Raw genomic sequence first — 113545 nt, 5'->3', positions numbered from 1 at the left:
CGCTATCCCTATGATCAAGCATGTGTGTGACCCGGTGGCTTAGCTCCTATCCCCATGACCTGAATTAATACATGTTAGAATCTGCTATCCCGCTAGTCTGATGCATTGACCTGTGGCCTTGAGCCTATGCTCATGACCCATCGGCTTATGGTCAACCCTACGAGCATCGCCATACATCCCTCCAAGGCAGCCAACCCATTGACTATCCCTTTAATTCTATCACCATGCTTGTCAGCTTACAACAACTAACCATCCGACCATCACCATATTCACATCTTGCCAACCTAATCATCTCGCCGCCCGATGCTTTAGAGCTAACCCCACGACTATGGGCATACTATCCTCACCCCAACCCATTAACACATGTCAATAGTCTATCCCTATGCCCATCACCATACTTCCATCCCTACGCCCGTTGCTATAGGTCTATCCCTATGCCCGTCGCTTACAGCTAACCCTACGACCGTGGGGGTAGCTCAGGGAATAGACCCACTATCAAAAAATATAGAATTAAATTTGAGGCAAAGCATACCTCCGTGGAGATTTTCTACATGCACTTGAGGTCTGAAAGAATTATGTCCATGGAGCCCAAGGATAGTGTTTTGAACTACGCTTAGCCCACTTTTTGCCCTAGTTTGACTCCAACCGAGAGCTCCATTCCTAGCTCTCACTCAATGTTAGGCCCCCTCTAGTTTCGAGGAGATGGAGAGCTTGAATGGGGAAATGCAAGACCTCGTTTTGAAGCCCCTGAGCCATAGGTAGGGACTGAGGCCACCTTTGTGGACTCAGGACCCATAGTCTTCACAGGGCACCTTGACTTGGAACATATGGATGACGAAGACCCATGGATGAGGGACTTCGCAGGGCAAAACCCTGGTCAAGGAAACACACGAGACTTCCAAGGGGGAAACTCTTATGAGCTTCCAACCTTTCACGTGCCCCAACATTTGTTGGCTACATGGTCTCGCAAGTTCCACCTTATTGTCCAATGCAAGGATCCTCCATGTAGATGCCTAGTGACATGCTTCCTCCTGGAGGCCGACAATTTGCTCTTGCAACTATAGCCCCCAATATACGGAGGAGCAGGCTTCACAGCCCCAATGTCGGTACCGGTAACCCAGTGGATCTCGCCACCAAGGCCAGGCTTGAGGCCGCCTCTACAACCCATTGAAGGACAAATTGATGTAATGGGATCATATCTAGGGTCCTAAGGTCTATGGTTGTGAGTGTATTAACACATAGTGTGTGTAGGTGTGCCTGAGTTAGGTGTGACTGATGATGTGTCAGTTATTAGTAGGTGTGAATGAGTGAATGTAGGAGTGTGGTGTGTGATTGAGAGATAATTGTGGATCTAGAGATGCTCTCTTGAGTTCACATGTGATGTCACACTTGGTTGTAACTTGTGCCTATATATTTTGCATACCTCTCATGAATAAACATTCTCCCTTTTCATCATCTTGGTATCTCCATCTTGTCTCCATGCTACTGTAACACCCATCAGGCCCACAACAACGCCGCCTCCACATGCTTCCCAAACAGTGCTATCGGATGAGGTGATGTGCATCCTGGTGAACATACTAGGAAGTGGGGCTGCCTTGCCCCCAACCACACCTGCATTTCCAACAAGGATCACCAATCCCTCTACGAGTTGACCCATAGCCATTTCTAAGTCGATAACTAAATTTCTTGGGGAAGGAGATCCAGTCTCCCATGTGGAGCAATTCGAGCAAATATGTGAAACATTTGGTGCTCTCAGAGATCCAGAAATTGTTGGCCTCAATCGTCGCAAGGCAGGCCAATGGTATAGGGCCGTCAGCCCAAAAGAGAGTCAACTGGGAGGCATTACGGAAAGCTTTCATTGTAGGTTTCACCCCCAGTGACCATAATTGGAGCCCGATTAATCATTTATATGAGGTGAAACAGAATGACAAGGAATCCCTCCATAATTACATTGCTATATTCAAACACCTCAATTTCCACTACGAACTACATGAGAGGATGAGCGATAAACGATTGTTGTCACACTTCCTCATTGCTACCTTAAATTAATCAAAATTCGAGCCACTGTGGTGACTGAAGGCCTGGTGCCGCCATCCAAATAATCATGAGCCATCTTACATTAATTAGAATTTAAGCCACTGCAGTGACTAGAGGCCCGATGGGGTCATCCAAATAAATAATCATGAGCCATCTTTAATTAATCAAAATTTGAGCTACCAATTAATCACATGCCTGGCCGCCCCGGCAGTGCTATAGGTATACTTTGCCATGCAAAGCTGCAATTGCATATTGTTACACAAAAATATATATTCCTTCATGCAGCAAAAGCATGTAATCATGAAGGAATTGAAATTACAGAAGCTCATATTGTCAGCATCATAATTCATATTTTATTTATAAAATCCAAACTACAAACAAGAAGCACCAAAAAAATTCTCATGTTCTTATAAAAAATATTAGAAATAATAAAACAAGAAAACACATACACAATGATGCTTGGAGATTTTAACATTGACTTAGCAAGAGACACACCAGCATCAAAGATGCTTGAAAAGTTTGTGCAATTTCCATTCTCATTTTCATGAACCTACAACAATGTATAGTAGCCCCCTACACCACATATGAAACGTCTACCTACAGAGATGAGAGGAGGGGTACATGAGCAGTTCGAGGTTCACGTGGAGTTGCAATCCTTTTCAGATCCACACTTCTTGGGACCATTCTTGGCATTATCTCGGCACCCAAGGTAGGGCCCGTTCCCTCGAATTATAACTCTTTGGGGAAGGAAGCACACCGCCTCCCCACCCACACTATGTGTGGTTATAATAATTATATATTATATATTATAATATAAATATTTTCAATTATTGGTCCATTCAAAAATTCTTGTTTTTAATCTAAATTCTTACAACATTACTCTTGTTTAATGCATGTTATCGATGGATGCAAAATTGAAGGATGACTACACCTTTATTTATATGGTTGTAGTCCATGTGACAATATTGTAAAACTGCAACGAGGATCAGTTATTTTATCGCCTTATTCATGTATTTGTTGGACTTCAATTTCCAAAATTTGGACATCACAAAATCAATAATAAATCACCACCCTTGACATTTGCAGGATCGGGCCTTAACGGACCCTGTGTCGTGTCTCATGTCCACTATTTTACTCACTGTTTTTTCCCTTAAACAATTGATAAAATAGAAGGATTTAACTTCAATTTTGAGTTAGTAGTTACTTGCTCCACGATGGAAAGATTGCCTGCCGCCGCAAATCTAGTTACTTGGCCAATACTATATGATTTTTTGCACTTCTAAAATCTTACATAGTGACATGGTATGTTGTAGATTATTAGATCACCCCATTCTTAGCTTTTCGCCAAGTAAAGATTGAGAGCTTACTTTTGGAAAACTTGATGCATAGATCAGCCCATTATGAGCTTTTAGCCAAGTAAAGATTGAGAGCTTACTTTTGGCAAACCTGATGCATAGATCAGCCCATTATTAGCTTCTAAGAGCTTTTCCCAAAGCCGTAGAGCTGATAAATATTCCCAGTTCTATTACAGCACTCACCCAAAGCTAAAGCTCCACCTTTCTTTCTTTGTTTGCACCAAGCTCTAGCTTTGAAGGTTTTAATGTTGGAACAATCATCCTAGGCTCCAGCCTCAAAAGTTAGTGCTCTACAATTCTCTACAATTCAGGACTTGACTTAGATTGTGTTTTAGAGAGCTTTCAAGTTCAGGTTGCAACGAGTAATTGTAAGATAAAATATGGAAATTTTGGACAATAAAATGTACCTTCTCCAACGATATGATGCTCTATTCTTGCTTCCCAAGATAGACCTCCTACTTTCATAACAAGTGTTGTGTAAACTAAGAGCAGTGGTCCTCTATCATGGCTTGCTTCATCGAGCAAACTGTTGTGCAGTAGGAATTCTGGCAAGTTTATTGGTTATCGTCCATCTATTTTGTGAAAGTAGGAGATGCTAGCTACATCTGCAAACATCGGGTGTCTTGTTACAATCACGCTATTGCTTTGTACGTACAAGGCTTCGAGGTGCTCTCAATGTTCCATCCGTTAGATGAGGTGGTGAACTCCATAGTCATCACCCAGAATTGAGGAGGAAGATGATGGATGAAGGTTGTAGCATCTCCTCGTGCTCCTTGCATGCTCCTCACCACCAACATTGCCCCCTCCTTCATATTATTTACCAGATGCTTTATTATCTCTGCCTTCATTGCTCTATCCATGCCCACCAATGCAGCTAGAAACACCACTTTGTAGACTTCCCCTAGCCTCTCATTTATTCTTCATGTTGCAAGTGTGGAAACTGATCCTTCCTAATAGATCCATATTTTGAGTACTAGCTCTTGCGCTAGCTCATTAGCCTCCAAAAACATGTGGTAGTTTTCAAACTCGTGCTAGCTCGTTAGCCACCAAAAACATGTGATAGTTTTTGAGCTGGCTCTTGCGCTAGCTCGTTAGCCTAGCTCGTTAGCCTCCAAAAACATGTGGTAGTTTTTTAAACTTGGTGAAGGGCATGTGGTGCAAGGTCAACACGATCGATGTCACAAACATTGGCTCGGAACCCACAAATGCCAACTGCTTCGGCATTCTCGCTCCACTCTAGCTGAGCATTTGGAACTCCAGCAGAGCGAGCTTCGCGTGATGTTTATGTGCTTAATGTTTGTGTCGCTTGGCTCATCCTACTTACGCGTTTTGTTTTAGGTGGTTTTGTCATCATCATAGAGCCTATCTAATAGCTACTTGACTTTGTTGTTGTAGCATGTATCTATGTATTTGTTGAATGCTGGTTGTTGATGTAGCTCATTGCTTAGTTTTCTTGCAGTGTTGTAGTGGCTGTTGATCATCTCACATCTTGCAGAGACTATTGATCCAAAAAGGTTTCTTAGTAGATAGGTCTTTGTGTAGATTTGTGTTTATTGATGTAGTGTACATTGAGGACGTAAAGATCACATTGTCTAGTATTGGTTATTGTTGTTTTGGGGGCTTACAGTCACGTCGTTGATTAGATGGATGCTATTCAAGATACTACCGAGTATCATACTAGCACACACTATTGGTACCTTATCTCATAATTTTTTTAACTACCTCCTGCAATGCTCTTAATGATCTCGATAGCTTGGGCCATTGAAAGTGCAAATATTCTAGCATTAGGCTTGCTGGGGATTGCCCACTTTCACATGCTCGGGCACTATTTCTTCTCATACAAGTATTCTCTTCATTGGTTTGGCAACCTTTATGTTGCAAATCATCCATTACTCTTTGACTTAAATTCCTTTACTTGGCTACGTGACTCTCAATAGCAGAGTTATGTCATTGCATGTGTTGTGGGAGAAGTAAAAATGGTCATGTCCAAAGTCTTGACCATGAGTAACAATGTGATCTCTAGAATGACATTTAGGAAATGTTTCCTACTTGGGCTTTCATTTTGTTTCAACATCAAAGGTCAATGAAGATCTATGCAAGAAGAGATTTTTTTCTCTAGGGCCCCGAGTACATTGTGAATTGATACCAAGGCATGTTGGAATGCAAAATCACAGAAGGACAAGAATCCTGAGTGCGATAGCTAAAGACATGTCTGATACATGCTCACATTACATAGACTATTTATCTCCCATGTCTGTTAACATGGTGAATGCCATTCCTTGTTCTATCGGATGGTTCTCAATCAATGCATAGTTATTAGTAGGCAAGTTTTCATCAGGTTGGTATAGGAGGTGAAGGTGAAGGAAGACAAATAGTTTGTTAAGGTCAAAAGATTACCATCACTAAAAGCATGATTGAAAATGCGCTAGGCATTCTTGGAGGCAATTTGCAAGCACGCTTCTTCGAGAAGCACTGGAAGAGAAAAGATATTCTAGATGTATACCTCAATACTTAGATTAATAAAGATGGTTGAGTCAAGCTTTCTAGCTTGTCAACAGACTTCCAAGATGTGCTAAAAAAGACATTGCACTTCTTTCTTGATATTTTTTAATTGTAGTTTAGAGCGGGGCTAGTATGTTGTTGAAAAAGGTTTGCTTGTGTGAAGAATCAATCCTTTCTTCAAACTCAGCAAGACCCATCCTCCAATTGCAACTTCTTTAGCCCGTGACCAATAGAAATACATAGTTGTGTTGTTAGATGAGATAGGAAAGAAAATAGTTGCATATGCTTCATTACATGAAAAGTTGATGATTGTAGTGCCCATACCTGCATACAGATGTCTTTTCTTAAATAATTTATTTCCCTTTTTGAATTTGACATTGGTATTTGCATTTAATCATGGTTATAACTTGGTGGGTTGTGTGAATCCCACAACAAATAAGCGGACTGAATTAGGCAATGAAAGAGACACGGCACAACTGACTCTCCATGTAAGTGTGACATTAAAAGACCCCTTTTTTTTTTTGCATAATGCATCCAATATTTGGTGCATTCTCTTGTGTACTAGATCTCCAACACTAGAGGTGATCTTTTACTAAATGGGAAAAAGGCACATTTCCTTATGATTATCAATTTACGGAGAGAGTTGTGCCGACTCTCTGTCGTACATTATTTATGAAATTTTTTTTGCCCCCCCTTTTCCCATTCTCTTCTCTGTACTTATGCACACAGTCTCGTCGACACCCCATGATCATATGCATTTATATCGCTTGAACATTATTTATATACACATTTATCTACATACTAGCCCTTCTGATCCTTTTGGTTCTGTTTATCATTTGTAGAGTTCATAAGTTCGATTCGAGCTTCATTATTTGATTTATATCTTAGAACCAATCATAAAAATAGACACTATAAAATCGAGTTGAACACATCTTGTGATCGTCAATAACAGGCCTTCTAAAAGCGATTATTTTTAACATGAGATTAACTTTGATGAGTCAAAAGAATCATTTGATAACAATGAAGCACATAAGCTCTTGGATGAAAAGATGAAGGGCGTATCAGTATATGCTTGTAAATTGTTGCGATTTGGGCACAACGTGTCTGTAGATTTATTGAAGGACACAACAAGACATGCAATTTTAGACCAATTCATGGAACAATACCACCATAGGCACGATGCCACTAGTTACAATCAAGAAGGTCACTTATTTTTTCAATAAGCCACTTTATGACTAGAGATTCGGTGCAGGCACAGATCCATTCATGTCTTTGGAATCAAACCATGGCAAGTAAATGGAAAGCATAGTTTCTTTCATGCAGTACGTAGTTGTTTATTGTGTTACTCATGCCTGCATCTATTGTTTTTTACTAGACAAAACATACCTGTAAAACAACGACAACAACAAAGAAGAGCCAGCAACAAAGCGCCAACGTAAGCTGATGAACCAGAGCACATAATTTACAACATCACATGCTTACCGACTAGTAGACAATATATAGGGCACATGAGAAACCTCTCGAGAAGGATCACTCAACATTAAAAAATCCCACCATCAAAGATGGCGATCGATTTTGCAACTCATCAGCCATTCGATGAGAATTTTAAAGTCAAAATTTTGGCCACTTCATAAAATGTAGACAAAGCACACACGTTGGAATGGTATTACATTAAAAAAAACAACACAACTCGACCATTAGGATACAATACTCTCGAGGGGCCATCCTGCAAGGTCTCAAACGTATCATTTTTCAAAAAGAAGAAAGCTAGTATGAATAAACGGATGTATCCTTTTTTGCCTCCAGTATAAGTGGTGTATACATATCAAAATTGTTTTTCTGTGGTTCAGTATAGATTATCATAGTTGCAATATCCATATCTACCATTACAGCAGAGAAATAATGCAAAGATTGTGTTTTGCAAGCACATTGGATATTCACGGCACGTTTATTCTTTTCACGTGTCAAATAATGCGCTCAATGGTGTATACATATATCAAAAGTGTTTTTCCATGGTTCAGTCTAGATTAGATTATCACATTGGATATTCAGTGCACGTTTTGTTAGCACTGCCTTCCAGACAGAGCTATACTTACAGCAAGTTAAGTGAAGTTTTGTGATTATTCTAGTTTTTTTGGGGAAATTTGGAAGCTCTATTTTTTATGAGGGAACTCCCCTTTTAGAGGTGGAAACGTGGGAGGATCTCTGTTTGGTCCCTGCGTTGATATTTCCATGACTTGCTGAGAGCATGGACGACCAAGAGGCACATGCCTATAAGAAGAAAAAGACGCAGCATCTTCTTCTTCCCTACATCCTCTCGCCACCCTCTGTCCCTTCCATCTCCATGCTTCTGATCAGCATCCCTTCTCTGCTCATGCTCCTTCTCCACTTCTTCTTCCCTACATCCTCTTGCCACGCTCTATCCCTTCCATCTCCATGCTTCCGATTAGCATCCCTTCTCTACTCATCCTCCCTCCCCACTTCCCTTCCTCGCCAGCCCCCCCCCGTTCTCTCTTCCCTCGTGCCACCATATATGCAGCTCACACTCGTAGGTACAATTGGGATGGACGACTAATAATCGCTGAAATTTGGAGAAGCTACCAACTTATGACCGGATGAGGAAAAGGCACATTTCACTGCGAATTAAGCCATTTAGAGGCGATGGAGGCAGAGGATCGTGTCCACTTAGTAGATTTTGAACTTGGTCTCGGAGGGCAATGGGCATCGTTCATGCAAGAGATTTCCCAACGTAGTAGAGCATAGATCACCACGGTAGGTTTTGAGTCCTTGGAAAAGCAACTGGCAAGGGAGAATTTGCAACAGTTCGTGAGGGATCTCAACATCACCTCGAGTTTGATGCGGCACAGCTTGACTGACTGATGGCCTCCATGTTTGCACTCCATGAGAAAGGGGCAGTTGCTTTGAATTTTGGATTTGGCCTAAACCTCCAGCTCGCAAATTTCTCTTTGTAGAAGCTCTAACCAATTTTTTGTATCTGATTAAGAGCCTGTCCCTAAAGGTGGTAACGGTGGTGGACAAAGAATACAAGTGTAAGCTTCTCCTCCATCCGTTGTAAGCCCCTCTCTCCGTCCGTCATAAGCCACCTCCTCCATCATAAGACACCCCCTCCGTCCGTCGTTGTAAGCCTTCACCTCCCTTGTTCCTCCTCTCATTCGGGTGTTGCATCATCAATAGCAGTAGCAACCGCATCGCAGGGGAGGCCATCGTTGATCTCTTCATTCTCTCAAGTTGAGAGAGTATCTACAATTTTAAAGGCTCTAAATCGAGCTGCTTTCATGCTAAAGAGCGTGCAACATTTTTTGGATGCAAGGATATATATCTCCTGTGGTAGCTACATCAAAAATCTCACTTGAGACTCTGAAATGCACGAATAAACGCTCTATTGAAGTCTTCCAAAGTGGGTTGCAAGATACAACTAGAGCAGGGCAGGTTCACCCTTGTGTGTATGAGGGGGTCCATGAAATGATGCATCATCTCCCAAAAAGTTCCAAGCCTGCATTGGTAAATGAAAGAAAGAGAAGTTGAGCATGTAAATAAGACAGTGAGACGTACAAATATAGCCTAGCAGCACACATGACCGAATAAGTTCAACATACAAAGATGCAGTTCGATGCATTAAAAAGATGTGAATCTTGCTCCATTGGATGCCCCTAATGTGGGAAGAAAGTCGCACGATGAATTGCAAGCTTGGTGCCGACACGGTGGCAAAATGAAAGAGAAACTTTGAACAAATAACAGAGTGGCTACTTACAAGTAGAAATTCCTGGAAAAGCAGGGATACCTAAGAGGGCATTCCCACGTAAGGGAAATGTACGCCCATAGTTTGCACAGATAGGCAAAGAATAGTCTATTTGCAAGATTTTCGCCTTCCTCTTCGGATTGTTGGAAGCACCTGTTAACATTGACAATTAGAGTGAAGTGAAGATAGGGAGGAGTCGATTTCGGGGGGTTTTAGCCAGTCTGCAACCTCTGTCTTGCTCCAACAGTCCGACAAAATATGGCATTTATTGCATCAAAGCAACTACTATATTGCATGGAGCTGTTCCCACGAGGTCACTGCTATGTTTCAGCCAAAGTTCGCGATTCTTCACGGGAATGTGTTCTAAGGAAAGAAGTGATAGACAAGCTACAAAGGGAAATGTGCATGATGTCATTGTTATTGAGGATGATGACGATCATGATTAGGTTAGGAATCGTGATGCTGTTATTGAGGATGATGATGATGATGATGATGAGGCTAGGAATCGTGTTGATCGGGATGAACATTGTGATGTGGATTTTGATAGTGATGCTAACCCAACTGCTGACGACTCAAGTGCTTCTGCTTCAAAGCTTTCAGATAGCTCTGATGAAGAGGATTCCTTGTCATGGAACCTGGCCCAAGTAGGATGTCTTGGCATACGCCTAATAAGAGGCCTGCATATAATCAGTTTGACTCAAGTGAAATGAGAAGCGCATCAAGCAGCTCATCTGACTGTGCAATAATTGAGGATCCAAATGGAAAATTTTGGCAAGATAGGGAGGAAGCTGCACTTTGGAATCTTGTGAGCATGCACATAGCTATAGAGTTGAAAGTGAAGGGAGTACAAGTGCGTCAAATTATGCCAACAGCCATGGGCAGTGTAGTGCAAATGGAAAACAAAAAGGCTATGGTCAACAGAATGTGTTCACAACACCAAAATAATCAAAGTCTTGTCAGTCTGGTCCTTCAATCCCAGTGCCTATTGTGGGTTCCACATCTCAGGAGGAGACAGAAGCAATGCTTGTTGCACTTGACTAGCAACATTCAAACCATGACTGTCCTGATGCCAGACCAGAAGGAGCAGTAACCTTAGCTCGTGAGGAAACTTCTTGGAAATATATCCAGTACTTTAGGCAATGATGCAGAGTCTTCTGACGAGAGAGCAAATGGTTTTCTTTCAAACATTATTATTGAAGGCAATACTGAGGACGTATTTGGTAGCAAGTCATCACAACTAGAGGCTTGTGATGTGCCACCATTGGTGGATGATAACATGCCAGAAAGGAAACATGTTGACACAGTTGTAAATCCAATGGTTGATGGTAATTTAGTTGTGGACAGAGAAAGACTGAAACAAACTGAAGAGTTCCAACATGCAATTGAGGAAGAACGGGCAAGGCGGCAACCGGAGCTGCAAAGGCAGGTTAGAGATACTTGATCAGACCTTTTTAAAAGTTTTTCTTAAGGTCTGTTGCATAGGGAGTTGGTTAGAAGTATGAGTCTTTCCATAATTTCTCGTACAATTTTTACATGCATGCCTAGTTGTGCTGGCATATTCATGATGTTTTTTCAAGTTTGACTGTAGATGTTTGCCAATGCAAAGTCAGACAGCATGTCTGTATTTACTAACTTGTTGGGTCACATTTAACATTGCATTTACTTGGACTCCACTCTTGCTCATAAGCCTTTAGTTTGCTAAAGTTTATTGTATTTTCATCTCTCAGTCTTAACCAAAAATGTGCTCTTGCATGGATGCTTTTCCTTCACGATCTCAATCTGATGATGAAGTTGTAATTCTCGTAGAGCAACTATAGACCCAAATCTCACACCTAGTGCTGAAAACCCGCACTCAATTGAAGCTGTCCTGCATTATCAACACAGCCCAGGTGATTGTTTATTTGATACAATAAAGTACTTAGTCGATACTATCGGACTCAAATATTATCGATGTTGCTTCAGCCTGAATTCTTAAAATATTTCTCTTTTGATGCATGTTCTCGATGCAAATAAGATTCAAAATCAGTAGTAGAGATGCCACATGGGATGCAAGATCGAAGGATGATATTCCATATGGCTGTAGTCCATGACACAATATTATTTAGGTTGTGACCAAGGCTGAGTTATGAGCTCTTGTGAGCGTAGTCTTATTCATGTATTTGTTGGGCTTCAATTCTCAAAAGGTGCAAATCTTTGCACATCACCAAGGCAATAATAAAACACTACCCTTGACATTTGCAAGGAGGATCGGGTCTTGATGGACCTTGTGTCGTCTCATGTTTATATTTTTTTCGTTTTTTTTTTCTCTTTATGATATTTTCATTAAATGGTAGGATCCAAGTTTCATTTTAAGATTGTAGTTATGTGCTCCATGACAAAAAAAGGAACTTTAAAATATAGAGAACTATCACTGACAATGTACGGTTCTTTCAAGGTTAAGTAGAGGCCACCCACTTTGAAGTAGCGGCTATCCACTTTGAAGTAACCTTGCATTTTTCAACTACATGGATGCATAAATTGTCCTTAAATTTCTTTTTGATAGAGCCTTAATTGATAGACCCTGATAAGCCAAAGCTAGTGCTTTTGTGCGTACATGCACTCTTGTTAAAAAGGTCCCACACACATTGTTGCCAAGTGGCCCCCTTCATTTTAATTCTCTCTCTCTCTCTCTCTCTCTCTCTCTCTCTCTCTCTCTCACACACACACACTCACTCACTTACACACACTTTTTGGCCCTGCAAGGGGCCTTGTTGGTTTTGTAGTGGAGATAGTCATGTTGACTATTTAGTGGCTAATTAGTTTATTAATTAGAGGTTTAGAGGTATGTGAGTTAGTAGTTGTGTGATATGCATGGAGTTAGTGCGTGTGTTAGTTTATGGTAGGTTTAGGGACTGTGGTTAGTTTAGATGTTAGTGTAGTTAGGGTTACCATAGTTAGGTCATATAACAGCTCACCTTTTCTCTTCTCATTTCTCTTCCTCTCACGATGTAGTCGGCGGCACCCTTTGTCTTCACTCTATTCATGCTCCTCTGCTCCTCTGATGTTCCTTTGCTCCTCTCATGATGCAGTTGGCGGCGGCCCTTGTCTTCCTCTCTCAATTTTCCTTTGCTACTCTGCCTCCCTCTAGATTCTAGCTCGACAACGCCCGTTGCCTCTACCGTTTCTCACTGACTCGCCTTGTTCCTCCTCTCTATCTCACCATCTTTTGGAGGGTCCATGGAAGGTAGGACCTGCGGCATCGTGATCGACGGACTCCATGAATGGTGGCTTCTGCTGCTTTCTGAGAAATCTGTTGCATGTGGAACATTCCCTGTTCTCGGTCTGCAGATTGGTGTATTCATGCGTGGCACTTCTGGTCTTTGCTTCAATGCCTTGTGCATTTAGTGGAGGCGCAGGAGTTTATGGGCCCACTTCGTTCTCACAACGTTGGACTGCAGAGTGCGAGGCATCATGCACTTCAACGATCTGCGTCCTCACCTGAAGGCTGATTTCGTTTCCGAAGCTTCCTCTGCAGATTTGATTAGTGTGATTTATTTAACCTCTTTTATAAAGATCGATTTATTACTGACATGTCTGACTGTGCACGTATAATGCTGCCTTTTCGTGAACGTGTATCTACATGCTATCATTGTGGTCACAATTTACGACGGAATTATGTAAAAAATGCTGCGTCTTTGGGTTATTTAGGAGATTGCTAGTCTTTGCTTATCTGTTGAAAAGTCCATCCGACTGAGTACCTTGCCTCATGCTGTTCGCAGGCGTTAACTCTGGAGATCTCCTTTATTCGCGAATCTCTTCTGCTTTTATAGTCGACATGCTATCTGACAGACTCTCTTTAGTTCTTTGCTAAACATTCTCCAACTGTTTCTTTCGAACAGCATGTAACTAAGTTCAGCCATCTCTACTGCTTATGCATCGTTTAGCAACTAAATGTCCTAGTTCAATTATTTTCGAATGGTTAGTTCTATACATGCCCTCCTCATGGGCATGCATGCTATAACGTGGACTTCTCTGAAATTCCTATAAATATCGAGTTTGCTGAAGTTTTCTCCACTCATAGCTTATGTTTGATTCATTATATCGACGTTGACATGGCTGAGTGTGAAGGTCTGTGCTCATGCTTCGTATTTTGCTTCAGTTTGTAGGATAAGGTCTCTTAGTAGACATTTTGCCTATATATTTCATTCTTTCTGGTTATCTAAAGCGCTTATTACAGCTCCTCATGCTGCGATAAGTTCTTTCAACAGTTTGATAGTTCGTTACTTCATCTTTACTATTCTTTAACATCATATATCTCTTTCAATAGTTTCATAGTTCGTTACTTCATCCTTACCTTTGTTTCATAGCACATATAAAGCTTCTTCTGGGTGTTAGTAGTGGCCGAACAATGCTTCAAGCACTCTGAAAATTATGGTTGTCTTACGTGCAGGGATCTATGTATTTTCTTCAACAGTATTAATAATATTTACGAAGCAAATCGTGCATTTTGAAAGTTGTTAACATACTAACTTTGATATTTGAGATGCACAGGCATTTCAGATGTTTTTCAAATCCTTATTTGCATAAGTTTGTTAAATTTTAAAAGATTATAACCCAGTGAACAATGTAAACTGGCAAAACTGACTGTAGACAGTGTAAACTGGCAAAACTGGCATTTGTTTCTCTGTAATAGTCAGTTGACAGATAAATCTGGTAGTACTGGCAGTTTGAAAGTGTTTCAGATTTGTATTTCCCTTTGCAGTTTAAATTTCATGTTTTAAAGTTTACATTGAGCATTTGAAGTTAAAGTTATTTCAATATTTCAATGATGTTTGAAAGAAAGAAACAGGATCAGTTTGAAGGCAAAAAATAACAGAATGGATGTACAAGAAAATATAATTTCATTTAAATAGTTTTTTAAGTTGTACACTGTTTTTCTAGCAGATCAGGTTTCAGTTGAGAAGAAAGCAACACCTTTATTGATCAATGATTCCTCCCCTATTGCAAGTCAGAATACCAGTCCATTTGTATTGCATGGTGTCACAAGTCTTTTGGTTGCATCCCCTCCCCCTTCTATGAGAGGTTCTCCTAACTATAGGCAGTTTGCAAAAAGGTCTTTCCTTGATAAGGTATCCAATGAAGATAAGAAATAAAAAACCCTTAACTTTGTAGGTGAAACCTCCAATCCTGTTTTCCTTGTAGACCTCTTGCCCCCTATAGGTTCTCCACTAGAGTGGAATGAAGATGAGAAACCTTTTCCAATATTGCCTCTTACCAACTGCCCGTTGTTTGTTCGAGAGATAGATCTTTGTATTAAGAATGGAGTTTTTGAAGGCAAAGTTTTGAACAAGTATGGTACTTATATGTTGCAAAAGGTCACATATTCAAAAGCTCTCAAAGTTGACCTGGTAGACAGAAAGGGTATTGGATGCATAACTTTGCATATAGATGAAGTTTACTTCATCGGTTTTATCAAGACTTTGAATGTTGGGGATTGTGTCCGTGTGGTTAATTTCTCTGTGTGTGAAGAATGTGAGGAACGATGGAGGGACTTCAGATTATACTTTGACATTTGATCCCTCTACTCATCTCCTAGCTTACTTTTTGGAGCAATAGAAGGTCAGACTATTTAAAGGTTGCAGAACATTTTAAAACCTTTGGAGAATGTCAATTTGTGTTACGAAATGTTGGTGTTAAGCGCAATACACAGCCTATTGCTCTTAATATGTTAGATGTTACAATTATAGCACCAATCAAGGATCCTTCTGTGGCAGCTAAGTTGTCAAGGGTTTTTCTTACCCATATTTAGCAAATTGGGTATGGCAACCAAGTTTGTAACATTGCAACATGCCATTTGCTGATACCTCTTTTCATTACATTCTGAGTCATCCACAAATATAAGGAAAGTCAATGTAAAAGTCAGATGTATATTAATCTATGCTGTTACAATAGATTATTTCATATTGTTTGGCATACAAATAAAAAACAATATGTTTGAAGACAGCTATTTTTATGAGATTTTAGTTTCTCTTTTTGCAGGTAATAGAATCTTTGATAGTACATGGAGTTAATTCTACTCTTTATGAGTCTGTTTGTGGGGTTTGTAAGGAGGGAAAAATATCTAGACAATTGGATAAGGTGTTTTGTATGTCTTGTGACAAACATACAACCCTTTTGAAGATACCAAAACTCAAAGGTGTGATTACTATAGTTGATGGTGCAGAAATAGAAGTCACACTGAAAGATGCCATAGTAGACAAAGTGTTACAGCTACCTTATCTTCAAATGGATACAAGACAAACGACGACATTGTGATGTGACATTTAAAACAAAATTTTCTCATGTTTGCAAGGAGCGTTGCTACTTTATTGCAAGAAACAAGCTTCTGAAGTATTTCACACCTACACAAATTCATGAAGTCTCTATATGATATTGAAGTAAGGATTGTTTCACCACATATAGCATTTACATAAATAAGAGAACTATCTTTTGATGGACAATTAGGAATAAAAGGTAGTATAGTGAATGTCATGGCTGATACTAGAAAAATACAAAACATATTGCCACGATTCGTGGATGGAGAGGCTAACATGTTAATTGGAATTTTAAAAAACTGGAATATAAGTCATTATATATGATTGGACATGTTTGACCAAATATTTTAATGAGTGCAATGTTTAAATTGATCAACACTTCATTATACAAATCTAACAGCATTGTTATAAATAATGAATGTACAATCATTTATACATGTTAAAACAACAACAAACTTATAAAGATGAAACAAATTACCAAGAGATAGAAAATAGTATCGAGAAGGACATTAAAATAGACACATTAATTCACAATCTCACCTCATCGGAACAAGTATTAGATTATCAAACCACAATTCAATTCGTTGCACCGTGTGAGAATAATAGACCATTGGGACTATTCCAAGATAAGCATAGTGAAGAGCTTAACTTCCCAACACTATTTTTTGGATCTCCAAGAATGAATGGAAACCAAAAATTAACTTACATTGACATAGTGAAATGGGAACTTACACACAAATCTTTGAAATTTAGACAAAACATTCCCAATCTCTTCTTTAAGTCAATCAAAGTACTTATTAAACAAGTAATGCAATCCATTTGGGTTCGCTTGCACAAAGGTACTCTACACAACCAACATCTCATAACTAAGGATGTTAGAGGAAACACTAACATTGAAAGGATTCTTAAGTCACACATAGGGTATCGTGACTTTGAATCACTTAGAACATCTCCAGATTACAAAGAGAAATTATGCAAAGAAGCATTTGCAATGATGCGTCAATTGGGTCCACCAATCTTTTTCATAACTTTCTCATGAGTTGAACGATTATGGAACCCACTTGTGGGTTGCCTTCAAATAATATATAGCACCAACTCATAGCATCACAATGAACATAAAAAAGCAGCAAATGTAAGATGCCTAATCCAAGAGAACCTGATAGTTTGTGCAAGGTATTGCAACCATAAACTTCGACAAATGATCAACACAATTAAGAAAGACAAAGTAATACTAGGAAACATTACTGATTACTTCTTTGTCACAGAGTTTCAAAGTAGAGGTAGCTAGCATGAGCACGGTTTGCTTTGGGTTGACGATGCTCCTATATATGAACAACATAAAGAGGACGTTGTGTGCAATTTCGTTGATATATACATTACATGCGATAAGGATTTGCTCAACAACAACATGAAGGACATTCAAACACATAAACACACATCAACATGCTCCCAAAAAAACAACACACAATGCCGTTTTAACTTCCTAAGCCTCCAATGCATAAAACCATGTTACTTTTGCCATTTGAAGGCCCTGTTGCAGCAACATACAATTTGTCTTATCGAAAGTAAGACACATTTGATGAAATATCTATTGTGGGTAAACGTACAATGGACTTTGTAGATCTTCGCATGAGAGCATTAAAGCACAATTACGAAGACTATTTTGGAGATGTTGACTTAATTACATGTGGTGATTTCTACCAGGCCAAGCCTGTGAAAGACGCATGGGTTTTCAAGGAAAACCAAGAAATAATTGAAAATTTGGCAAATGCATACTGGACAACCATGATACATTGTTTTGAATTGGAAAAAACAATGAGACAAAATGACAATGAATTCATAAACACTCTCAACTCCTTTAGAAAGTGCACACACACTTAACAACAAATTGACTATTTAAACGAAAAATGTTTTTGACAACCGCCCCAGGACCACACATTCCCGCACCTTTTCTATACAAACTTATAAATGAATGAACACAATGATGCACTTCTCCAAATGGTGAATGGAACAACATACACATTAGAAGCAATCGATAATTTCAACGAGTCAGTTTGCAAAACAAGAAAAATTATGGATGAGATCCAAAGGCAACTGATGGCCTCAGAACAACCATACACATCAAGAAAGGCATGCTTATAGAACTTTGTTCAGGCAAGCTAGACCAACATGATGGACTTGTCAATGGAGCAGATGGAGTCTTTGAAGGAGTAATAAAGATAAATAAAAAAGACATAGTATGGATAAAGTTTGAAAATCCCAATGTGGGAAAAAAAGCAAGATTGAATAACCAAGGAGCTTACATAAATGACATACATCCAAGTTGGACTCCAACACACAGAATTGCAAAAGAAGTACAAATAGGCCCATCAAGAACAAGCATTCTAATAAGGGAACAATTAGAGGTCACGGATTGGCATACGCTGCACTTTCCAGGGTTAAGGAGATTGAAAACCTTTACTTGATAGAACCAATTAAAAACGAAAACTTCCACGTGGACAAAGATGTTGTGGAAGAGATGCAAAGACTCAATACAACAAAAAGATGGAAAACAATAAAAGAAGAGAACAAACCACAATATGATTTCAACATAAACATCCAATCTCTAAATACAAGATCACTCCAAAAATACAAAGCTGATATCGCAAACACAAAACAACTTGTGCAATGTGACGTCCTATGCCTACAAGAAACTAGAACAAATCAATTTGAAACAACAACATTCAACACATTTAAATCTGTACATCTCTTATCATCATTCAGATCATGCATTGTACTAAACAACACCACCCACTTGAAACAACAAAAAAAACACCAAAACAATGGAATAGAAATCATAGGGGTTCTTATTAACAAATGTAATGTAGACTACCTCATTGTAGCAATTTACAGACCACCAACATCAAATATATCTATATTTTTAAAAAATTTAGAAGATATACTAAATCATAACATGTATAACCCAATATATAAAATATTTATAGGTGACTATAACATCAACATGAAAATAACAACAACAACATCATCAAGATTACTACACATTATGCAAAAAAACAATTTCAAAATGCATATTACAGAACCAACTACAATATACGGGAGTACTTTGGATCACATATGGACAAACATACCAATTGATAATTTAAACTATGGAACATCTTATGCTTACTGGTCAGACCACTCCATTACATACCTGTTCACGTAAGATATCATGAACATCAACCAATCAATTGTCATAAACTTCCATATGCAGGGCCTATGTGTCATTGACACCTTGTTTTTAAAAAGAAGTATCTATCTATCTCTCTCTCTCTCTCTCTCTCTCTCTCTCACACACACACACACACACAGACTTTGCAAATCTCTTTGCAGTTGCAAGTGGTTGCATCATCCATTCATCTAGACAATCGTTTGCATCTTGGAAGAACTTAAGGCAATGCCCTTGTACTCACCCACTTGTTCTTTTCAGGTGAGTGATAATGGTGTATACATGTGTTTTTGCATGGTTCTTTTGGTTTTGTCACACCACCACCTCGGTCGGAAGCTCTTAGGGAAATGCCCGGGGGAGGCATTTCCTGGCCAAGAAGTGATCGGGAATCCGCGAGCGACTGAGAGGCCACGATTTTTGGCCACTTTGGAAATGCCGACCTCGGGCATTTCCCAGGTGTCGAGGTTTCGAGGGAGGGCGCACATGGCGACGGGAGTGGTTGAACTAACACGTGTCATTTTACACGCTGTGGCTGTTTGAAACCAAAAGGGGATTTCTTCCACACACAAAGTCACCACTTAATCAATTGGAGAAGAACACAATCACACCATGAAAGCGACGGCAGACTAGGTACTATCTCTCCCCCCTAGATGAGTGGCTCACGCTTCCTCATCTAGAGTATTTATGATATTTCATAAAAGCACCAAGGAGCCAAAATTATCCCCCTCATCCAAAAATGAGGGATTTGCTTTACATAGCCATCTTAGGGCCCAAAAATGAATTATGTCCACTACATAATATATTGCTCAAACTTGCAATAATAAAAGAAATACAAAATTAGCCCATGGCCATATATAATGCGCTATGTGACACCTCGATCGGTACCCTCGCACTAACTCCAATCCTCGCTATGAGTTCTATCACCTGTACTCAAGCCGCCAATTACATTAGTTATTAATAATCGATTGAATGAATCACCGAATCAACCGATCCCAACATAACCGCGCTCAAAGCACAATAATCAAGCACAACACCAATAACACTAATGACATCAGTATTAACATGGAATCACCCACAATACCGACCATCTATAATGGCAAAACACAAGCTAGTCAAGCATCCCCAACTAACCACACAAAGTATCCACTAGGACCCCCGTCGCGGCCAATGTGCTCCTATGGAGTACTTTGCCATAGTCACACTTGACTAAAGCGATAATATCCAAAGCAAGATATATCAGAAAATATATCATATCCAAAATAGTACTATTTGTAACCTAACATGTTGAGATAAAGCATAAATGTGGAGATATGGAAATACTTGGAGATGTCATGCCCTATAATACTCATTGCAGATTGTTTCAGTGGGCAGATAGCACTTGATTTCACACACATGCCACCATTGTAAAGCCTATTCAACTATTGAGCATGCCTTATGAATATAATTCATCTTGTTTTGTAAGTGCAACATTTTATCTAACAAAGTAAATACTTCGAATCTCGATCAGACACTATAATCTTTGGCAAGCCACGATGAACAAAGATAAGCTTGATGAATAAATGTGCATCTTGCTGAGCTGTTAAGGTCTTCTTGCATGGGATGAAATAAGCTTGCTTACTAAAGCGATCTATTATCGTCCAAATCATATCATTTTGATTCGTTATAGTAGGAAAACCTGTTATGTAATCCATACATATTTGTTCCCGAGGTTGCATAAGAATAGGCAAATGCATAAGCAATCCTGGGGTCTTTCCTTTGTAACTCTTGATCTTCTAACAAGTGATGCATTCGGCTACAAACTTAGCCACATATTTCTTATAGTAGGCCAATGAAATTCTCTTGCTATCACTTGTAAAGTGGCAGTCACTCCCCTATGTCCCATATATGGTGGTTGGTGCATTTCCTCCATTACAATTTGTCTAAAGGGTCGAGTGATGCATAATTTCTTTTGATAAAAGAGGTATCCATCATTGCATGAATAGTCCAACATAGGATTCCAATTGTTGTTCTCTAATTTGTTCCATATATCAGAAAAGTCTGGATCCCCTTGATAAGAATTCTTCATACCTTCAAAAGGCTGGGTCTCTACAGCAGTGATGTGATTAATACTTGGCTTTCTGCTAAGAGCATTATCAACTACATTCTCTTTTCCAAGTTGATACTGAATCATGGGCTGAAAACTCTATATAAATGATGCCCACTTGATGTGCCTATCGGATATTAGTGGCTAAGTCAACAAATGCTCGATACTTTGCTGATCGGTTTTGATAAGAAACTTAGCTCCCATCAAATAATGTTTCCACATTCATAAGGCATGCACAACAGCGGTTAATTCTTTATCATATGTACTGTAATTGCATTCCGCTGGTTTTAATTTTTGGCTCTCATATGCTATTGGATGTCCACCTTGCATAAGTACGGCTCCAACTCCATATCCACTAGCATCGGTTACAACTACAAAGAATGGTCTAGAGAAATCAGGTAATTGCAACATAGGAGCTTGTGTGAGAGCTTCTTTCAAAGCTGTAAAAGATTTATCTTGACGCTCAGTTCATAAGAAATGCTTTGCTTTTATAAGAAGGTCTGTCAATGGATGTGCAATGTATGCGAAATTCTTGACAAACTTTCTATAAATGCTACACAATCCCAAGAATGATCTTAATTCATGTATATCTCGAGGTTTAGGCCATGTGACTATGCACTCAATCTTCTTTGGATCTACTCGAATCCCATCGACGGATACAATGTGACCCAAATACTCTATCTAATCTTGAAAGAAACTGCTCTTTTCAGGGTTTATGTACAATTGATTTTCTTTCAAGAGTGAAAAGACTAGCTTCAGATGTTCCTTATGCTCCTCAACGTCTCTGCTAAACACCAGAATATCATCAAAAAATACTACCACACAACCTTGGTGTTTTAGAAAGATTCGGTTCATCATTCTACTAAAAGTAGCTGGAGCATTAGTTAGCCCAAAAGGCATAACTAGGGACTCATAATGTCCCGTTTGAGTTCTAAAGGCAGTCTTGTATATATCATCTTCTACCATACGAACTTGATGATAGCTGGATTTAAGATCTATCTTACTGAAGACCTTGGCCCCTTTCAATTTGTCCAAAAGATCATCAATCCTAGGGATTGGATATTTGTTCTTCACTGTGATTTTGTTCAGTGCACGATAGTCTATGCACATTCGGTAGGTTCCATTTTTCTTTTTGACTAATAAGATAGGTGCTCCATAAGGAGAAATGCTGGGTCTTATCAATCCTCTCTCTATCAATTCCTCCACTTGCTTTTGAATTTCCTTTTGTTCTAGCTGGTTGACTCTGTACGGAGCTTTGCAAGGTGGAGTATTGCCCGATAGGATTTCTATCCTATGATCTTCAGGTCAAGAATATGGTAGTCCAGGTGGTAAATCTTCTAAGAAACAATCAAAAATTTGAGAAAGAAACTTTTGGTATGTAGGCTTAGTGTTTGGTTGAGTAGCCGTTACCGTATTCACCAAAATTAGATATGTCTTCTCACATTTTTTATTTGCTCTTTTGGCTTGTGTGTGGTTGAGTAAAGGACTAATCTCAGGTTTCATGGAGCTTTTTAGACATATTTCTTGTCTGTCCTTCTCAAACAACATCTGATGTGAATCATAGTCTATCTTAGGATTGTACTGATGTCTCCATGGCATTCCTAAGATGATGTCCACTCCCTGTAGGGGTGCCACTAGAAAGTCTCGTGTATCCTTGTAGGGTTTGATTGTGATTTCAAGATTCTTAACTTCTCTAATACAATTGTACTTTGTTTTGGTAAAAGCAGCTTTGACCTTATAGTTAGATGGGAAAGACTCTAGGTTTAGCTTTGTTAAGGTTCTTTCCGAAATGACATCATGAGTACTACCATCATCATGCAGAATAACAACCTCTTTGCCATTAATGAAACCTTTCATCTTTAGAAGAGCATGACAATTATACTTACCTCCCTCTTGCTTAGCTGCTTCGTCGTCAATCATGTGCACTTTCGCCGTCCGGGTCTTCTTTCTTTCAGGACACTCAGTGGCTATGTGTCCAACCTTGTTGCACTTGAAACACCTTATTTCTTTCTTTGGAAAATTCCCACTGTTTGGCTTCGAAGAAGAATCTGTCTTCTGTGGAGCAAAACCATTTTTAGATTTAAAGAAAGCCTTTTTATCAAATCTCTTTTTCTTATGGAAAGGTACATGCCATTCTGAATCTTTCCCTTCTTTTGGGATCCCATTGTTCCTTTCACAATTCATTGCAAGAGAAATTGTTGAGCTCAGTGAGCGAGGATGAAACATGTTAATCTCGGCTCTCAATTTAGGCTTTAGACCTGCCACATACTTTTTGCGTTGATCTCGCTCATTAACTTTCTCTAAGGACTGTAATTGGATCAACGTTTGCCAAAATCTATCAGTATATGTGGAGATCGTTTCCTTATCAAACTGCCTGAAAGTATCCCACTGTTGTCTAGCTTTTGCTTTGAAATGTGAGGGAAGAAAATCTCTCTTGATGAGCTTTTGAAAAGATTTCCAAGATTTTGGTCGCCTTTTACTATGCTTAGTGATGTTCCACCAAAGTGTAGCACTCTCTACTAAATGATTTGCATCACATTTAATCTTATCTTTTTCAGAGAATTTCTCCATTGAAAAAATAATCTAGCTAACTGATCCAAGATAAGACAAAAAGTGCCTATAGGGAAGAGAAACCAACAACACTTCTTGAATAGCCAAAAAGTGGTAGCAAAGAACAATCATGGAAGATATTGCCTCATCAAAACAATTAGTGAAAGACAAAGTTCTAAAAGATAGATAGTGAAGAAACTATGTAAGATGTTTAAAACAAAAAAAGAGTTATGAGAAGCAACCTAGAGGTAGGAGCATCAAGTAGAACACCATTATTTCGATGTATCAATTTGCTTGCTAACTACCACCACAAAATACTTTCTTAACACCACAACTTCACTCCCTTCTTTTTTCTTAACACCACCACAATGTCACTCTTTCCTTTTTCTTTCACAAAACAAAGAACTTTCTATTAATTCTTGAAAAACAACCATACAAATTATCAATCCATGTGGCGCTAATCATGGGAACATTTAAAGGGGACAAATTGGTTATCAGCCAACATCTTTTCAAGGAACCCAGATCACTACCTAGGGAATCTCTAGAAGCACTATGCGACACCTCGATCGGTACCCTCACACTAACTCCAATCCTCGCTATGAGTTCCATGACCTGTACTCAAGCCGCCAATTACATTAGTTATTAACAATCGATTGAATGAATCACCGAATCAACCGATCCCAACATAACCGCGCTCAAAGCACAATAATCAAGCACAACACCAATAACACTAACGACATCAGTATTAACATGGAATCACCCACAATACTGACCATCTAGCATGGCAAAACACAAGCTAGTTAGGCGTCCCCAACTAACCACAAAAAGTATCCACTAGGACCCCCGCCGCGTCCGATGCGCTCCTATGGAGTACTTTGCAATAGTCACACTTGACTAAAGTAATAATATCCAAAGCAAGATATATCAGAAAATATAATTTCCGTAACACTGTTGGCATGTAGTGGTGCATTTATTGCGATGGTGTGCTGGGTTTGTGTGAGTGTGTGCGTTGTTTTCGAGGTTTAATCTCCGTGTTCGTTGGCTATGGCTGGGATTTCTGAGAGTCCTTCTTTCTCGCTTGGTGTGGACGATGTAGTCATCTATTCTGCTGATGGTCATGACGGCGTTGTTCCTGTTCGTGATGTTTTTGAGGATTCCTTGGTTGTGTGTTTAGATGAGGGGGATGATCTGTGTGAGTTTAGGAGTTTACAGGTCATTGCATGTGGTGTTGCAGAAGATTTTCGGGATCGTGGAGGCGGTGTTGTAGGTTGGTTTCGTGATTTTACATTCCGAGATTCGGGTATTGGTTTGCTTGGTTTGATTTCTGATTGTTTGGAGTTTGCTGTAGGTGATAAGAATGTCGGTTCTGGTGCTGTGGCATCTATTGTCGATTTCATTCCTTTGGATCCAAGTTTGGAAAGTGAGGCGGATCAAGGTGGACCTAATCGTTCGTTTGAGAAGGATAATTGGGCAAGGAGGAGGTTTGATAGCTGGCGTGCTCTTGAGGGTCTTGACACTTTTGTTCGGATAGAGGGGTTGGATTTGAGGGTTTTTGCCGACTTGTTGAGTTGCTTTATTCTGCAAGTTTGTAAAAAGAAAGGGGAGGGTGCGGGCTTTATCCCTTCTACACTTGTTGCTTTGTTTAAAGCTTTCAACTGAATCATTTGTAGGAATCAAGATCGTCGGGTTGCAAGTACTTGTGTTGTGGAGGTGCCCTTCGATATTTTCAAGAATCCGTTGTTTGGGAAAGCTTGTTCATCATTGATGAGTGCTATGAACCAGTCTGTTCATGTTGAAGGCTTAAAAACTATGAAAAAAAGTGATGTTGTTGGGCTGAAGGACGAGTTGCTGGTACTGAGTTATGTGGATTTCTCGCCTTTTCATCCTCGCATGTTGTAGAAGCGATTCGCATTGCGTGGGGGAAACAAGCTATATTCTATCCAATGTGCACAGTTTGTTCGTGGGCGTGATACTTTTGGGGAGTCTCTACAGTAAGTGTATCGCTTTAGCACTCGTATGGAATTTTCTATGTATTTTGTGTATTCTAATGTTTCTATATGTTTTGCAGGTTTGATGAGCGTTTGACTAAGAACCATGCTATGACTCTGAGTAGGTACAAAGCAGAGCATCTACGTAAGCCGTTGAAGAGCTATGATTTCATGTTCACTTTTGATCAGTTGATGAAGCATATGCGCGGGATTGTTTTTGGTGATGAAAATCTGGTTTATGCATTTTTGCAGCCTATCGATAAGCCAAGATCGGTTGTAAGTAAATGGTGTTTATAGTTTTTGTTTTGTTTGTTTGTTATGTTGTTTGTTGTTCTAATGTTTGTCTATGTTTTCTTGCAAGTTTGGTATAATCGCAACATGGTGGGTGTGAAAACCTTGAAGGGTCTGGTTGCATGCATGCTTGGTAATGTTGGTGGTGCTGAAAAGGGGACATTCACCAACAAAAGTCTTCGTTCTACTGCTTTCACTCGTCTGTCTTTTGCCCATGGTCCGTCTAAAATTGCAACGAAATTTTATGGGCACCGATGCATTTCTTCATTGCAGAAGTATGATGCTATAGAGGATGTACAGCTTTGTATGTGCGAGAGTTTGATCGAGCAGCTTTATGATGAGAATGGAAAGAGGAGGTGCTATGAAGCTGTTCTTGGCGAGTTTATGGAGGATTATGCTTGTGTTGTTGATGGTGTTTCAGTTCCTAGTCTTGCTGAGAAGGTTTCTTCGTCTGTTGTAATGGTTCTTCCGGATGGTGGTTGTTGTTATTTGTTCAACTAGTCTGCTGATGGCTTCTGGTATTTCGGCTGGTGGTTCTACTAGTGCGGCTTCTGTTGTTTCCTGTGGTTCATGTCCACCAGTTGGGGTTGATGTTCGTGATGTTTCTATTGCTGTCGATATTGGTTCCGTTAGAGGTTTTCGTGGTGCAGTTTCTCATACTGCTGGTGCTGTTGGTTATGGTGTTGGATTCAGGGTACCTGTTTCTGTTGCGGCTGCTTCTCCTGTTGGTGGAGTTGCTCCTCCTTGTTCTCTGATGGATCTTTCTTCGGGTTCGCCTGTTGCAGATGTTGGTGCTATTAAAAGTTTCAAAGATGTTTCTGACTTCAAGGAGGCGCTGCATGAAGACGAGGGTTTTTAGAAAGAGATGGTTCGTTGTGTTCCTGAAGACTTGGGCGCTTCTGTCAGTGGATTTTGTGGCAATCGTAGTTTGACTATGTCTGGATCTTTCAAAGGATGTGTGTGTAATTTTTATGGAGGTAATCCGGTTGTGGATGAGAAGAAATGATATGGCGACGTTATTCCCCCTGGTTGGGGTTTGAGTTGAGTTGTATGGGTTGGGTTTATCTGCCGTAGCATGTTATATTTCTCTAAATAAAAGTTGTCATAGCTACTTTTATATGAATAATTTTATCAGAGTTTTAATACGTGGCATGTTTTAAGTGGTTGTTTTTTTAACGGAATGCTTACGTGTTAAGTGGAAGTTGTTCGAGTTCCTTTATATATTTGTTTAAACAGATGAGTTGTTTCTTTTAATTTCCGGGAGTAGAGTACGTAGGGTGGATAATTAGTTTTCCTATTTATAGAAACCTTTAATCCAACGGTCGGGATTAATCTTCTCCCTTCCTCGGACCTTGACGGTACTGAGTTTTTATCATCTCTTGATGCTGCGCTTTCTCCGCTCGTCGACACCATACCTTTTCTCTCTTTTTCGTGTTCATTGCCGGTAGGATCTCCTTTTCTCTCTCCAATTTCTCTTTCGCTTGATGATTGAGCAGCTAAAAGTTTTTTAATGAGAGATTTTTTCTGCGGTGCATAGAGCAGACATCTTAGATGCAATTCATCGACCGCTCCTTGGAGTTTTTGTCCGCAACATCCCGTCACTTATTTGGTGAACCGCATTCTAAGTTTATGATCTTTTTTCAGAGGCATGGCGCATTTGGATCAAGCTGACCTGGCAAAATTTTCTGCTGTTCTTTCTAAAGCATCGGTATCTTTTCGCACATAATTCAGGATACGCTTAAGTCAGCTCTTTTTGATTCCAAATGCTCCAAGGGATGCTGGGGGACACGATTATTTGGAGGAATCTACTCGTTTGCTGTATCCCTTCCTCTTACAGTTGTTGCCCGAACTCGCTCTGGCTTTACTGCGCAGAAAATAACTGTTCTTACGGGAGCTGGGATTTCGGCTGAATCAGGAATTCCGACGTTCCGCGGGGACGGGGGCCTGTGGCGTAATTGGAGTGCTACAGTAAACTGTTTACTCATTAGCCAGACAGTCTTTCAAACTCAAGCTTGAATTAAATGCTACTTTTTTACATTCATTTTTTGTGTGAAGGAATTGGCAACGCCTGAAGCATTTGCCGCGAATCCTTCCTTGGTTTGGGAATTCTACCATTACCGAAGGTGATCTTGCAACACATTTTGACACGCCCGGTTATGAATATTATATCATTCTTGTTAATAAAGAAAACGCATATCAGCAATGACTTGGTCGCTTTGCCCATCATTCAAGAAGCAAACCGTATACCTCGAGTTATCTATGGATGGCGGGAAGGCCTTCCTCCATTCCGTAAAGTGCCAACGTCGGTGGAGATTCCTCATAACGCCATTTTCTTCACCAAAGGTAAATTGTGATATGACTTTGCATAAGTCATCATTCTCCATCCATAGCACTTACCTGTGACTCAAGCTCCTGCCCGAATTTTACCCACATCCCTTAGTCACTTCACGTGGGGAATGATGCCATTCTGCTTCACTCACTTTGGCAAAGGTGCATGCTTAGTTCAATGCTAGCCGAATGGTTAGCCCAGCTTTTGAGGATAAGGGGATGCAGCCATGCTGAGCATGAGGAGCATCTTGAGCATGATGATGCCGTTTCCATCTCAGCAGGACCCCGTGATGTTTGACTTATGGGGTTTTAATTGCTGAGACGTGGTTACCATTACTAGAGTTCTCTTGGCCTCATCGAGTAGAGACGAAACTTGGGAAGCTTGTGGGTTAGGAGTTTTTTATGAGCATGCCTATGGGCAATCAAGGCCATTGGGTACCTCTGTTAATGGCCACCCCCTTGATGATGTTAGTGTCACTGGCTCTCAAGCTTGGGAGGGGTGGTACACACCGTCCACACATGCATTTAGAAGATCTTTTCAGCCAGCTTGTTATACTTTTGATCCCTGCATGTGGCCTCACTTCTAGGATTTGCTCCTCATCGTGAGACATAGCAGCATGTCGTTATGTGGTAGGCAGCATGCTGTAGCAGAGTAGTGGCTCATGTGGAGAGTTTCCCTAGATGATGTATTGTCGGACAGACTTGGATCATATTGTGCTTTACTCATCATGTTAGTCTCAGGCAAGAGGATGCAAGTCGGCATGTATGAAGCTGACTAAGAGATCCCTCTGAAAGATGTGAAGGATAAGCTCATCGTGCATAAGTTCAAGGGAATGCTCGAGCTTGAGAGAGGACCACTAAGTTGGAAGACTACTTGCTTCTATCCCAAGGATAATGATGACAGTTTGGGATGCATTTGCAGGACTATGCTCACATTAGTGGTGCTACAATTCCTACCCCTCTTGAAGCAATATTTGCTGAATTTCATGCATCATCCCATATTGGTACAGTACCACAGTATACACAATAGTTATGGAGACTCTCCTTCTTTGTGCATGATATATCTGAGAGAGGGAAATTGTTGCTGTCAGAGTTGTTCCTATGTGAAGTGTGATTTCAATTGATTAACTTCATTAAATAAGATCCCGATATAGTGCAAATGAGGTTCTTCCCCTATCAAGGCTAAGCCTTGACATATACTTTTTATTTCTAATGATGCTCAATACAGATTTTTGGATGGACCAAAATAAACCATAGGAGTTCTAACATATATATCTTAGTGTTTTTTCTGTTTCAACAATTAGATACAATAGTAGAACCCTATATTAGAACTCTGGTGCAGCCTCTCTTATACTCCTCTGTCTCCTGGATGTAGGCTTGGGAATGTGTGAACTGCTACTCCTGCGGCTCTTAAACTTGCTGGCCTGCTGGATGTATGAATGCCCTCCAATGGGCTGCTTTTATACGGCCGACCAGCCTCCCTTGATCTGGCCGACTCAGCCTCCTTGAAACTGCCCCCACCAGCTCTATATCTTGGCTGTGGGCAGCTCCTCTTGGGCTGTGTGCTCTCTCCATATAAGTGGGGGACCAGCCCCCTTGCTTTGTGTGCTAGCTACGTGGCTGCCCCCTTCCACTCCCCCCTATGTATGGGGCTGTGGGCTGGCCCACTTGGCCTATCAGGTTCATCCTCCCCCACCACTCCTGTGGGGCTATATATGAAACCGGCCTCTAATCACTCAGAGGGCAGTGGAACTAAACCTTTAATCACTTCAGCACTTATTTACAGCTCACAAAGCATATATCACAACCATTAACCATTGCATGATCACCATTTGGCATTTACCCATTTGTTCACAAACAAAACCACTGAAAAAGGGATGGAGGCTAGAATGCCCCTGCTCACCAAACATAGACAAGTGCACCCGATTGGCCCCAAACACCGTGGCGCCCCTTTCGGTATTTGTTTATATTTCACAGTGAAATGATTACAAGTTGCATTTGGGAGACCTTCCTTGCAACTGAGCACGGAGCCCCAATTCACTAAGCCTTCGCAAGGCTTTCAAGCATAGAACACCATCACATAAGTGCACTTAACCCATAGGCTCAATCCAAAAGCACTCTTTTTTCCGAGTGCAATTCCATTGGCTGTCCAGATGCAATCACACTGCACCCCAGCTGCACTCTCTTTGAGTGGTTTCCAGATGGCATTCACAAAGCTTTTCAAAGCTCCAAAATAAAATCAGCAAAGTACCCAACGAAAGAATGACTCATGTAGCACTGCCTGGGCACCTGGGAGCCAAGAAAGAGGTGGCACACGAGGCCAACCAATAGCTTATGGCAAAAAGAAATTGCAGCAGCAAAATCACAACTTACCAAGCCTTGAAAACTCGAACCAAGTCCTCAATCGCCAAGAGGACATAGTAGCCAATGCCTAATTGCATTCTCAGCCAAAGAGGAGCGCAAAGGCATGAAGAAAGAGCATTTACAAGAGCCGACCAGCAAGAATTTTACTGAAAAATGCGAAAAGAAGCACTTTTGTCGCGAAGAAATGGGAGTTCTTGGGCTCAAAAGAAGCGTGCTTTAGAGAGGAATGCATTGAGAAGGTTTGGGAGAGTCGGAAAGTCCTCCAAAACTGAGAAAAACCAGTCAACCAGCGCGTGGGACCACTCGAAATTTAACAGAAAGCTGTAGCTTTGCAAGAGGAGAGGCCCAGGAGGCGGTAGAAGCAAAAAGGTCCAGAAAAAGCCACTTTTGTAAATTCGACCAGCAAAAGAAGTGCTCAGCTCTGCCCGTTCTACCAAATGCACGGAGGGAAAAGCATATCACTACGAAGGGGAGGCAGAGGGGAAGCCATCGGGCTAAACGGAAGTCCAGGAATCCAAACGGGTGAGGAGTTATGAAGAAAAACGCAATTCAGCTGAAGGAGGCTGAAAAACCAGTCCAAAATCTCAACAAAGGGAGAAGATGAGAGAGAAAACCACACATGTGAAGTTTAAAAGACCCAGGAAGGTCCAGGAATGGCAAAGGAGCATGTAGAAGACACTAGAGCCACCTGGAACTCTAGGGGACCACTGCTTCGTACATGGCCCTCTAGGGGGCCCATTAAAAATGCCACATCATCATTTCCCAACAACCACTCTTTTAATTCCTTGGAATGCCTTTGGGCCTAGGGATTAATTACACTTATGTGCTAGGCACCATGCCGCGTTTAATTACACATTATTAAGCCCATGCTTGGACTTTTAAAACCAAAGTTGCCACGGTCTTGTAGTACATTAAAGTACTATGAATTTCACGCTAAGCCCATGCTTGGACTTTTAAAACCAAAGTTGTCATGGTCTTGTAGTACATTAAAGTACTTAGAATTTCACGCCCCCGTGACATACCCCTCTCTTGAAATAGCAAACCACAGTTTGCTGCCCCAAAACACAGGAGTGAGCATGAAATATAGCATGAAAGAGTATACAAGAAAGCCGCAACTATAGTATACAGAGACAGTGAAAATATGGCTAGGAGAGGCATGCATCCATCCATATACACTGCTTAAAATCTATGTGATCTTCGGCGATCAATAGTCAAGATGCATCAATATCATGAAGTCTGATAGCAGAAATACTGTCAGCTCAGTATCTCGGATGAAACATACAGTGTCATCAAGTGACCTCATGAAATCACGGTGAGCCCGTCTGTACTGAGAGAGTGGAGGTGCTACCCCCCTCTCGAACACGAGGTAATGCTCCAGACGCTCGCTCTGCTAATCTACCTGTAGGAGCCCGGACCGCAGTCGGCTCTAATTGAAAAGCATCAAGGTAAAGCTGCAATATCCCAGGTGAATTTGCCAGTTCACCTTCCTCCATCCATTTCGCATCAAGTGATGGGTAATTTTGAAATTTTACCAAGTAGCGACGGATAACTTTACCCTTGAGCTTTCTATCTCGGTGTGCCAGAATCTGCTCTGGGACCAGAAGTTCATCCTGTTCTTCCACTTCAAGCTGCACCTCATGAGGTAAATCCTCGGGAATATCTCCATGATATTGCTTTAATAAGCTCCCATGAAAGGCATTATGTATCTTGGCATTTTCAGCTTGTAAGCTACCTCGTTTATCTTTTCAGAAACCTGGAAAGGAACATACTAACGCATGTTCAGCTTTGTGTACAACCTTTCCTTGCCTTTCTTATTTTTCAGCCTTGCCTTCTGAAAACGCAACAAAACCCAATCACCTTCTTTTCTGCTTGTCCTGACTTCTTTGCAAGGCATATTTGATCTTCTTGTAAGCCTCTTCAAGACTTTCCACAAAACGATCAGCTTCGAAGATTTTCTCTTTTGTATGCAAAATGGGAGGTATCTTCTTGGCACCTTCCACTATTTCAAAAGGTGCTTTACCTGTGGATGTGTGCACCGAATGATATTTGAGGCAAGTGTACTCCCTAAATGAAGTTTATCAACCTGAGCTAAAACAAAGTTTATCTAACCTTTGTTCACCTCAAACCAAAGGTAAACAAGCTCAACTTGTGCAGACATAGTTGTAGCAGCTCCAAAACTGCTTCCAGAGGTGACGATCGGACTCCAAAAGAAAATGCATAGTATTTGTAATGAATCGGGTATGAAATCAACAAGGGGCCACTTCATTTTTGCTGAATGTTGAATTGCATCAGGGCTTCTAAAGCTAGACCTTATCTGGGTAGTTGAGAGTTACTAGGTGATGGCCTAGGAAGTAGAAAAATGGCAGTGCTGTTGGGCGAAGTGCGTTCAGACCAAAATTGATGTTCGTGGAGGGGCGATAGCTAGAGCTGGAGCTCAAAACAAGTGCTGGAACAATCGATCAACTACAGGGAGGACTCGACGAGAGAGGCGGCAGTTCTATATCTGAGTTGGCTCTTGTTGTCTTAGCTGAGGGCTGAAACTCCCTTTCCAAAAAAAAAGGCGACGGGATTTTGTAGCAGCTCAAGGCAAACTGGTAAGACCAGGCGATGGCCTATAGTAGGGAGATCACACCTGAATGAGGTGGCCACCTATTGGTAGGGAACACGACGAGCAAGCTGCGAAGCTGTGATTGAAGGAAGATTGACTAGCAGGGTGTAGGATCTACATTGCTCTGATACCACTGTAGAGTAGCATGAATAGGAAGAAAATAGGCGAAATCAGATAGTTGTGGAGAGGCGAATTGAATGTATAGTGTATTGGAGTGCAAACTAAAATAAGAGCAAAAGTCATAGTAATAACCCTAGGACTAGAGCCTAGAAGTCATACATTGACGAAGAGGACGAAATGTCCGAAGTGGACTAAATGTCCTAAAATCACTAGAACTAGCCTACAAGGTCGTACCAGGGGAACTAAATCTAACAGCCATGAAGATTGAGATGGATTCCATCCTATGAATAGTTGGCTAGAGCTGTATGTCATAAGGTCACACATCCCAAATGGGCTTGTGAGGTTAAGTTCTAGTTTGACCACTCACGTGAGAAGTTCGTGGTGAAAGGGTACGTTGATGCAAAAGGATATGACCATCAAGAATCACTTTTTTTGATTGGAAGGATGACAACATTAGGCTTGGCCATTATTTCAAATGGACATGAAGTTAGCATATATTGTAAGCATATTCCAGCAAAGGCAAATAATGAAGTCCATAATACGGTGCACACATCATGAAGTGGACATGATGTGTGCACCGTATTATTGTAAGCATGTTCCAGCAAAGGCAAATAATGCTCCCATTTGCTTTTGTGGTCTGAGACATAGCATTTAAACATATCCAAGATGGTAGAGTTTTCCTGCTGTGATTGTCCATCATACTAAGGGTGAAAAGATAACGAAAAATTCAGCGTAGTGCCCATATTTTCAAACAGCCCTCTCCAAAAGAGGCTGGTCATCCTCGGATCTCTATCACTGATTATGGATTCAGGCATCCCATGATACTTGAAGACATGCTACAGAAACAATTTGGCCATTTGATCTGCGGTAATTTTCTTTCTTACTGGCACAAAGTGGGCTTGTTTGCTAAACCTGCAAATTATTGTCCACAATCCATCATGTCCAATAGGAGTACGTGGAAGATCAAACACAAAATCCATAGCTATGCTTTGCCATGGTCTATCCGGAATTGGCAAAGGGTGTAACAACCCAGGTGCCTTCTGCCTGTCAAACTTTACTTTCTGACAAACCATGCATGTTCTCACATATTCTTCCACATCTTCCCTCAAAGATGGCCAATAAAAGTATTGCTCCACTGCTGTAATTGTTGTTGTAATTACCCTATGTCCTGCATATGGAGGAGCATTATGACTTTCTGTCGCATCTGATCAGTGACACATAGTCGTCCCTGCATCAAAATGAAACCCTCTTTCAACATATAGTGATCATGCCTTTGACCATCAGAAAGCTGATCATAAATAGTTGAAAAATCAGCATCATTAATGTATTGATCTTTCATCACATCTAACACATTGTTGTAAGCAATGCTCACTGCTGAAACACTAGGTTTCTTGGAGATTGCTTGAGGTTGTGGTTTCCTGGAAAGTGCATCAGCCACGACATTTCTGTTATCCGGCACATGTACAATTTGAAAATGAAACATTGAGAGGAAGTTAGCCCATCTCATGTGCTTTTCAGATAATTTTCTCTGCGTGAGAAAATATCTAAGTGATTGATGATCTGTCTGCACATAAAAATCAGCTCCAAGAAGGTAATGTTTCCATGTGGTCAAAGCATGTATCACTGCTAACATTTCCTTCTCGTATGTCTGCAAGTACAATTCAGCATCTTTGAGAACTCTACTCTCATATGCAACCACTCTGCCATCCTGCATCAAAGTGCCTCCTATGCTGTTCCCACATGCATTACAAGTTACAGCAAAGGGTTTTGCAAGATCTGGCAAGATAATAACGGGTTCAGAACACAACTTTTGCTTCAGCTCTTCAAAAGCTGCATTTTCCTTTGGTCCCCATCGAAACGGTACAGCTTTCTTTTGTAAAGCATGCAAGGGAGAAGCAATTTTTGCAAAGTACTTTATATACCTCCGATAGTATGAACACAACCCAAGAAAGCTTTTGACTTCATGCAGATTTTTCAAAATTGGTCGACTCCTTATGGCCTCAACTTTTGCAGGATCCATCTTGACTCCATCCTTTGACACTATATGACCGAGAAAATGAATCTCATGCATAAAGACTTCACTTTTCTTGGTGTTTATTAATAGCTTGTGTCTTTTCAACTCTTGAAACATAATAGTGAGGTGTTTCCTGCGCTCCTGCTCATTTTTAGAGAACACAATGATGTCATCGAAGAAAGTGCCCACAAACTTTCTGTGTGCTCTAAAAATTCTGTCCATCATTCTGCTCCTGCTCATTTTTAGAGAACACAATGATGTCATCGAAGAAAGTGCCCACAAACTTTGTGTGTGCTCTAAAAATTCTGTCCATCATTCTATTGAAAGTGGCAGGTGCATTAGTCAAACAAAAAGGAACTCATATAAGCCAAATGAAGTGGGGAAGGCAGTCTTGTAGACATCTTGAGGCCGTATCCTTATCTGATGGTATCCACTTTTAAGGTCAATATGACTGAACATTGAGGAACCTTCCATTGAGGAACCTTCCAACTGATCCAATATATCATCAATGCGTGGAATTGAAAAACGGTTCTTAATTGTGACTTTATTCAAAGCCCTATAATCAATACACATTCTCCAACTGCCATTCTTCTTTTGCACAAGCAACACAGGGGAACAGTAAGGAGAATTACTTGGCTGTATTAATTCCTTTTCCAAGAGTTCCTTCACTTGTGACATTATCTCTTCCCGTTGTGCCTTACTGACACGATAGGGAGGTATATTAGGCGGTGAGCTTCCTGGAATTATATCAATTTGATGATCTTCGGGCCTCTTGGGAGGTAATTCTTAAGGAAGTGCATCTGAGAAACAATCCTGAAAATCTGAAATAAAAGCAGCCCTTTCTCTATCTAAAGTAGAAAGAGTAGAGCCTTTTGGAACTAGTTGCTTGTCCTCTTTGACAAAAATCAAGTACGCTGAAATATGACGCTTTATTACATTGGAAATACAAGAAGCTGAAACTACAGGGATGGACTCCCCTTTCAACTTTACATTAAGTACATGATTTTTGCCTCTATGAGTTAAAGAAATCTTCTTGTTTCTCATTTGCACATCAGCCCCCACCCTGTACATCCAAGGCATCCCAAGCAAAGCATCACACTCTGGCAAAGGCATAATGTAGAAGTCCTCTGCATCCTGATATCCTTGGATATGCATCCTCAACTTGCCAATGATAGGAGTGACAGGTGTGTTGAGTTCAGGGTTGGCCATATCACACATGCCGGATGGTCCCATTTCCTCAGGCTTGATGCCAAGCCTTCCTGCCATATCAGGAGTTATGAAATTCGCCTTTGCCCCAGAATCAAAGAAAAACAATCAATTCTGATTTCTGATTTTTCCCCATGCTCTGCACATCTCAGTCTTTTTCGTTTCCTCTTCATCATGTGCATGTGGCAAACTCCCAATCACATCTGGAAGAAGTCCTGCAGAAGGTTTAGGCCTTTTGTCCTTCCGATCAGCCTGTTTATCACCATTCTTATCATCATCTGACCTGTTTCTTTTCTTGGATGGGCAATCATAAGAGCGGTGTCCCTCTCCTTTGCATATAAAACATTTGTTTTGCTCCATGAGTAACTTTTTCTCTTCATCAGGTAACTTGGTACAGGGCTGTTTATTAGGCTGTCCACGCCTTTGACCAGCTTTGAATTGGGCTTTTCCTCCCTTTTGAAACGGCCGTTTGCCATAATTTTTATTTTCAGATTTGATGTCCTTATCCTGGTGTTTGGTAGCCCGTTTGTTGTCTTCTTTCTTGCTGTCCATAAAGCCCAAATTCTTCTCCTGCATCCATGCTGTCCTTGCATTCTCAATTAATTGAGTCATAGAACCCACCTTGGTTTTGATGCAATAATCACATAGCTCACTAGGCAATCCACAACAGTACCTCTCTATTTGCTCTTTCAAAGAAACATGCCTGTAAGAGCTCAATGGCAGCAAAACATCCCAAAACCTCTTGGTGTAATCATCAAGATTCTTGCAAAGTTTGTATGACAAGTCATGCCAGTGTGAAAGTACTTCAACTTCAAAAGTTGGAGTAAGCCAAGTAGAAGAGAACACTTGCTTAAATTCTAGCCAAGTAGCATGTGCATCTCCATGAAGCATAAGGTTGGTATACCACTTAAGTGCATTGCCTTTCAAAAATGTGGCGACCTTCCTCATCTTGGATGCTTCTGTAAACAAACCCCCAAGAAATGCAGCATCAAACTGTTGAAGGAATGTGAGGGCTTTGTACTTGTCCTGTACTCCATTATATGTATCAAACTTGACATGAGAACCACCATCCTTAAATTCTTTATATACATTTGATATTGGCTATCCCAAAGATGGCTGTATATTTGCAGCATTCCCTTCACTAGGGAGAGCCATGCTTGGCTGAACATTAGGCATGGGAGCATATGTTGTGGCTTGCATGCCTGGTTGCATTCCCACATTGTCATACATGGCTTGCTTTCTATGCCCAATTGGCAGTGAAATCAACATAGCATCAAAGATAGAATCTGTACCAAAATATTCAGGTTGCTGCCTCAAATATGGCTGAGGTGGTTGAGCCATATTTATGGACTGCACATTATTATTTTGAGGAGTAGAAGTACCCAAACCAAGGCCTTGTGCTGGCTGCTCATACTGTTGCACTGGCTGTATTTTCCTCTTTCTCAAGTGCTCTTTTGGGTGATTCCTCTCTCTTGGAAGTCACTTTCTGAGTCATTTTTGATGGCTGTCCCTCATGGGAAACTGATGCATGAGTGTGCGGTCCACCATGAGAAGCTGATGCATGTGTGTACTCACTCTTTCCGTGCTTGTGCTTTCTTGATTTCTTCTTCTTCTTGGCATTTGTTTGCACAATTTGAGCCAAATTTTGAGCCAGCTGAGTCAAAGTAGTCACTGCACTTGCAAGCTGTGCATGCAACATAGTAGCATCTTCTGACTCACTGCTAGAACTAGTATCACTGTTGAGCTCAGTTGTAGCTTCATGTGTGGCTTGCTCAAAAGGCATTTGTTGTGCTCACTGCAGCTGTACACTAGCTGGATCATTAAGGCTTTCCTGCCTTCTCCTTTGAGGAGTTGTGGAGCTCTCTTGCTCATGGGTACTCACCATGTTTATGGTTGTAATATTCGCTGTCAAAAAGTGCAGCAAAGATATCCTTCCACCAAACTACCGAGGCCCACCTCTGGAGAAAAAGTGTGGTATCCCGGCAACGGAACCAATGAAACCGGCCTCTAATCACTCAGAGGGCAGTGGAACTAAACCTTTAATCACTTCAGCACTTATTTACAGCTCACAAAGCATATATCACAACCATGAACCATTGCATGATCACCATTTGGCATTTACCCATTTGTTCACAAACAAAACCATTGAAAAAGGGATGGAGGCTAGAATGCCCCTGCTCAACAAACATAGATAAGTGCACCCGATTGGCCCCAAACACCGTGGCGCCCCTTTCGGTATTTCCTTATATTTCACAGTGAAATGATTACAAGTTGCATCTGGGAGACCTTCCCTGCAACTGAGCACACAGCCCCAATTTACTAAGCCTTCGCAAGGCTTTCAAGCATAGAACACCATCACATAAGTGCACTTAACCCATAGGCCCAATCCAAAGGCATTCTCTTTTCCGAGTGCAATTCCATTGGCTGTCCAGATGCAATCACATTGCACCCCAGTTGCTTTCTCTTTGAGTGGTTTCCGATGGCATTCACAAAGATTTTCAAAGCTCTAAAATAAAATCAGCAAAGTACCTAACCAAAGAATGACTCATTTAGCAGTGCCTGGGCACGTGTGAGCCAAGAAAGAGGCGGCACACGAGGCCAACCAATAGCTTATGGCAAAAAGAAATTGCAGCAGCAAAATCACAACTCACCAAGCCCTGAAAACTCGAACCAAGTCCTCAATCGCCAAGAGGACATAGTAGCCAATGCCCAATTGCATTCTCAGCCAAAGAGGAGTGCAAAGGCATGAAGAAAGAGCATTTACAAGAGCCGACCAGCAAGAATTTTACTGAAAAATGCGAAAAGAAGCACTTTTGTCGCGAAAAAATGGGAGTTCTTGGGCTCAAAAGAAGCGTGCTTCAGAGAGGAATGCATTGAGAAGGTTTTGGAGAAGTTTCATCGCCGGAAAGTCCTCCAGAACTGAGAAAAACCAGTCAACCAGCACGTGGGACTACTCGAAATTCAATAGAAAGCTGTAGCTTTGCAAGAGGAGAGGCCCAGGAGGCGGTAGAAGCAAAAAGGTCCAGAAAAAGCCACTTTTGCAAATTAGACCAGCAAAAGAAGTGCTCAGCTCTGCCCATTCTACCAAACGCACGGAGGGAAAAGCATATCACTACGAAGGGGAGGTAGAGGGGAAGCCATCGGGCCAAACGGAAGTCGAGGAATCCAAACGGGTGAGGAGTTATGAAGAAAAACAGAATTTAGTTGAAGGAGGCTGAAAAACCAGTCCAAAATCTCAACAAAGGGAGAAGATGAGAGAGAAAACCACACATGTGAAGTTTAGAAGGCCCAGGAAGGTCCAGGAATGGCAAAGGAGCATGTAGAAGGCACTAGAGCCACCTGGAACTCTAGGGGGCCACTAAAGGTACATGGCCCTCTAGGGGGCCCATTAAAAATGCCACATCATCATTTCCCAACAACCACTCTTTTAATTCCTCGGAATGCCTTTGGGCCTAGGGATTAATTATGCTTATGTGCTAGGCACCATGAAGGGCCTGAAGGGGGAAGAAGAGCAAGAGGGAGAGAGTGTGAGAGAGAGAAGACTCAAGTGTGCGGGTGTGGTGCGGGTGTGAAGTGATGAGCCACACCACAAACTCATTAGTTTTATTAGGATTAGGTTTTACCCTATGACTGTCTTAAGACAGTCATAGATGTCTTATCTTTAATAAAAGGGTGGCAATGTGCCTTTACCCCAACAACCTCCCACCTAAAGGCCAATGTGCCTAAAGGGGAGAAAAGAATAAAAATTACAGCAATATACAGTTACTGTATGCAAGACCATAAAATAAGAATGGTCTCATCCTAATCCCATGATGTGGCGGCAATGTGCAAACCGCTCTGTAGGCAAGCTCTTAGTGAGCAAATCAGCAGGATTATCATCAATATGCACCTTCACAAGCTCAAGTCGCTTGTCTTCCAGTACCTCCTTGATGAAATGATATTTCACATCTATGTGCTTGGTCTTCTGATGAAAGACCGGATTCTTTGCCAACATGATAGCACTCTGACTATCACAATGCAAAACTGGCATATCTCCTGTAATGCCCAAGTCTCCCACCAGCCGAGTAAGCCATATTGCTTCCTTGCAAGCCTCAGTGGCTGCAACATATTCAGCTTCAGTAGTTGACAGTGCAATGCATTTCTACAACCGAGACACCCATGATATAGCACCTCCTGCAAATGTGAAAATATAACCGGTAGTAGACTTCCGGTTATCTGCATTCCCTGCATAGTCTGAATCTGTAAAACCATGCACCAATGCATCCTGCCTACCATAGCATATGCACAAGTCTTTGGTACCCTTGAGATACCTCAAGACACCTTTCACTGCTTCCCAGTGCCGCTTGCCTGGATTTGCCATATACCTGCTGATGACTCCCACCGCAAAAGCAATATCCGGACGAGTGGCAACCATGGCATACATCAAAGATCCAACTGCAGATGCATACGGAACCTTGGCCATTTCAGCTTTATCATCATCTGATCTGGGGCTGTCCTTACTGCTGAGTTTTAAATGTGGAGGCAACGGGGTACTAATAGGCTTCCCCCCCTCCATTTTAAAGCGCTGCAGTACTTTGTCAATGTACTCTTTCTGTGACAGAAACAAAAGTCCCTTGGACGTGTCACGAGTAATCCGCATGCCAAGAATATGATTTGCATCACCCAAGTCTTTCATGTCAAAAGACTTATGCAGTTGTTTCTTCAAAGCACTAATCTCATGCTGAGATTTACTGGCAATAAGCATGTCATCCACATATAGAAAGAGTAGCATCAAACTGCCATCCTTTGCCCATTTGGTGTACAAGCAATGATCGGTCTCACACCTATGATACCCTTGGGACTGCATGAAGGCATCAAACTTCTTGTACCATTCTCTTGGCGCCGCCTTGAGTCCATACAAGCTCCTCTTGAGCTTACACACAAGCTGCTCTTTCCCTTTAATAGCATATCCCTCTGGCTGACTCATATAGATCTCATCATGGAGATCTCCGTGAAGAAAAGCTGTCTTCACATCCATCTGACATAAATCCATGTCGTCATGAGCAACAAGAGCTAACACTGCTCTCAAAGTAGTCATCTTGACTACAGGGGAAAAGATCTCATCAAAGTCAATGCCCTTCTCCTGCTTGAATCCCTTGGCAACCAATCTGGCCTTATACCTCGGTAAAGCATTTGAATCCACTTTGACTTTGTAAACCCACTTGCATGGCAAAACCTTTCTGCCTGCAGGTAGCTGCACCAAGTCCCATGTATCATTTTGATGTAGGGAGTCCATTTCTGACTGCATGGCTTTCTCCCACTTCTTTTTCTCTATTCTTCCCATAGCTTCCTTGAAGCTGGAAGGCTCACCACAATCTGTCAGCATGATAAAATCAGCCACATTATTGGCTCCTGGAACAAACCTGGCAGGAGGCCGTTGTACACGGGTGCTCCTCCTAACAAAATGTTCCGGATTAGGCTGCTGTCCAGCCTGTTCGTCATGCATGACGGGTGGCTGTACCACCATATCTGGCTGTTCTACAGCCCCATCTGCTGGCATATCCAGTGGTGCATCATTGGCAAAATTATCTGGCTGATTTTCAGCCTGTATACCCTCTTGAACAGGGTTATCTGCAGCAGCCTGCTGCTGCATATAAATGGGCATTCTTTGCTGTCCAACATCATCATAAATAACCCTCCTGTATTCCACAGGTTGCACGGGTTCCTTGTGTACACTATCCTCTTTAAAGATGACATCATTGCTGCGTATAATCTTCCGTTTAACGGGATCCCATAACCTGTACCCCATTTCACCTTCGTCACCATAACCCATAAAGATGCATCTGATAGACTTTGGATCCAGTTTGGTGCGCAGTTCTTTGCGTACATGAGCAAAGCACTCGCAGCCAAATACACGTAAGTGCTTATATGAAGGTGGCTTGCCAGACCACACCTCCTCTGGCACTTTCAACTCCAAAGCCTTGTTTGGCGACCTGTTAATAATGTGAACTGCTGTTTGCACGGCTTCTGCCCAAAAGCCATGGGGTAATGCAGCATAAGACAACATACATCGAACCTTCTCCTGAATAGTTCGATTCATACGCTCACTTGCACCATTTTGAGATGCATTATGAGGGGCTATGAGTTCCTGTTTGATGCCCTTAGCTTGGCAAAACTGCACAAAAGCATGTGACACATACTCACCCCCATTATCGGATCTGACGCATTTCAGCCTGCGACTTGTCCGATTCTCAACCTGAGCGACAAACTTCTTGAAAGCATCTAAGGCATCGCCCTTATGCTTCAAGAAATAGACCCACACTTTGCGTGTGGCATCATCAATGAAAGTAATAAAATATTTTGCACCCCCTAGTGATAACTGTGGCATCTCACACAAATCAGTGTGCACTAGATCAAGTGGTGCTCTATTCTGGGGAGTTCTCCTCTTATGAGGAGTCACAGAATGCTTGCCAAATATACAATGATCACAAGTAGGCAAATCTGAAAAAGAAAGAGACGGCAGATAACCCAAACATGACAGTTCTTGCATTCCTTTAACAGACATGTGTCCCAACCGGCTATGCCACAATGAAACCTTTGGCAGCTCGGTTATGGCAACAACATGATTACCCACACTGGAAACATAAAGAGGGTACAAGGTATCACTCTTAAAACCCTCAGCCACTACAGCCTGGCCATCAGTAATCACCCATTTGGAATCCCCAAATGTGGTGTGGTAACCACTGTCATCCAATAAGCCAGTGCTAATCAGATTTTTCTTGATTTGCGGCACATGGCGGACACCATCAAGCATGAATATGCGTCCATCAGGAAATACTATCTGTATACTGCCAATCCCTGCAATCTGACATGCATAGTTGTTCCCAAGATGAACAACTCCATGAGTACTTGTGTAGGAAGTAAACCACTCCCTATGAGGAGTAACATGAAAAGAAGCACCTGAATCCAAGAGCCAGGTGTGCATGTCATGGCCATCAATAACCAAAGCATGTGCTATTACAGCAGAAGAGCATAAAACATCATGTATGTCACTGTCACTGTCCTCTGCTGCAACATTCACTGCATCCAAGTCATCTGCCTTGGCCTTGCCTTTGCCTTTGCTTCCATTGCCTGCATCCTTTGTTTCAGCCTTCTTGGCTTTCTGATCCCGTATGAACTTGAAGCACTTAGACTTCACATGTCCCTTCTTGCCACAATAAAAGCATTCAATATCCTTTTTGCCACGGGATTGACTGCGGGATTTGGACTTACTAGCAGATCTCCCCTTCTGCTGAGTCCTGTCTCTATCCTGTACCTGCAAGGCATTTGAAGACTTGCTGCTCACATTATTCTTCTTGCTCATCTCCTCCATAAGGAGAGAGCTCTCTACATCAGCATAAATAAGAGTGACATTCGAATTTGACAGGGTGGTCTTGAAAGTGTCCCAACTCTCAGGGAGGGTACACAGCAAGAAAGTAGCCTTGAACTCCTCATCAAGATTCAATCCCTGTGCAATCAGTTGTGTAAAGATGGCATTGAACTCACTCAAGTGTGAGGTCATAGCTGTACCTTCCTTCATGCGAAGATCAACCAGCTTCTTCAACCAATAAACCTTACTGGCTGAGCTCTTTTGGGCATACAGTTCTTCTAGCCTTTGCCATAGACCATAAGAGGTCTTTTCAGCCTGAACATTGAACACAAGAGTGTCAGAAATAGTGAGCATGATAGCTGCCCTTGCGGACAAATCAAGCTCTTCCCAGTCATCCGCTGCCATGTCAGATGGCTTGACACCCTTCACCCTTATGGGCTTAGAAATCTTCTTTAACAGAAGTACATTCAAGCACTGTTCTGCCCATAATGCATAATTGTGTGCTCCTTCCAGTTTCTTTATGTTCAGAATTGAAGATTCACTTCCCCCTGATGCCATATCAGATAAGGAAAGTATCTGATTCCCTGGAAGTAAAAAAGACTGAATAAAAAATTCTGATTTCTCAGAAAAAACCTGCTCTATCAAGAGCCAAGAGCACAATAGTGCTGTTTTTTACTGTCAGGAAATCTGCAGCAAAACAGAAAATTCTCCCAGTTACTGTACTTTCTGAAACACTGTACCGTGCTCAAATAGGCATAAAAAACAGTAATTTCAGACTGCTGCAGCTGCTCAACAAGTGCTTAACAGTGCATAATCAGCTGACAAAGCACAAACACTGCTGTAAACACTGCTGTACTGGCTGTACTGATCACTTCTCCCACCTCAGATGAGGTATTGCACTGAGTTAATGTGCATAAACCACTTGGCAAACACCCAAAAAACAAATGACACTTCAGCCTGTCACAAAACCTGCAACAGAAAATGGGATAAATCCCAAGCAATCACCCTTCTGCCAAGGGGATAAAATGCATCTGAAGATCTCTGTCGGTAACCCAAGTGCTATCAAACAAAATCTGGGCAAAAGCCCCTTGATCTGACACCTGAACCAAGTGAAGAACACCTCAACACTGAGGTAGCATGCAATATGAAAATCTCTCTGACAAAATCATCCAACAGTGTAATGCATATACTGCCCTGTGTAGAAATGACATACACAGATCCCAACGTACAAACACTCAATGATGAACCTTTTGAGCACTGTCAACGATGGACAGTTAGGGACCGAGTAAACTCGATGCGCCCTGGCCAAGCGTGGCTCAACTGAGGTTCTCTGAGTGTTGCACAAGAAATGTGACCTGCAAGAAAATGTCACCTCGACACTGCGGAAATCGAGGCAAATGTGTGCTCTCTGGCACCACACTACCTCAAGGCATACAAAGCATCAACTGCCAGGCAAAAGCCCTATGATCTGCTCACCCGGAAACTGAGATTCAAGCCCAGTAAAAGCATAAAAGTCCTCTACAAAATCAAGGCATTTCCTTCACGAAAACAGACAACTGTGCAATCAACCACACACTGTGGTTCTCTTCACCTCAAGCACGAGGTAAATGAAGGTACTTGCTGTACTTTCAAGAAAACACAGTTCTGTGAACTGAAAGATGATCCTGAATCAAGAGTAGAGAGCTCTTTCTCCTTATTTTCTTCCCACAAAAAAAAAATTCTGCCTGCTGTACTTGATGTACCTTCGCACGTGTGCAGAATCCCAGAAGAGAGAAGACAAAAAAAATAAAAAATCGATGGTCTCCCTGATGCAACTCCCTGTACCTGCGGAGTGTAGATCCGTACGGATGTACGGCTCCTGTACGGAGTGCGTATAGCAGGTACGGATGTCCGTACCTGAGCGCGCGCTGCGCGCTCTGGTTCCGCGCAGCCTGGTGCTGTGCACAGGCTGCCCCTGCGCAGGCTAGCAGCTAGCAGCTGCTGCCTTGCTCTACGCCCGCGCCCGCGCCCGCGTCGTGCCCTGCTCTACGCTCGCGCCCGCGTCGTGATCCGTGCCCGCGCCCGAGCCCGCGATGCAATGCCGTCGCTGCGATGCCTTCGACGCCTGTCCGTACGGATGTACGGACGATGTACGTCCGTACGGCGCTGTCTGACCGGCTGGCCCGTTGGCCCGTGAAGAGGCTAGGTAGAGGTCGAGGGGGGTGGGTAGGCAAGGGTAGAGGGAGAAGTGGCTCTGATACCAGTTGAAGGGCCTGAAGGGGGAAGAAGAGCAAGAGGGAGAGAGTGTGAGAGAGAGAAGACTCAAGTGTGCGGGTGTGAAGTGATGAGCCACACCTTAAACTCATTAGTTTTATTAGGATTAGGTTTTACCCTATGACTGTCTTAAGACAGTCATAGATGTCTTATCTTTAATAAAAGGGTGGCAATGTGCCTTTACCCCAACACACCATGCCGCGTTTAATTACACATTGTTAAGCCTATGCTTGGACTTTTAAAACCAAAGTTGTCACGGTCTTGTAGTACATTAAAGTACTTAGAATTTCACGCCCCCGTGACAATATATAGGGGGGGTTTACCAGCCTTTTACTGGCCTCTGCTCCCCGGCCTTGACATGTGGCTGTGTGCCACCTTTCAGCCTCAGATGGAGGCCTATTTCAGGCCCTTTACCAGGGCCAATGCCCTTCCAAGTAGGCGCCTTTGTCCTGTGCAGGTCCTGCCTTGTTTCAGTCCTCTGGGTCCTTACATCTCGCTCCGTACTTGCTGTCCCATACCTCCATACAGCTCCGTAATGTTGCTGGCCTTAGATCCTCTTGTCCTAGGTCTCCCTCCCCCATGCTCTCCTCATTTGGGGGCTTACGGATGAGGTGACCTTTCCAACACCCCCTCTCACTGACACATCTCGGCCCAATGCCATTGCCCCAGTAGCTCCCATGAAGGAACCCTCTGGAATGATTCGGTGTCAATTCCAGATCCTGGCCTTTCAGCCAATGGCTCCTGCTCTTCCAGGTCCGGTCCTACACAAGCAAACCATCTTGGTACACAGGTCCATCCAAGGTAGCATCGGATGGCACCACCACCTTCAATCATGGTCCCGCCTTCGAACTCGAGCAATTCAAACGCCGCCATCTTCCAGTTGTCCCCCTCATAATGAGTGAACAACCTCGAGTCTTCCAGGCACCATGCTCTCATGCTCCGTAATGTTGCTGGCCTTAGATCCTCTTGTCCTAGGTCTCCCTCCCCCATGCTCTCCTCATTTGGGGGCTTACAGATGGGGAGGTGACCTTTCCAACACCCCCTCTCACTGACACATCTCGGCCCAATGCTAACACGTTGATGACGTTGCCGCAGCAGCTCCCATGATGGAACCCTCTGGAATGATTCGGTGTTGATTTCGGATACTGGCCTTTCAACCAGTGGCTCCTGCTCTTCCAGGTCCGGTCCTACACAAGCAAACCATCCTGGTACACAAGTCCATCCAAGGTAGCACTAGATGGCACCACCACCTTGAATCACGGTCCCGCCTTCGAACTTGAGCAATTTAGACGCCACCATCTTCCAGTTGTCCCCCTCATAATGAGTGAATAACCTGGAGTCTTCCAAGCACCATGCTCTCAGGGTCTGTTTCAACCCGTCCTTCATTTGGTAAGGTCTGCAACAAACGAACCATCTGGAGAAAATGAAATCCCAAGAATATCTTTAGATAATCTGGACCACGAAGTCTCACTGAGCTCTCAAGCAAGTACTCTTTTGGCTTGAGTACACTTTGTCCATAATCACCTTCTAGCAATTTGCGTCCGAGATTTGAAGAAGCACCCACGCTTCCCCTTCTGCCTTTGAAGTTTGAAGAAGGCCCATTCCTTCCAATCTCGCATTACCTGAGAGATATGAAGAGCAGATTCTCTCCACCGCATGCTATAAAGGCATAAATTAATAACATCAAAGAACCTCGTACTGCTGTGTACTTTCTTTGAAAGCAAACCATGCACCTCATCGAGGCCTCCATGGAATCCACCCTTGTGTCAGTATTAACGGCTACGCAATTGGAAGATTACAAGCACTCCATGTTGTTTTTCACCTTCACAACACATCTCAACGTCAGACATCTTCAGTGTAGCTTCTAGGTCGGCATATCTGACCTCAGTAACACACGGAGATGTCACCAAGAATAGTTCTTCGATTACCACCTTACTTTTGTATCACCATCTAAATCTAAGTCAGACTCCTCCTTGTTTTTCTGATCTGCCTTCTTTTTGCAATCCTTCGCAAAATGACCTGGCTCGTCACAATAGAAACATTTTTTCTTTTACTTCCTCTTCTTGGAAGTGTCCTCTTCATCTCCAGAATCATCCTTCTTGGGCTTGCGACCATTAGGCTTGCCCTTTCCTTTGCCATCAACACCTTGTCATTGTTATCATTATTGTAGAGCTTCTCCCTAGCTTCTTCTCGGAGTAGTAATGGACCCAGCTCCTTAAAAGTCAGAGGTTTGGTCCTCTGTCTTGTTGTCATAGTCGTAACGAAGCTTTTATAACTCCGTGGTAGCCTCTGAAGTACCATCAAGGCCAATTCGTCGGAGTCTATCTTTTGACCAACCACCTTGACCTGAAGGTCAAGTGGTCATGTACCGAATCTCCCTCATCCATATCCAAGTTGTAGAGCTGATGCTGAAGAAGCAAGATCCGGGATGTGTTATCTGTCTCATACAGATCCTTCAGAATGGCCCATGCCTCTATTGACATGTTGGTCATTTGGATGTGAGGAAGCATAGATTCCGCCGTAGTCCCTACGATTAATGCCAGGGTGTGGGCATCTCTATCTTCCCATTTTTCATGAAAGGCACAAAATTTTGATTGTACTCTTTTAAAGAGTCTTGCCTTTTAAAAGCTATTGATAAGGGAATCTCGAAGTTTGCCTTGCAAATAGAAGAAAGTTTAGGAGTTCAAATCTCAGAATGGAAAGGGAAGATTTTGTAGAAAGTTTCTTTGAACTGGAAGAAGTCCCTTCTGTTAATTGCTCAAAGCAAACTAACCATCTTTCTAAAGAAGATGAAACTCTTCTTCGAAGATTCCATAGGAAATTTGTCATTTCTTATATGGACAAATGTTCCAATAACTTTGTAAAAAGTTTTACTTAGAATGTCTTTTGAGAGAAGTGAACTCGTCTGTCAAAACTTACGCCCCTGCCTTAGTTTCTCAAAAGGATTTGGTCTCAAAACACTAGAGTTTTTGTAAGTCTTTTGGGTTCTTTTACAATCCAAGTATCCCTTTTTTTAGTGCTGCTTGGAAGTTTCACAAAACTCCAAAAAATCCAAAGATTTATTGCAGCTGCTTGTGAGACTACTTTGACAGATGTCTCTAAATGGCTAAGCTATTGCTTCAAAGCCATGTTGCCTACTGTACATGAACTCTGGAGGGACTTATTAAAGGAGGCAGATGTCCCCTCGCACTCAAGCTGGATTTTAAATGACTCTATAGGAGTGATTCCTGTTGTAAATTTTTTAAATTCCTCTCGAAGCATTTAGGAAAAAGAGTCTCCTATTCTCTTTCAAACCTATGATTTTACTTCACTTTACACAAAGATCGAGCTGGAAGATCTGAAGTTTAGAATAAAAAAGCTAGTGGTTGAAGTTTCAAACTAAGATTGGAAAATGAATGATGCAAATTGCTAAAAGTTGAGAAAACAGCTTTATGTTTTGACTTTTTGTGGCTAAATAATAAAGATCATGACATCGATTCTAAAAAGAAAAGATACACAAAGGTAGTAAGTGTTGAAGATGTTTGCTCTTGGATAGATTTTCTTTTAGATAATCTTTACATCATAGTAGGTGATTCTTTGTTTCAACAAATTATAGGAATCCCCCTGGGAACTAATGGTGTTGTCTTTTTAGTAAACTTTAATCTTTTCACTTATGAAATTTGAGTTTATGCAACGTGTTATTTCTATCAATACCTACCCTATCATTTTACATAAGCTTAGCCTAGTTAGGCGTTTTATAGATGATTTATTTGTACAAGATGTTCTTGACTTTCAAGACTTTATGTACAAAGATGCTTGTGCTTTTGGAGACGGAATCTATCCTTGCGACTCTTGTGAATTGAACTGCTCTTCAAGAGGGGATTCTTGTGCTTTCTTAGATCTTAGACTTTCTCAATCGTCCGTAGGATTAGAGGTTGAAGGTATAATCGAAGAAAATTAATGAAAAAAGTATGCACAATTTTAGAATATGAAGTCTTTTATCTATGGTGTATCGGCCTTCGGCATTGTTTAGAATGATTGAACATAAGCTGAAAACAAAAAGCGGGGAGCTGAATAGCGCGTTTTTTTTAAAGTTTCAAAAGAGAGTTTGATTGAGTATGCATGTGCTTTCGAAGTTAGGATTGTAGCTTTGCATCTTTGTAGGAAGTGGTACATAAGTCTAAGGGATCCATTTAGTTTTTTATCTTTTAAATAAGAGAGCGAGAGGGAGAGTTTTTATTCTTGTTTTTTGGAAGATTTTTGTTTCTTGATTTTCTTGTTTATTTTTGCTTAGTCACCTTCTTCCTTTCTTCTTTATTTCTTGTTTTCTTTCTCTTTTGTTTATTTGATGTATTTTTGTAAGCACTGGGTTTGCCCAAGAGACTCCGTGGGTCTTTAGAAACCCAGTATAGCTACTTATGCTTGGGCAGTGATGGCGACATAAGTGTTGCTTTGCTTGCTAAGTATGTCTTCCTTCTGTTTTTCAAAAAGTTTTTGTTACCTCTTTTTTCTTATCTTTCATTTTCTCTTTTATTTTCTGTGTAGATTTTTGGACTTTAGAACAACAAAAAATCTTAATTTGTATGATTGGATATATTCTAGTCTTACAAAGGTATATATCTATGTTTCCTCATCCATTTTCAAGGCATCTGACCGTTTCCTCAAGTATGCAGCTCTTGCTTCATTGCAGATCTGATGCCAAGAGGGCAATTTTCCCCAAGCATCCTTTGCTGTTTTGCAAGGCCTGATGAGCGGAATCATCCTCTTTTAACTGACTATGCAATTAAATCATGAGCTTGTGCATCTCATCCCATTTGGACTATTCCTGAGTTGGAGGAAAAAGAGTAGTAGTGCTTGAAGATGAAGAATTAACAGCATTAACACCACCTATAGTGACAGGTCTTGTGGTAGGTAACTGTGACAGAGGTCTAACCTCAAAACCTGCAATGCTATTCCACAAGTTCTTGGCTATCAACACATGATGCATCATGTAGGACCACATGGGGTAGTTGGTGCCATCAAACTTGTTTCAGGGGCAAGCATATCATTGTTTGCCATTGCAACTGAGGCAAAATGCACGAAACCCAAAGTAATCTGACTGCACAAAGTGATTGTCCTACGTCAAGTGCAAATGTCTTGCCACCAATTGAGTTTCATTGCCAGTACCTAAAAATGAATCCCTAGGCATGAGGGTCAAATGCAAGAACAAATGGAGCAATAGGAATAAATCCTTACCAAGGATTAGCCACAAATGTGCGGACAATAACACCTCAACTGAAACTCAGTAGTTGGAACTCCAAAATCTGCTCCAAATGTGGTTGAACAGTAATTGAGTCGAATGATATTTGAGGCAAGTGTACTCCCTAAATGAAGTTTATCAACCTGAGCTAAAACAAAGTTTATCTAACCTTTGTTCACCTCAAACCAAAGGTAAACAAGCTCAACTTGTGCAGACATAGTTGCAGCAGCTCCAAAACTGCTTCCAGAGGTGACGATCGGACTCCAAAAGAAAATGCATAGGTATCTGTAATGAATCGGGTATGAAATCAACGAGGGGCCACTTCATTTTTGCTGAATGTTGAATTGCATCAGGGCTTCTAAAGCTAGACCTTATCTGGGTAGTTGAGAGTTACTAGGTGATGGCCTAGGAAGTAGAAAAATGGCAGTGCTGTTGGGCGAAGTGCGTTCAGACCAAAATTGATGTTCGTGGAGGGGCGATAGCCAGAGCTGGAGCTCAAAACAAGTGCTGGAACAATCGATCAACTACAGGGAGGACTCGACGAGAGAGGCGGCAGTTCTATATCTGAGTTGGCTTGTTGTCTTAGCTGAGGGCGCTGAAACTCCCTTTCCAAAAAAAAAGGCGACGGGATTTTGTAGCAGCTCAAGGCAAACTGGTAAGACCAGGCGATGGCCTATAGTAGGGAGATCACACCTGAATGAGGTGGCCACCTATTGGTAGGGAACACGACGAGCAAGCTGCGAAGCTGTGATTGAAGGAAGATTGACCAACAGGGTGTAGGATCTACATTGCTCTGATACCACTGTAGAGTAGCATGAATAGGAAGAAAATAGGCGAAATCAGATAGTTGTGGAGAGGCGAATTGAATGTATAGTGTATTGGAGTGCAAACTAAAATAAGAGCAAAAGTCATAGTAATAACCCTAGGACTAGAGCCTAGAAGTCATACATTGACGAAGAGGACGAAATGTCCGAAGTGGACTAAATGTCCTAAAATCACTAGAACTAGCCTACAAGGTCGTACTAGGGGAACTAAATCTAACAGCCATGAAGATTGAGATGGATTCCATCCTATGAATAGTTGGCTAGAGCTGTACGTCATAAGGTCACACATCCCAAATGGGCTTGTGAGGTTAAGTTCTAGTTTGACCACTCACGTGAGAAGTTCGTGGTGAAAGGGTACGTTGATGCAAAAGGATCTGACCATCAAGAATCACTTTTTTTGATTGGAAGGATGACAACATTAGGCTTGGCCATTATTTCAAATGGACATGAAGTTAGCTTTCCTGAACGTAGATCTAGAGGAGCGTAAGGGCTGAAACAAGCCCTAGGGGTGTGACACACACTTATTGATTGGTACTTTAGATGGATTGGATTGCTCCAAAGTGCTATAGAGGCCAACATCTATCTCTTGACTGAGGAAGATAAAGCAGTTGCACTTATTCTTTGTGTTGGTGATATAGTCTGACAAACGATGTCATGGGCATCCACAAGCTCGTTGCCATGCTAGCTGGTGCCAACGCAAGCATCTGTACAGCCATTAGGTAGCATTGCACAGTCAGCAATCAACACACATTCAACGGGCAGTCAACGCAAGTCAAAAAACACAGAGGCAACTTTTTGGTCAAAAGTCAACACGTTGACTTTTTGGCGGATTTGGTTAATAGTTAGAGTTGACTTGCCGACCAAGGTCAACAATTGGCGTTGACCAAGTCGGCCAGGCTGACCTAACAGCCTATATAAGGGCAGCCTTTGGCCCTCATTCTTCATCAACTCCTCAGGCCTACAAGCCTTCAAAGCAGCAAAGCCCAGGCCTCCCCACAGCAGACCAGCAGGGTAGCCTCATCCTCTTCAGGGATCTAGTGAGGATTCACCTCCTCTAGGTAAGTCTAGTATTCCAGTTTTGCCGTAAACTCAACTTCACACGGTATGATGGTAAGCAGGAATCCTTAGTGTTGACTTCGTGGCTCAATCAGTTCGAAAGTTATTTTTCAGTCTTCCGAGGACATCATCTCCACCAAAGCAGCTCAGATGGCTCAGTTGCCTCTTATGTCAATGGAACCAATGACCTTGAATGGTGCATTTCCAGGGAAGCAGAATGCAGGTAGCTTCAGCCATTTTGAAGATCTTAGGGTGGATACACAGTCGGCCACTTAGGGTCGCATTTATTCAAGCAGCGAACGTCATCTTGGGAGCACGATGGTGGCACCAGTTTGAAGTCCAGTTCGAAGTCCGACCAGATTACCAGCACCAAGGCTTGGATGTCAAAATCCTAGGCCATGGGTCCAAGTTCATCTAATGGAGTAAGGGTCCACCTCGACCTTTGATATCAGTCTCCCATCCTGGTTGAGATAGTGGTATCCCCCTCGGATCTCATACTAGGCTGGTTAGGCGCAAAGAAAGGTAATACTTGGGAGAGCATGGACGAGCCTACAAAGAAATGGCCTAAAAATTTTCTTTAAATTAAGTGGTGAGTAGCATTACGTCAACATCCTAAATAAAGAGCTGAGTAGCATTATGTTCCATGTTGACCATAGTCAGCTCATACTTAACTTGGGTGATGTATTCACCTAGCTATGGTAGGTAGTATTCAGCTCATACTTAACTTGGGTGATGCATTCACCTAGTTTTGGCAGGTAGTAGCCAACGTATTTTACTAGCAGGGCTAGATCTTGTAACTTTTAGCAAATACGGTCAGGGGGCTAAGAGGCTTGGCCCTCACTATCCAGCTATCAATCATCGTAGAGCATCGATTGCTCACTGTTAGCTCATGGAGTAACACTGTAATACATGCCTTAGCATGTTGGTACATGAAGCAATTATATGCCTAGGCTCGTGTGGGAATTTTAGGTTGGGTGACTTAGTGCACCTAGGTCAATGGATGGGACAAGAGTATGATGTCTAGTCTTTACTTGTCATCTAACCTGTGTGATATCTCTTAGCCAAGTATTCTATTGTATCAAGATTGGTCATGAGGATGGGAACTTAGCATATGTGACCTAGCCCTTGGTGTAATTTAATGTGGCTCATTATCACACTTTTTTAGGGGTTTGTATGTGACCCTAATAATTTGTGCTTGCAGCTTTAATTGTGTGGAATACACTTCAGCTTCCATTTTCGATTCTTGGTATGCTCTTTGCACTTTTAGCTATAACATCTCATGAACGTTACGCCCTACTTAGGTAGTTTTGTTGAGGTATATCACATTTACTCTTCTAGAAATGAGCATAAATTTTTGTTCTCTTATCCTTATTATTGGCTTCTTGATTCATTTGCCTCATGCTAACCATGGGACAAATGTGCTAGCCATCCCTCCACTCAGCTAGGTTTTTAGTATGCTCTATTTTTTCATGGGCTAGATGATATCTGCTATTTTCAAGTATGATGTTCATGATTTGGACATAGGTCCAAAGGCACGGTCCTTTGATGTGTATTCAATTGAAACGTCCTTTGATGTGTATTCAATTGAAACTTCCTCTCGTGGCTTAAGGCCTTGAAATGCAAGCTTTTGTATTTGACTGACTTTGCACATAATTTTAAGTGTTGTATCTTGTAAATAGCATGAGTATTGTTGCTAATGCTCTATATTTTAGAAGACAAGTTTGTGGGTTTAATTATTAGCCTTTCATGTTTCTTCATCTTTTTTCTTGTGAGTCAATAATTGAATTGTATTTTTGAAAAACAGGGTGATTGTTGCAAAGTCTCAACCCAACTTTGGACACTATGCTATTGCAGCACTACAGAGACGTTGTGAACAAGAAGGAAAAGTCTTCACTGTATTGACACAGGTCATACTTACTTCTCACCATTTTTTCCTAGAAAGTTTTTATGAGCAAGATTTGAAACCGAGAGTTCTCTTCCTCCTTCCATGTTGATTTCATTTTGGTGTTGTGGCAAATTAGGGGGTAACTCTTTCTCCTTTTCAACTAGAATTAAGATTAGGGCATCCTCTTGTTCCTCCTTACCTATGAATTTGTAATGTTTTTCCTCGCATCGTATTGAGTCATTTATACCTTTTCTTGTTATTTTCTTTACATTCCATCGTGACTGTTTGCAAAACATTGTAAGATTGTAGAATACTTGCGGCATTGTTCATTTTTTCTTCCTTTTTGTGATGTGTCATCTTCTTATAGAAAATTAATGTCTTCACTTTTTTCAAGCTTTCAATTTCATTTGTGCATTGGCAATCCTAACCAAAGCCAAGTTGTGTTCTATGAAATATCTTCTGATGTAGATCGAAGTTTAAACTAGTAGCCAAGGAGGATGGGGCTCTGCTTCACAAGTGTCAAGGCGATAGCAGGAGAGGAGAGCTCAGCTGGATGAGGAAGACCACTCTTCCGTAGATGGTGACCTCTTGGATGTGGTCTCCTTCTAGTGTCAAGCTCTCGTGGATCTACTCTCTCGACCTCCTTCTAGTGTCAAGCTCGCATGTATCTACTCTCTCGACCTCCTGGATGTGGTCTCCTTCTAGTGTCAAGCTTGCCTGGATCTACTCTCTCACCTGTCTCCTTGTGGGAGTGAGGCCCACTATTCTGCCTACAACTGCCTTGTCTTGAAGTGACTGGACCACATGTTGCATTGCTTGTTTGTTGGAGAAAGGATAACCTTGACAGCTGTGGGATTCGAAGGTGCTGCCATTTGAGCCCTTCTGGCCAGACAAGTGTCACCACCAAGCTTACTTTCTCCAAGGCTTAAGCCAATTGACCCGAAGCTGTGCGGAAGGAAGAGGAGAGGTGGAAAAAGGGAAAAAGAAGAAAGCTTGAAGAAAGGCAATCAAGAGACAAGGGCGAAGGGCACTTGATAGTCTAAAAGAAAAGCCTTTGACTGGCTGCGAGTTGAAGCTAGGACAAAAGAGCTGCAATGGGCACCATAAACCAACTCCTCGTGGTCCACGCTGGCTCCAAGAGACCACCAAATGTACCACAAGCCTCGAAGTGCTTCGACAACCTTGAACCAAGCGAGCAGAGCCTCAGCCCTTGGGCTGAAACAACCCGACTGTAGTGGCTGTCTACCAGCTCTTGGAGGGGGCAAAGAAGCTGGTCGAAGGGGCTAAGTGCCCCCTAGGCACTCGAGCCCCACGGGGGGACTGCAGTTCCACAAAAACACCACCTATACTGCTCATGGGTGGTCTCCAGCAGCAAAATGACCAGCAGAGGTGGCAAAAACGAGGCGGGACAGGCATAAAATGGTGCAGCGGGGAGGGGAGGAAGAAAACAAGGGGTGGGGGAAATATAAGCCGGCGGGGGAGGAGAGGAAAGTGCGCGGGGGGGGGAGGGGCAGGGGCGAAGGGGGGAGAGGCTGGGAAGGGAGAAGATGGAGGAGGAGGGAAGGGCAGTTGGAAGTGAAGCGGGGGAGGAGGAGAAGGCACGGGGGTGCAAAAAGAGGCGCAGGGAGGGGGATGGTGCGACGGGAGGAGAAAGCACCGGGGGGAGGATGAGGAGTGGCGAGGGAGGCGAAGAAAGTGCCGAGGGGCGGACGAGGAGTGGCGAGGGATGGCATGACGGGAGGAGTAAGCGTCGGGGGACGGACAAGTAGTGGCAAGGGAGGCGGAGGCGGAGGCGGATTGGCGATGAGGAGCAGCTTCGGGAGCAGGGAGCCGTTTGATCCTTGCTCTTCAATGAAAGAGATCCAACTTGGCAAAAGAACGTATTTGGCCGATGCATTGTCAAGAAAACCTTAGGTTTCAGCAATAACCATTGCTTACCACAGTGAGTGTATGAAGGACCAAAATGCTCAGGATGAGGATTTCTCAAGGATTTATGGCCAGCTATCTAATAATCAGCGTCATGAGCATTATACTCTCAGAGATGGCTTTCTTATGATGCATGGTCGCCTTTGTAACACGAAGCAATTGAGGTCAAAGGTTATGATAGAAAGTCATGCTTCACCGTATGGAGGCATAGAGGCATTGATGCTACGGTGAAAGTAGTGGAGCACCTTTTCTATTGGCCAGCTTTGAGACGGGATGTGGATCCCTTTGTCAAAACATGAATCATCTGTCAGAGTATCAAGTTTGACTAATAGAAGGCACTTGGATTGCTGTAACCATTGCCAATCCCAGATAGACTATGGGTGAGTATTGCCATGGATTTTGTATTTGACCTTCCTAGGACACCTACGGGGAATGATGGCCTTTGGATTCTTATAAGCTGGTTCAGTAAACAAGCACATTTCATTCCGGTGAGGAAGAAAATTACAGCGCATCACATGGCAAGATTGTTCATGCAGAACATCTTTAAATATCATGGGATGCCTCAATCTATGGTTAGTGATAGAGATCCATGCATGACGAGTCTATTTTGGAGAGAGCTCTTTGAGAATATGGGTACCACATTGAAGTTTTCATATTCTTTTCATCCTTTGGCAGTTCAAAGAGGCTAATTCCACTATACTTAACTCGCTGAAATGCTTTGTGTCTGAGCATAAGACACAATGGGAGTAGTATTTGCCCTTAGTGGAGTTTGCTTACAACAATACTATGCATTCTTCCATTGGGAAAGCTCCATTTGAAATAGTGGAAGAAGGGAGGAAAGTCCCGCCTATCTTGCATACTAAGGATAAGATTTTTGAGGTTGATAAGTATGTTGAGAGCATGGATGTGGCATATTAGAAGGTGAAGCAAGCTCTCCAAAAGACTCAGGCAAAGCAAAAGAAGGTAGCTGATCGTCACTGCCGTGAACTAGTGTTCAAAGAAGGTGATTGGGCTCTTTTGTGTTTTGAAAAGGCAAGGCTGAAAAAGAAGAGGGGCAAAGACCGGTTGTTCCCCAAGTTGAGTATGAGATACTATGGGTCTTTTCAAAATTCAGAGAAGATCAATGATGTAACTTACAGGTTGAAGCTACCAGATCATTGGAGGATTCACAATGATTGCTTATAGGTTGAAGCTACCTGATCATTGGAGGCTTCACAACGCTTTCCATGTGAGTCTCCTTAAGCCTTCTAGGGGGATGTGCTAAAGGATATGCTTTTTGAGATGCAACCATAGGTTGAGGAGCTGGATGAGATCCTAGTTCTTGAGCAGATTTTGGCACTTAAGGAAAGGGAAATCAGTGGTCAAGTTTCCCGTTGCTACTTGGTGAACTTTTGGAATTACTCACCATTGCATGCAAAGTCGTTGGAAGAGGATGATCTACCATATACATCTCAGTTTTTAGAGCTCTACCTGAAAGCATTTCAGCTTGAGCCAACTTCAATTGTGTCTCCTTCAAGCTTAGCAGAGCGTAGGTTTGGAGCATTACCTGATGCTCAAGAGAGAGGTAGTACCTGCGTTGCGTTGATAGAGACAGGCTCAGATATCTAGAGGTCGCTTGGTGTCGTTGTATGTTCACTCAAGGTACGGCTTGCTGATAGTATGCCTTGGGACTTCTATGATCAGTGTACTGGTCACTGTGAGATGGTTTCTATAGTGTATATGGATTGCTATCCTAGGCTCTGAACAATCATATATGATGTGTCAACTTGTAATACATGCTTCTATGCACCTCTCCTACCAAATTCAATTAATTAATTAGTTTTGGTGCATGGAGGCTTAATCAAGGTATGCTTATCTATGGCTGAATTTATTGATACTTTAATTAACCTATGGTTTCTCTATGGCTTAATTTATTAATGTATTAATTAACCTATGTCTCTCCATAGCTTCATTTATTTTATGATAGACTATGTCCAAGCATTAATTAACCTATGTCTCTCCATACCTTAATTTATTTTATGCATAGACTATGTCTAAGGGGGGCTTCCCCAAACGTTCAAGAACCCAAAACTAAGGTTTGAACCCAAAACCTTCTTTTTCCCAAGTGTGAGCTCGACCACTAGGCTATTAAGTAATATAATATGCCTCTTTCCTTATAATAGTATTATAAATCCTCCCTCATCCCCCTCCGCTTTGGGATGTCCTTTCCTCTTTACCCACCTTCCCTAATCTCACATGTCCCTCCCTCCTTAATGTCCCTCCTCCCCCCCCGTTCTTTTATTTAATTCAAACTCTCTCCCTCACCCACATGAGACTAATTATTGCCTTCCCCTTTATGCTTAAATATTTTGCCATCATATACCACTCCCCTCTCCCCCTCTTTCCCAACTAATTAATTAATATGATTTTTTGAATGTTAGCAGCACCTATTCAGATGTATTTGAGTTATTGCATATGCTTGTAACATTCAGATGCAATCGAGGTCACTTGCCATGTTTCAGAGAGTGGTATGCCATGAGGGCGTGAGTTTGAACTTTGGGGATTAGTCTAAAGAGGGGACAAATGACCTTTAGAAATACAATTGGGCCATTGGTTTGTCCTTAAAAATGCCCCACTAGAGGGGGTATGGGGTGTGAAAGAGAGAGATTAAGGAGGATCGTAACACCATGAGAGAGACATAAGGTAGGCAACACTCAATCTATTCAAATGTATGTACTCAACAATACATGATAGGCCTCTTATATAGAGAGTGCCCTTTGAATAGTCAACATCTGTGGGATCCTCTGGTCCACATCTCTCCTTGTGGATATCCTCAATCCACATCCTCACATCATGTAGTCCACATCCTAGGGTAGCTACTTTAATTCTTTCCTATACCATACCTTAGCCTTTAATCTATGTGCTCATGGCACCATATCTCAACACCTCCCCTTGGTGCCATGATCCTTTGGCTACTGCAAGGTGGTCAGATGTGAGTTTACATTCCATCACCTCCCCTTAGTGCATGCATTGCTACTTAAGGTGGTCAAGTGTGGTTTTCACAAGTCAATACCTCCCTTGAGTGCTTTCATCGCTACTCTTAGGTGGTCAGGTTTGATTTACAAACGTGTGGGCTAAAGGTGGCAAGGATGTTGCTTCTCAATACATGTTGTTCTTATCATTTTGCCTGTGGCTTGATGATGACTCCACATAGTTGACTTGCTGGTTCTTCAATCTGCAATCTTCTTCCTTGTGTCCCAGCTTCTTGCAATGGTAACACTTTGGTTTATGCTTTAGTCTGCAGTCACTTTGATAGTGACCCATCCTTCCGCAATGGTAGCACTTCGTTGATGTTTTACTAAACAATGCTTGTTCTTCGTTATAGTTGATGCGTGTTGATGTAGATGTCGATTTCGATGTGGATGTCAATGCCTTCAACTCTCTTTCTTTTTCAAGAAGAGAGGATACACATTCCTCAAAATTTGGATCTGGTAAATTCTTCAAAGTGGTTGTCAGTGCGTTGTACTTTGCAGGCATGCTTTTAAGGAGAATTGCAAGTGCATCTTTTTTCCCTACTTTTGCATTTATGCCTTCTAGTTGGGTCATAATGCTTTTGATTTTGTTGACAAATTGTGCCATCAATTCGTTGAAGCTCATGTGCAAACCATAGAATTCGATCTTAAGATGAATTTCTTGGTTTTTGGCTTTTGCACCAAAGACTGTGTTCAATGCATCCCATGCATCCTTGGCATGATCCTTGGAGTCTATATGATGAATTATGTTTGGACCCAAGTGCAAACCAATGAGTGATAGTGCTGCCTCGTCTTTTTCCTTTCAGGCATCATTTTGTGTAGTGGGTATGTCTTTTTTTACAGTCTTCCAAAGCTTTTGATGCATCAAGAGATACCTCATTTGTGTAGACCAGGTGTGAAATTCTTGCCCAATGAACTTCTCAACAGTTGGGGTGCGTATTGCCATTGCAAAGGTCTTACCAGCTGAAGATACTTTTAAATTTGACAGTGTCTACTTGCATACAGAAAATCTGAGTTGACAAGCGCGTGTGCAAATTCCTCCTAGATTGCAAGTTACGCCTTGTCGAAGATTTTGTGGAGAAGAGGGGGCATGATGAGGTGGCACAGAGAGTCACATGCTGCTTACAATTGCTGCTTACAAACTAGTGCTTAGCAAGGTACTGTGGTGACCTTTTAACCCAAGGCTACATGAACTTAACCATGGTTCAATTAAACCAAGTAGCAGAATCTAACCATAGTTAAGGTTAACCAACCTTATCCACTCGTTAACCAAGGTTATTTTAACCTAACCAACCACATAACTTAACCAACCCTATCTCACTAGGGGTGGTTCAAAAAAGGCCATGTGTCAATTTTCGGGGAATCTTAGGAAACCTTGTGGAAAGAATTCTAAGCAGAGAAGGCGACGATGGTGTTGCAGTTTCGGAACCCTGTGGTGTGCTGGAAGGTCGCAGGGAGTTCGGAGGCGCAGGTCGAAGGTGGATGGATTTGGAAGCATGCTAAGAGAGTCCACTGGGAGACTTCAGGAGCGGCTGCTCCTCTCAAACGCTTCACCAATAGAGGCCATCCCGCGAGGCGCCAAATGGTCTGCTACATGCTACGCCGCTGCTGCTACTTGCCAAATGATCTGCTACATGCTGCGCCGCTGTTGTTGCTTGCCAAATGATCTGCTACGTGCTGTGCCGCTGCTGTTGCTTGCCGTCATACACCCGTTGAAGCAGGAATGCTACAACTTGCAACAAAACTGCACCACATCAAGAACAAACGCGGCAGCTTGAAACCAGAGAACTGCAGGTCAGGCAAGGAATCCCGCTTGTGCGAGCTGGCATGAAATGCCTTTGTAAGCTGTTAAGCTCAAATTGGGCTGGCAAAAGGTGAGCGAAGGTCAGAATTAGTCGCTGGCACTAGAGATTGACTCGAAGAGCTGAAGCTAGCGAAGTGCTTTGTTGAGGCGTTGAAGGGCTTGGATGCTGTCGTTGGAGGTTTTGTTGGAGATGGTAGGGACGATGCAGTCTCGGTTGGTGTTGATGAAAGGAGGTAGCTTAGAGTCGTTGGAGGCGGAGCTGCTGGACAAGCTGGAGCTGAAGACGTTGAAGGAGTTATCTTTGTTAGAGCTGGAGCTAGATCTCTAGTGAGAGTAGAATGAACTCTACTAAGAACAATGGAAGTCTCACAATCTCTCAAGAGAAAAAGAATGGAACTATGGACGGACCTTTCATTGGAAGTGAACTCTTATGAAGAACGCTCAAGAGAACCTCTCAATCACTCTCTCACCCTCACAAGGATCTCGATGTCTCAACGTAAGACAAGGGAGCTCTGATACCATGTAAAAGAGAGAGATCAAGGAGGATCGTAACACCATGACAGAGACATAAGGTAGGCAACACTCAATCTATTCAAATGTGTGTACTCAACAATACATGATAGGCCTCTTATATAGAGAGTGTCCTTTGAAGTGCCCTTTGAATAGTCAACATCTGTGGGATCCTCTGGTCCACATCTCTCCTTGTGGATATCCTCAATCCACATCCTCACATCATTTAGTCCACATCCTAGGGTGGCTACTTTAATTCTTTCCTATACCATACCTTAGCCTTTAATCTATGTGCTCATGGCACCATATCTCAACATGGGGGCCAACTGAAATGTAGGGGCCCGTGGCACCTACTAAAATCTCAAAGGTTATGTACATGGTTGATGGGCTGAGAGGAAGCACCTGGAGGAATCGTGTGGCGCTGATGGGAAGAGGAGATACGGGTTTCGTATGACAAATAGGCCATGAAAGGGGAAAGAAGGCTGACAAATTCACTTACGGGATCCACGCCAAGGGCCGTACACTGCAGTTTGGACTGTGGGTCATTCTAGTTTTCATACGGGAGGCCTTGAGACAGTTTGCTGCACTTTGGGCTGTCCGTACGGTGAACAGCCAATGCTAAAGAGGCTCGTGGGCTGACAGCTCCGTTGGTAGAGGGCCTGGCTGCTCACAGGGCCAAGCTCAAAGGCCATGAACTGCTCCGGAAGGGGCTGGTTATATTCAATTCTCTCTCTATCTCTCTCTCTCTCTCTCTCTCTCTCCTCGCTGTTGTACTGGTAGGTTATGCTGATGCATTGGGAGAATAATTCATCTTTGGGACTGGGTTGCGCAAGCTCGTGTATGAGCTCAGTTGGATGCCCCTAGATTGACCAGGACAAGCTGGTTGCTTTTTCTTGATCTTGCTCTTTTGGTTGTGAGCTGTTTTGGAGAGACTTGGTTGGCAGGGTGGTTCACAGTGGATGCTTGCGGTTCAGGTTCTTGTTCCTGAGGTTGTGGGCAGACCATTTATACTCTCACTTATTGCTTGGGTATTTCAGTCAATTAGTGGACACCTGAAGCAGTGAGGGGAGTTGTGTGACCCCGCATGGGCTGCTACTCCAAGCTTTATCAAGGTGTTTGAAATAGAGATGGATACCTATTGCCTTTGAGGTGTGAGAGCAGAGCGCAAACTCTAGTTGTTGCATTTTTCAACTTAGATGTCTCAAACATTTTTTCCTTATATGTTTCTCTTTTTTTACTTTTTATCCAATTGATGGAATTAATTGTATGGCTCAATTATTGATGGGACTTTTAAATCTAAACACACACACACGCGCGCACACGTGTTTGTGAAGTGTTCCGTAGTTAACATTCCCGTGTGAATTCCTAGGATGCTCTATCAATCTTCTGCTGCAGGATACCCTCCGTCGATATCATTTCTAACATGGTATTAAAGCTCTAATCGGAAGCTCACGGGAGTGGAGCTTAAAGACAAGGACCTTGCTGAAGGACAATCTTTATTCATTGCTTGGGGGAATCTACTTTGACGTCTGAAGGATTGTGCCATGCCCTTGTGAGAAGAAGGGAGGCTCATGTTCAGCTAGGAGTACGACATTCTTACTCTATCTCTTTTCAGTTCATTGTCATGGCCAACAGATATTAGATCCCTAATTTTGGTGATACAAGCAAGCTTGATGGGAGGGATTACCCATTGTGGAAGATGAAGGTCAGGAGTCGTTTAGTGTTGAGGGAGTCTTGGGAGATTGCGATTGACAGAGAGTTAATACCTTAAGCCACGGTGACTCCAACGATAGGGACCACAACAACACTGACTATACTGACAAACCCCATTTTGGTGAGAACTTGGCAGATATGAGATGCAGAGGCATTGGCTATCATTGTGGGCACCACAGAGGATGCGGTACTTTCATGTATGAGCTCAACAACGAAGCGAGGATTTTGGACCTCGAGACGGAGCTCTATGGCATGAGCATGGATGAGGGGGATTTACTACAGGAGCACATCACTAAGACGAAAGTGGTGCGGGATCAGCTGGCGACAGCTCGGTCAAAGGGCAAGAGGGCTAGGCTATTGCTGGGCATGCTTTCCAAGAGCTACACTAGTTTTGTGACTATGATGATTGTGGGGCAGAGGGCGAGGCTAGTGACGTTCAAGGAGCGAGGACCATTACATCTACAGTAAGAAGCTCAGGAGAAGAAATATGATGGAATCGATGATAAAGCCCTTATAGCTCAGGACGAGAGGAAAGGCAAGGGTAAGGGTAAGCCTGGCAAAGTCAAGCACACAAAGGACAAGTCTGATGACGGAACAGACTCTTCAAATGATGAAAACAAGAAGAAGAGGAACAGAGAAAAGAAACACTTCTATTGTGATGAGCCAGGACATTTGATGAGGATTGTAGAAAGAAGAAGGCTGATCAGAAGAAGAAGGGGGCCAGCTCTGAGTCATAGGAGTCAAAGCCAATGTGGTGGTCACAGAGGAGCTTTTCTTGGTGACATCTCCCAGTGTTGCTGAGGTAAAATATGCAGACTTGTCATAAGAGGAGTAAAAAACTTTTGTGAAGGTGAAGGACAATGACGAGTGCCTGGAGCCCTCTAGGTGCTTGGCTGGTATTGATGACACAGAGTGTGTAATCAAGGGAGAAAAAGGGCTATGTTAGTGGCCCTTTAGGTGGGAATTGGGGAGGGACTATACAAGTCCCCATCCACCCCTCATTGTGTATTTTTTGATGTGACATCTAATCCTATTGACTCCCTCCTCCTTCCTCCTCCTTGCAGCCTACTCTCTCTCTCTCTCTTTCTCTATCCTATCTCTTCTCTTTCCTTCTCTCCCTCATTCTTCCTCCCTTCCGCTCTTCTATCCTCTTCCTCTAGTTTGCCCCTACTCCCTTTTCTACATTGGTACCAGAGCTCCGACTCTGGCACCATTGCTTCCCCTTTCACCTCAAGGTTTTTGTTCTGGGAGATGATGAGGAATTGGTAGATGTATAGACTCCTTGAATGCCTCTCATGATGAGATGGAGGGAGCACATGAGGCAGAAGAAGCTCTAGACATTGGAGCCACGAAGCATGCTGAATTTCCTTTTGATCCTAGTGGTGCTACTAAGTCCAACATGCATGCTAGCGACACATTCGACATTCAGCCCTCCTGTGGTAGACAACACCGTATGCCTAGAGCCTATCTAGAGCCTCTTTTCTGTAGCATCATGTTACCATGCCATTCCGTGCACAGGATGATGTGGATGGGAATGCGCCTGTGGCTGAGGAGGAGATTTATTGGGATGCTCAGCCAGCACTATATGCTATCTCCCCTGATGCATTGATGGGTGCTAGGAATGCTGAGACTATGAGATTAAAGGGTGAGATCAAGGGCCAGACTGTTCACATGCTTGTGGATAGCAGGAGCACTCATAGCTTCATCAACACCAAGACCTTGCAAAAAGTGGGGCTGATTGCTACAGAGATAGACCATGGTGAGAGAGAGAAAGAAAGAAAGAAAGAAAGTCTATTAACGTCCACAGGAGACCAAGAGGTCTATGGGACAACATGAAAGCCATCTAGTACATCAGCTTAGGGATGGCGCAGGGCAGCTTCCAAGGAGTGCAAAAGCAGCTCCATTTATTTAGAGAGTACCTATATTGTAGCCTAGATAAAACATACACACATATATATAGTTGGCCTTACATCAGTTTAAAACTGTGAGTCTTTTGGTTTAGATTTAAACTCTCTAATGAGTGCTATCCTGTCCCGGTAGACTGCCCATTTACCATCCTTCCTGGCAGCCCGAACCTTTGCTAATTCCTTTGCCTTATCCTTCAGTTGAGCCTTGGTGAGTTCCTCGGCTATCCATATCTTCGTCCCTTTCAGCTTGTGAGATTGTCGCAGAACTTTATACGTATGTCTCGTGAGTTGAACGTAATGATAGCATGGCCATTACGTTGACCGATATGAACTACTCGAGCTTCACCGTCATCATCTAGGTTGTTAGGATTGTCATCGGCATCTGCTGTCCAGTCAACAGTAGGCATGGCTGTATGGACGATGGCATATCAGCAAATTCAGAGAACAATTTCTGCATATCCAAGTCATCCACATGGGGAATGCTTCCCTTCTACACTACAAAAACATTCATGGCATAGATGGCATTCCCATTCTGTCTTGCTTAAATGGCTTGCATTTTCCGGGCTATCATGCCTTGTAATACCACTTGCTTACCCTTGTGTGCAAAGCAGAGTGTCAAGGCATTCAAATCCATGCTGAATTCTCCCAGAAATTTCATCCAATTCCAACCCAAGACAACATCAATAGGACCCATGTCCAATGTAAAAAGATCTCCTACAAAATCATAGTCATCAGAGAGCCTGATCCTCCCACCCTGACAACATAGTCTATCGATCATAAGTTGTCCAGATGGATGGTATGAAGAAGATGAATCTTTTAGTGAGACCTTAGCATCCCAAGAGGGATGTTGTTCTGGAGCCTAGCAATAAGCCCATAAACAAAGCCCTATATTGTCTTTCTAAAGTTGAGCGGGTGGAATTGGCAGTACAGGTGTGGGAATTGCTTGAGTAGAACTTCATCTCTTATAGCACTTGTCCTTTTGCCTCCCCAATGCTTGGTGAAGAAGAAAGATGGATCGTACCGCATGTGCATTGATTATAGGGATCTCAACAAGGCCACTATTAAGAATAGGTTTCCAATCCCCAGGATTGATGGCTTGTTGGATGAACTCAAGGGTGCTCAGTTTTTCACGAAGATAGATTTGAGGTTATGCTACCATCAAATGGGGGTTTCCATTTTCCAAGCGAAAACCCCCAAGCGACGAGCAGACAAAAGGTGGGAGGGTCCAAAATATATAGTCACAAGTAATTTTTGGGGAGCACAAAATTCTAAAATTTTCCAAGGAATATGTAAGCAAATATGAAATATGATGAATAGAGATAGATATAGTTATGCCTTTATATAATGTCCAAGAGGTGACTTGTTTTATGACATTCAAATATCCTTTTTTAGCACTGCCCCTAAAAGGGGCAGGCTATAGCATCGATTTGGATGAGCCTTTGAATTCGGACTGCAGGCCAAGTGGCAGCCATGGCATTGGTTGCAACTACAGTCCTCTTGAAGTTGCATGGCAGCCATGCAATTTCTACGTATTATTCTTTTCGTTGCTCTGTCTCTGTTCTTGTTCTCACCAATCGATATGCCCAAGCTTTCGGCTCAAAAACTCCCCGTGTTTTGCTCCCTCCATGCCTCACCACCCTCCTCCCTCTCTTGCTCCCCTTGTAGCTGCATGACATGGCTCGTCATTTGGCGTAGCTTGCAGCTCGAACGCTAACAACTACTCGAACTTTGTCTCCTATCTGGCCCTCCTCCCCCTCCTTCCTCTCTTTCCAAATCGTGTTTGCGAAAATTCACCGGCTTTGAGATTTTTCCTTCCGCTGTCCTTGGTTGGTCAGTCTTGCGCCCACAAAAATGTCCGTCGCCTATCAAAGCTGGGAAGTGTCATCCGGGCCGATGGTTGGATACAAAGTCGGACCCCAGGGAACCATCGTGGTGCCGACGGGTCTAATTACAGGATACACCCCCAATAGGACACTGTCCTTCGCGGCTTATATGCTCTCTCTCTATACATGCAGTCGCATTCTGAGGCAAATGGCTCCATCTCTCCTGGATACAAAGGATGCAGGCTGTTTGTAGTGTTAAAAGAGTTCTCGGTCATTTTGCCGATGTTAAAGGAGAACTTCTTGCTAACTTCTAACTTTCTTTATGTGCAGAAGCTGGAGTTAGGCTCGCTGAGGTCGGTTATGCTGTGTTCAGAATCCACTTAAAGGCCATAGAAAGTCTGAGGCCTTGGTTGCCTACATGAGCAGATTTAACCATGTTGTTGATGATTGCATTTCCTTTTTCAAGAGCGTTAGAGGTGCGTCGAATCCTGCACATTTAGCCATATTGTTGTTGATTGTGTTTCCTTTTTCAAAAGTTCTAGCTGATTTTGGCATATGAGAGAAATCCCGTGGGGCAGGACGGACATAATTTGATTGCGTATGTTCTCAACCCCAATTTTTGTGAGCACGCCATGAGTAGTACAAAAAGAAGCCCAGGTTCCTATATGGCGAGTCGATGGGTGGTGCCATGGCTCTTCTTATTCACAGAAAGGAGCCCAAAGGTTGGAATGGGGCTGTTCTAGTCACTCATGTGGCTCCGACTCGGAAGATAATTGACACTGGCTTCAAAGATCCATTGAAAAGAGTGAAGGTAAATTCTGCAGCCCTGAATGCTGATAATATTCTCAGAGGTGGGCAATACATGGTTAAACGAAATGCCTTGTTGTAGTTGCGATCGAACTGCTACGTATACCAAGACAGCAGGCTGAGCACGGACTTAGAGCAGTGGCTGGATGAGGTATGACGGCGAAGAGCATAGACAAGACGTTCCGGTTGTGTCCGGGCATGTAGCACGGGCTAATGCTTGAGGAGCTAGATGACAACATGGAGAGGGTATTTCGTGACGTCACAAGTTCGGCTCAACGAGAGGTCGAGTGGTGGCAACGAAGCTGGAGCAGCCTCATGCGCCAAGCAGACTGGTCTGAAGAAGAATTTTCTGCAAGCTAAAGAGAAGGGCATTGTGGGTGATGAGAGTAGCGGTTCCATGATCAACCCCAAGCTAGCAGCAGAACAACTTAAGCAGCTAAATCCCATCATCAGCACCAGTCTTGTTCTCGCAATCTGATGATTCAAAATCGACAACCCCAGAAAAGCATGCGATCGAAATCGATCAAGAGCCCTTCCATTGATACAATTCGAATTGACAATGGGGCAGTGTTTTCTTTTACCATTGGATAGATCAGGAAATTTTGAGCAAGTATTCTCTTTATAGTTCCTCTAGCTGAGCTAATAAAAAGATATAACCCCTTTTTAATAGACCATTGAAGTGTATTCTACCAAAGGAACATGGTTTGAAGAGCTTCCCCCAACCCTAATTTGTCGGTGGAATACCCTTGGAGGGCTTACAAAGAAGGGGTCATAACTTTTGCTCCTTACCTCAAATTGAGGAGTTGTAAAATGATCTATGAAATGGTAGGCTTAAAAGTATAATTTTGAAAGATATTGAAGAGATAAATTGGGAATTTCAAGATGTATATGAGAGTTACAATTTCTCCCTAATTTATATTATGGTAGGAAGGAGTTCAGTAGGGACCACTTTTCCTCAAAAGTACTTAGGTTTGGAGAATTGGGAATCCCTCTTTTGCCATTCAACACATAGTTGGCACACATTACTGCATCAAGCCAAAATTTATTGGGCAAAGACTTGGCCTTAAGCATGCATCTGGCCATCTCCATTGTGGACCTGTTTTTCCTTTCAGAAACAGGATTCTGCTGAGGAGTGTAAGGAGTAGTGCATGAGTGAATAATGCCCCGTGAAGACAGAAATGCATCAAACTCCTTTGACATATACTCTCCCCCCCTATCTGTGTTGAGGGTGACAAGCTTGCATCTTGATTCATTCTCAACCATATTCAGCCATCTCTGAAAGCATAAGAAAACTTCAGATTTGGCTTTTAAAGGATATACCCAGCAATATCTTGTGAAATTATCAATGAGAGTCATGAAATACTTATACCCCCCAATGGCATTTGTCCTCATTGGGCCACAGACATCACTGTGTACTAGCTGCAATTTCCTTTGTGAGAGGTTTGGACAATTCTTTTGAAAAGGAAATTGATGCACCTTACCAAAAAGACAACCCTCACACACATGTTTGGAAACTGTGTGAGTCTGAGGTACATCATTTGCCATCTGCTGTGAATGTAGCTTTGCAAGAGCTCTATAATTGAGATGGCCCATTCTCTCATGCCAAAGATGAGTTTCAGCAAGCTGTGAATCTGAAATAGCCAATGCTTCAATAGAAAGTGCAGCTGAATGATGATCAAGGTGATAAAGCCCTTTTTGCAAAGTGCCAGTGAGAACTATGGCATTGTCATCACGAAGATCATAAACTAGACATCTGTAGCCATTAAAAATCACTCTGAAACCTGAAGTAGCAATTGCTGAAATTGAAATCAAGTTGACTTTAATGCCAGGCACAAAAAGAACATTTGTCAGAGTGACAGGATGGCTTGAAATGGATGTGAGCTGCACATCTCCAACTCCTTTTACAGCATATGAAGCATTATTAGCACATGTAACAGATCCCCTTGAGGTGCATCAGCTAAAGAATGAAACAACTGTCTGCAAGATGTGACATGCTTGGAAGCACCACTATCAAAGTACGAGGACTAAGCATCATTAGCATTAATGAATGCATCAGCTTTGGGGGGATCAAATGAGCAAAGGACAGCCCATGCCCAATCATCCTGAAGAGCATGTGCATGTGAAGCATCTTCTGGCTCATGGGATTCAATAGCATGTGAGGCATTAACTGTTAATCCTGCTTTCTTTTTCTCCGAAGCAATGCGCTTCCTGCATTTTGAAATGTCATGTCTAGGCTTGCGACAATAGTTGCATCTTTTCTTCTTTGACTTAGCTGCTGTATTTTTAGATGTATGGGAGGAATTGCAGCTGCTATGCGCAGATTTTGGCTTGCCCATAGGCTTGGAAGCCTTGCCTCTCTATCTGCTATGAAGCAAATGCATGATCAGGAATAATGGCTTGTCTATTAGCTCTACTTTGCTCTTCCTGCAAAAGCAAAGTAACTAGCCGATCAAAAGAATAGTGGTCTGGATTACCCATGGCCACTAATCGAAGGGTTGTAGCAAACCCTTGATATGTATCTGGCAGTCCATTCAATGTGGTACTAACAAGCTGTGAATTTGGCACCACCTCATCAATGTTGGCAAGTTGTTCCATGAGGTCCTTGACCTTTGTCAGGTATGCATCCATAGACTCACCTTCATTCATATTGACTTCCTGTAATTGCCTACTCAAATATGCAACACGAGCTTCATTGCGAATATGATAGAGAGAAGCCAATTTATCCCAAGCATCCTTTGCTATCCTGCAAGATCGGATGTGTGGAATAATGATTCTCTTGCATGATAAAGCAATGCATGAATGTGCATTTGCATCTCCTGCATCCCATCTTGACTGGTCTTGAGTTGGAAGAGCAGCAGCAGGAGTGCTAGAGGAAGAGGCATCAGGAGGAGTACCCCCTGCAGAAGGACCAGCAGTAGAGGCAACCACTGTAGCATTGGCTGTCCTCAGATCAGCCCCAGAAACAATATTCCACAAATGCTTTGTAACAAGAATATGTTTCATGAGATAAGACCACATCGGATAGTTGGTGCCATCCAACTTATCATCTTCACGAAGAACTCCAAATAAATCTTGATTGTTCCCAGCCATAGCAAATATGATACCCTGAAAAGGACCTGAAAACCCAAAAGCCTCAAGGCTATCACTGCAAAAAGCTGGCTGTCCAAAAAATGACAGCAAATATCTACAAATTTCTGATCCAAATCAAAGGGCAAATGCAGATCTGACCCAAATGTGACTGTGATAGGCAATGTTCACTGCAAAAACAACAAATCTGGCAAAGCCCCAAATTTATTGAGGGCAAATAGGCCAAAAAGAGGGCAAATACAGAATAGCCCCAAATTTTGCTAGAATTTTTGCAAATGTGACCCAATGTATGAAGATTTGACTCAATGTCTTGCAAAAGTGACTCAATGTATAGTCTCAAGGCTTGAAAATGCAAAAGTATGAGTTACTGTCCCAAACTCAAAAGTATGAGTTACTGCTCAGTTGAAATTAAGCTTCCAATGCAAAAGCCCCAAGTTTTTGTTGACCAAATTCTGGATCAAGTACAACTGTACGGATGTCAGTACGGTGCTTGTACGGAACAGAGCACGATAGCTGTACGGTAGCCTGGTACGTGCACACATGACTGTACGGAGAAGCAGTACGGAATATGCACGATGTACGAATCAAGTACGACGCAGTGTACGGCGACGCAGGTATCCGTACGTGATAGTTTGGAACGCAGTGTACGGCGATGCAGATATCCGTACGTGACAGTACGGAACGCAGTGTACGGCGACGCAGATATCCGTATGTGACAGTACGGACGTCTGGTGTGCAGGCTATACGGTGGTATAGGTACCACGTAGTACGGCTGTACGTCGATAGTACGGAACACACAAAGGTACGGGAGCCTTGGACAGCAGTTGGAGAGCCTCGAACAAGCTGGAGCAGGAACGACCAGCAAAGGAGCAGACTTCCAATGAGCGATAGAAAGCGGCTCAAAGGGGTTGAGGAGAGCTGGAAGACAAGTGTAGAACTCAGCTCTAATACCACTGTAGGATCAGATAGAAGAGAGAGAGTGCAGGTAGCAAAGGGTCGCAGAAGAACACCTGTCACGTCAAAACTTAGATTATTCAAAACTAAAGAGTACAAGGTACAAGTACCTACACCTAGGACTAAGTGTCCTAGGTGTCACATAGGACTAAGTGTCCTATGTGGCCTAAAAGATGCTAACACTATAAGTGTCTTTATTTATGCCTACAAGGCACATACCATGGCCCATAGGGCATCATTAGAACCACCAGAGGATGGCCTACACCTAGCACTACATACCATCTTGAGACTGATGGACATTCGGAAAGGGTGAACAAATGGATAGAGGAATACTTGAGGACTTTTGTCATGATACATGTCTTGGGATAGGTGGTTGGCACTTGCAATTGGAGCTCCCTAGTACCTCCAAGATCCATGGTGTTTCCATGTATCCTTGTTGAAACCACATGTGGGACAGCATGTGCATGTTCTACTTGAGTTGCCACCTATGGATGAGGAGGGTCATATTCTCTATGTTCTTGAGCGCATCGTGGGTTTCAGAGATTGAGTACTCCGCAATAGGGTATACATTGAGTACCGCATAAGCTGGAAAGGGTTTCTAGAGGATGAACAGTCATGGTAGCCATAGAGGATTGTTCAAGAGTACCCCTATCTTTTACCAGGCTGATTAGCATCACTTGGATGTCCTAGCACCTTTGCGTAGTAGCCAGTACATGGAATTTTGAGGGCAAAATTCTATGGAAAGGGAAAAAGGGCTATGTTAGTGGCTCTTTAGGTGGGAATTAAGGAGGAACTATATCCACTCCTCATTGTGTACTTTTTGATGTGACATCTAAGCCTATCTACTCTCTCGTCCCTCCTCCTTGCAGCCTATACACACACACACACTCTTTCTCTCTCTCTCTCTCTCTCTCTCTCTCTCTCTCTCTCTCTCCATTCTAGTACAGTATGGATGCTCCGTTTTCTCCCCTCCTATCACACGAGGTCAACTAGGTTATCCGTGAGGATCTACCACAACTACATACATTCCGGACCTGGTTGGGCCCGAGTGATCTTCCAATGAAGCTGGGCTTCTACAGAGATCACTTCTTTCAAAGCAGTCACAAAGCACATACAGAGAACTTGTAAATTTCATGCAAAGCACATTACAAGTAGAAAGAAGTGGAAAAGCACTCATAAAGCAGCCAAGAAAAGGACAAGCAGTAACAAGCACATGCAAAGCACTGTGAAAGCAGTCACAAAGCATTGCTAAAGCAGTGACAACCAGTCAAAAAATCAAGCTGTCAAAAAGAAGTTTTTAAAAAGAAAGCAGTGGTAAAGCAGTCTCACTGAGCAATTCTTAGCAGAATCTAAGAAGTCAAAAGCACATGCAAATAACATGCCAAACCACATACAGAGCTTTGCTAAAACACTACCAAACCAATCACAAAAGCAAGCAGCGACAAAGCAACACTAAAGCATTGTCATAGCACTGAAAAGCACATGTAAAGCACTCATCAAATAGAAAGCAGTGGACAAGCAGCCACAAATCAATGTTAATGCACTTTCAAAGCAGTCACAAAGCACATACAGAGAACTTGGCCTCCCACAGCGCAGCTGTTGTTGCAAGCCCGTTTTTGCCTCCCACAACGTAGCAACAATAGCAACGCCAAGGCGGAAGAGGGAAATATAAAGAATAGGTTAATATTTGAATAGATAGGTGAATTGGACGTATACAATGTGGAGAGAGGTGGAGAGAGGGAGAGGCAGACAAAGCGAGAGAGGAGCAGGGAGGGGGCAAAGATGTATTGCTGGGAATTTTCTTCAAAAAATTAGCAATGCATTGCAATTGATTCGGGTTGAGAATTGTTAGTAGATTAGTAGCTTTGATTTTTAGAATTCGAACGACCCATTAGGGACGGTATATGCTTTAATAGTATTATAATTTATGCTTTAATATTATCATAGTTTATGTTTTTTGAAAGCTGAATCTTACCAATGCTGGATGGGGTCTTTACAATTATAGGCTGCAAGAAATAAGAGACCTTGTTGAGACTAGATGGAGGCGGATGCAAAGGCCTATCCATGGCCTTGCAAATATGCTGCATCTACTCTTCAGGTCTCCGGAGCTGTTCAATAAGGCCACATTGCTTACAGACAAAGATGCATACTTTTCCTGTGTCTACAATGACAACATGCAGTTGGAGCTTGACTTGCAGTTGATGCAGTACATAAACAGTGTGGGTGTTTCCTTCTCCCGACCCACTTCGAGAAGGAGATTCGTGTGAAACCCATCGAGTGGTGGGAGACGTATGGGTACTCCACTACTCAGCTGCAAGCTTGTGCTCTTCGTGTTTTGTCACAGGTGGGGATTAGAATTTAAGATCTTTAATTGTTTTACAATACTTTTATAAGATTCAAGATTTATTATCTTACGTAACTATAGTATGGTTTATAGTTATTGCTTTAGCCCTTGGCACTTTGCATCGATCAAGATTCAACTCCAATGTCCATGGCAACAGGAGTGCTTAGTAGGGGCATGTGAGAGAAACTGAAGCTCCTCTTATTCCCTCATCCATACAAAGAGAAGAAACAAGTTGACCACAAGCCAGCTTGAGCGACTGGTATACTGTAATGCCAACTTGAAGCTTATCAGAAAGTTGAAGGCATTGGAAGGTCCTATGCAAGTATAGTAAATGTTAAGCAAAAAATGGGTACAGTTTGAACAAAATAGAGATCCATCCAATCTTGAATTGGAATCTGTTTGCAGGTAGATCCCACTACGATTGACGTCAACAAGCAACGTGCTTATGCTCCATTGCAAGATGATGAGGAGCAGATATACAAATAGCTCCATAAGGAGGATGTACTATTCAACGTGGTTCAGGAGGATCTCAAGGAGTGAGGACTTATTCTCGTTGAGGCAACGAGCAGAGAGCCAGTACTTCACAGTCCTTGACAGATGGGGAGGTCTCCTTGCCAGATGATGAGGCGTTCGTTGTTGGTGGGTGATGATGATTCAAGATGACATTGATCTGGCTGTAGTGGAGCCTCAATATGATAGTGAGGGAATATAATCACAGACGGGGATTTTAGATCCAGTGACTCATCTGATGAGGATGAGTCTTGAGTCATGAGTAGTAGTGTGTATTACTTGGCACTATTTATTTTTCAGCTTGAGACTTGTCTTTTCATTGTTGGGACCGGAGTCTGAGACATGTCTTTTGAGTTCTAAGTCATGATTCATATTGACACTTTCAACTTTACTCTTTATTATGAATCATGCTGCATGCAGATTCATGGTACTACAGTCTATTTACTTTTCAGTTTCAAGTTTTAACTTTGAATGTTGATAGTTGTAAGTACTAAGTAAATCTATGATTCATCATTCATTGTTTCTGTGAGACTTAAGTTATCACTTGCAATACTTTGAAGTTCTAAATTTAATTTGTAGAAAGGTCTGAAATTTGAAAAATTCCATGTAGTATATTGTATGATGTATCATGTATGTTCTAAGTAATAAGTGCAATGTGCATGGGCCATGGCACATGCAACATGATGCATCTTAGTATCTACTATAATCTATATTACCAATAACTAATAAGATATCTTATATATATATGTGTGTGTGTGTGTGTGTGTGTGTGTGTGTGTATGTATGTATGTAATTGTATTATTTATTTATTTATTTATACGTTTCTTAAGTTTAGGTATCCAACCCTAAAACATACCTAACGTTTCGTACTTGACATTTCTGACAACCATGATGGACTGCCATGTGGGGAGTTTGCCTTTTTAGCCCTTGGGCCCTAGCAAGCTTAGTGCTAAACCAACCACTATCCCCATTTATTGCTGAGCTTGTTGCTTCGAGCATGGTCGAGGACTTGCCCATGTCTTTATCATGTGCAGGAAGGACATAGGATGAGATTATAGACAACAAATTCTCATCTATTTGTATTTAATATTATAGTTGGATCAACTTCATGTTCAGTGGGTAGGTTGGGATAGAAGACCGGTGGCATGAGGAGGCACATGGAGTGTCATGGATAGGTTATAGCCTGCTAAGCAAGTGTTTCCCAAGGAGTGGTATGTGTAATATTGGATATGGATAGGACCATACCCACGACATAATTATAGGTTGGACGACATTTGATAAGTGGATCCCCTGTTCATTGTCTTCCAAGACATGCAACGAATTGCTTGTTTCTAATTAGAACATGGTAGTTGCCTCATCTTGAAATTTCATTGGCATAGGGGTGGGCAGCCCTAAAGCGAAGGGAAAGTGTCCTCTTTCATTTTAGGAACTCTAGCAAGATGCAGGTAACAAGTGCCAATGTAATTAGCCTTGGTCAACCAAAGTCAACAGATCAACTCTGACAATGTGATCAAACATGATCAACTAACCTTATACTATCTTTCCCTAGTAAATTGCAATGCCGTGTGTAACCAAAAAAAGCTTAATTGAGACCTAGGTAGGCTAAACCAATGACCTCCATTCAAGGGCTTAAGTCTCTCGCTTAAACCATTAGTAACGTGTCAAGGTAACCAACATGTGTCTTATGCTCGCATGGGTTAAAAAAATGACCCAGAGCACAAGGACAACTGACTAGGGTTAGAGGTCACCTTGTGATTATGTTATGATGAATATGAATGTGTTGTTATGGCAGGTTAATTGAAAGCTTGGTCAAGGCATGAATTGGTGTACTTAGGTTTAAAGTAACCCATGGCAATGACATACGAATAATAATTCATGAGTATGGCTTATGAACTAGGAGTGCTTACGGGAGGAATGCCCCCAATGGAAGCTTGAGGGCCTGAGATGCCCAAGGAAAAGGAATCTAAAGGATTCATACACGCTACAAGAATAAATTATTTCATGACATTATTAGGTTGAGGATACTTTGGTGGCATGTCCTTTAGAAGAACCAAACGTCTTTATCGATGCAATACAGCATAAGGATATATTATCAAATAATTCTTGTTATATGCACCAAAATAATAAAGGTACAATGATGTAAGCAAAATCATGGCATGACTAAAATAATTATGTCATCTGGTAATGGGACCCAATAACACATAATATCTAGAGCATCAAGTGGCCTCCTATATTAGCCCGATAGCTGCTTGGAACTTCTTGTGTGGATTGGGATGATGGGCACGAGCATTTATTGAAATGCTATTGTGCTCTTGGTATTTCACATTCTGAGAAAATGTCTCAATGAAAAAATGAAGGGTTTTATTGAGTCTGATATCGGATCCAAGGTATCAACTTTCAGTTATTTACTGGGTGTAATGGTGCTGTCTTTTTAATTTATTTTCAGAATATTGACGGACTTCATCAAAAGGCTGGCAGCAAAGTTGTGGAGCTACATGGCTCCCTCTGGAAAACTCGATGCTGCACTTGTGATGATGTACTAGAGAATCTTGATATGCCCATCTGTCCAGATCTTGAAGGAAAGGTTTGCATTTTAGATGTACTAATGTTTTCTGACAGGTTCTTGAATCTCCAATTGTAATGTTGAGATGAAAGGTGTGGTTTGAACATTTAGGATACACAAAATACCTGTGAGACATAGGTGTTTCCTGCTTGGTGAATGACATTGATGCTTTAATGAATTGCATTCCCACAGGGAGCTCCAGATGCCAAGGCAGCAGATGCACGTATTCCACATGCAGGACTTCCACGTTGCAAGAATTGTAATGGGCTTTTGAGGCCACATGTAGTCTGGTTTGGAGAGGTCCTTTATCCAGAGATTTTGCAGCAAGCTTACGATTCCTTGGATCATTGTGATGTCCTTCTTGTGGTTGGGACGTCAGCGGTTGTGCAGGTGGGTTCTCCTCTCTGATGCACGTGATGATCAAAAAACAGTTCGTTTTCATAGAAATTGAACTTATAGTGAGAGCCTAAGATGCAATTCATAGTTCAGCCTGCAGCAGGCTTCGCACCAATTGTGAGAGGAGGTGGCGGAGTTGTTGCCGAATTCAATGTTGAAGATACTCCAATCAGCAGATATTGCAGGTTTATGCTTGATTCCCTTAATATATTTTCCATATTAAGGTACCTCTACCCTGATTTTTAAAAGTGCTAAAATGGGCTTGGATGAGTTTATTGAACTTTAAAGGCTAAATATATAATTTTTCCTTTATGAAATGCAGTTAAGGGAAAGTACTGCCTTGGGGTCAGGAAAGAGAGAACGGCTGTACAACAAGCCAGATCAGTCCCATGGTGTCTTATGCAAACTTTTGTAGGATAGTAAGCTGTCCGCACCTCTTTCCAATAGAACAAGGGCCGCTTCAAGAGTCTCAAAAGGAACACAATATGCTGATTTAGCACTCTGTGTGATGCAGAAGAACCTGACAGCTTTTAGGATGCTCAAGGCAGTGAACATTGCATGAGAGCCATGGAGGCATAATTGGATTCGATCCTTAAAAAAAACACTGGCAGATTACTGGATCTGCCCTTTGACAAAAAGGCTAGTAGACCTAAACTGGCATGTAAGAAGTCCTTGGCTGTATTTGAAGGGCTGGTTGCATCTTCTTTTCGTCTTTCTGGTTCAAGGCTTTTTTCCTTCTTTTGTTCTCCTTGTCCAAGTTTTTTGAATTATATTTGACGGCATAGCACATCTGACCTAGAGTTGGTCTCTTTAGTATGCTTTTCCATTTTGACCTCCATTTTATCCTCCATTTTATTGGAATCCTCTATCACTTGCTCCTGTGCTTTCTTCAATTTCTTCACACTTTTCTTCAAATCTGCATTTTCTTGTCTCAGAGCATCAAGATACTTTAACGCGAGTGTCCTCACGCATTCCTTTTGCATGTGTTGTATCTCCACCTCAAGGCTTTGTGGTTGGAAGCTTGCTATTCCACCGTCCTTCTGAGCAATACATTTTCTTCTCCCATGACGGTGATTTTCCAATGTAGAAGGTGATACATTCCCTCATTTTGGTACTGCATTGATGACGTACTATCATCAGGTTTGGGTATCAGTTTGAAAGCATCATCAAGCGTCTTGATTGCCCCATTCCATTTGGCCAAGCGTCCTGTCCTCAAAGTGGCAAAGGTACCCCTAAAAGTGTCAAAAGCAAGGGCAGTATACCTCTCTATTGTTGAGTGGAAAAAGATCAGCATTGGCTTTTAGACGGATATCCACAGTTCTATTACTTCCGTCAACGGAATTCCATCAGCCATATCCTTGCCTCCTTTTTGAACTCTTTTTTGGTGTGGGTTCCTTTCTTGCTGTTGCCGGGAATGTATCACCTTCTGCATTTGGAAAATCATGTTAGAAATGAATTAAGCATCATCAAGTGTGGCCCCAAACCAAGTTAGAAATGAATCCTTACAGAGGGTATCCCGCAGCAGAAGACTGATAGAGCGTCCCCAGGAATTACATGCATGAGTGTTTAACTACGGAATCAAATGCTTCTTTACTTGTGTGTACTTCACAACCATAAGTGTGTGTGCAAGCCAGTAAATAGGCAGTGCTTCAATAAAGATATAGAATCCACAATGGTACTTTTCCATCCAAAACAGGATAGACTACAAAAGAGATGCAGAGTCCCACAAAGCCGTGGTCCTCTGATTTACCAAAAGCTCTCTCTTTGATTGGCACCTCTAGATCCCTGAGCCTGCGTGCTCCTCCTGAGCTTATTTCGACTCTCCATCTAGTGATCTCTCCACCTTACTGTCCGCTTAGTCAGCCTAGGTGGGCAGCTCTCCAAGATCTTTGTCTGCAGCTATTGGTTCCCTCCTTCGCCTTCTGTATGTAGGCCCAAGGCAGGGTTCTCTTGCTGATCCAATCTACCGAGGATACCAAAATGACACCAAAATGATTGCTGCTCCAGATGAGACCAAAATGAGGCCCCAAGGTCCCCCTTTTATAGGGCTGAAGCCTCCTCCAGCTAACTGACCTGGTAGGTCAATTTGGGTAGACTTTCTAGGCTGTTTGGGCTGACCCATCCTCTTCTGTAAAACCAACCAGGTCGTCTCAGTTCTTGAGGCCTTTGTACGCTTTGCCACTGGCCCAGGAAGGCCTCCGATTCAGCCGACCAGCTCTAGGCCTTATTTGCGTCCAAATCTGCCGTGAATCAGGGCACCATCCGGCTGCTGTATATCGGCATTTGTCTGGACCTCTTCCAGGCCCTGGAACATCTTCAAACAGGCCCATACTTGCTGCTGTACCTGTCCTTATAGATGCTGACGTCATCCCTGCCTCGTCGCAGCTGTTACTTGCTGGATACACTGCGCAATTCTGTTCTCTCCATATGTGGACAGCCTTTGGACATTTCTGCTTCAGATCTGCCTTCCTGGAGATGCCTAATCTGCCAGGTACCTCTCTTTGGTTTTCTTTTGTCTGACTGCTGCCCACATGGCAGCCACTATGCTGCCTAAGTGGAAAACCCTCAAACCCTAGGTACACCTCCCCCATGCTCTCCTCATTTGGGGCCTCACAGATGGAGAGGTGACCTATACATTTCAAACACCTCCTCTCAACGACACATCTTGGCCCGATCCCAATCCGTCGATGAAGATGCTCCAGTAGCTCCCTTATCTGCTAGGTACCTCTCTTTGTTTTCCTTTGTCTGACTGCTGCCCACATGGCAGCCACTATGCTGCCTCAAGTGGCCATTCCTCAAACCCTAGGTACACCTCCCCCATGCTCTCCTCATTTGGGGGCTCACAGATGGAGAGGTGACCCATACATATCCAACACCCCCTCTCACTGACACATCTTGGCCTGATCCCAATCCGTCCATGAAGATGCTCAGTAGCTTTCATGTCGTGGCCGTCTGGAACAATTTGGTGTCGTCATGGCTTCCTGGTTTTTCATCTAGTGGCTCTTGCTCCACTAGGTCCGGTTCCACATAAGCACACCAGTCTGGTACACAGTTCCATCTTTGGTAGCACCTGATGGCACCACCTCCTTTAGTCACGAATCCAGGCTTCAAACTCGAGCACTCTAGGTATACGTATCCTCCAACTGTCCCCCTCATGGTGGGTGAACAGCCTGAAGTTCTCTAGGCACCATGCTTTCAGGGTCTATTTCAACCCATCCATTGTTTGGCAAGGTCTGCAATTAAATAGCATACTCGAGAAGCTATATCCCAAGCATAAATCCATAATACTTGGACCGTAAGTCTCCATGCGTGGTTTTGTGTTAGCCCCCTCTAAGTCACAGCCTCCTTTTGACTCCAAGTCCTCATGGTGGTCAGAGAGGAACTTTTCTTAGTAGCATCTCCGGATGTTGTTGAGGTGAAGTATGCAGACTCCGGTGTTACGGTCAGGTTGAGAGATGGCCAAAAGAGGAGTCAGAATCTTTTGTGAAGGTGATGGACAGTGATGAATGCTTGGAGCCATCTGGGTGCTTGGCTAGTGTTATTGACACAGAGGGGGCTTCTTTAACAGGACTTACATTGGCACTTGAGTCCTCTGACTCTGAGCTGGCATCCTTCTTCATCTGATCAACCTTCTTCTTTTTGCAGTCCTTGACAAAACGCCGTGGCTCGTCACAATAGAAGCATTTCTTCCTCCTCTTCTTGTTTTCTTCATTTGAAGAGTCTGCTCCATCGTCATATTTGTCCTTCTTGGGCTTGCCTTTGCCAGGCTTGTCCTTACCCTTGCCTTTGCTCCTGTCTTGAGCTATTAGGGCTTATCATTTGTTCCATCATATTTCTTTTCCCAATCTTCTTGTTGCAGCAATCATGGAACCAGCTCCTTGAACGTCAATGGTGCCCCACTCTGCCCAGTAATCATCGTAGTAACAAAACTACTATAGCTCTGGGGGAGCATTCCCAACAATAGCCTTGCCATCTTGGTCGAGCTTGTCCTTTGACCAACTAACGCCAGCTGATCCCGCACCACCTTCATCTTGGTTATGTGATCTTGACCAAACTTCCCTTCATCCATGCTCATGCCATACAGCTCTGCCATCTTGTGGTCCAAGATCCTTACTTCGTTGTTCAGCTCATACATGTCTCTCAAAGTGGTTCATGCCTCGAAGGAAGTGTTCGTTGTCTGTATGTGAGGAAGCACCGTATCTACCGTGGTACCCACAATGATAGCCAAGGCCTCCGCATCACGGATTTGCCATGCTCTCACTAATATAGGGTCCGCTAGTCTTAGCACTGCTACTATAGTTGATGTGGCTGGAGTAGTCACGGTGGCTTGAGGCATCAGCTCTCTCCCCGTCTTGCAATCTCCCATGACTCCCTCAACACTAAGTGGGCCCGAACCTTCATCTTCCACAATGGTTAATTGATCCCATCAAGCTTTCCCATGTCACCAAAAATAGGGATCTGACATTTGTTGGCTATAGCTGCTAGTGACAGCTCTAGGTTGTGTGCAAGCCTTGTATTCCAATGGAGTGACGTTGGGACAGCTCTAGAAAGGATGGACTTGCCTTGAGTGCTCTGGTTGATGCAGGGACAACTTGGCAGGGGCTAGGTGCATTGTAAGTGGATGCTTTTTGCCATGAATGATCAGAGCAAAGGATTGCAAAGGTTATGCTTTGGGCTAGGATGCCTATTGGGTTGTGAATTGACCATGGTGTAAGAAGGTTCAGCCTGTGTGTAAGCTGCTATGTTGTGATGTAAGTTCTCCTATGGGAACAAATTGAGGTATTAGGATGTAGGCTGCCCATAGGGTGAGAGACTATAGGTAGTGGCAGTCCTGGACAGTAGAGAAAGCTTCTGTATGATTTCTTTTTTTGCTTTGAGCAGATGGGTAGCTAATTGTAGCTAATTGGGCACTAATGGCAGCTTTGGGGAACTGTGTGGCTGAGTGGACTGCTAGTAATAGTTCCGGGCTGTGCGCAAGCTTTCTGAGATAGGAATGGATTTTTATGGCCAGGATTGGTGAGAGCAGTGAAAAACAGAGGATATGCAGGGTATGTGGACGCCTAATGGGTTGTGGAATGCCCTAGGTGCAAGAGAAATTGTATCCTTTGTATAGTGTGGATTCATGATCTTTCACTTAATTCAAGAAATACCGTTATTGCATATCCTTGTAACATCCAGTTGCAATCGAGGTCGCTTGCCATGTTTCAAGAGAGGGGTATGTCATGAGGGGGTGAGTTTTGTACTTGCATGTGGGCACGACCCTGGAAAACTAGTTGGCAAGGCCACAGGGTGTGGAAGTGCAAGGTTTCCCCTAGGGAATTGTCCTTTAGGGGTGAATTTGGGGTTTAGGCCCAAGAGGGGACAAAGGACCTTAGAAGTTTGAGTTGGTCTTTGGTTGGCCTTTAAAATTGCTCCAATAGGGGGGCAAATGACAAGGGGGATGCCACGTGGCATTTCCCCGTGCTTTGATGCTTTTGGTAAGGTTCTCTATGGAAGGTCTCGAATTTGGGGTTTAGGCCCAAGAGGGAACAAAGAACCTCAGAAGTTTGAGTTGGTCTTTGGTTGGCCTTTAAAATTGCCCCAATAGGGGGGCAAATGACAAGGGGGATGCCACGTGGCATTTCCCTGTGCTTTGATGCTTTTGGTAAGGTTCTCTATGGAAGGTCTCTTGCAACTGGTCTCTTGCAGCGGAAGACTGATAGATCGTCCCCAAGAATTACACGTGGAAGTGTTTTACTAGGAAATCAAACACTTCTTTACTAGTGTGTACTCTACAACCATAAGTGTGTGTGCAAGCCAGTAAATTGACAGTGCTCCAAGAAAGATATAGAATCCGCAATGGTATATTTCTATCCAAAACTAGACACAAAACAAAAGAGATGCAGAGTCCCACCAAACCGTGGTCCTCTCATCTTCCCAAAAGCTCTCCTACTATCTGCTTGGCATGTCTAGATCCTGGAGCCCATGTGCTCCTCTTGATCTTATGTAGACTCTTTGTCCAGTGATCTCTCCACCTTACTGCTCGGGTAGTCAGCCTAGGTGGGAAGCTCTCCAAGCTCTTTGTCTGCAGCTAATGGTTCCCTCCTTCACCTTGTGCATGTAGGCCCAAGGCAGGGTTCTCTTGCTGCTCCAATCTGTTGAGGATTGCTGCTCCAGATGAACAAGCCGCAAGGTCGCACACTTCACGGACTGAGATAGACTAGGGCTATTTGTCCATATATTGTCTCTTGAAGCCGAACGAGTCAATGAAGTCACATAGTTCACTAACTGAGGCTTTCTATCTAAGTGTTTTTTGCCAAATCCAACAAGTTGTGAGGTCACACAGTTCACCAGCTCAGATGGACCGTGTCTTTCTATCTATGTATTTTCTCTCGAACCCTAACAAGAAGAAAGGGAGAAAATGGTGGTTTTGTGTGGATATGCATCCATTGAATGCCTACACAAAGAGGGATTTTTACCCCTTCCTTTCCAGGATGATGAAATTTTAGATCAAGTGGGTGGGCATGAAAGGTATACTGTATGTGATGGGTAGTCAGGGTTTTACTAGATCCGCATTGCAAAGAAAGACAATTTTTGTGACACCTTGGGGACTTATGCTTTCAGAGTCATGCTATTTGGTTTGGTCCATGCATCATCCACCTTCCAAAGGTTCATATGTGAGGTTGTTCGAGCCTATTTGGGGAAATATGGGTCTTTATAGATGAGTTTTGCATCTACAGATCCATTGGAGAACATCTTGAAAAGGCTCATTTGGCTCTAAAAAGAATAGATGGTGCTCGTGGACATTCTGGTAAATGTCATATAGCAAAACACAAGGTGAGGATTGAGATGGACCCTAAGAAGGTCTCAGCGATACAAACAATGCCAGCACCAAAAACAAGACCAACAATTGAAGACTTTCTTGCAGGTCACCTATTATATGAGGCTTCTATGGGAACTGAGTGCTCCATCCCTTGCATCAGCTGACAAAGGGAACTGAATTTGTGTGGGTAGGATAGACCCAAAAGATGTTGAGAGAGTGAACAAGATGCTACAAAGTGGGCCTGTCGTGGTTCCACCTGGTTGAAGGATTATTTTCTTCATTAGTGTTAGTGTATCTGAGGATGCTTTACTTGGTATCTTGCTACAGCAAGGAGAGAGGGCTCATATTGGAGCTTGTATATTACGCTAGTCGTCATTTAGTAGATGCTGAAAGGAGGTATCCAGAAATAGAGAAGCAAGGGTTGTCTTTGATGTTTGGTATACACAAATTAAGGTCAAATACTTCCCCTTCATCTTTTTGGCTGATCATACAGTATTTCATAAAGAATCCTAATACCCAGGGAAGATTTGCTATGTGGTTAGCAGAGTAGAAATTTCAATTCTCTTTTTTCATGGAGAACGCCACTCGTGCTACCTTAGCAGACATACTCACAAGTCACAGGAAGGGATGTAGTAGAATGTGGGAATCAGGTTACGCAGAGTTCATGAATGAGGCTATCTGTCTATGTTTAATTGCTGAACCCGGAAAATTCTCGAGGTTGCACAGTTCACAAGTGGAGGTGGACGACAGCTGTCTATCTATGTGTTTTCTCTTGAACGCAGACGAGTTGCAAGGTCGTGCAGTTCACGACTGAGGCTATCTATCTATTTATTTTTTGCCAACTTCAAACGAAGCACGAGATCACACATGCAGTCCACGAACTAAGGCAGACGACAGTTGTCTCATCCTTCCAAGCCTGGTGGCAATTGTCTCATTCTTCAAGGCCAGAAGAATGATTATATCAACAACCAAATGCCGCTCGCACCCTTACTGCATCGCACATTGGACCAGCTCCCGTCTTAACCCATCAAGTGTTTTTCCTTGAAGGAAGATGCTTTGTTGGAGGGCCTTCTCTTGAGGTAGATGTATCGACACCTCTCGGAGCCAACCATACCTACTAGGTTTTTAGCTTGTCCATCCCACACCATACTTCGAACATGTCTCCTGACACATATGCACTTTGACCCCATGAACTAGTTCCTACATACACCACTTGTCTTTCTACTTTGCTTGTTGATCTTGATGACACCCCCTACTAGAAGATTGAGTCGCTATGATTACCGGCTCCCTTCATGATGCCACTCTTCAAACGTTTTCCTACACCACCAAATCCACTCGTCCACCATCCATTGGAATGGTTCCATGCAATAGCTGGAGTGATAACAATGACTATAAGGCATCATGCCACCAACTCGAATTCAAGACCAAGCATCACCTTTCGACTGAGGCGAAAACCACACGAGAATATTGCAGTCTGGTCTGTCAAAAGAAGAGGGACAGGAATGAGAAGGTATTACTAAACATGTAGTTTAGTAGTAACTCATGATTTTGGGCAGATGTTTCTCAAACAGCGGTCCTTGCCCCCACTCACTAGCCCCACTATTGGCATTAGTATGCATGTGAACTTTACGACATTCCTTACCAAGCAAACTCCACATCTTTCATAGCTACCTCACCCTATCTCTTGTTTGCTTTTCAATACTAGTGATGCAACCTTGAAGTTATGCAATGGCTGAGACAAAGATGATTAGGGGCTATGTATTTAGTACATTGCATGTTGATAGTACCCTAGCTCTCATCTTGGCAAAGCTACTTAATGACGCGGTTTGCACCGCTTTCCCTCACACACAGGCCCTTAATACCATCATCCAATCCATAAGGCAACGGATCCCATGAGCCTAGAAAACTATAGGACACCATTATGATTTCTGATGTTATGTCCAAGCTTTATGCTTCCGTGCTCCAGACTTTGTTAATCAGTTTGTGGAGCGTAGCTTTGGAGTAGGTCACAGGACACCTTGTTTACACTATACATTGATGAGATTGAGTCATTTATTAAGAAACCAGACAACAAGGCTCATTCTTGGCTGGATCCCTTGCCTCGATATGCAGATGATGGGGCCTCCCTCTACTCTTCCGTCGAGGGCATTTAGCGACATTTGGATGCACTCTGGACTTTCTCTAAGACACGTGATTTGAAGGTGAACCTTGGGAAAACCAAGGTTATGATCTTCATCACTTTTGTGTGGCTAAAAGATTACTGTAGTAAGAGTAAAAGTAAGCCTTGTGGACAAAGATACTCACGTCAATAGGCATTTGAGTTGATCTCATGTCAGGATCAACATTAAGATTCAAGTTTTAGACTTTAATCAGATTCCTCAAAAGTCCATTTTTATAGCAGTATGACAGATCTAGGATCCCCTATTATTATTTTAAAGGAAGGAGGAAAAACAAAGTCTGGAAAGATTTCCTGGAATCTCGTCATAGATTCACAAGTCCAAGATGGATTTGTTTAGACCTTGACTTTTGAATTTGGATCCTACTAAGATCTATACACGGATGGTTTGTAGTGGTGTGGGACACCGCAGATACTATTGAGGCATGCACCAAAATTTTGAAGTGGCAAGAATTAAGAACCAATACCACTGGGCCCTAGTATCTTGATTTGCTTGATGGCAAGGAGTCTTGAAAAAGTCATACCCTATGGATTTTGGGAAGCATATACCCAGCGTGACAAGTAGCTTACTAAATAATCATGACATTTGGTATGGTGGTCACTATCGGCTTATTTAACTTTTTGTTAAGGATGCTAATAAGAGTGCAGTAATCAATTTCTAAACCTGCCCAGTGCCAAGCGCACTGATACTTCTGAGAGTCAATAATAATTTTTCATGCCCTGATTTATGCCAGCATCAATCTGTTTTTGAAGGTGGAATAATGTTATGTCCACAATTGGACTAACTAGGGCTTAAGCAAGACTGGACTTTCTTGTGTCAAGGCCAAGCTAACCTAGGATCTTGGAATGTGTTAGGGCGTGGCTGTTCCAGGATTAGCACAGCTAGTAAGGGTAAAGCATGGACACCAGGTAAAGTAAAGCTAATTTGGGCATGCAACCTAAGTCTAGACTGCTTGGCCTATGAGTATGGATTGAAGGCTCAGTATGAGGGGACTGAGGATTTGACTCTCCTCTAGGCATAGACCTGCTCGCTAGGGAGGAGTAGCTAGAGGGGATACATGTCTTGACCTCGAGGATGACTGCCTCTCTCAGTGTTCTAGACCTCAGGCGCAGTGGTGGCTCGGAGGTGAGCTGCTACCTCAAACCCCTGTGGGTTGTTTTGCAGGATTGACCCGCAGTACTTTGGACTCAAGCTTGAAGTAAAACCCCTCCAGGGTCAGATAGTTACTTGATAGACCTTTGGTCTTCCGAAGCCTATAATAAACTTTCTTTTCCAACCCACCCCACCTAAGCCCCATCATCCCCCCACAATTGTATCCCCTTCCCCCCTTGCACGACATCTCCCTTGCCCCTCATGCCTGGTCAACCCCTCACGCCGACAATATCACAACCCGTACAGCTTCATGCCCTATTCACAGGTGTTCCAGGAGCCCTTCTGGTTCTCTACGCTGCTTGTGGAGGTCCAGAGCAACTGTAAGTTGCTTTAGGCAGCCTATACGGCCTATACGACACTCCAGGAGGTGAATCTGTCTTGGCCTAGTGATTCCATAAGGCTCCACAAAGGGACCTTCACTCCTACTGGTAGAGCTATAACAGGTCGCCTAGGCCCAAGGCCCTTGCAGCCCCCAAAAAATGCGCATGGATGCTGAGTTTAGATTCTGGAAACATGCCAAATAGTTTAGCCATTATGGAGCTAACCATAATGGTTCGGTATCCCCAAGTTGGTTCTAGTCCCCTTCTTGATGCAAGGGCTTGATCCAGTAGGCTGTCCAATCGGTGAGCATGCCATCTTGTAACGCCTTGTTGAACATGTCACGGATCCACCAGATAGTCATGCACCCAGTCCATTTAAGCATTTTGGTCTAACTTGCAGAGTTTGCAGCATGGCCCTTACATACAAATGCGACTTTTCATATCATTGCTTACCTGGATAAGGTCCAAGAGTATGCCATGATGGAGGCAGGTCGACAGAGGTTACCATGGAAGGCTTTATCATCATCCAGCCTGCAGTGGGTGGAGATAAGAGGTGTTTGTATCAGATGTTTCACTCTGGAGGCATAACTATCGACCATCTCCCACTATATTGATACTCTCTAGCAGCATGGAAGGAGAAAAAGGGTGGGGGACAAAAACAGACATGTGAGATGGAGGGAGAGATTTACATACATTTGTTAACAGTTAGCATGACTGTAATTTGTTTAACAAGAATGTGAGCAAATTTCTCAACAAAGATGGCATAATAATTTCATAAGAAAAATATTATGGTGTGACAGTGCATGGCCTTTGATTACAATATTAAATGTGCATACTGACAATTCCAATACATGATTTTTTATTGCACCATTTTCATAGGGCTAATGTTATGTTATAGTGGAACAGCTTTAAGTTTCTTGGGAAATCAGGAGAAACTCTTGTGGGAGCTATTGGCCTTCAACAAGAAGAACTTGGCAAGCAAGCAGAATAATCAGTTTGAGGTATAGGATGTCTCCCAACAAAACCAAAAAATTTTCCTGTTTGCTCCCTGTTAGGTTTTTCAAACCTTTGCGTGGGTGCAGGCCTTTAGTCTACGATTTTCCGTGGCCATTTCTTTTTTGGGCCCCCTGCATGTTTATGGTGGTTTCTTTGCATAGGAGTACACGACTGCTTGCATCCAAAATCACATATATGGGGAAATACTCAACTAATGGTACATACCATTGAACAACTCATGTAATACTTGAACCCTTGCATGCCTATGGAGGGTTTTTTTACGTGTGGCAACATGATTGCTTGCATGTGAAATCACATATACCCTGGCAGTTAGTTGACTATTGTTACAGACTAGTGTAACAAAGTCATGCAATACTTGGACTAGTAAATAACCCTTGATCTACCTGAGTCAAATTTGTTTGACATGGTCAAGCTTGGTCAAACTATTTTGCGAGTAGTTCTATAAAAAATGATTGGGTTAACTTTGCTTGAAATATTTTATAATCATGATTGGAAGGTTTTATAACCATGATTGGACTTCTGCGAGACCATCATGGGTTACTCATTCGGGAACATCTATGTTTGCAGAAAACTGGTATCCTAATCGCACAATAATGGTTTGAAGAATCATATTTTTTGTGGCAAATCTTTGAGGGCTTTCATATGTTTGGACCATGGGACATGCTTTGGCGGATGCAATTCTTAAGAGTTACGAAGACCCTTAATGTGGAATGCCAGATGCCAACAAAGGGATAAAAGTCCCATCACAAAATGTAAGATGATCCTCGAGTAACTAATCTTTAGCCTCACTTATTTTAGCGCTTTTGTTTGTCTATGGCTACCTAAAATAAGTGGCACTATCCTCTAAATCTGAATCAAGTAAAGGACACACCATTTGTCCTTAGTATTTAAGAATGCTGTGTACTATCTAAGAGCAAAGGGAAGCTTAACAAACGTGATATCGACCATCAGATTTTGGGTTCCCTTCAACATGATCACCTTGCAATTGCAATTGTAAGGGAAACTAATATTCTAAGACTATGGTTTTTATGTCATGTTATTAATGCACGGTCCTTGAAAAGTGCTTTTCCAAAGACTCTTAGAGAATCTCTCTCTCTCTCTCTCTCCGCTACAAAATTCTCAATGCCATTTGCCAAGCCAAAGACTCTTAGAGAATCTCTCTCTCTCTCTCTCTCTCAAAATTCTCAATGCCATTTGCCAAGGAGACACAACTGTCAAAGGTGTCCAACCACTTACAAGACAGGGCCACCTTTGATCACTTATTCCATTGCAAGTGTATAGGATGTTTTGTTATATTCTCTTACAAAATAGTCATCTCAATATGGATGACCCACGTAGGGGTGGACTTTGTAAAAGTTTTCTAAGCTTTAGCATAAGCTAGGTTAAGAGAGAAACCTCCACAAGATGTGTTGGCATTTTGTCCTTATGTCTTACAACATAACATAAGCATAAACGTAGGAATTGAGTATAAGGAGGCTCATAAATGAATATTAGGCTCAAAAATGAATGATTGAACAAACTATCAAAGATCCTTAAAGGGTGCTCAATTCTAGAGTCATTAGGAACATTATATAGCTCTATCTAATCCATCTACCCTTTGAGTTGAGGTGCCACATCTAATAGAGAGGACCTACCAAGCTCACCAAATTTCTCATCAATACTAAATGCATTGAAGAAAAAAACCTCTCATATATTCTTCCCAATCACAACAAACTTGCACCCATAGATTATCTTGTCTAAGAACATGCACCACATGGATCAAAGCATTCGAGGATCTCCAAATATGGTAAGGGAGTCCACAAAAACCAATCACATCTCGCCAAAGGCATCTCTCACAAGAACCATTCAGTTTAAATTTCTAGTTAATCCCTTTCCTATTGTAATTTACATTTCCAACCAAACTTTATTGTAATTTGTATTTCTAGCCAAATTAATCCCCTTCCCTATTTGCAATTTGTATTTCCAGCCAAACTTTATTACCTAAAGGCATTCCCAAAAGATGATTCCCTTGTGGGTAAATGGCTAGTAAAAGGCTTTATGCAGATTTATGTTGCATATGAACCAAGAAGTGTCTTATACTGAAGGAGGACTAGGAGGGGTAAGTTTTTGGCTTGGATAAGTTATGATTAATGTTTTTAAACTTATGCTTTAGGAAATTCTCTCTCTTTAAAAGAATGGTTATGAAGATATTTTACTTTTTTTCCTTTGGATTGGTTAAGGGTTATGTTTTTGAACTTGCTTACAATTTGGGCAATAGCAATATTGTTACACTATGGACCAAGAAATGAGCATGTTTTAACACTATGGATCTATAGGTTTTCAGTGAGAATTAAGTTGGGAGGGGTACATTGTAAGAAAGGTACTTACCAAACATGATCTAAATTCCTCAGCATCATTCTACAAGAAAGACATGGAGTTAGGTGGAGTTGTAATAGGGCTATCATGGGAGAAGAGTAACATCTTTATCACAAGGATGACTATATGCACATTAGAAACATATATTGAAGTTGTGTTCTAATTGCATGTCGTAAATGAAACACACTTTATGATGTCTCCTCCTAACATAGCCGATTGCGAGATTTTAAATCCATAGGAGATAGTAGTATCACAAGGGGTGGCGCTAGAAATTGAGTCACTAAAGATGGTAGTCATAGGGGTTAGAGCTTGAAATGGAGTCAGAATAAGTAGCAAAAGAGATGGAATCACAAAGAGTAGCACCAATTTTAGTTGTATAATCACAATTTTTTTGGCAGTCACAATGGTAGGCATGTTGGAGGCTTATGGAATTTTATTAGATTCATTTAGCTCATTTGAAGAGCTTTAATTCACGAAATTTCAAAGCTCATCTCGAAATACTATAGGATAAAGCTCAATGTTAGACAATTGAAAGGACACCATTGCAATTCAATAATGGAAGACATTATGTTTTCTATTGGTTTATGTATAAGAAGAAGATAATTAGTCACAAAAAATTTCATCAAAATTCATTATATATAATTATATTCTAAAAGTCGTAAAAGATCGTGGCATGTTATACATCCTACTCTACCACAAAAGGCCAAAGGATTGAATAAGTTCCATTCTTTAGCAATTGCCAATGCAAGTATGATGTAAATAAAAATGACGGGTGATCGAAGCAAACTTTCATGATAATCTACTCTTGCTTTTGGTCTAAATCCTTATGCCACCAATCTAGTATAGAATCTTACTTTAATATCCATTGTGGTATTAACCAATCTACCCCACCATCTTGGACCTACTTGACTCCCTTTTAGAGTTGTTCCAGCCACATCATAACAACCAATTCTACCCACTACCATCTTTTCTTTAAGAAACTTCCAATACCCAGCGCTTTCATAAGCCCCATTTGGGGCATATAAGCTCACGGCATTAAAGATAGCAGTAGCACAAGAAACTTCTTTTGCAAATAGATGATCCTCACAATCTCTCCTTATCTTGCAAATGTTGTATCCCCTTTATCCTTGCATAGACATAAAAATACATAGCAAAACCTAGACTCCAAGTACTTTGCCAAAAGAAATCCTTCTCGCCATATTTAACCTCATGTAGCAACATCACCATTGCCTTAGTTTGACACAATCACTATTAAACATCCTTTCTATTTATCCTTCACCATTGCCTTAGTCTCACATAATCACCCTTAAACATCCTTTCTAATTACATCATCCCCTCAGATTCGAAGACAGCACAACCATTGACCCCTCCATGGATTAACCATTCACTCCTCCCCAAACTACACTACTATTGCAAATAGAACCATCACAAAAGAAGTTAAATCTATTTTCCTTCCCCTTTCCAAGACTATGTGTTGCATCTTTGATGCACTTGGGAACCATCCTCGGGGGACATGACCCTTTCTAAACATTTCAAAATGCCCCATGAGGCTTCTTCCACTACAGTTCCTCAAAGGCACTCTTCTTATGATAAGCTTTGGGTAACTCTTCGTCTCTCGATCCATCAGGTGTTCGACAACATGGAGACAACTGGACATTATCTGGACCATCCCCAACTTCCGATTGGAACCCACCACCAACCCAATCTACATTCCCCCCCCTCCCTTCCCTCACCACCAGAAACCTCAACAGAATAGTCACCCTTTTTACTTGTAAGATTTCACAGACATAATTTCCTTTGTCTCCTCCTGCGCCATTTTCTAGCCTCGTTACAAACAACCTCCACATCCTTGGACATAATTGATCTAGCAACAGGCTAATCCACAACCTTATCACTTCCATTGAGGATATCTTTGACTATAGTACCACTTTAGCCTCCTGCAACCTCTCCTTAGCAACATGCTAAGCATCACTCACACCCACCAAGTCCTTACGAGTTCTAGTAAGATAGTTACAAGTGAAGTGATTATTTGCCTTGCATCCAAAACAAGTATCTAGGAAAGAAATCAAACACACCTGCTGAGAATGCATCAAACCATTCGAAAGCTTGACATCTAGGTTGTTCTGGGGTCTAATGTGCTCGATCCCAAAGGATCTAGGCCCTTTTAGTACAAATGGAGTCATCGCAAACGACAGCATAAGAAGAAGCTTCCCCAAGGCACATGCAATACCCCTAGCCACGGATGGAGTTTCCAAAAACCATCCACATGAGGCACTCATGAAACAAAAATTCATCAACATGGAATGAGAGGTGCTCCAAAACAACCAGCACAGCCACTCCAACAAACATGAAAAAACAACCAGCACGGCCACTCTCCAACAAACATGAAAAAGCAACCCACTGATACATTACGAACTGCTCTCAGACATATGTCATAGGAGAATGAAGCTTCTACCAAAGAATCTCACCTCATAACCATTTGACGGGAGCTCACACTAAGATTTAAGCAGTTTCCCAAGCTCTTCAAACGAAGGTACCCTCCTCGTAAAGAATGGATATATCCCTCCTCTCACTAGCTTTTGCAGTTTATGCTTATCATGGATTATTCGGCTAGATGATTGTTTTTCAGGGGAGAAATTCTCTAAAAAAGACAAAATCAATGTTATCCATTTCCAAGGGGACCTCATAGCAACATAAAGAATGCTTCTTGCCCACTCCTTCTACCACTTATGCTTGAACAGTGCATGAGCCCCCTCATAAAACACCTTTGAAAACCCTTCACAGAAGAACTGATTAACCTTTTTTGCATATCACCTGGGTCCTGCACCTTAGCCATCTCCTCCTTATCAAAAGACCCACCTCGCACGAACTCACCTTGTATAGTGGACATCCCCCTTAATACCTACAAATATTAAGCTCACTGACACTGTCATCTTGAAAAGTGAGCAACACATCACAACCTTTTGACCCTCACTCCGAGAGCTAGAGTGGGGTTAAGACTCCTTGCACAATGCCCTCAAGCATACACGAAGCTATACTCCAACTCTCCGCCGCCTCTACCCTCAAGACATACCAACTAATTGCCCATGTTATATATCATCTTATGGCTATAATAAGACATGTAGATCTTTTACATATCATTACCAACTATGCCATGTTAATTTAATGACACTTGTTTTTTCAGAGAGATTAGAAAATAGTATAACGAAAGTATTAATGAATTTTAGGTTCTTCTCTAGTCCAAATTTGCAATCTGAATTGACAAAGCCCAAAACTTTTGAATATTATATTGGCGATGGTTCAAAAAGGTATCATGTGTAGAGTTAGTTGCCTAATAGGACCACTTGATTAGAGTAGCTTAGGATATTAACATATATCCCAAGAGAACCTAATGCATTCCATAATCTCTATCGAGGAGTCCTAATCCATTGAGAGGTTTTTTTCCATATCTTAAGCCAATAATTGGACCACAATGTCTTATCCCAAGCCACCATTTTGACTTCTAATTATCCTATCACGAAGCATGGTGGATCTTTTAGCTTTAGTTATATTATAAGAAACATTCAATGTAACTATAGGTCTTTACTCCTAAGGCATTTGTTTTACTTACAACAACTTCGAGATTTCCTGATCTACTTGGACGTACAAAGAACCTTTCAATTTTTGCCTAAAAAATTATTATATACGAACATTAAACCACAGCGAAAGAACGTTAAGCAAGTGCAAATCTTACTAGTAGCATGCTCACATCATGAAAGATACGTAGTGAGAAGAGTCACAGGCTGATTGATGTTATGACTGCCTTTCAATTTTTGCCTCAAAAATTATTATATACGAACATTAAACCATAGCAAAAGAACGTTAAGCAAGTGCAAATCTTACTAGTAGCATGCTCACATCATGAAAGATACGTAGTGAGAAGAGTCATAGGCTGATTGATGTTATGACTGCCTGGATGGCTGAAAAGAAAACCAATAATAAGAAACGCTTGAAAAGCGGCACGGTAAGTGGACTACAGCCAACCAAAACTATGATAACAAAGCAAACTTCTATCAAACTTAGGGAAGGAAATCTATATATATTAATTAACTAGACTAAGTTGTTACGACCATTGAAAGATCAAGATCATGGGATAGGTTTAGACTAGCCATTGAAAGATAATGGGGCCTTTGATTTGATCTAATCCGTTCAACCTCAGGGATTCTCATCTCACTTCGCCTCTCTACGTGTCCCCTGTGTCTCCATCTCTGTTTCTCTTTGGTTAGTCTCGGTTTCTCTTTGTAGTCTCTTAATATATTGGAGAATATCCGAGCAATTGCAATGGCTTCTAAGAAGGGATAGCTTTACTCCATGGCTTGCCAGGGGGGCTCGCACTAGTCATGTTGAAGTCCGTGAATTGTGAACAAAAAATCCATGTCATGCTTGCTCATTGTAGCTAACAGAAGATGACTTAGTTGTTGCATCAAATCGCTATCTCTACCCCTTGTGCAACAATTAAAAAGATAATCTGATGCCTGAAATGCGTGCCCGCTGGCCACCGATGAACAGAGTCAACTCATAAGGAGCTCAAGTTCCAATTTATTACTGAAAATGAAAACCTCGTCGTACATTGCATACAACACACCAAGAATCGGCCAAGAGGCTGTAGTAATGATTCCATCCTGTCATTCCACATAATTTGCGACCTCGATCAAGTTTCCATCAGGATCCCGGATATAGGCTGATAATAATGCGCCTATAGCACCAGTCCTCCTGACGGGTCCTTCAATAAGAGGCACATGACACGATTCGAAGTGCTGGAGCACCTGCTTCAGAGGCATCAGGGTAATAAAACAGAGATCAGCTGAGCCAGCGACAGGCTTGAGCGCTTTGGGCTCAAATTCCTTGCCGACCTCATGCAGATTGATCTTTTGCTGACCGAATTTAAGTGCCTTCCTCCGCCCATCACCGAATGTAATGGCTTGCATACCTAAGACCTGCTCGTAAAATTCGCACGTTCGAGCAATGTCTTGCACAGGCAATACCAGATGATCAAGACGTTCAATCTGCATACTGATAGCTCGCTCTTTCCTGGCCAAAAGCAGAGATTGCGGGTCTGGGCTTCTTTGTCAACGTGTCAAGTTGATGATGGGTTTTTAGGGAAAGGCTCCCTACATAGTGCTTTGGAGTTTCCGAGTACTGAACCCATGCTTTGCACGGGCATAGATGCATGACCCTCCTCAACCACTCCCCATCTGAAGTTGGATCTTTGGTTCTTAAATTTTGGCTAAGTCTTAACCCATGGCTCCGAGACCTTCCATCTCCTCCTTTCATTCCATAAACTTTCCTATCTCCTCCTTCCTCCCAAAGGTGACCTTCCATCTCCTCCATTCCATTGACCTTCTATCGCCTCCTTGCCCCTAAAGCTACCTCTTGTCTTTCCACCTCCTCCCCAAAGCCTACCTCTTATCTTTCCACCTCCTCCCCCCTCCAAGCCTCCATCCAAGAGCTCCTTCTTTGTGACACGTGGCAGGCTCTTCTCCTCCAAGCTGCTACGTGTCCTCTCCTTTTTTTTTATTGGTCCGTGGTTAATAGGTTAAAGATGTCCCTCAAAAAAAAGAAAACAAGGTAGCAATGCCTCTAGGTTACTCTATTATAGTTTTGTGCTATGTCTATTTTATAGCCGTTTGTATGTGGAGTTGATCGTTGCTTTTTGGTTTATATATGTGATGGAGTGATCTGTCCACTATCCATAACTAGTGCTGGATTTAGTGTTTTGTTTTGGTATGTTTGAAGAAGATAATTAAGTCTTACATGAATGTACGATGCTAGAGTACGATGCTAATATAGGAGATCAACTCGGTATAGAGTTAGAGATAATTTTCACAGCTGAAATGATGCTAATAGGTGCTAGGTAAAAAATTCACAAAGGTTTTTTTATCAAAATCAGATGATTTTCACGATAAGGGGTTTTTTTGGGTGCTCCGAAACATTTCTGAAAGGTTTCGTGCATTTCCTGTCTGCCCAAATCGCGTTTCGGGCCAACTATGAATACTAGGTGATGCGCCTGTGCATCAGCTAACTTTCAGTTTCTTATGAATCATATTTTACAGCCTTATTTGCTCAAGGAAACCTTGGTTTTCTTTGATGATATATTGATGAAGAAGTGTATGCAAATTGTTGGGAGAAATTTTGGATGTGCAATGACAAAGATCCTACATGTTGGGAGCAAGCAGAGTCAATAGTATGGAGTTGGACACTGAAAGGAGGGAATAAGCCCAAGAAAATCAAAATTCCACCTATTGTGCATGAGAAAGCAGAAGCAAGCCTCAAAGGGGCTGATCAAGTAAACGACAAGAGTGCAGATTGAGCTAATACTCAATGGTCTTAAGGTTTTGTTTTGTTTACATAATGGCTTGTATTGAGTAGTTTAGCTCATTGTCTTCCTATTGGTTGAGCCCTTTCAAGTGTTCAATTCTTGAGCATTACTCAATGGTCTTAAGTTTTCTTCCTTCTTTAAATAAGGGCTTGTATTGAGTAGTTCAGCTCATTGTCTTCCTATTGGTTGAGCACTTTCATGTGTTCAATTCTTAGAAGTTGGCCCTGAGCTAATACTCAATGGTCTTAAGGTTTTGTTTTCTTTAAATAAGGGCTTGTATTTAGTTCAGCTCATTGACTTCCTATTGGTTGAATGTGTAACAATTACCATTGACAAATACTAAATTTTCAAGTTTTCATTGTCAAATACTAAATAATTTAAGGTGAGTTATTGTAGGTGGCTTGTACAATCATGTTGCAATTGAACAAGATTTTTGAGTTTACACAACAAATACTTCATTCCCAAAGTTAATGAAACATCTCACTTATTTTCTCATTAAAATGACATCAATGAGATAAAGAAAGATCATATGCATCATTCCCAAAATTAATGAAATGCTCTAAATTAATCAATGTAAAATAACAAAACCAAAATTAATAGAATTTGACATTCTTAGTCTAAGAAGATGAAACAATTGGTTCCCAAAATTAAGGAAACAATAGACACAGCAACAAGCCAAAGATCCACAGTGTGACTATCACTATGAAATAAGAGATCCATTGTGGTTGAGCCAAGATGAAGATGGGTTAGAAAGATGAGAAGAGTATGAGGAAGGGATCCAAAAATGGGAGAGTGTAAGGTTTTCTCTCCTGATTTCATTTTCCCAAAATATCAAGATTTTTCCAAAATTACCAATACGGTATTCATTCCCTCCTCCTTGAATCTTCCTCGATTGGAGTGATTTCCTCTTTGTTGATGCTGATGTTGTTGAGGATGATGCTGATGCTAATTTTAACTTTGATGATGACTTTGTTGCTGATGATGACCACTTACGTGAAATGATCTACCTCTGCCCTTCGACTTCTATCTCTGAATGCTTAATCGTTGGATTGACCTTTATGTGCGTGAATGGCTTGCATCTTGACTTCTTCACAAAGTAAAACTGATTGGAGCTCTTCTAGTGTTGGAATTTGTTGTTGAATGGTAATACTATTGACTAGATTCTTGTATCCCTCTCCTAGTCCATTCAGGATGACTTGAATCATTTTTGCTAGATTCATAGTCTCTCCTACTACTGCAAGTTGATTTTTGTAATCCTTGATTCTCCTAAGTACGTAAGCATGACCAGTTTCGTTGCTATCGTGGAAACTCTAGTTTATCTGGTTTCTCAGTGAGAATCTTGGAAGTGCTCTTGGATTCGTAAAGAGCTACAAACATATCCCATGCCTCTTTTGATGTCTTGACTATGTTGAGTTGTACTAGCATGACATCTTGCACATTCTACTTGATCAGATGATATGCATACTTATCTTTCTTGCTCCATTCTACCGGTGCTTGGGCAATGGTAGGATCTACTACTGGTGCTGTCACTATTATTATAGCTATAGATCCTACTGCTAGTGTTGCTGCAACAAGTGGAGTAGAGCTACTATTGGGGTTGGTGGATCATCCAATGGTCTAGGTGTAGACCCATCGACATACTCCCATTTGTCTTGAACTATAAGAATGGTCTCCATTCGACATTTCCATGTGCTATAATTGGAGTTGTCTAGCTTAGTAGATGCCTCCAAATTGGGGTTGCTAGTTGTAGACATGGTGCAAGAAATATACTGAAAGTGTCTAATAAATCATAGTTTGAATCAACTGCAAAACATTGTCTATATCAAGTGCAATCTAAATTATTAGTGAAGATAAAATTACAATGTATAATCCAATATATTACAAGGCTTACAGCGGCAAATGATGCCAAGAATAGGCACGAGGCTTTACAAGGCTTGAAATGATGTGCACAATGCTGGAAAATAGAAAAATAGGCTTTACAATGATGGGCATATGTGTGTGAAATCAAATCATGTGCAATCTACCCACACTAAACAATCAATCAATGCCTTTGAACACTCTAAACTCTGCTCACTGAATTGTGGAACATTAAATTTCAGGGAATGTGATGATGTGAAATCGCATGTGAGCAAAGGGACTAACTTCGAGTAGGGACTATTTAAAAAAATTTTAGCATGGCTTTGATTGGCTTCTTTGGAGTTCTCTCCGCTATGGATGATCTAATATACTCTAAGCTAGATCTAAAAAAACTATCAAGCAATGAAAAAATAGCAAATAATTCCTTTTCTTTGTTTGTTTTAGGTACTAGGTCAGATGCGTCGATGTAGTGCATGCAAGAAGTGGATTTGTCATTGAGGCTCAAAAGTGTGTAATACTTGCACCAAAATGTGTGCATGATATGACAAGTGCATAGAGCACAAAACATTGAGCAATTTTCCTTTTTAGAACGCCCTCAAATTCTTCTTGGATTAAGAGATACAGCTTGATCTAGGTGGAGGGGCCAAAAGGGTGAAAATAATGATGTGGCAACTGGGTACACATGTAGTGCACAATGTGCTAGGAAGAGATTATTATGCCTATGGATCACTACTAAGGTGGCACTATCTGGGTACACATGCAAGGTGCCAGGTATGCCAGTGAAGGGGCAATTAAGCCTAGTCGGGGGTCATGGTAGAATAAAGTTATGAATGTTGGATACAACACTCTTCTAATACAATAAAGTTAAAAGGGTTCTGAAAAGAGGGGTTTCAATATGCATATACAATAAAGTGTTGAAGAAGATTTTTCAAAATCATAACATTTTTCCTAGAATCCCATCTCAAATAGTTTGCATAGAAGCTATATGCATTAGTTTTTAAAGAAAATCTCGTGTAACAAAATCTATTATTGTGTTCTATTTTTTGATTGGGAAAAGGGATAGTTCTCACTATGTGCTATATATGATAATGGAAGGTGAGCTGGTTTGCTTCTAAATTTAAGATAATTGACAAAAAAGGTTATTATTGAGGTGAAACAATTTTTGGACTCCACTTCCTTGCTTTTGATTGAGACCCACTATGTACTCTTAATTGGAGAATTTGGGATCTAGAATGTGCTCTCTACTAAAATTAATATGAGTTATAATTACCTTGAAGAATTTTGTCAAAGTTGATGCAATCATTGTTCATGAGTTGGAATACTTTAAAAAATAATGGGATTAGCTTTCAAAAGTCCAAAAAGTGAACCCACATGCACATGTTTATCAACCAAATTTATGGCTCATGCATTTGTACGAATTGGGTTATTTTGATCCTCTACCAGCTTCTTCTATGGCCTACCAGGTAGTCTTGACTATGTTTCTATCAAAATCCTTTCATGAGAGTTTGGTTGTATTCCAGTTTGTTGGTCTCTTTGGTGACGATGAGTATCAAAGAGATAGAGAGGAGAGAGAGGGTTCTCTCAGTGATAGTATGTCAAGAGCAAGCGTTGAGTCTCCCAATCGATCGCAAGTGAACACACAACCAATGTCATATAATGAAACATATGAAACCAATAGGCAACATTACACCATAAATGAAAGATCCCCGAGAGCACACACTGTATGAGACAAGTGGAAAAATTGTGGAAATGTCCAACATCATGCAAGATGAACTAGCTCATCACCCTTCTAGCAGGTGTTATTTGCAAATTGCTACAGTTTCTTTGAATCTCAAAATAGAGTGTTAAAACTACTTGCACTTCAATGGGGTTCAAAAAGGGCCATCTATGTCTTCCTTGTCTTTACCCTAGAATTTGGTAAACTTGTACTTTAGGCCCGCTACCTATGGAAGTACTATCATCTCCAACTTTAAAGCATATACCATGCTTATCATTTGTTGCTTCACTTCACACAAGGCATACAAGTTTCAATCCACAAAACATTTTCTATCTATAGCTGTGGGTTTTTCTAAGTCATGCTCTCCAGATTATTAAAAATCTCATTTTGCATTTCATGGAACATGAATCAAGTCATAGGACTTGGATTTGGTTGTTAGTTTGGTTGCTTTTTGTTTACTTGTCGACTATGCTACTTTACTTACTTAGCTGTGTTTGTTTCTAGTTGCTTTACTTATTCTTGAAGCTAGGCAGTAGGAGTGAGAGGTAATGCCCATCTCATTCATATAGAGAGGCTAATGGTGTATGGAGTACACTATCAATTATGGGATTCAACCATAGCTCTTTCATTAGCAATTCCTAGTTGTATTGCTACAATGCCTCCTTCACATCCTTAGGAGAATAGCCACACAGCAACAAATAAGCAAATATTGTGCTCTTAGGTCCAAAAATGGGGGCTCAAGGAGGAGCATAAGCCACCTAAAAGAAACCTTGTCCCAATAATCAAGCCTTAGAAGTCCAAGGGTGAGTTTTAGAGATAAGACAACAAGCATCATGTCCCTAGACTATGTCTTGGAGTAGTGGGACCCGTAGATGCAACGCAAAGAAGGTGGTGAAGCTCTTGAACTCCACATACCTTTGAAGGATGCATTGCCCATGACACATGGTGCTCATGGCGAGGTTTGAGCATTGTTCAATTTGGTGTTCATTGTGGCATTGTTTTGGATGTTTATTATGGTGACAAATTTGGTTTTTGTTCTAGGAATTCCTCGAGTGGTGTGTCGAGTCTCTCTTGCTCCTAGACAATCAGGTCTCTTGGGCTATTTAGCAAAGTATGATAAACTTCCTTCTCTTTTGATGGAGTTTTTGGATCTTTTGGTTCAACATCTATGCCTTCACCATCCCCTGTCTTCTATTCATTGAGTATCCGGATGTTCTTTTTGCTCCACGCATCTAGTTTGGAGAGGGTTAAATTATAACCTGTGACTTTGAGTGGCACCGCATTGAATGCATTCGTGGCACATGCACACATCGTAGTTTGAAGAGGAGTTAATTTGATGTCTATCCAAATGAAATGAGGAAGACAACCCTACTGCTTTAAAATGAAGGAGATTTGAACATGTTGATGTTGAAGGATCGGAGAAAAAGAGATGGTTACTATCCTATAAGAGCACTCAACCGATGGATCTTGTAGAGCACTTGGTTCAATGACATTCCAAAATATGTGCATAATTTCATGGCCAGCTGGCAAGATAAGTAGTTCAGGAAGTGTCTTGCCAATTTTCCCCATGATAATATTGTCTTTGTCATAGATTTTACAAAAATTTACTCATTTCAAGAATTAGATCAAATAAAAAGTGCTCACTGGTGTAACAAGCAAATATCAGTTGTAGTGCTCATTTGCTTGATTCTTGTATGACTAATGCCAATTTACTTGCTGACTCGAAGTCCAGGTTAGTGCAATGCACATATTTTTATATTTTGGATGATAGAAAGCAAGACACCGTAGTTGTGTAGCATGCTTTTCACTTACATTGGGGATGGCTAAAAAATAATGATCCCTATGTACAAGAAAATATAAAACAATATTGAGTGTGGTTAGAAGTGCTTTCTCTCAGTTTAAATTAGCCCATGGATTCTACTTTATCTTAAGGTTTAGACCCATGATCAGTCTAAATATAACATGGGACTTCTTTGGGTCTAGCCACGACAAGGGAGAACATGATGAATGTGGTGATGTTATTAAGTGAGCTCTGTTCAAACACTAGTTAACATGCCCTCAATAAAAGCTCAATGACGCCCATGATTCCATAACATGTCTCATAGCCAACCTCTGTACAAGGGCACAATCAACATACCGTAAACAAAGCCTCAAAAGCGCAAAGTGTCCCATGAAGTGAAAATGAATAAAGTGCAAAGGAGAAATAAACATGCTTGTGAGTCCATTAAAGAAACTCATAGTTTGCACAACGACCACCTGCTCAAAATAAACTTTCTTGTTTTTGCAGTACGTGCATCACAGAGGATCATGACATTTGTGAGGACATTGCAACTATGAAGATATGAGAGGTACTTCAAGTTTTCCCTCTACCTGAAGATAGAGTGACAAACAATAGAGACATAAACAATGACTTACCATAGTTTGGAGAGTGTTTTGATGACCTCATTGATTGTCTTGAAGAGGGGGATAACTTTGCAATTGTCACTGTCTTTGGGAAGAACGAGGAAGATGACCCATACTTGTCTTGCAATGTGCCAAACCCACGCACAAGCTTGAGAAAGCATTTATAGATCATCGAAAAACAAGCTATGAGAAGTGGGACGTAGTAGTTGGAACTATCTGATATAAAAATACATCCAAGAGAGGCCATAATTACAAACTACTACATAAAAGCCTTCAAATATTTGTGTACTCTCATCTAGTAAGAGCTATTAAGTTCCAGTTGCAAGTTGTGCCTAGACGAAAGAAGGACAAGAGTTTCTTTAAAATAGATTTAGGCATGCATGAGCATATCGTGGGATGTCTTGGAGTAGTGTACGACTAAGATAGTACAAGAAAACAAATTCTAAGAAAAACGTATTCTACTTATCCCAAAAAAATAAAAAATGTATTTGCAGTCGGCTTGTATTTAGTAACCCCAAATTGTTTTGTGTAAATCCCAAGTAGTATATTACCACAACAAGTGTTTTACAACCACTGCACTTGGTTTTTATAGTAAACCCAAAACCCACCAATGCATGCTTTAAGTAAATCCCAAAAAACCCTATGCTTGTTTTAGTCATCACATACGTGGAAAAATGTATGCTACTTATCTTTGTAAAACCACCGAGCTGGTGACCCAAAATCCTAAACGAATGAATTGTATGCCATTCATCTTGTAATAATTGAAGGAAACCACCACACTGGTGGCAATTAACCCTAGACGATGTATCGTGTGCAACTAACCACCGCACTGGTTATGATCCTAAAACAGCTTGTATAAATGCAATTGTTGATGTGGCCCTTGAGGGCTCCCCTTTAGCCTTTAGGGGCAAGGGCCATATCAACATGCCCTATAAATTCAATGGCATGTTGATATGGCCCTTGCGCCTAAAGGAGACTCCTCAAGGGGCTATATAGCATATGCAACCAACCACCACATTAGTGATCACTTATCCAATACTACCACCGTCCTGGCTGCGATCCTAAAACAAAGAAAACTTGTGAGACCACTTATCTTGGACTACCACCGTATTAGTTGTGATCCTAAAACAACTTGTTTGTACAAAGAAACATCCTAAAACAACTTATTTGTATAAAGGAAACTTATATTCGAACGGCTACAAACATTCAAGGACTCTGGCAATAAATAAATAGAGGTTTCATTAATAATTGAATAGATACATCTTATACATTGAGATCTTTCAGCTACATCCGATCGCTTAGAGGTCTTTTAGGTACATCCGATCACTTGGAGGATGGGCCCTTCTCACTCCTTTCCTTCAGGGAGCTGGTTCCACATTTTACTTTATGCTTTGAGCTCCCTTCATTAGGTCACTTTGAGCTCTTTAGGCTACATCCTCTCCGTGATGAGAGGATCGGCCCTAATGGGGCATTGACCCTTCTTCTTGACGCTCCAGCTTGGGCTTCTTCCCTTTAGGCTCCTTTCTTTCAATGGGCTGGTTCTTCCCTTTAAAGGCCTTTCTTTTTGCCTTGTAGGCCCACTTGGCCATTTCTATTGCAGCATCTACTCTCTCGTTGTGGATAGATACAACAGGCAAACACAATTGATGTTTCCATGACGTGGGCAATGCCAAACCACAAATCCTTTGCGAAGTGAGTTTGCAAACCAAAACACATGCAAAGGGTGGCCACACAAGGGCCATCAACTCATGCACTCATCTATGATGTGCAGATGATGATGTGCAGATGGCAGGCCATGCACGTATTACCCTGCCGCATCTCAAGAGGATAGTCATCCAGTTTAACTATTGGTAGCTATAAATATCACAATCTAACCCTGTGCATGAGAAAGATATTTCTTGATTGATTCCTTCCTCATCTTGAGGGTGCGGATGTTCTCCTATAACACCTCCACTTGATGCTCACTCGTTGCAATATGTGATTCTATTAGCTACTATTGAACCTGGCAAAATTGTCTAGCACCATCATCATAGGCCTCTTCCAAGAGATCCACTCTGTTGGATAAAATATAAGCTATAATTTAATGGTAGCACACAAGGAGCCAGTCTAATTACTAGTGTGTGCGATGGGGGTAGGAGGTGCAAAAGTAGTGACGGTTGTAGAGGCACACAATGCGATGAATGCAATCACTGGTTGTGCAATGGAAAAGATAAATGCAAAGGGCACCGATTGGCATGGGAAACAAGGCGGTGGAAATGATTTGGTGTGTGATAGTGGTGGTATATTTTAACATGGAAGGTGTATTTAATGAGCAAGGGTGTATTTTCAAGGCTTGCATCATCGACAATGAGGGATGCATCAAAGCACATGGAAAAAGTGGGCAAAGCATGAATACAAAAAGCATGAATACAAAGGGACATGTAGTGAGGTGTGACGAGTGTAGAGGGACGTGCGGCGAGGTGGCATGGGCACAAAGGGATTCATTATAGCGCATGAAAAAGTTATGGCACACAAAAAAGGTGGGCATAACACATAGAGTAGATGGGACACATGATGGCTAGTACACATCAAGGGCATACATGGTAGTGTAAAGGGAGAGATTGATAAGATCAATGGGGTGTGCACCAGTTAGCACACATGAAGGATGCTCACGATGGGCAGTTGGTGTGTTTCTCAATAGATAGTGGATGGGCATGTGAATGGTGTGCATGGTTAGGAAGTAGGAGGCCATTGCACAGTACACAAGCAATATGGTACTCAATGAGTTGGCTTGAGGACCAAAATTGGATGTTGGAAATTGGTGTGAGAAAAATGATGAGGCATGGGCTGATGGACTTCAAGGCATAATTGGATGCATGTTTTGACAAAAAGATCAAGACGACCAACATGAAGTGTGCCAATGTGATGGAACTACTCTCCCAGGAATCCTGGAATTATGCTTGCAAATGACCTCCAAGAATGCCTAGCGCCTTTACAATCATGCTTTCAATATGTTAATCTTTTGACTTTGACAGACAATGTATCCATCCTTCACGTTCACTTCATCTATAAACTTGGTTAAGTTGGAGAGAGAAAATCAAGCATTCGAAGACTATGTAAGGAGCTCTTGTATGTCACAATTTCAAGATTGGGGAAGGAGCAACTGTGTGAGGATCTCTCACATGTCACGATTTCAAGATTGGCGGAGGGAAGATTGTGTGAAAAGCTCTCTCACTATGCAAAAGGGTAGGACAAATTGTGTGAAACACTCAAATTGTGCAGAGAAGGAGAATCAAAATGACACATTTGAGAGCTTGGTGTGTCCAAGGGGATGTCGAGAGGTAACGATGAAGGGAGTACAAAATCGTGAAGAAGTTAATTACCAAACATCGCGGTAGCATGAGATTAAATAGTGGCTCATGATTCTATAATTGGACGGACTTACATGCTGGCAATTATCTTTGGGGCAATCACCGTAGTGTCCTCCCCTTTGATGAGAAGGCCAAATTTTACTATTTTTAAGGCCTCCAATACCCCCCTTGATGTTGTTGTAGAGAACTAGGGAAGGCAGGGGGTAGGGCGGGGCAAGGTCCAAGAATTGTTGCTGCCCCAACAAGTTTTCATGGTGATCATGCCTCAATTGAATAGGTGGGAGATTACAGTTGTGCAGGCCCAAGATGGGAAAGGTGGGTGAAAATAGGTAAGTGAAAATAGGTACATAAAAGCTGGAACAAGAAGAGGGCTGAGTAGCAAATCACATGAAACTGTATGATTTATTAACTCCCCCCCACATGGTTTCCCAATTTCAACACCCAACAGCCCATAGCATATCACCACTACCCAAGGTAGCATCTCCCCTTTAGTAGAATATACATAAAGCACGATCCTTCATTTCTATCACTGTCCAAAAACAATGGTCACATGAATGGAAAGTTGACGATGCCAGAGGAACTAATATCAAGAATTCTTGAAGCATGCAACCATTACACGTAACTCACAAGATCTGCGGATCTAGCCTCCTCGACAACCTTACAAGCTGAAAGGGACCAAGGTATGGATAGCCAAGGAACTTACATGAGCTCAATTGAACCAAAAGGCAGTGGAATCAGCCAAAGTCAGGGCAGCTAGGAAGGATGGAAAATGAGCAGTATATGGTAAGGACGTAGTTTAAATCCAAATCAAAAGACTCTCAATCTTTAAACTGATGTATGGCCAATTATATTTTTGATTTTCAGACTATAATGTAGGTCAAAAGCATTTGTAGAGAGACACACATATAAAGCTTCGTACACTTGAAACCCAAAAAAATGGATACTTTTACCGATATATCTTTCAATTTTTTGCAATTCTATCCACGTTGCAACCGTTACCACAAATGTATTTCATCAACCTAAAAGTCCATTTGCATCAAGCAGCAGCCATTTTCAGCTGCAGAGACCCAAAAGCATGCTGAAAAGGGCTATAGTTACCACACATGCAGTTCTTGTAACAATGCACCACAGTCAAATAGACAGGAGTGAGAGGGAAGGAAAGAGGGAGAAGTACAACAGGGAGAGACTGAGAGAGAGAGGTGACACAAAAGATGCGGGTGTGAAGTGATGAGCCACACCACAAACTCATAAGTTTTATTAGGATTAGGTTTTTCACCCTATGACTGTCTTAAGACAGTCATAGGTGTCATATCTGAAGGAAAGAGGGAGAAGTACAACAGGGAGAGACTGAGAGAGAGAGGTGACACAAAAGATGCGGGTGTGAAGTGATGAGCCACACCACAAACTCATAAGTTTTATTAGGATTAGGTTTTTCACTTAAGACAGTCATAGGTGTCATATCTTTAATAAAGGGGTGGCAATGTGCCTTTACCCCAACAACCTCCCACCTAAAGGCCAATGTGCCTAAAGGGGAGAAAAGAATAAAAATTACAGCAATATACAGTTACTGTATACAAGACCATAAAATAAGAATGGTCTCATCCTAATCCCATGATGTGGCGGCAATGTGCAAACCGCTCTGTAGGCAAGCTCTTAGTGAGCAAATCTGCAGGATTATGATCAGTATGCACTTTCACAAGCTCAAGTCGCTTGTCTTCCAGTACCTCCCTGATGAAATGATATTTCACATCTATGTGCTTGGTCTTTTGATGAAAGACCGGATTCTTTGCCAACATGATAGCACTCTGACTATCACAATGCAAAACTGGCATATCTCCTGTAATGCCCAAATCTCCCACCAGCCGAGTAAGCCATATTGCTTCCTTGCAAGCCTCAGTGGCTGCAACATATTCAGCTTCAGTAGTTGATAGTGCAACGCATTTCTGCAACCGAGACACCCATGATATAGCACCTCCTGCAAATGTGAAAATATAACCGGTAGTAGACTTCGGTTATCTGCATTCCCTGCATAGTCTGAATCTGTAAAACCATGCACCAATGCATCTTGCCTACCATAGCATATGCACAAGTCTTTGGTACCCTTGAGATACCTCAAGACACCTTTCACTGCTTCCCAGTGCCGCTTGCCTGGATTTGCCATATACCTGCTGATGACTCCCACCGCAAAAGCAATATCCGGACGAGTGGCAACCATGGCATACATCAAAGAACCAACTGCAGATGCATACGGAACCTTGGCCATTTCAGCCTTATCATCATCTGATCTGGGGCTGTCCTTACTGCTGAGTTTTAAATGTGGAGGCAATGGGGTACTAAAATCCCTTGGCAACCAATCTGGCCTTATACCTCGGTAAAGCATTTGAATCCACTTTGACTTTGTAAACCCACTTGCATGGCAAAACCTTTCTGCCTGCAGGTAGCTGCACCAAGTCCCATGTATCATTTTGAAGTAGGGAGTCCATTTCTGACTGCATGGCTTTCTCCCACTTCCTTTTCTCTGTTCTTCCCATAGCTTCCTTGAAGCTGGAAGGCTCACCACAATCTGTCAGCATAATAAAATCAGCCACATTATTGGCTCCTGGAACAAACCTGTCAGGAGGCCGTTGTACACGGGTGCTCCTCCTAACAAAATGTTCCGGATTAGGCTGCTGTCTAGCCTGTTCGTCATGCATGACGGGTGGCTGTACCACCATATCTGGCTGTTCTACAGCCCCATTTGCTGGCATATTCAGTGGTGCTGGCAAAATTATCTGGCTGATTTTCAGCCTGTATACCCTCTTGAACAGGGTTATCTGCAGCAGCCTGCTGCTGCATATTAATGGGCATTCTTTGCTGTCCGACATCATCATAAACAACCCTCCTGTATTCCACAGGTTGCACGGGTTCTTTGTGTACACTATCCTCTTTAAAGATGACATCATTGCTGCGTATAATCTTCCGTTTAACGGGATCCCATAACCTGTACCCTATTTCACCTTCGTCACCAAAACCCATAAAGATGCATCTGGAAGACTTTGGATCCAGTTTGGTGCGCAGTTCTTTGCGTATATGAGCAAAGCACTCGCAGCCAAACACACGTAAGTGCTTATATGAAGGTGGCTTGCCAGACCACACCTCCTCTGGCACTTTCAACTCCAAAGCCTTGTTCGGCGACCTGTTAATTATGTGAACTGCTGTTTGCACGGCTTTTGCCCAAAAGCCATGGGGCAATGCAGCATAAGACAACATACATCGAACCTTCTCCTGAATAGTTCGATTCATCCGCTCACTCACACCATTTTGAGATGCATTATGAGGGGCAGTGAGTTCCTGTTTAATGCCCTTAGCTTCGCAAAACTGCACAAAAGCATGTGACACATACTCACCCCCATTATCGGATCTGAGGCATTTCAGCCTGCGACCTGTCCGATTCTCAACCTGAGCGACAAACTTCTTGAAAGCATCTAAGGCATCGCTCTTATGCTTCAAGAAATAGACCCACACTTTGCGTGTGGCATCATCAATAAAAGTAATGAAATACTTTGCACCCCCTAGTGATAGCTGTGGCATCTCACACAAATCAGTGTGCACTAGATCAAGCGGTGCTCTATTTTGGGGAGTTCTCCTCTTATGAGGGGTCACAGAATGCTTGCCAAATATGCAATGATCACAAGTAGGCAAATCTGAAAATGAAAGAGACGGCAGATAACCCAAACGTGACAGTTCTTGCATTCCTTTAACGGACATGTGTCCCAACCGGCTATGCCACAATGAAACCTTTGGCAGCTCGGTTATGGCAACAACATGATTACCTACACTGGAAACATAAAGAGGGTACAAGGTATCACTCTTAAAACCCTCAGCCACTACAACCTGGCCATCAGTAATCACCCATTTGGAATCCCCAAATGTGGTGTGGTAACCACTGTCATCCAACAAGCCAGTGCTAATCAGATTTTTCTTGATTTGCGGCACATGGCGAACACCATCAAGCATAAATATGCGTCCATCAGGGAATACTATCTGTATACTGCCAATCCCTGCAATCTGACATGCATAGTTGTTCCCAAGGTGAACAACTCCATGAGTATCTGTGTCGGAAGTAAACCACTCCCTATGAGGAGTAACATGAAAAGAAGCACCTGAATCCAAGAGCGAGGTGTGCATGTCATGGCCATCAATAACCAAAGTATGTGCAATTACAGCAGAAGAGCATAAAACATCATGTCTGTCACTGTCACTGTCCTTTGCTGCAACATTCACTGCATCCAAATCATCTACCTTGGCCTTGCCTTTGCCTTTGCTTCCACTGCCTGCATCCTTTGCCTCAGCCTTCTTGGCTTTCTGATCCCGTATCAACTTGAAGCACTTAGACTTCACATGTCCCTTCTTGCCACAATAAAAGCACTCAATATCCTTTTTGCCACGGGACTGACTGCGGGATTTGGACTTACTAGCAGATCTCCCCTTCTGCTGAGTCCTGCCTCTTTCCTGTACCTGCAAAGCATTTGAAGACTTGCTGCCCGCATTATTCTTCCTGCTCATCTCCTCCATAAGAAGAGAGCTCTCTACATCAGCATATATAAGAGTGACATTTGAATTAGACAGGGTGGTCTTGAAAGTGTCTCAACTCTCAGGGAGGGTACACAACAAGAAAGTAGCCTTGAACTCCTCATCAAGGTTCAACCCCTGTGCAATCAGCTGTGTAAAGATGGCATTGAACTCACTCAAGTGTGAGGTCATAGCTGTACCTTCCTTCATGCGAAGATCAACCAGCTTCTTCAACCAATACACCTTACTGGCTGAACCCTTTTGGGCATACAACTCTGCTAGCCTCTGCCATAAGCCATAAGAGGTCTTTTCAGCCTGAACATTGAACACAAGAGAATCACTGAGAGTAAGCATGATAGCAGCCCTCGCGGACAAATCTAGCTCCTCCCACTCATCATCTGACATCCCAGATGGCTTGACACCCTTCACCCTTATGGGCTTAGAAATCTTCTTAAGCAGAAGTACATTCAAACACTGTTCTGCCCATAATGCATAATTGTGTGCCCCTTCCAATTTCTTTATGTTCAGAATTGATGATTCACTTCCTCCTGATGCCGTATCAGATAAGAAAAGTACCTGACTCCCTGTAAGTCAAAAAAGACTAAATAAAATTCTGATTTCTCAGAAAAAACCTGCTCTATCAAGAGCCAGGAGCACTCACAATAGTGCTGTTTTTGTCAAAAAATCTGCAGCAAAACAGAAAAAATTTCCCTCCAGTTACTGTACCTTCTGACACACTGTACCGTGCTCAAATAGGCATAAAACAGTAATTTCAGAATGCTGCAGCTGTTCCACAAGTGCATCATCAGCTGGCGAAGCACAAAACACTGCTGTCCTGATCAC

The 113545-nt window shown here is 42.1% G+C and overlaps 2 protein-coding genes and 1 pseudogene across 8 annotated transcripts; 2 read left to right on the top strand and 1 right to left on the bottom strand.

Moving 5' to 3' along the window:
- Positions 1–27347: 27347 nt before the first annotated feature.
- Positions 27348–91158, top strand: LOC147889970 (uncharacterized). 7 transcript variants are annotated; one of them, XM_087390935.1, is made up of 11 exons: positions 27348–27508; positions 27709–27772; positions 27937–28032; positions 28120–28187; positions 54605–54649; positions 55208–55310; positions 78131–78268; positions 78440–78637; positions 78737–78828; positions 90001–90095; positions 90679–91158. In XM_087390935.1, the coding sequence occupies exons 1-10, from the start codon at positions 27447–27449 to the stop codon at positions 90083–90085; spliced, it is 951 nt and encodes a 316-aa protein (XP_087247061.1). In that variant the 5' UTR covers positions 27348–27446; the 3' UTR covers positions 90086–90095; positions 90679–91158. The 7 variants fall into 7 exon arrangements, 5 of the variants coding, with proteins under 5 accessions (XP_087247061.1, XP_087247062.1, XP_087247065.1 ...); XM_087390936.1 differs by lacking the exon at positions 90679–91158 and adding an exon at positions 90177–90657; XR_015542784.1 differs by lacking the exon at positions 90679–91158 and having other exon boundaries at positions 78747–78828.
- On the top strand, positions 65753–69316 carry LOC147889971 (caffeoylshikimate esterase-like; annotated as a pseudogene).
- Positions 91159–96406: 5248 nt separating the features above from the next.
- On the bottom strand, positions 96407–97681 carry LOC147889969 (uncharacterized). The gene is made up of 2 exons (XM_087391029.1): positions 97091–97681; positions 96407–96425 (listed from the first exon to the last, which is right to left on the bottom strand). The coding sequence occupies exon 1, from the start codon at positions 97515–97517 to the stop codon at positions 97131–97133; it is 387 nt and encodes a 128-aa protein (XP_087247155.1). The 5' UTR covers positions 97518–97681; the 3' UTR covers positions 96407–96425; positions 97091–97130.
- Positions 97682–113545: the final 15864 nt, after the last annotated feature.

The sequence above is a fragment of the Dipteris shenzhenensis genome, chromosome 19 (assembly GCF_047967505.1).
Source record: "Dipteris shenzhenensis isolate YYH24624 ecotype China chromosome 19, Dip_SZ_1.0, whole genome shotgun sequence".
Lineage (NCBI taxonomy): Eukaryota > Viridiplantae > Streptophyta > Polypodiopsida > Gleicheniales > Dipteridaceae > Dipteris > Dipteris shenzhenensis.
The sequence above is the reverse complement of the archived record's forward strand: the minus strand, read 5'-3'. Positions and strand labels throughout refer to the sequence as shown.

What these genes read in the sequence shown, in the direction of transcription:
- LOC147889970 (XM_087390935.1), top strand. Translation starts at nt 27,447, where the DNA reads ATGCTGCGCTTTCTCCGCTCGTCGACACCATACCTTTTCTCTCTTTTT. An exon ending in CTGTTCTTTCTAAAGCATCG is followed by an intron (nt 27,773 to 27,936) that starts GTATCTTTTCGC and finishes TTTACTGCGCAG; the next exon opens with AAAATAACTGTTCTTACGGG. An exon ending in GGCGTAATTGGAGTGCTACA is followed by an intron (nt 28,033 to 28,119) that starts GTAAACTGTTTA and finishes TTTTGTGTGAAG; the next exon opens with GAATTGGCAACGCCTGAAGC.
- LOC147889969 (XM_087391029.1), bottom strand. Translation starts at nt 97,517, where the DNA reads ATGCAGATTGAACGTCTTGATCATCTGGTATTGCCTGTGCAAGACATT.